This window comes from Clarias gariepinus, chromosome 4 (assembly GCF_024256425.1).
Source record: "Clarias gariepinus isolate MV-2021 ecotype Netherlands chromosome 4, CGAR_prim_01v2, whole genome shotgun sequence".
In the NCBI taxonomy this organism is placed as follows: Eukaryota; Metazoa; Chordata; class Actinopteri; order Siluriformes; family Clariidae; genus Clarias; species Clarias gariepinus.
In genome coordinates, this window is record NC_071103.1 from 28323947 (window position 1) to 28468125 (window position 144179).

At 37.1% G+C, this 144179-nt stretch overlaps 3 protein-coding genes, 1 non-coding gene and 1 pseudogene across 5 annotated transcripts; 2 read left to right on the forward strand and 3 right to left on the reverse strand.

The window, feature by feature from the left end:
* Window positions 1-7897: 7897 nt before the first annotated feature.
* Window positions 7898-66992, reverse strand: LOC128520125 (collagen alpha-6(VI) chain-like; annotated as a pseudogene).
* Window positions 23545-23626, forward strand: trnaf-aaa (transfer RNA phenylalanine (anticodon AAA)). Its single transcript has one exon. It is a non-coding gene; the product is annotated as a tRNA-Phe (tRNA).
* A 23837-nt stretch (window positions 66993-90829) lies between the features above and the next one.
* On the forward strand, window positions 90830-104395 carry capn7 (calpain 7). The gene is made up of 21 exons (XM_053495098.1): window positions 90830-91212; window positions 93252-93360; window positions 94317-94474; window positions 96071-96138; window positions 96299-96505; window positions 96610-96696; window positions 96831-96957; window positions 97070-97155; window positions 97320-97413; window positions 97705-97851; window positions 98739-98845; window positions 98986-99106; window positions 99350-99494; window positions 99570-99669; window positions 100910-101045; window positions 101137-101212; window positions 101637-101782; window positions 102155-102217; window positions 102298-102428; window positions 102883-102975; window positions 103932-104395. The coding sequence occupies exons 1-21, from the start codon at window positions 91111-91113 to the stop codon at window positions 104074-104076; spliced, it is 2448 nt and encodes an 815-aa protein (XP_053351073.1). The 5' UTR covers window positions 90830-91110; the 3' UTR covers window positions 104077-104395.
* A 1398-nt stretch (window positions 104396-105793) lies between these two features.
* On the reverse strand, window positions 105794-120872 carry sh3bp5b (SH3-domain binding protein 5b (BTK-associated)). Of its 2 annotated transcripts, XM_053493542.1 has the most exons (10): window positions 120279-120872; window positions 120099-120194; window positions 119641-119703; window positions 117217-117345; window positions 109387-109551; window positions 108934-109064; window positions 108374-108416; window positions 107985-108204; window positions 107310-107621; window positions 105794-106903 (listed from the first exon to the last, which is right to left on the reverse strand). In XM_053493542.1, exons 2-10 carry the CDS (start codon window positions 120177-120179, stop codon window positions 106749-106751), a joined length of 1299 nt encoding a protein of 432 aa, XP_053349517.1. In that variant the 5' UTR covers window positions 120180-120194; window positions 120279-120872; the 3' UTR covers window positions 105794-106748. The 2 variants fall into 2 exon arrangements, with proteins under 2 accessions (XP_053349517.1, XP_053349516.1); XM_053493541.1 differs by having other exon boundaries at window positions 120099-120872.
* Window positions 120873-122735: 1863 nt separating this feature from the next.
* Window positions 122736-125242, reverse strand: mettl6 (methyltransferase 6, methylcytidine). The gene is made up of 5 exons (XM_053495020.1): window positions 124731-125242; window positions 124522-124656; window positions 123533-123703; window positions 123110-123251; window positions 122736-123030 (listed from the first exon to the last, which is right to left on the reverse strand). Exons 1-5 carry the CDS (start codon window positions 124995-124997, stop codon window positions 122891-122893), a joined length of 855 nt encoding a protein of 284 aa, XP_053350995.1. The 5' UTR covers window positions 124998-125242; the 3' UTR covers window positions 122736-122890.
* Window positions 125243-144179: the final 18937 nt, after the last annotated feature.

Sequence of the window (144179 nt, forward strand, 5' to 3'; positions counted from 1 at the left end):
TGAATCTGTTGTTTAACTGTGTTGAGCCAAATGTAGAAAATGTTTGTTTTCTTAACATTTTGCTAGTTAAAAAAGGAATATTTCGAAGAACATATTAAAAAAAAAACATTTTAATGTGCAATGCTCAAATTATTGATGTATTTACACAGACTAGAGTCACATTTCTCTGAAAATGCTGGAATGTTGATGATGAAGATGATGTTGATGATGATGATAAAGAACAGGTGAACTACAGTGACCAAGCTAATTGTGAAAGAACAGAGGTGAATAATGATAATAAAGATGCAGAGCCACTTGACATAAATGACAGTCTGAGGCAATGCATACTTTGTTTATTGCAAAAAAAAAAATTGGTTGTACTAGGTGTATAGTTTGTAGTTTATCATTATATTGGTAACATATATTTACTTATTTTGTAATAATTTTATCAAATTAGTATACATTTCTGGAGATACAAATTTGTTTTCTTATTATTGGCGATGATGAAAAGAGTCTAATTTAATTTTCAATTTAGAAATTAGCCTAGACATCAGAAGAGGATAATTAGGAAAGGAAAAAGGGTGGACCTCCATAAGTCTGGTTCATCCTTGGGAAACACTTTCCAACTGCCTAGAGGGCCTATGTTCATCTGTACCAACAAAACTATAAGTATACATGTAAGTATAAGCACCAAGTATAAACACGGTGGGACCAAACAACCATTTTACTGCTCAGACGGGAGAGGCATACTTTGGTACTAAAAATACAAGTTAATCTTAGAGCAAAAGAAAAGGAACTTGTGAAGACACTGCAGGAACCAGGTAAAAAAAAATATCTATACCCAGAGTAAAACTACAAAGACTACACCAATGTAACTTACTGTAAAAGGCCACTCAAAAGTTTCAACTGCAGATAGAGACAAAGATCTTACTTTTTGGATAAATGTCCTCTGGCCTAATAAATAATTAAACCACTATGCCATAATGAGGGGAAAAAGGGTGAGGCCTGCCAAAGAGCCCCATCCCAAATGTGAAGCATGAGGGTGGCAGCATTATGTTGAGTTGGTAATTTGTAAGTTTTTGTGAAGACATTAAAGCAACATCTAAAGACATCAGCTAGGAAGTTAAAACTTGGTCTCAAATTATTATGAATATTTTATTTATTATTTTTTTAAAAATAGACAATGGAAAATTCCTTAAGAACAATAATATTCAACAAAACCAGACAAAATACCTAGGTTGTCTAGATTAACCCGAGTGTGTCCAGAACATATAATATTGAATGATCAATAACTTTCTTTTACTAAACTCAAATAAGACAGAGGCATTACTCGTCGGCCCAAAAACCAGCACACAACAGCTTTCACAATTCAATTAAATTCAATTCAATTCAATTTTATTTATATAGCGCTTTTAACAATGGTCATTGTCTCAAAGCAGCTTGACAAAAATTAGTTTTTTAGAAAAGAAAATATTTGGAAGTGTGTATGTGTGAGAAAAAATGTGGCTAGATTATAATTAGATGAATGAATGATGAATGAAATGTCTCTGATGAGCAAGCCAAGGGTGACGGCGACTGTGGCAAGGAAAAACTCCCTGAGATGGCAATAGGAAGAAACCTTGAGAGGAACCAGACTCAATCAGGGAACCCATCCTCATCTGGGTGATAACAGATAGAAATAACATCATGCGTGTTGTGCAGGTGAAAGTTCAATATAACAGAAGTTGTGTAGATTAACATGAAGTCCAGTTCAGCACAGGGAGTCAGTAGGTGCAGAGGGCAGACGGGGTCTGGGTCACTGGAAGCACAGGAGCAGCATGTGTAGCTCCAACCATCATAAAGCAGAATTCAGCTGGAGCTGGTCCTTCTCTGGATGCCTCAGAAACCTCAACAGGGTTGACCTTTGTCTACTAAAGCTGGCACAATCTCCAGATGCCTCGGGATGGGTAGAAAAATACAGAAAAGATGGAGAGAATTAGCGTAGTTGCCATTCAGGATAGGTGTACTGGAGTATGAGGTTATGGGATGAGTTACGCGTATGCCAGATTAAACAGATGCGTCTTGAGTCTACTTTTAAATTGGGAAACCGTGTCTGCTCCCCGAACACTGTCTGGAAGGCTATTTCAAAGCTTTGGAGCTAAATATAAAAATGCCCTGCCCCCTTTTGTAGATTTTAAAATTCTGGGAATTACCAGAAGTCCGGAGTTTTGTGATCTTAAGGAGCGTGGTGGATTGTAAGTAGTACTATTTTGTAAATAATTCTAAACTGAACAGGTAGCCAGTGCAGGGATGATAATATAGGTGTTATATGATCATATTTTCTGGATCTAGTGAAAACCCTAGCGGCTGCATTTTGGACTAACTGAAGCTTGTTTATTGAGGATACAGGACAACCACCTAGTAAAGCATTACAATAGTCCAGTCTGGAGGTCATGAATGCATGAACTAGCTTTTCTGCATCAGATACGGATAGGATACTCCTAAGTTTGGCAATATTTCTAAGATGGAAAAAGGCTGTTTTTGTGATATTGGACATATGATTTTCAAAAGACAAGTTACTGTCTAATATTACGCCCAGGTCTTTTACTGTTGAGCTGGTAGTAACAGTACATCCTTCTAAACGCAGGCTGAATTGTGAAAGGGTTGTGTGCTGGTTTTTGGGCCGATGAGTAATATCTCCGTCTTATCTGAATTCTGTAAAAGAAAGTTATTGGTCATCCAATCTTTTATGTCCTGGACACACTCGGTTAATCTAGACAACTTAGGTATTTCGTCTGGTTTTGTTGAGATATATAATTGGGTATCATCAGCATAACAATGGAAAATAATCCCATGCCTTCTAATGATGTTTCCCAAGGGAAGCATGTATATTGAGAACAGCAGAGGTCCTAAAACTGACCCTTGTGGGACCCCATATTTCATTGGCATTACATCAGATGGTACTCCATTTAGATCTACAAAATGACAGGTATGATCTAAACCATTTTAATGCCTGCCCCTGAATACCTATATGATCTATGGTGTCAAATGCAGCACTAAGATCAAGTAAGACTAGTATTGAGATGCAGCCTTGGTCTGAAGCTAAAAACAAGTCGTTCGCAATCTTAACTAGTGCAGTTTCTGTACTATGATGGGGCTTTTTTTTGCCGAGGTTTTTTTTGCTTTAAATTGCGCATGCGTCAGCCCGCAACAGGTTCATTACTTGAAATGTTGTGTAAAGCTGTTGTGCTGCACTATATTTTGAGTGTTTCATACACACTAAAAAACGCTGGGTTGTTTTTTCTACCCAAACGCTGGGTTGCCTCTGTTGGGTCATTTTTCTGGGTTATTTACAGAGAGTTGGGTAGTTTTTGTGTAACCCAGCTGCTGGGTTAAAGTTTGGTGGCCCCTCCCCCAAAATTCACCGTGTATTCAGCGGCTGTCAGTCAGAGCTTCGTGTCTCTCTTGAGCTCCCACACCGCTGATGACGGTTCATTTAAGGGAAAATGACGTTAAATACAAGGTCTGTATACACATGTTCACTCACCTAAGTCACATATGACTGAACAAATTATCACTATATGTGAGATTTATTACTGTTACCGTGTTAAGGTTACACTCAAACTTTCAGGCTGGTCTGAGGTAAGATAATTTAGCTGACAATAGCTGCTATAGTTAGCCACAGAACCCTACCTGTGTATGAAGGAAACGGATAAGATGTCTGAGCTTTTTAGCTTTCTCTGTAGAATGTTTTCAGGGTGACGAAACTGTAACTGTAGTATGAGCATGACGCTATTAGCTAATATGACTGCTGCATGTAAGCTAACCAGGTAGCCCTCGTTAACCAAAGTTGCTTGTGACTCTGACTAAATTAACTATCAGTCAGCTGTACAGATAACTACTAGATGGAAGTATTAATATTTGGGTGATTGTAATGTGCCAGTATGACCCCAGCTATGACAATGCATTTCCTCGGTAATTAGCTTAAAATCAACGCAGACCACAAGATCAACTAGTCTGACTAAAATATATATATATATATATATATATATATATATATATATATAAGCTTTATCCCAAAAGCCATGCTTATTTTGCATATTTTATTTTTGGTAGTAGCTGTCTCCATGTTTTTGTTTCAGGTTACCTATACCCTAGCTTTGTAATTTTTTTTTTATTTAGTATATATTCTATTACACATTAAATTGATAGTCATATTCAGTTAAATTTTTGTTATGCAACAAATGTTTAACTTTCTTTTATTTCTTAAGGTTGGCACCAACATGGTGGAATACCTCCAGCAGGCTGAAGTGTCAAGGCCGTACCCCTACATCCTGACGTTGGGAGAGTCAGGCATTCGTCATTCTGGTGGGACAGGCTCTGGAGCAATGCACACTACTTGGGGCGGTTGATGTGTGCTTCAAGGCATTTTATATTTTTGACATTAACTATTCAAAGCGGTGTGCTCCTGTAAAGGACTTTTTGTAATGTTGCTATGAAATAGCGAGGCCTACTTGAAAAGTCATAGACAGTGTTTGTATGTTAAAACGGGACCAGGGCTGGATGGTTTTGTTCTGCAGAAAAGATATCTAATGTCACAGAGAGATCCTGCTCTGTAGAAGCTGCCTCAGCCTATTTGTGTTATTACTCCATTCTGCCCTTAGTAAGTAATAGTATAGTAATGATGTCGCTGTTGATTATCTGTTCTTGTGCTTTTAAAAAATAAATGTTTTTTTTTTTAATGAACATTTAATAGGATGTTGTATGGTTGCAGAACTTTTAAGTTTTTTCAATAAACCAGTATATCAAAGTAATTTAACTGTTTAATAGATTCACTGTAAAACATGAAAATAATAATAACCTATTTGTGTGGTATAATTAACCCAACATTCCAGTTAAAATGAACTAACATCTGGATAGAACATTTGACCAATTTATGTGGTAGAATTAACCCAGCATTATTGTTAAATATGACCCAGCATTTGGGGGTACATTTTACCTTCTCTGAATAAGTAATTGTTATTAACTGATATTAATTTACTTTGATTTGAAGAGATAATTTTTACCTAGTTTTAATGAGTAGGTAGCTGTTGAACATATACATAAATGTGAGTTATTGTTACCCAATTTATGCAAGTATTTAATAGCTTTTTACTTTAGATAGTTTATACTCAATATATGGGATTAAATCTACCCCACCAAAGTCAATGCAAATTGTTACCTTACATTTATTGGGTAAACTCTATAGATTCGTTTTTACAGTGTGTAATGTGTTATTTCATTCGTGTCCAAATTAGATTTTTTAAGAAGCGGCTTAATAACTGCCAACTTGAAAGGTTTAGGGACGTGACCTAGACATAATGAAGAATTAATAATGTTTAGAAGTGGCTCTCCAACCGTATGCATCACTTCTTTTAAAAATCTGGTTGGTATTGGGTCTAACAGGCACGTTGTTGATTTAGCTGAGGTGATAAGTTTATACATCTCTTTCTGTCCTATATCTGTAAAGCACTGAAAATGTAAATGTGAAGCTCTAGGCTGAACTGGATCGTGAGATACTATTAGAGGTTGAATCTCCGTTATTTTCTTCCTGATACTATTGATTTTTTCATTAAAGAAGTCCATAAATTCTTCACTTTTAAACTGTGATGGGATACTCTCTGCGGGCATCTTAGGTTTTGTTAGGCGAGCCACTGTACTAAATAAGAACCTGGGATTGTTTTGGTTTCTTGCTATCAGTTGGCTAAGATGCTCGGTCCTAGCAGTTTTTAGGGCCTGTCTATAGCTACACATACTGTGTTTATATGTAATTCGAAAAAACTTCTAATTTAGTTTTCCCCCATTTTCGCTCGAGGTTACGGGTTGCTCTCTTTAGGGCGCGAGTATGACTGTTGTACCACGGTGCAAGTGTTTTATCTCTGACTTTTTTTAATCTGACGGGAGCAACAGTGTCTAATGTACTGGTAAAAATAGTGCCCATGCTGCTAGTCACTTCGAGTTTAGAAGGATGTACTGTTACTTCTAGCTCAACAGTAAAAGACCTGGGCGTAATATTAGACAGTAACTTGTCCTTTAAAAATCATATTTCCAATATTACAAAAACAGCCTTTTTCCATTTTAGAAATATTGCCAAACTTAGAAACATCTTATCCGTATCTGATGCAGAAAAGCTAGTTCATGCATTCATGACCTCCAGACTGGACTATTGTAATGCATTACTACTGTAGATGGTTGTCCTGCATCCTCAATAAACAAGCTTCAGTAAGTCCAAAATGCAGCTGCCAGGGTTCTCACTAGATCCAGAAAATATGATCATATAAGCCCAATATTATCATTCCTGCACTGGCTACCTGTTCAGAATAAATTACAAAATAGTATTACTTACATACAAGGCTTTAAATGGTTTGGCTCCCACATACCTAACCAGTCTTCTGATACGCTACAATCCACCAGGATCACAAAACTCTGGACTTCTGGTACTGTAGTTCCCAAAATTAAAAAAAATCTACAAAAGGGGGTAGGGCTTTTTCATATTTAGCTCCAAAGCTTTGGAATAGCCTTCCAGACAGTGTTCAGGGCTCAGACACAGTTTCCCAGTTTAAAAGTAGACTTAAGACGCATCTTTTTAATCTGGCATACGCGTAACTCATCCCATAACCTCATACTCCAGTACATCTATCCTGAATGGCAACTACTCTAATTCTCTCCATCTGTTCTGTATTTTTCTACCCATCCCGAGGCATCTGGAGATTGTGCCTGCTTCAGTAGACAAACGCCGACCCTGCAAGGTTCCTGAGGCATTCAGAGAAGGACCATCTCCAGCTGGATGCTGCTTCATGATGGTTGGAGCCACAAATGCTGCTCCTGTGCTTCCAGTGATCGAGACCCCATCTGCACCTGCTGACTCGTCAATATGCTGAAGTGGACTTCATGTTAATTTAAAGAATTTCTATTATATTGAACTTTCAGCTGCATAACACACATGATGTCATATTATCTCTAAATGTTATCACCCAAATGATGATAGATTCTCTGTTGACTTGGTTTCTCTCAAGGTTTCTTCCTATTACCATCTCAGGGAGTTTTTCCTTGCCACTGTTGCCATCACCCTTGGCTTGCTCACCAGAGACATTTCATTCATCATGCATTCATATCATCATTATCATAGACATTTTCTCACACATACAATTTATTATTATTATTAGCCTATTATTTATTATTATAATATTTTTTAATTGAAAAAAACATAATTTCTTTCATTTTTGTGAAGCTGCTTTGAGACAATGACTATTGTTAAAAGCGCTATATAAATAAAAATGAATTTAATTTAATTTAATTAATATTGAGGTATTGCAGTGACCCTGACCTCAATCCAATAGAAAATGTGTGGACAGAACTGTGAGGAGGTGTACAAAACTGACTCAGTTACACCAATTCTGTCAGGCAAAATTAGCCAAAATTAGTAGCAAATTAGTGTAAGAAACTTGAAAGATTATCCAAAATATTTGACCCAAGTTAAAAAAACTTAATGGTAATATTACTAAATGCTAACTAAGTGTATGTAAACCTCTGATCCACTGTGTATGTGGTAAAATCTATCTCTCTACTAAAATTATATATTATACTACAGTATATATTACAATATATTATATCTAATAGTCTTACATTTCACATTCTTAAAATAAAGCAATACATAAAACTTTTCTCTGTACAAGACATCAACTTCAGTGAGAAAATGTTCACTGACTGCCTAATATAACCGCCCACTTCTAGGAACCATAATAATCAGAAAATCAATGTTATATTTGAAATGTAGTTTTAATAAAACCAGGCCTTACAGAAATTAACTGTAAATGGATTTAATTTAATTTAATAGTAATGATGGAATTTTAACCAAACCATTAACTGAATGGTTGTAAAGAAACCATACAGAAAAACATTCACATTCCACGGGGTTGCTGATTTTTATTATAATAGTGAACTGAAAATGAGCAATTAACACACTGTTACAATGTATGTATTTATAACAGAAACAAGTTGTAAGCATTATAGTGTGGTAGTTATTTGAATGTCATACAAGTATTGTCATCCCTTTTATAATTTTCTACAGAAGTAGTTTAAAAAGTCACTGCAGAAAAGGAAGCTTCACACAGTGGGCTTCACATTCCATGTGAGTGTCAAATCTGTTAAAGTTTCCATCACAACCTCCATATAGGAAGCGGGAGCATTTGTTCTGCTCCTGATTATAGTACCACTTAATTATATACTTTCTGCAAGGGCCTTTTTCTTTTTTTAGGTAGCACACATCTGGCAGGGAAGAGAGAAAAAAGGGGGTGTTAGCAGGAATGCTTAAAACATTCGATCCAATATCCTACACAACAATGATCTTGCATTGTTTCTAGACACAGGTGTCGAAACATTTGATTTTTGTTCTCAGTCCCTACTGCCACAACAACCACCATACTAGAAGCAAAACAGCAAAGAAACATGCATGCAGGACCCAGTATTCAGACTACACATGCTTATAGTTGCACTACGTACTATTCACATACACAAAACGTACACACGTTTTGTTTGAAATAGATAATCTTTTTTGGACATGCTCTATTCCACAATGAAAATGAATCTGCCTTACCATTTAAATATTCATGTCCTAGAGATAGTGGGTCATCGTTTTCATACCCATGCTCCATCTCTATCCCTGAATGTTCTTCATGCTCTATCACTGTTTCCTTCTCTGATGAAGGACTCCTAAGGCAGAAGTACATTTTAAAAATCATGTTGTATTTCATTGTTAATACTCTTAATTTTTAAAACTGAAAAAGTAGAGCTAATTTAAGGAGCTATATTATAGTCTATATCACATAATATAAATAAAAAATAATAGGTAGAAACAAAAGACAATATAATGGATAAAAGTCAATCTGCCTTATTTTGACTTAGGTGGAGATTATTTATAAAAATGTATAAAAATAATATAATATATTAAAAATAAAAACCCAGCACAATAAATATATTTTACTTGAATTACCCTGAAATGTCCCAAAATATGACTGGATGCAAAACTAATAGATTTTGACAGAAGTGTGAACATTTACTTATTCTACAGTTCATATCAGAAGAATAACCCAAGCTCACTGAACCCTCCGCATGGAGAATATGTTGAGCCAAGGGAATAAAACCATTTATAAATCTTTCACAGGTTTACATGAGCACTGTAGGGTCCATTATTTGTAAAATTGAATAATTTTGGAAGCACTAGGAATTCTCCTACACTTAACCTGCCGAATTCAGTAACTTGTCCTCGGTCAGGGAGATGATCGAAAGTAACAGGTATACATGTTGCCAAACACTTAAAGGACTGATAGGATGAGAAAACGGATTCTTTGAACTGATAAGGAATATTGTTTGGGATGCTCTCAATGCATTATGTCTGGCAGAAAAAAACATGTTGCTCATTAAATAGCGAATCACATCAGTTTTGATTAACCATAATATTGTTGTTGTTGTTGGTCTTTCGGCTACTCCCGGCAAAGGGGTCGCCACAGCGGAATACCCAGTCCGCACTACAACTTGGCACAGGTTTTACGCCGGATGTCCTTGCTGACGTAACCCTCCCATTTTATCCGGGCTTGGGACCGGCACTGCCCCAAGACCACCACGTTGCCATTATGCAAGGCCTTTAACTGCTCGAATCTTATTTATCCAGTTTAATACCCTTGTTAATCTTTTGAATAAGCTGTGAAGGTCACAAAAACATGCTGCATATGGAAATAATCAGCAAAACAAGAAGCTATCAATTGTTAACTTACTCTATTATCTGTGTGGCAAAGCATCAGGTAAATCAGGTGATCATCAGATAATTTTTTTTGTTTTTTTCCCTGAAATACACCCACTTACTTACTCATTCTCTATACATCATAGCTTATACAGGGTCACAGATGCCTGGAGCCTATCCCTGGGGATGTACTGTAGGGCATGAGGCGGGATACATCCTGGACAGGATGCCAGTCACAGAACCCCCGACCCCCCCCCCCCCCCCCCAACACACACACACACACACACACACACACAGGGGTACTTTAAATTAAGCCTACTCTGTATGTCATTGGACAGTGATAGGAAACAAAACCTGTATAAAGCATAACCCTTGCACCTACTTATTAGCAAAATACCTAGTAGCTCAATGTTGGTTTGCAGACTGATCTAAGGTCAACAGCGCCATGGAGAGACAAAGATGCCAGTGTATTTAGTTTCAGATGTTCTGCCAGAATGAGAGAAACTGCTCAAGAGCAGGTGTGCAATGTTTGTAGGGACCTACCCAGTTATAATTTGGTTCTACAAATTATTGAATAAAAGATGCTCATAGTTATCAAATTAAGACATCGTTTCACTGTTTCAGTGGCATTTAATTATGTTGTCCCTGATAACTTTAAGAAGCTCCCAAATCTTCAATTGCTATTTGAAAATACATACACTGCCTGGACAAAAAAAAAAAAAAAAAAAAAAAAAAAATATATATATATATATATATATATATATATGAAGTGACTTCTTTCATCAAGCCAAGGAAGAACCTGTAAGATAGCTGGAATCAAAAGAATTGGGTTAAGAGCTGTCGTAATTAAAAATTACTTTAATGCTTGGCAAATGCGTATAAAAAAAATAAAAATCAAGAATAGAAATCACATCCATATTTAATCCTGAACAATGCATTGAGAAATCAGGATTGGAACTAAACCATGTTTTCTATATTTCACTTCAATTGTATTTTATTATATTAATTATAAATAATGTAAATTTTATTTTTTTTCTTTCAGCTATTCAGTTTATGTAAATTATTTTATTTCATACTTTATATTTTTATTGAAAACTTGTTCTTATTTAAAAAATTTTAGGCCATTGGCGGTCATATACTGTAAGCATTTGACTTTATATCATACTATGTATGACTATGTACTGCATGTGACAAATAAAAATTTTATTTACTAATAATATTTTATACCACTTTTTAGTGAGACTAATCAGAAAAAGGTTTAGATTGCTGGTAAGCATAAAGATTGGAAAAAATGTGCCAAATGTCAAAATGAAAAATGGGCTTATGGTCTAATGAGTCCTGTTTGACCCTATTATAATGAGGAATGTATCAGAAGGGAAGCACATGGGGATGCATAGCTGCAGAAACACCCAAAATGCCTATATTGAGCACTTGAGCATCAGAAATGGACCACTGAGCTTAAATGACTAAGGATAGCCAGGTGCATCTGCATTGCTTACCTGGGTAAGTGACAGTACCAGGATGCACAATGCTAAAGAGGCAGTTTGATGCTTTGGGCAATGTTCAGTTGGGAAACCTTGGCATTCATGCGGGTGTTACTTTGACACACACCACCCACTTAAACGCTGTTGCAGACCAAGTACACCCATTAATTCCTTAATAATAGTGGCTACTTTCAGCAGGATAATGTGCCCTGCCACATGCAAAAACTGTTTCCAGGTCTTTTGCACTCCATGCTTTAGTGAATCTGGGCCAATCTGGCTCTTTTTTAATGCAATGGCCATATCTTCTTACTGAACCCAGGCATTTCACTTACTGCGGGCATGTCTCAAGGCAAAATCGAAGGCAAAATGGCAAAAAAATAAAAATAAAGCAACAACTAGACGTAGCTCCAATGAAAGCCAGACAGAGTGCCAAAATAAACAGAAAATATAAAATGGAGATGTTTTTTTTTTTAATTAGTTACCTGTCAAAGGATGAGACACCAATGTGTTGATTCTCACATTGTTTTTTGAGTATTGGTGGAGGGTAGGTGATCATGTCCCCTGTATTCATAAAATAATAACAAAACAAACTTAAATCATTTATCCATGCAATACCTGTAAGCATAAAACAATTGAATGTAAGAAAGCAATTAGTTTTTAATTAGGGCTGTCAAAATTAACTGGTTTAATATACAAAGTTTAAAAATTAAAACACTATTTTTTTTTCACAGTATCTCAGGTCTATCTCTCAGGTGTGCACACAAGCTATAGACACAGCCCCTAAAACAACATGCTTTTAAAATCATATTTTATAATTATAGGCTATCGTTGCTGTACTCAGGTTATTAAGCACCCATTGTGTGTTGTTTTGTTTTTTGAATGTTGCATGCTGATTGACAAGAAAAATGCCTTTACACAGTGATTTTCATTTTAATTCACACCCAGATTTCTAAATCATTCCTTGTTTCACCATATAAAAGGAACACACTAGATTAAGATGGCATTGATTGGTGAATAATGGATTCACTTTAGTAGTTACACTATAAGTATGTGGATATATGTAATGCACCAAGTTGTGCACCTACCTCTGACTGCTGCCTCAGAGTTTAAACTGCGCTAGTACATAAAGAAGAACTGTGCCATGGTTCTAATAAATGAACCTGCAAAGAGCCCTCACCTTAAAATGGTTAGTTTGGTTTGTGCAAACATTTACACACAACTTCACTAAAAAAATAATAAGAGCCATTGTCACATTATTATATCAGAGTTAATTGAAGAACAATGGTCAGTGAAATTGGAGATTATCTATAACTGGAAACATCTGCATAAAGCTCTGCTGTTCCCCTGTGGTGTAGAGTATTTCAGCAAAATATAAACCAAAGTGTTTATATATGATCAAATGGTCACAAAAACTTTCTGAAAGTGTTACAAACACTCTGGGTGTTACTTCAACACTGGATATTTTACTGTGTACATTTTTATTTGTTATCTCTGTTATAAAATTATAAATGTGATAAATGTTACTAAAATAAAATATTTGATCACATTATGAAATCTTAATGTGATAAAATATTTAATAAATCACACAAGGTGCTCAATTGAACATGATTGAGAAAATTAATTAATTGACAGCCCTTGTTTTAATACAGTACTAATATGAAGGATGGCCCAACATTGTGGATTAGCAAATGCTCAAACTGATGCCATGAAGCCATATAGTGTCTAAAATATTAAATAAAATAGCAAGGTTCGTATAAGGAAAACTGCCTATGGACTCTCATGACTACACTTTAAAGCCTCCTATGTACTTTTGTGAAACACAGATTTTTCTTACGACTTAAAATGTGTAGGAAAGTCCTTATAAAGCGCTGTGAGTACTCCTGCTCTCCTTGCTTTACATGGCCCAAGGGAACTATGTGCTGCTCTGTGGGAAGGCTGGCAAGCTCCTCCACCTGAGTGTAGTTGAAATGATCTCCGACTGTTAGAGTGAGAAGCACCACACCCTGACACTTAGCCATCATAGAGATAAAGTCCAGTTTTGCTCGATCAGAATATTCTGTCTCTCCTCCAACTATCAGCAGCACCATCTTTTTTTTTCGTGGCTTGGGAGCAGTGAGGAGACCCTTCCTGATTACAAATTCTACAGCGTGACCCAGCCTGGAGTAGCCACCAGTCTGTTGAAGATTTACAGAGATGCTCTGCTTCATCTGGTTGTGGTCTTGGAACTGCTGGAAATTAAAGATCTGCTTGACTGGAGCCTGGGCTTCACTGTATGATGAACTCTGCTGATAAAGTGCCACCCGTGCCTGTCTGCCAGCTTTGCTGGGCTGATCACTCACTACAAGCTGGTCCAACACAGTTCGTAACACCTCCTTTACTCCCTGATACTGATCGGCCTGGCCTGGATGCTCCGGGAACCATCCACCAACATTGCCAGATCCACGTCTACCTCCTTTGGAGTGGACACTGTGGTGGTTTGTGGACAATCTCTAGCTGGATTGCAAGGATCTGGGAAGAATGCAGATAAAATTAAGCCCTGTTAATAATCCTCTTGATATGTTCTTTGCTACCGACTAAGCATCAGCTTGCTTTAACTTTTAATTGAATAACAAGACATGCATTATTCAGATCACCATCAGGTTATTTAACATATACCATAGCAGATGATACATCGCTGGATCCTCTTAAGTGCCGCACCCTGAGCGCCTTCTCTCTCTACCACATTAATAAAGCTTTCTGTCTCATCAGCCTTTTTAAAATACACAAGAGAAGAAAAGTATGTAAAAGCCCAAAAAATACATCACAGCTATAAAACCTGATCGTACAAGGTTTGTCTGCTTCAGATATCACTGTTACCATTTTATATTACCTGAAAAGCACGCTGAACATTAGGAGTATTTTTAAAACCAATAACACCTAGGTTTATATCCAGAGCCTTGTATTCTAGAACAGCTGTGGTAATGGAGGTCACATCCTGGGACTGTCCACCAGAGAGAAAGATTGCCACCTTTCTGATCAGGACACCCTGACGAATACGTTTGAAGACATTTCTCCCCACAAAGCGCATGGCTGCACCAATGTTGCGTCTGTTGGATGTACGTGTCAGAGGGATGTTCTTCACAGCTTCCAACAAGTCCTTCTTACGACGATAGTCAGAAAAATGGATGAGGTACTTAGTGTTAGAACTGTAGGATACTACAGCCACTCGTGTCCCTGTGGGACAGTTGCTTTCAGCGATATCAATGGTGTCCAGCAGAGAAAGAAGAGTTGAGCGCATTCTCTCAAATAACTGAGATGTCATGTCTTCAGACACGTCCAAACCAATCACCAATTCAGTGGGGTACACAGGGCAAACTGCTTTATCTAAAGAGGAAGACATGCCATAAAAAAATAAAGAAATGCGCTCATGTACATTGATGTCCTTTTAAACACTGAATCCTTATCATTCTTATTAATGATGTATTGTGTAGCGTTCCTACCTTTACAGCAGGCTATGGGCATAAAAATAAAACTTAAATTAGGGTTGAAAAAGTAATTTAGTTCCATTTTGGTGCAATTTATCAATATTTTTCGGTATACAGGGAGTCAAAGTACTATATTGTTAAACCTTACCACAGTTGTCTCGTACATAGCTGATCAATTCGCAAGCCTAAAAGAATACAAGGCTGCAGTATTAGTATAAAGAAACCGATCAGTGACAACTCAAAAGCAAAACAAAAAACAAACAAACAAAAAAACTTACAGACATTTCTCTTGGTCCTGGTGGTCCTTTAGGGCCCTTTAAATAAAAATATTAAATATTTAGCAAATTATTAGTTAATATTTAAATGTCATGAATAATGTTGTTAAAGCTAACAAACCCTTTGTCCAGGTGGCCCCATGGATCCAGGATCACCTGGTTTTCCTTGTCTGCCTGCATTTCCCTATAATACAATTAGGCCAACAGTGAACAAACTTAACAGTAAGAGAAAAAAAGTATAATTACTTATGGAATATTAATGATAACTTTTCTTACCCTTCTTCCTTCTCTGCCTTTTGTACCATTACCTCCTGTTTTTCCAGGGTCCCCTAATTCACCCTGAGCAAAATAAATAAATAAATAAATAAATAAATAAATAAATAAATTAATTAATTAATTAATTAATTTTGATAGTGTCACTGAACTATCTTAGAACAGAGTTTAAAATATTTGTTGCTACCATTTGCCTTTAAAAATCAGTCATAGGGAAGTCTATATCTTACTGCATCAAATACTGGAAATCATATCTACAACTGCCTGCATCTCTCCCCACCTACTTTAAGTTTGTACCACTGCGACAGTGCCAAAACACTCCACTGCAACAGTCATCGCAAAGTGCTTCAAAAAACTGGCCATCACCCACCTTCAAGCCTGTTTGCCATCCATTCTGGACCCATACCAGCTTAGCATCAGTAAATCACTCTGTAATTGTACCCTGACTGACCACAGTCTCACCATCAGCACTGGAATTCTTCTGGAATGCGTACTGTCCCCTTTCTTGTACTCCCTTTTTACTCATGAGCTGGCAATCATACTCACCTCAACAGAGCTTTTGTTGAGCTATACCCAGCTTTACGTTCACTGGAATACACATCTCTGAGGATCTTACCTAGTCACTAAAGTCTTTCCTACTAATTAGAAAGGCACAACTGCGCCTATATTTAAAGACTTAAAAATACAGGACTTAAAGATTCTACTGTAGCTACATTTAGCAGACACTCTAATCCAGAGCGACTTACATTTTTATCCCATTATACATCTGAGCAGTTGAGGGTTAAGGGCCTTGCTCAAGGGCCCAACAGTGGCAACTTGGTGGTTGTGGTGTTTGAACCTGGGATCTTCCGAACCGTAGTCCAATGCCTAGGAGTAACAACGGAACTGGCCATATCTGATAATGCAACTGCTTGTTAGCCATTTCTTATATTATTTATAAGCCCATTATGTTTAAATGTGTTTATGAAAATGGCAGGATTCATTAATTTCACACTTTTGTCAAACCTCTTGAATGGAAGGTGAAAGTCCTGATGTTGCTCACATCTTGAGTGTCTCATGTCAAATTCAATGTACAATGTACAGATTCCAAATACCAAAAACTGTTATTTGTTTCATCATTTATGGGCCTGACTGTTTGATAAATAGATGGCATTCTGTTTGCTTGTAAAAAAAACAAAAAAACTTCTGTGTTAGCACCTTCAAGTTTTTATTTGGCGAAGAATTTAAATAATCAAATTTGTTAAGTTTGGAGATGAAACCAATAAGTAGCTAGAGATGAATGTCAAGCAAATAATAAAGGATCAGTTAAATTTTGTAATTATTTGAGGATATTAAGAGGTGCCTGTATTGTGCCTCCACATAAAAGGAATCTAAAGGTATGGATCTAATGCATAGAATAAAGGTTTCCAATGGGCAAAAAACGGCGTGTATACCATGTAAAAAAATTTTTTTTTTTATATATTAGCACTAGATGAGTAAAAACAAATTAACTGCTAAAGCCATGTTAAATAAAGGCATTTTTAAAAGTGTATGTATTTTCATTTTCATTTCTCAAGTCCTGCCACTCAACTTCAGTACCTCTCAAGATACCATTTTCATTTACACAGGAAGTAACAAGTAATTAAGATCATAATTAGAGTTATTGTTTGCAGATGATCATGTTCTAGTTCACACAGAGGTTGATTCACTGCTTAGAAAGCATAAGAAAAACCTGGATTTACCATTAGCTTTAAGAAAATGCAAATCCTGTGCCAGTGCCAGGATGTCCGCATCTTTCCTAAAATCTGCACTGATTACTACAAACTGGATGTGGTTGGAGAATTTACCTACAGACTCTACATCTACAAACAATGCTTTCCCTTGACTTTTCTCTGACTATGACACTGAACATAGTGTTTATAATAAATAAACATATTTAATATAGTGGGATTAGTGGGAAACATTGCACAATAAAAAATAATAAGCAGCATGGACTCTAGAATATATAAAAAATATGGTTACCTTACTCAGGCTATATGGTGGGTCATCTCAAGAAATTATGGATTTAAGTTTAATAGGTGCATCATCTTTACCTACAACTGTTTCTAAAAAAATCTATCTAAACTGAGGGTAATATTTAAAAAAAAAAAACGTACCTGTTGTCCAGGATATCCTGGAAAACCAGGATCTCCCTGTAAGCAGGTAAAATGGAGTTTTTTTGGTTAGAACGTCAAGCTTTACCATAAAGAAATACATTTTTGGTTTACTAATAATAGTACTTGTATAGACCTTCTGTCCTTTAGGTCCTAGTGACCCATATCCATCTGGACCATCATTTCCCTGTTGTGAAGAGACAGTGAGAATTAACAGTGAAACATAGTTTAATATGTCTTAAAATGCATTTTGTTATCATATTGTTCTTTTTAGTTTATTTTTGTTATGTTCTGAACTGCACCTCTTACCGGAAGGCCTCTGTTCCCCAGTGGCCCGTCTACTCCTTTATTTCCAGGTTCACCTGGCTGACCCTACATAAGAGCATAGAATTTTACAGTATATGTATACTATACATGAGTATACAGGGAACATTTAAATATGCATGTAAAGTGATGTAAAAATACCTTTTGTCCCCTGGGTCCCACACTTCCTTTAGAACCATCATTTCCTTGTGTGCCAGGCGATCCCTAAAGGAAAATTATTACTTTTATTAAAAAAAACAAACAAAAAAAAAAACTTGCATACATTTATTTATTGCACGGAACTGTAAAATCTTGAAAGATACCTGAGGTCCTTGAAATCCAGGTGTGCCTTGCTGCCCTGAATCACCAGTGGGACCTTGTGGCCCCTAAACAGAAACTGAAAGTTAAAGCATCTAACAAATAACTAAATTAAATAGCTAAATAATAATAAAAAATACAGTTTTTAAATTTAAATGTTAAGTGTATTCATGAGGGCCACCAACTGCTTCATTTGCGTTACCAGTCTGAAGTACTTAATTCTGACTCTTTACCTTAATGTGACACAGATCTGTTTTTTTTTTGCCGGTCTGAACACAAAAATCTGATATTTTCAGACCGGATCCTGATCTGATACATACCTAATATTTGGTAATGCGGCTTGAATGAAAACGGGCAGATCGAAATTCATGTGACTTTTTGCCTCTGTGCATTTATGGGACACTTGCAATGCACATACAATCTGACCAAAAAATCTGAATTGAACAAAATGGCTTGGAATGTAATCATAACCATAACACAATGTTGAATATACATTGCATGAAATTTAGACATTTCAAATGCCTGTGTAAAAAAAAATCCTGATAGTATCCTATAATCCTATATCCATAAAATATCTGGGGAAAAAAAATGGTTCGGGCTATGTAAAGAATGTGGCAAATGTAAAGAGCCACATCTAAGGTACAGAAATCAACCTCAAAAAGCTTAATATGGCAGATCTTTTTAAGTTATGGTCTTCTTTGGCATATTGCAGTCCAGTATATTGCCTGAAATTAAGATTTCTTTTATCACTTCCGTCTTGTTAATGCTTTTTTCCCCCTAATTGCCGCAGTGTATTGATGTCTTGTAAACAAAATATAATCAAAAACACAGGAAAATTTCATCAGTCTAAAAACAAAGGACCTGTGGCCCTGAAGGTCCGGGGTTTCCTCTTGATCCTGTTTCTCCTGAAGGTCCGGGAGTGCCCTAAAGTTAAGCGGTAGGAAGCATATTAAACTTACTATCATTATTTTAGTTTAAACTTTTATAATATTTAGCAAATTATATACACAGTACTTTATTGTTTAGACTTCTGGAATTGTTTGGATTTTGTTATCAGTGCGAAGTAAGACTTACTGGGGGACCTGCAGCACCTCGTCTTCCATTTTGACCCTGGGAAAAAAATATAATAAAAAAACAAACAAACCAAAAAAAAAAAAATATATATATATATATATATATATATATAATTATTTGAAAATGTAAGAGGTATAATTTCCTAATTTGAAATTCATTACAACATATGTGTTTTAAAGCCTACAGGGGGAGACCTACAGGATGGCCGGTATCTCCACCCCTGCCTGGGTTTCCTTCTGTTCCTGGTACACCCTGTAATTGCAGCACAGAGTGTCAGAGCGTTTTACTGTGCTTTATAGAACAAAATGATGCTTATTTCCCTAAGTGTGGTATAGGTAACAACCATACACATATTGCATTTCAGTATTCCATATAACTTTAGAGGTAACAAATGTTAGTAGTAAAACTTATAGTTATGGATCTGAAGCCAACAATAAATATAATTCTTTCAAGAAATAGCAACATACCAGTAAACCTGGGTTTCCAATCTCACCCTTAGGACCAGGGACACTGTTGTCAATTCCTGAAAGACCCTTCATAAAAGATCAGGAGATGAGTGATGAGGGACAGAATTGACAAAAAACGACAGAAAATTACTATTATTACAATATATTTTGTGTCATGTTTAAATTAATAACTTAATAAACATTTCAATCTGAAATATATTTGTAAAAGACTTTGACACATCAAGGTCAGAAAAAGTCAGCATACTGAAAAATGAAAAATGTGTTTAACTGTCTAATAATAATAATAATAATAATAATAATAATAATAATAAAAATAACAACAAGAAGAATTAACTCACAGGATCTCCTCTCAATCCTTTTTGTCCTGGTTCACCTGGAATTCCTTGGACACCCCTCTTGCCCTTTACAATAAATATAAAATTGTACCTTTAATAGTCTAACATTGTAAGCAAATATACTTTTTTAAAAATGTACCATCTTGATTTTTTTAAAAGAACACAGAGATAGTAGATAAGAAATTACATCAATTAAGACATTAGTGTAAAAGCCTGAAAAAATGCTAAACAAACAAAACAAATAAATAAATATGTAAAGCAAAAGAGACTATACTTGGCTGCCTGGATCGCCTGGCTCTCCTGGGTATCCTGCTAACCCAGCCACACCCTAAAAAAAATACATAAGAAATTGACCTGCTACAGTTACTCATTTAAATAAACTACCCATTTGTTTCATGGGTAATACTTTTATTTAAAATACACCAATCAGCCATGACATTAAAGCGATTAACATTAAAACACTATGTTCCCTTGTGACACCAAGCCAGGTCTGGCCTCTCATGATGTGGCTCTGAAGGGCCTCTGGGGCGTGTTGTGGTGTCTCACACCTGAACATTGGTGGTGGGTGTTGTAGGTTGTGGGGCCTCCATGGACAAGACTTGTTTGTCCAATGCATTCTATGGGGGCTCGATCAGATTTGAATCTGGGAAGTTGGAATCTGGAAGCTGGATCGTTGGCCTTGGGCTCTTTTCTTGCTGCACCCTGTGTGTGGCAGTACTGTGATGAACTGGGTGTTCTGGTACCTTTCTCTTGTGGCCTGCACTCACTTTTTCAGATGATTTGGGATGCATTTCCTTTTCTGTGGGATTGGACCTGACATCTGGCCTTTGTTCCCCATGTGTATAAATGGGCCTTCGATGCTCGTGATCCTGTCACCATTGGTTGGTGTATAGTGTTGGTGTATAGTATGGGATCAATTTAATTCGATACACCTGTCGGTTGTGTTGATGTTATGGCTGATCATTGTACAATACATTACATTACCTGTTCTCCATTTACTCCATCCACACCATGTTCTCCAGCTATTCCCTGTCAAACATAACAAAAAAAATCTTATAATATTCTGCTTCCTTGTTATGTCCTGTAAGTACAAACAATTGCTGTATTTAAATACATATGAAATTTGAATGTGTTTTTGCAAGTGTATTACATTTAGCTAATCCTAATACTTGCCTTTGTGTCAGATTACTTATATGGAATGGTGTTCAAAAAGTCAAGTTTTTTCTGTAACAATGCAAACCATCACTCACACACCTTATTATACTGTATGTTAACTGTAACCATCCATACTTGAGGTTCACTTTTAAAGCTGCCAGGACATATGAAGTAAGCAATGCTTTCCAAACAATTTCTGTTTCATTCTAAAAGTAAAAAAATACTTCAAAAAACAGTATTTATATTCAGCCGTCCGGGTCCACCATTATTCTTACTATATGTTGCCACTTGGTGACGTTATTAGACAGCACAATGCATGCCTCCGTACACAGATGGTCTGCAACTGTACACCTCTGCTGAGCCAAATAATGCAGCAGCTTTACTATTTGCCTTCTGCATCTTAAATAAATAAATAAGCAAATCATTTCTTAAAGTTATATGAAAGCTAAATAATGCTGCAGCTTTAAATTTCATTACTATTTGCCTTTTGCCCATAAATAAATGGATAAGCAAATAATTTTGTTAGGTTATATGAAAACAAAACTAAAATCCTACTAGAGAAATTGATCTTAATAATCCAGGGACACTTTCTCCCTGGATTAAAACTGAGGGTATTGGCCTTGCTGTTACATTAGGTTCAAATCCAAACTTCATGTCCCATATTAACAAGGTGTCGAATACCTTACACTTTTACCACCTTAGAAACATAGTTAAACTATGACTGAAGAATTGATTCATGTTATTTATTCAAGCTGACCTGATTACCATAATGCACTATTTACTGGTCGCCTAAAAAATAAAACAACTTCGCCCATTGATCATCCAAAGCCTGTTTAATGAACGTTTTCAGCAACTGGCAAAAGAAAAGGAAGGTGCATGCCTCCTCAATTACACCACAGAATTATGAAATACATTATCTTTAGACATCAGAAAAGCCAGGTTACTGGAAGCTTACATTTTACTGTAGCTTTTAAGTAGTTGTGAGTTTCCTGATGTAGTTGTTTTTTTGGCTGCTCATGTCGTGCTGCTGGCACAGCGGACCATCCAATCCACATACAACTTTGCACAGGTTTTACACGGGATGCCCCTCCTGATGCAACTCTCCCATTCTATACATGGCTGAGTTTGGGCATTACCTACAGTAGGAACCACACCAGGTTGTACCTATAATCCTACCACTAAGCCACCAATGCTCCAGTTATGATTTTCCTGATACATTTTTTTTTTTTGCAACCTGCTTTGCACTGCTGCATTTTCTTGATGCTGTAAAACTTAGTTTAATTTTATTTTACATTTTTTAAATTTTATTTCTGTTTTTATGTTTATTCTATGTCTATTTGCATTATTGTAAAGCATTTTAAGCTGCATTTCATGTATACAAGCACTATATAAAAATATATTTTTCTTCTTCTTTTTTTACTTAATGTAGGAAGTAATCCATATTGTAACCTTTGAATTGTTTGGTGTGTAAACATTAATGTGTATGGTGATTATGCCTGTTTAATTGGCAACAATCGTATGTGGCTTTTTACAGTACTTACTGTATCACCCCTGAAGCCTCTGCCACCCTGAAAATAGTTTTAAGACAAGGATTTCTTAGGTAACAAGCAAAAAAAGTAGTTTTATTTGCTATTTGTAGTATGTTCTGAGCTAAAACACTTCTACCTTTAAACCTCTTTTACCCTGGCAACCTGGATGTCCTTGGGATCCGTTCAAACCTTCTGGCCCCCTCTCTCCCTGGAACAACACAATGGTTTCAGTGTGAGCGATATATAGATTTGGTGTCTGCTTCGGGAAGTATATTAAGTTATAAGATTTTGATGTAGGCTAAACTACTGATACTGTAATAAATAATAATAGAGTCATACAACTCCTCCATCTTCTCCAGGAAATCCAGGATATCCTGCCCGTCCAGGAAAGCCCTGTTAAGTAGCAGCAGAAATGCGGTTTAAGAAAAAAAAAGTTCCAGTGCTTTCACTTTGTGTCTTGTATCAGACTGTATATGATCATTTATAATATTATGCTATACCTTTGTTCCTGGAGGTCCTTGAAGTCCTTGCACCCCCTCATGACCAGTACATTTACACATCACATTACAGCACTCTCGTAAGGCCACAGCACCCTAGAAAGAGTTACAAAAGAAGAGACCTGGGAATATTCATACACTTTTTTCAAAATGAATGCATTACAGTATATAATCTAATTCACATATTGTCCATTTATACAAGCAATACAAGTTCTGTGAGAAGGCTCAGATACCTCTGAGTTAAATGAACTTATTTAATGCAGTGTTTGTATTTGTATTTGTATGCACTGTTGGCCAGAAAGTTAAGAATACATTTACATCTGAAGTTTACATTCATTTAGGCTGAAGTAATTTATTCTGTTTTTAACTACTCCATATGAGTCATTTTAACAAACTATAGTTTTGGCAAGTCAGTTAGGACATCTATTTTATGCATGACACAAGTAATCTTTCCAACAATTGTTTATGAATAATTATTTCACTTATGATTTATCATTATTGAGTTGTCGTGGCCGAGTGGTTAAGGTGATGGACTAAAAATCCATTGGGGTCTCCCCGCGCAGGTTCGAATCCTGCCGACAATTAAAAATTATTTAGGGCAGTAGAGGCTCAGAGGGTTAAGGCACTGAGTTACTGATTGGAAGATCGGCGGTTCAATCCCCAGCTCCACCAGGTTGCCACTGTTGGGCCCTTGAGCAAGGCCCTTAACCCTATCTGCTCCAGGGGCGCTGTATCATGGCTGACCCTGCGCTCTGACCCCAGTTACGCTGGGATATGCGAAGAAGGAATTTCACTGTGCTGTAATGTATATGTGAGAAATAAAGGCTTAACTTAACTTATTATCATGATTTCAGTGGGTCAAATGTTTACATGTGTGTGTTTAAACAGCTTGGACAAGTCCAGAAAATTATGTCATGACTTTACAAGCTTCTGATTGAAAATGATTGACATCATTTTCAATTGGAGGTGTGCTTGTGGATGTATTTTAACTCCTACCTTCAAACTCAGTGCCTCTTTCTTTAATATCAAAAGAAATCAGCAAAGACCTCAAAAAATGTTAACCTCTACAAGTCTGGTTCATTCTTGGGAACAATTTCTAAACACTGGATGACACCTGAATTTCTGCTCAGCAAAGAAGCCACTGCTCCAAAAGCACAATTTCATAAAAAGCCAGACTATGGTCTGAAGCTGCACATGTAAACAAAGATTGTATTTTTGATTGCAAGGTGGTCTTTGGCTTGCAAGTGTTACTTTTTCTCCTCCAGACAATGATGGTAATTATGGCCATCTATCCAACAGTTAAACTTGGTGAAAACTGAAAATTAAACACCAGTAAATCAACCCAACTGAAATGCTGTGGTGAGGCATAAAGAGAGCTTAATTTTCATAAGAAAATGCACAAAAACCTCAATGAACTAAAGCAATGTTGTAAAGAAAAATGGGCCAAAATGATGTAAGAGATTGATAAAGTCATATAGAAAACAAAACTTCAAGTTATTGCTGCTAAAGGTGCATCCACAAGTTATGGAATCATGACATGTATTTAGTATGGCCAACCACATTTTTTTTTTTACCTTTTGTTATTATTATTTATTTTTGTAAAATAAATAATGGCTCAGTCTAAAAAGTAATATGTTGTTGTTTATCTGAGGTTGTATTTGCCTAATACTATATACACTACCGTTCAAAAGTTTTAGAACACTTGCAATTTTTTTTTTTTTTTTTTTTTTTTGTGATTTATTTTCTACATTCTACAACAATACTGGGGATTTCAAAACTATAAAGTTATATAGTTCAAAGAATAACATTCCAACCATGGAAGTTTCTTGTAATTATGTAACAACAAGAAAAACAACAGATAGTTGTTATTTTAAGACACAGAGGTCAGCCTTTCTGTAATAGTTCTTGCAAGAACAGTATTGTCAAGTGCATTTGCAAAATCCGTCAAGCACCATAATGAAACTGGCTCTCATAAAGGCCATCCCAGGAGGGCGAGACCAAAACCTACCTCTGCCGCAGACAAGAAATTCATTTAGAGTTATCAGCCTGAAAAATGACCAATTAACAGCTCCTCAGATTAGAGGCGTTATGAAGTCTTTACAGAGCATAAGTAGCAGAAACATCTCAATATCAACTGTTCAAAGGAGATTAATGCATTTTTTGAACGCCTTCAGCATTCCTTTACAATGTAGAAAGAAATAAAAATCAGGAACCATCATGGAGTTAGAAAGTGTTCTAAAACTTTTGAACGGTAGTGTATATATACACACTGTACATATTACACTATTCACTTACAATCTGTTTCCGCAGGTCACGGCCCACATTATGCATGCCAACTGTTAGAGGCTCATTGGAGCCAAATACTCGTCCAAACCCTATCTTTTGTAGGTCCATGACATGAGGGCCACCTTTCAGAGCTATTGGAATCAGCGCATGGACTCCTGTTATAGAAATACAAAAAGCAAAAACAACCTAGTGACTGACATTCTTGATTTTACGCACTGATGTGTTGTAATGCATGTTTAAGGTAATTTATAAAGAAGAAATATTAATAAAAATTATGTATACAGTATCATTCACTATCAAAAATAGCGAATGAAGTATATTCTCTTAATAATATTTACAGACTATCATTTAATTTAAACACCTTAACTAACTTGAACAACTCATTTTAACATTTACAAATGATTCAATAGTGACTCCTTACCACTTTTTCTGAGCTTCTCTGATGCCACCATAAGGTCATTAACAAATGCATCCAGTCCATCTGTAAAAATTACCATCACCTACAACAGGGCAGTTTAAGCATTCAGGTTATGGATGTTGCTCAATATCAAAATATAAGAATTTTTATACTATAAAGGTTTTCCAAATATTACTCAACATTAAAGTCTACACATTACTTGCTCTAATTACATTTATGCTGCTCACCTTTACACCAGCACCAGAAGTAGCAAACTTATCTTGAAATGAACGCAAGAGCTTAGTGTTAAAAGCCCGTCCTTCAATATTTTGATTCATCACCTTCTCTACTATGTCTTCATTGTAGTCCTCAAAATTTGTATCATACCGTATGTTGCCATTCGCATCAACCAAATGAAAACCAATGTTGGTTGGCAGAGAACGATGCATAGATACACAGCACAGGCTTTCCAGAGTGGAGATGCTTTTGATGATCTCAGGCACGTAGATCAACGGTTTATACTTGTCACTTGCCTGTGGTATTGAACTACTATGGAAGACATCAAACCCAATACCAATATGTACAGTGCAACCTTTAAAAAGAAGCAAATAGCGTTATTTGGTGGCTGTATGTTAAATGTTTATTTAAAAATAAATTAAAATAGCATATTTTTATATTTGCAAATAATAGAAAAAAAATTGCCGTCTATACTCACCCTCGGGGTCTTTTTGAGAAGTGCAGATGGTACTGATCACTTGTTGTGTTGTCCTATTTAATTTGAGATGGTCAAAAGAGTTTATAGTATAAAGCCTTTTTTGTGACCCAGCAATAATGTTGAGCTGCTGTGGGTTGATATCACCTATTCCAATCACAAAGATCTCAACGCCCATGAGCCTCAATCTATCAGCTGCTTTTTTGATGCCATTTTCTGATTCTCCATCGGTAATGAACAGAAGGTTCTGTGAAATTCCATCTTGAATGCGGCTCCCTTTACTGGTATGAAAGAACTCTTGGACTTCATTCAGAGCCTTTGCAATGTCTGTTCCACCGCCTATTTGGCTGATATTCTGAATGGCGTTCTTCACATCCACTGTATTATTATATTCATTCAAGTAAAATTCCTTTCTGTAGTGTGTACTAAACTGGGCTACACCAACTCTAAAAAGGTCTTGTTTGATGCGAAGATTGTCAATAAGGCTGAGTGTAAAATTTATCATGATCGTCCAATGCGGGCTTTTAATACTTCCAGACCCATCAATCAAAATGACCAAATCAGCTTTCTCTTTCTCACACTCTGAAAAACATTTAAGTCAGACTGAAATCAGAGGTTATGTAACAAGTTACTATAACGCTGAACTTGATATGACGGAACATTTTCTGGATATAAACAGTCTACACACTACCTTCTAAAAGTATAGGTGTTTGTTATGTAAATATGTTAGTTTCATGTTTTTTTTTTTTATAGAAAGGTCATCTGTTTTGCCACCCTACCCATAGCCCAGACATGCAAATAATATGATGTCACATGAAGAAACCTGTACTTGACATACTGTACATTCCTTTAAAACCTTTAATGTTTCCATAGTTGTTAGCCTCCCTCTTTTTATTGCGCTGTATATATAATCTATATAACAGAAAATTTTACCTTAGAGAAGCATAAACTATATTCCCATTGTTTTCAAACTGAGATAAAATCATTAAGACTTAAGCAGCAGGTGATGCTAGATACTACTACTGAAGTATGTGCATTATCCAATTTCAGTAATCCTTACGTGAGTTAAAATAAGAACCTTAAATTGAATTTCACTTACCTGGTTTTGTGTTGCTGCAGATCACCCTGGAAATATTTTCTTTTAAGGCATTCAATGCATTAAAGTCACCAACATGGAAAACCTTGCTTTTGTCTTTGGTTATGGTCTCAAGCTCATCTGTTTTTGCTTTACCCACTCCAATGCCATAAACACTAATTTTATGTTTTTGAAGCTCATCAGCAGCGGTGGGTAACTTCGTCGAGTCTGTGGCCTCACCATCCGTAATGACAAACAGCATCTGTGGAACACCTTTTGCCCCTCTTCCTCCACTGGGTTCATTAAAGTAATCCAGTGAGTAATGTAGTGCCATGGCTGTGTATGTGTTTCCACCGGTATGCTTTAGATCATTTATAGCATCCCGCACTTCTTGTTTATGGAAGTAGCGATTAAGGGGAAAGCTGATCCTAGGTGTGTCAGAGTAAAGAATAGTACACAAACGAACATTGTCTTTTCCAACCTTAGTAGTGTTTACCACTGAGTTCATAAAGAGCTTCATACTGAGAAAATCCGTATTGGAAATGCTTCCAGAGTCATCCACTAAGAAGACAACATCTGCTACTTGTGATTTCTGGCAATCTAAATAAATAAATAAAAGAAAGAAAGAAAGAAAGAAAGAAACACACAAAAGTAGGACAATTAATGCGTAGAACATTTTGATGAGGGTTGCCATATTAAAAGAAGACTGTACTGCGACACTATATACCCAAAATGATGTGGAAACCTGAGTGCTGAAGATCCTATTACAAAACCCTTGGCATTAACATGGTGTTATTCCCCTTTCACTGCTCTAACAACCTTCACTTTTCTGGGAAACACTTTCCACAAGTTTTGTTTAAAGTGGCTATGAGGATTTCTGCCTATTTAGCCTTAAAAACCCAAGAGAATGTGCACTGGTGTTGGGCGAGAAGCTGTCATTAAAGTAAATCCAAAAGGTGTTCAGCAGGGTTGAGATCAGAATTCTGTGCAGGCCACTTTCACACTGCCCTTGATAATCCATAGTTTCATGGATCCTACTATGTGCACTGGGGACATTTCTTGCATAGCTGTGTCTGAGCAAGAGCCTTTCGGCCTATTAAAAGGGAATCTTAAATGGTTATATAAAAACATTGCAGACAATTGTGACAATAGTTTTGGGGAACTGGCTGTGAGAGTCATTAAAAAAAAATCTTTACCAGGAAGTACCATTAAGGAAGACTTGGCCCACACAATTTTGCCCATGCAGTGTCTTTCTTTATTTACAGTGGTGTAAAAAACTATTTGCTCACTTCCTGATTTCTTATTCTTTTGCATGTTTGTCACACTTAAATGTTTCTGCTCATCAAAAACCGTTAACTATTAGTCAAAGATAGCATAATTGAACACAAAATGCAGTTTTAAATGAAGGTTTACGTTATTAAGGGAGAAAAAAAACTTAAAATCTACATGGCCCTTTGTGAAAAAGTGATTGCCCCCCTTGTTAAAAAATAACTTAACTGTGGTTTATCACACCTGAGTTCAATTTCTGTAGTTACCCCCAGGCCTGATTACTGCCACACCTGTTTCAATCAAGAAATCACTTAAATAGGAGCTACCTGACACAGAGAAGTAGACCAAAAGCACCTCAAAAGCTAGACATCATGCCAAGATTCAAAGAAATTCAGGAACAAATGAGAACAAAAGTAATTGAGATCTATCAGTCTGGTAAAGGTTATAAAGCCATTTCTAAAGCTTTGGGACTCCAGCGAACCACAGTAAGAGCCATTATCCACAAATGGCAAAAACATGGAACAGTGGTGAACCTTCCCAGGAGTGGCCGGCCGACCAAAATTACCCCAAGAGCGCAGAGACAACTCATCCGAGAGGCCACAAAAGACCCCAGGACAATATCCAAAGAACTGCGGGCCTCACTTGCCTCAATTAAGGTCAGTGTTCACAACTCCACCATAAGAAAGAGACTGGCCAAAAACGGCCTGCATGGCAGATTTCCAAGGCGCAAACCACTTTTAAGCAAAAAGAACATTAAGGCTCGTCTCAATTTTGCTAAAAAACATCTCAATGATTGCCAAGACTTTTGCCAACAAAAGTTGAACTTTTTGGAAGGTGCGTGTCCCGTTACATCTGGCGTAAAAGTAACACAGCATTTCTGAAAAAGAACATTATACCAACAGTAAAATATGGTGGTGGTAGTGTGATGGTCTGGGGTTGTTTTGCTGCTTCAGGACCTGAAAGCCTTGCTGTGATAGATGGAACCATGAATTCTACTGTCTACCAAAAAATCCTGAGGGAGAATGTCCAGCTATCTGTTCGTCAACTCAAGCTGAAGCGATCTTGAGTGCTGCAGCAGGACAATGACCCAAAACACACCAGCAAATCCACCTCTGAATGGCTGAAGAAAAACAAAATGAAGACTTTGGAGTGGCCTAGTCAAAGTCCTGACCTCAATCCTATTAAGATGTTGTGGCATAACCTTAAAAAAGCGGTTCATGCTAGAAAACCCTCAAATAAAGCTGAATTACAACAATTCTGCAAAGATGAGTGGGCCAAAATTCCTCCAGAGCGCTGTAAAAGACTTGCAAATGCTTGATTGCAGTTATTGCTGCTAAGGGTGGCCCAACCAGTTATTAGGTTCAGGGGGCAATTACTTTTTCACACAGGGTCATGTAGGTTTGGATTTTTTTTCTCCCTAAATAATAAAAACCATCATTTAAAAACTGCATTTTGTGTTTACTTGTGTTATTTTTGACTAATAGTTAAATGTGTTTAATGATCAGAAACATTTTGTGTGACAAACATGCAAAAAAATAAGAAATCAGGAAGGGGGCAAATAGTTTTTCACACCACTGTATATCCAGTGTTGGGAGACGTTACATTTTAAAGTAACTATTTACATTACAAAATTACTGTCTTTAAAAAGTAATCAATTACATTACAGCGTTAGTCTCTGATAAAAGTAACTAGTTAGAGAACTTTTCTATTGCAGAAAATGAAAAAACTCCTTTGTGATCCCTCATGCATGTTGTTTTAGTCAAGACCTTTATAATTATTCTACCATCATCACTTAGCGCCGTTTGGCCCGTCTCTCCGTTATCGGGGAGAGGCTTGGAGGATGACTTTCATATACACACACACTAACAGAATGACTGCTGTCTGGCTCACAGATTACATAAATTGCCTGAATAACGGATTACATTTTTGAAAATTTAACTAAATAACTGAGTACTTAAAAAGCGGACATACACGTTAGATTACTCAATACCAGCGTTGGGTGTAACGGGTTACAAAGTACTAGAGAACTTGGATTACTTTTTTGATGCAACGAGTAAGCCAATGCGTTACATTAGGTCCGCCAGCAAGTACTCAGTTATTTAGTTACTTTTTTAAAAATGTAATCCGTTTTTCAGACAATTTATGCAATCCGTGAGCCAGACAGCAGTCGTGTGTGTGTGTTTGTGTGTGTGTGTGAAAGTCATACTACAAGCCATGTAGGTGAGATAAGGGTATTAGTTGTTAACAGATTATGGGCCAAACTTCGCTGAATGATGATGGTAGAATAATTAAAAAGGTCTTAAAGGACTAAAACAACATGTGTAAGGAATCACAAACGAGTTTTAATTTTCTGCAATAAAAAAGTACTCTAACTAGTTACTTTTTTAGAAAGTAACACAGTAATGTAACTGATTACTTTTTAATGACAGTAATTTTGTAATTTTATTAGTTACTTTAAAAATTAATGTCCCCCAACACTGCTCGTTACTTTAAAAAACTACTCCAAGTACTTTGTAATGTGTTACACCCAACACTTTTTATATCATAGTCATATTTGGTTTCTTACATCTAAATTTTTATCTTTTTTCAATATATCTGTATATGATCAACAAAAAAGCTAAAATATTACATGTGTGGTTAGTATATACCACGGTGTACTGTATAAACCGGGTGACGTAGCTTCCTGTTTTTGTATCGTTGCCACGAAAGTTTCGCGTTTGTATCAGCGTTTAAATTATATAGCTTTTCCGTTTATACAATAATTAAATTGATAGCAACTAGGTTTTGTTACGTTTTTAATACTATTTAACTTTACCTTTTTTTATTTTTTTGCGCTTTTTGGATAACGCGCAAGTTTCTTCGTCTAAGAACAACAAACGGAATTTAGCTCAGAACAACTAAACTCCAACTCAGGTACGATATAATGGATAATATTCAGCTTGTCCAGTCTGTGGAGTGCAGGATGCTTAGACATTCTTTCTTCATCGTTAGTGGTAATTTTATTTGTGATAGGTGTGTGTTAGTTAGCACTCTGACAGAGAAGATATTACTGTCAGAGGAGCGCATCCAGACTTTAGAGAGGGTTAGAGAGCGTGAGAGCAGCGTTATTCCCATAGCGGAAAGTCTGGGTGCTGTAGGCAGAGAGAACCAGCCCCCAACTCCAGCATTAGAGCCCTCACAGTGGGGCGAGTGGGTGACAACTCGGTGGCATACTCGTTCAGCCAAAGCTAATGCTAAGGCTAGCCCACCGGAGCACACCTCCTCTGCGCTTTATATGTCCAACAGGTTTGCTCTCCTCAGTGATGCACCCACTGAGAAACCTGAAAGAGTCCTTGTTATTGGTGACTCTATACTAAGGCACGTGAAATTAGCCAGGCTTTTAGGGGCGCCAGCGGCAGTGGTTAGGTGTAATCCCGGGAGCCAGAGCACCGGACATAGCAGGTACTGTAATCATAGGGCTCTAGGACAGCATAGATTCTCAAAGATAGTGGTACACGCTGCAGCTAATGATATACACCTTCGTCAGTCAGAGGTTAGTAAGGATAACTTCACAGAGGTTTTTAAACTAGCGAAGGCGATGTCCAATTAAGTAATATGCTCTGGTCCCATCCCACTGAGATGTGGCGACATAGCTTATAGCAGGTTATGGTCACTGAACCGCTGGATGTCCAGGTGGTGCTCTGAAAACAACGTGGGCTTCATAGACAATTGGAAGACCTTTGAGGGCAAAGCTGGCCTGTTAGGGCAGGGTGTGGTGTCCATCCCACTCGGGAAGGTGCTGCTCTCATTTCTTGTAGTATAGCTCATAGTCTCAGAAGATGCCTAGTTAATCTGTGACAATCCAGAGCCCAGGCCAGGGAGCAGACAGACCGGCTAAACCAACCGTCTGCTAGCTGCATAGAGTCGTCGCTTAAGGTTCACTATATTAAGACTGTGTCTGTTCCCCGAGCTAAACAAAAATGTAGAAAGACTCAAAGTCTGCTTTAGTAATTTAATTAACATAGATACAGTACCACAAACTCGAATCACACTGAACGCGCAAAAAATTGAATTGAATTAATTTGAAGTTCTCTATAGTAACATAACAAGTGTAGCTACAAATATTAAGTCAGCTCAGTCGATCCCGATAATCATCATTTACAGACCTCCAGGGCCGTATTCTAAATTTCTTTGTGAATTTGCAGATTTCCTCTCAAACCTAGTTGTTTCCGTAAACAAAGCGTTAATTGCTGGAGATTTTAATATTCATTTTGAGAATCCAGAAGACCCTCTGCATAGAGCCTTTATGCCCATACTGGACTCAGTAAAAGTAAATCAGTGTGTAGCAGGACCCACTCATAAAGCAGGTCACACTTTAGATTTATTAATATCTTTCGGATTAGGCATAAGAAATTTATTCACAATTCCACTGTCTGAAGTTATCTCAGATCACTATCTTGTCTCAATTAAAATGTGTTATATTGATAATGTATGCGCAGCACCACTCTACCGTACTAAACGTACATTCACATGAAATACCACACAGAGCTTTACCAGTAATCTCCCAGAGTTAACAACTTTGATTGGATCACCGTCTGACCCCACAAAACTCGATCGGGCGACTGAATATTTAGAGTCGACGTTCCGTTATACCTTAGAATACGTAGCTCCAGTTAAAAGAAAAATTATTAGAGATAAGAAACTCGCTCCCTGGTATAACGACACTACGCGCACTTTAAAACAGACAGCTTGGAAATTAGAACGTAAATGGCGTCAAACTAAATTGTTAGTATTTCAAATAGCATGGAAGGAGAGCATCCTGAACTATAGAAAACCTCTTAGTGTAGCTAGACTCTTATAGAAAATAAGGATTTTTATTTAATACCATAGCCAAATTGACTAAAAATAAGACCACTTCAGAAATCTCCACAACATCGTGCAATAGTAAGGACTTAATGAACTTTTTTAATAACATAAATTGTAAATATCAGGCATAAAATTGAGGCTTTGAAACCAGACAATGCAATTGATGCAGATGTTAAACTAACTATGTCAGATTGGAATCTAGAATACTTTACCCCCCTTTGCAGAGAATGAACTAATTTCACTCATCTCTTCTGCAAATTCATCAACCTGTATATTAGATTCTACACCAACACATTTTCCTAAACAGATAGTACCAGCAATAACAGAACCCCTGTTGAGAATAATTAATTCAGAAGATTTTAGAAGATTTATTTAGAATAATTTAGAAGATTTTAGATCACAGTGTAACTTTGGATGGCCTTGCTGTTCCATCGAGTGCAACAGTAAAAGATCTCGGTGTGATTATAGATTCTAGCCCTTCATTTGAAGCACATGTAGATAATATTACCAGGATAGCATTCTTTCACCTTAGAAATATTGCCAAGATAAGAAATATACTGTTACTAAACGATGCAGAAAAACTAGTTTGTGCTTTTATCACGTCTAGGTTGGACTATTGTAATGCCTTACTGTCCAACTAGGTGCATATGCAAGCTTCAGTTAGTCCAGAATGCAGCACCGAGAGTCCTCACTAAAACCAGAAGATACGAGCACATCACACCTACCTTATCTTCACTTCATTGGCTCCCTGTGAAATTTCGCATTAATTTTAAATTACTACTCTTGACATATAAAGCATTAAATGGTCTCACGTCGCAGTATCTGAGCGAACTGCTAGTGTCTTATGATCCGCCACGCCTACTTCGATCAAAGGATGCAGGCTGCTTGTCAGTACCGCGTATTATGAAAACTAGAAGCTGGGGGCAGAGCTTTTTCTTACAAAGCCCCAAAATTATGGAATAGTCTTTCAAATAATGTTCGGGACTTCAGTCTCAGTGTTCAAGTCCAGGCTAAAAACCTATACCTATTTATTTAATCAAGCATTTTTATAAATAGATTTGTCTTAAATAAAGGGGCAGATCTGGGGGACTCATGGTCGTAGAGTATTATGGTGAACTGGTATGTTTAGATGCTGTCTTCCTCACTCTCATTGATCACTCAGGTTTGTTGACGGTCAGATGATTGTTTGCTTTACATCTCAGGGAGCCCTCATGTCTGTGTTTCCTTCTGGCTCTCCCCTTTTAGTTATGCTGTTATAGTTAGTCCTGTCGGAGTCTCTGCTTGCACTTTACACTAAATATACATTCACATTATACATTATGTGACTGCGACCATACCTAACTGTTATCTCTCCTCTTCTGCTCTCCCCTCATTGTTCCCCCCCTCTCTCTCTTCCCTATCTCCCTCTCTCTCTCTCTTCCCTCTCTCTGTCAAGCTACACATGTCGTTCCTGAGCTGCCAGTGATCCAGTCTCCCTCTGCCCTCCGGACCTGTCTGACCTATTCTGGTAAAGCTGCTTTGCGACAATGACAATTGTTAAAAGCTCTATACAAATAAAATTTAATTGAATTGAATATACCGATCAGCCATAAAATTACAATGCAAAACATCATGCTCACTATTGTGTAGTTTCCCTTTGTGAGGCTGTGCAGCTGTGGCCCTACAGGGAATGACTCTAGAAGACCTCTGGGTGTGTGCTGTGGTGTCTGGCACTAGGACCTTGGCAGCAGATCCTTTGAATGCTTTGAGTTGCGGGTGGGGTCTCCAGCGTATCCCATTGGTGCTTGATCAGATTGAAATCTGGGCTCTGTGCCTGCCAGGCCCTGCAAATAGAGGTCTGTGGTGCACTGGGTGTTCTGGTGCCTTTACATCATGGCCAGTATTGACTTTTTTTCAGTGAGTTGTGCTGCGCTGATGGGCTGGTTTGGGTCCCCACAGCCATAAATATTGGGTGCCCTTGATCCTGTCACCAGTTTGCTGGTATATAAGTAAATCATAGTTAATTTGTTAAAGTGATGTGTTGTTTATGTTATGGCTAATCGGTGTATATTATTCCCCATATACATTACAAATAAAATATCTGGAAAAAATCCTTTTTCTAAATTTTTTACAGTTTATTTATATATTGGTAGAGTTTATGAAAAATTAAAGCATGTTTATAAAGCTAGACTTCTTAATTATCTAAAGAACTTTTAAGAAAGCCCTTAGGAATGTGAATGCTTAGTATGTGTCAGTTGCACATATGAAAAATTGCTGCTTATTGTCACTTAATGTACACAATAATGTACAAGAAAATTACATAAGTATGGCTCACCATCAGCAGAAGTGCAGACCTTAATCAAAACATCTTCATGTAAGAAGTCCAGTGCAGCAAAATTTCTTTCAAAAAAAACCCTGTCCGAAGTTCCACTGATCTCTTGCAGTTGTGTGCTGTTGGCATTATGTACTCCTATGGAGTATATTGCAATGCCCTTGTCCCTGAGGGCTTGTGCAGGCTGAGCAACAGCATCCTGAGATTCACCATCTGTAATCACAATCAGTATCTGTGGAATGCTGGGACGACCCCCTCGTGCTGGATCAAAGTACCCTAATAAAGTAGAGAGTGCAGCCCCAGTCATAGTTCCACCACCCAGCTGACGTGTGTCATTTATGGCCTTTTGCATCTGGAGTTTGTCAGAAAATTGGTTAAGGGGAAATTCATCCTTTGAGTATGAGCTAAACTGCACTACTCCAATTTGTACGCTATCCTGGCCAATTACAGACTTAGAAATCACGTTATTCATGAATTTCTTCATCTTTGAGAAGTCTTCATCATGAATGCTCCCTGAACCATCAATCAAAAAGACGATATCTGCCTGTTTCATGTTTTTGCAGGCTAAAAAAAAGAAACAGAAATAAATGAGAGTCAACATCATCCTTCATCACATGGAAGGAAAAAAAATAATGAAAGTTTGCAATAACATAAATATTGTTCAAGCTTAAGTAGCAGGTTACCACATGTTAAAAAGAGTAAATAACAGTGGGCATCCATACCGTCACTTGAACAGATATCCTTAATAATGTTTTCTTTGAGGGATTTCAGTGCATCAAAGTTGTTGACGAAGTACATTCTCTTTTGGTCACCTGCTATCTCAAGGAGCTCCATCTTATTTGCATTTTTTACTCCAATGGCATAAATGGTCACCCCTTGAGTTCTCAACTCTTCTGCTGGCTTTGTCACTTTATCCTGTGACTCTCCATCAGTAATGACAATCAGAATCTTTTGAACCTTAGTGTTACGATTGCCTTCAGCCTCCTTGAAGAGTGGGCCCATGGAAGACAAAGCCGCCCCCGTATGTGTGTTTCCATAATTTTGATTGGTGCTGATCACAGCTTTTGTAAGGGATTTTTTGTCAGTAAAATCATTCAGCTTAAATTCTACTGTGGGGTTATCAGAATATTTTACCACCCCTACACGAACCTGGTTTGGTCCAATAGTAAACCTCAATAGAACCTCTAAAATGAACTTTTTCATATCTTCAAAGTATAGCCGGTCAATACTTGTGGACTGGTCAATGAGGAAATAGATGTCTGCTTCTTCTGTCTGGACACATCCTAAAATTGGAATATTTTTAAAGTGATGTACATAACTAATTGGCATAGGTGTTATAAAAATGAGCACAGTAGATAATAACACTAACTTGCATGATATGCTTAGATGTTAAGATTTATCAGTAATAAAGCTTCCATATCTTACCTTGCTCTATACTGTAACCAATGGACTTGTCACGTGAACGGACTAGATTGTTACACAGGGTCTTCCTCAGTGGTTTCTCCATTGTTTTAAGTTTAGTAAAGCTTTCCACGCTAAAAACAAACCTTTCAGGAGGATGAGATGCAATCTCATTTAGCTGTTTGACATTATCTTTTGTGACTCCAAGGACATAGACTTCGACTCCACTGCGTCTTAGCGAATCAGCTTGAAATGTGACATTATCCAATGAGTCCCCTGCTGTGATGACCACAGCAATCTGCTGTACTCCTAGGGCATGTCGGCTTCCTGTATTCTTAATGAAGAGTTTTTCTCTAGCAAACTTCAGGGCTTCACTAGTTTTGGATTGCCCACCCTTAAAGGTTAAAAGGTTAATGTACTGCAGGATCTTCGTTTGGTTATCAAAAGTGTTTAGGTAGAAGTCAGCTGTGGGTGTGTCACTGTATAGCACCATTCCCACCCGCACACCATCAGATGCTACCTCCAAACCACTAATCATGTCATGGAGAAAGTTAAGGACCAGCTTGAAGTTTGGAAGTGTGACGTTGTCGGACGCATCCACAATAAACACTATATCAGCCACCGGCGCTAACTTGCAGTCTGTGATTCAAACATAAAGACATATACAGTATATGATATTAATATGAAAATAAATATGATTCATACACAGGTACGAAAAGAAAGAAAGGACTCGTTAAACCTCCAGCAGTTCATACATTAGGTCAAAAGAAAGCAATAATAAGGTTTTGACATGCTTTTATATTGCTGTCTAAAAAAATTTTGTAGAATATTTATTAATGAACCAATGTGGATTTCACAATTTCTGCATTTATTTATGTTTACATTATGTCCAATTTTCCCATTTTAATTCCACATTAGGAATTTTAATGTGCACCTTACAGTATATTTGTGTTTTGAGTATTCCAATAAATTTTTGTTGCTCTCTTGTAACATACATTGATCAGCCATAACATTAAAAACACCTATCTAATAAGTCCACTTTCAACTTAAAAAAAAACAAACAGCTCTGAACAATAGAGGATGGACTCCACAAGACCTCTTAAGGTATGCTGTGGCATCTAGTCAAATTATAAGACACAGATCCTTTAAATTATGGAAGATTCAAGGCAGGGCCTCTGTGGGCTGGTCTTGTTTATAGAGCATATCCCACAAATGCTCTCAAGTGAATTGAGATCTGTAGAATTTATAGGCCAAATCAACACCTTGCGCACTTTGTCATTTCCTGGACATTTTTTTGTGCATCATGCCACTAAAAGACACCACTGCTGTTGGGGAACACCACTGCCATTGTATTGTTTAGCTCTATGGTTTACTTTTGATACTTACATGCCAATTGTAGACAAATAGACAGGCATCAGCATGGGCACTCTAACTGTTCTGTAGCTATGCAGCCCGATAAGAAGCAAGCTGGTTGACTATTTATGCCATTGGAATAAAAGATGCTAATACGACGGAGCTCCTTGAGATAGAAGGAGACCTTTTTCAGTAATTTGTGCTTCAAAAGTGTGGGATCAGACCAGACAAGCTTCCCTTCAGTCCTATGGGTAACAGTGCGCCTTGGGTGCCTAAAATCATGTTCCTGGTTCATCTGTTGTCCTTCCTTGAGCTATTTGTGATAACTACTCCATAACACCCACACTTCACAAGACCTGCAGTTGTAGAGTGGCTCTAACCATCACAAATTGACACTTGTCAGAGTTGCTCAGATCTTTACCCTTGCCCAATTGTCCTGCTTCTAACACTTCATGAGCTGACTGCTTCCTGCTACTAACACATTATTAAATAATATTACTTTATTAATCCCATAAAAAGTATTAAAGGGAAATATCCCACCACCTATTAGTGATTTTAATATTATGGCTGATTGTTGAATGAGGTCATGTTTTTCTTAAACATCAAAGACCTTTTTCTGTTACCTTGAGCTGGCCTAAGGAATATATTTTTGGGTTGAATTCATAGGAAAGAAATGATTTAAGGGACACCAAGACTGTCTGAAGTGTTAAATCTGAAAATTCATGAATTACAATTACATTGAGCATTTTTCATAATTAAGTACTACAGAATAAACTTTAATTCATTTATAACAATATAAATATTATAAAAGTACTGTAATTTGTATTGCACAGACAATTGATGTTTGACATATTATATAACAACTTTAACTTAAAATACCAACAATTCATACAGATTACATTTCATTTCATTATGTTGTAATATTTTCCAAATCCAAAAAATAAAAGACAAACTGACCTTCAGTTACATTGATCTTTACTGCAGTTTCAATGATAGTTGTCACACTTTTTGCTATTGTTTGAGGAGTTATTGTTGCAGCATAGATGGTTCTTTCTACCAGCTGACTATAATTCCTTTGTTGATCAGTTGCTTGCTCTTTGCTGAAGTCAATGCTGATAAGAGTCACCTGCTCATCCATTAATGTTTCAATTGCTGTAAGTATTTTGTCATCATATTGTCCTTTGTTTAACAGCAGCAGGTACTGCTTGTAACCCTGAGCAATTCGGCTGCCTGCTCCAGGGGTGATGAGTTGAGTGTGCCCATAATTAATTGCATTTTCCAGATTGATCTTTCCAGTGCCTCTGAGTTGGAATTTGCGGATTAATGCAACTGCATCAGCTGTAGTTTTGTAAGAATCAAAACCAAATTCCAATGAAACATTTTCATCAAACTGAGCCAAAGCGATCTTATAGGATGTACTCCCCACGATAAGATTATTGGCTAACTGTTGGAGGAACTGTCTCAGTTTTTGGGTCTTTTTTGGTTCTAATGAGCTGTCCACCAGCACAAAAACATCTGCAAACTTTGGAGCTAAAGCTGAAATAGAGATATTACAATGGTGGAATAATTGGTTTCAGTAGTGGTAGAATTTTTTGTGGTAAAATTATTATTTATATAATGTAGTAAAACAAACTGTCAAAAATTAGGACAACATTACCTTCTTGCTTGGCCTCCACAAAAATACACACTTTGTCTAATATGCTGTTGGTTGCATTTAGCAGTTTCTCGTAGGCCGTGAAATTGAATACAAAATGATGATGTGGTTGGTTAGCAATGGACTCCAAGCCTTTGTTGCTAACTGCACCGACTCCAATCGCAAAGATTAACAACCCCTTTTCCCGTAGCTTCGTGGCAGGAATCTCTGTTTTATCAGCAGAGTCACCATCTGTAATCACCACAACAATCTGTGCCACACTCTGATTGATTCTACTGCCACTTAAATTATTGTTGTATTTGTCTAGGATGAAGTGGAGAGCTTTTCCAGTTTTAGTGCTTCCTCCTAGGTAGGTAAGTTTGTCAATCTTCTCCAGCAGGTCATTTTTGTCTGCATACTGCCCCAGTTGGACCTCATCTTGGGGGTCATTACTAAACTGTACGATTCCTACTCTGACCTTATCAGGCGCAATGTCGAGACCCACTATAAAGGTGCGTAGAAACCGCTTCACGTTCAGGAAGTCTGCATCGCCAATACTACCAGAGCCATCAACGAGGAACACAATGTCAGCCAAATTCGCCCTGCATCCTGAAAACACAAAAATATAATTTACATGGTCTAATTTATGTTATAATGTAATGAACAGTTTGCAGTGAATATTAAGATGGGTCTGCTACTTATGCTCTATAAAGTCTAATCTGATGTGCTGTTAATTGGTGATTTTTGAGGCTAGTAATTCTAAATGGACTTCTCCTCTGCAGGTTTTGGCATTTTCTTCCTGGAATGGTCTTCATGAGAGTCAGTTTCTTCATGGTGCTTGCTGGGTTTTGCAAATGTCTTTAAATAACAATTGACTGTTGTTGTTGTTGTTGTTGTTGTTACATATAATGACCTAATTCCACAGGTGCTATTTTATGAATTTGAAACATCAAGTATACATCATGAAACAAAAAACATTTAATTTTCTTTCCTGAATTTTTAGTTTTTTACATATTTTTCACACTTAAATGATTCAGATCATCAAACAAGTTGTAGTATACTAATGCTGAATTATGAATGAACTGTGATTTTATTTTTTTAAAGTTGAGTTAAACTTCATTTAAGGCCTGATTACTGCCAGTCCTCCTAAATCAAGAAATCATTTAAATAGAACCTGTCTGACAAAGATCTCAAAAAGCAGCATTATCTAAAGAACCACAGCGAAGCCATTAGCACAGGGATTTCTACAGTATCAGCAGCACCAAATAACAAAGCATACCATCACTTTGTTAAAGCTGGGGAGAGGGCACAACAACACCCATATCAGGCATGGAAATAACAAGTAACTGGTAACTAAAGGTCGGCCTAGCGAGCTTCTCAAATTCCCAGATACAACTGCAGTGGCCACACTCAGGCCATTGTTCTGGGGTCAGAAACAACAAAGCAGGTGGTCTTTCTGGAGTTAATGTTTCCCTGGAATGAAGACTGGAGAAAAAGATGGGCAAAAATGAAGTTTATGAAGTGGTAGCAAGCAAATGCTGAAACAGGGGGTGGGAGGCTTTTTTTAGGCCAATCACTCCACAGAGCAATCGAGAATAGTGCTAGATGAAGTGGCAAAAAAATAACATGATAATTCATTTCATATCTGACAATGTAGATAATTATTGATTATGCTCAATGAGTTTTACAAGGTTGCCAGGGTGATAGGTGTATTAGAGTACAGAGCAGTGTTATTTAAACGTAATCGGTTTATATAAATAAAAAAGTATGAATATACAGTGAAACCTCGGATTACGAGTAACACGGTTTACGAGTGTTCCGCAAGACGAGCAGCGATTTTTAATAATTTTTTACTTGAAAAACGAGCATTGTCTTAGTTTACGAGCACCAAGTATCATGTTTCACGCATGCGCTTCTTGTTTTGACACCGAGCGTCACATCATCACAAGTGAGCCAACGGTTTTTCTCTCTTTTGCAGCGGAATTGTAGGTAATCGTCTCTCCTGCTGGGTGAATATACACACACACACGCTGTGGAGCAGGGGTCTGTTCTTTGTACGTCGCTAACTCAGTTAGCTGGATTTAATTGTTGTGGATTTGTCCTGATCTTGGATTGTTATCTTCTTCGATGCGCTTCTCGCATTTGTTGTTGAATAATGGAAATATTATGTATACTTTTATATTGTTTATTTTATAATAAAATTAGTTTCGTCCAATTTATCATTATATATAAAAAATTTTTTTGCATATTTTTCTGACAAACCCCTGAAAAATAAATGTTACAAAATAAACATTATACAAGAATGTGTATTAATGGTCTCGACGGCTGTCTCGTGCCTAGGGTTTATTATAATAGTAATATCATATTTGATAATACTAAACCTATGAATTTATGGGGGCATATACTTTTCTTTTTTCACGTGAGTCAGTCGTGCTCTTTAACCAATCAGATGTGACCTCGCCATTTCAACCAATCATAACCCGCCAGGAGCGCAGGCTAAATCCTGTTTACATTAAATAAACCTGCTCCCGAGCAGGTTCACGCTTACGGATATGTTGCTATGACAACAAATGCGAGAAGCGCATCAAAGAACGAAACAATCCAAGATCAGGACAAATCCACAACAATCAAATCCAGCTAACTGAGTTAGCAACGTATGAAGAACGGACCCCTGTTTAATTTTTTTTTTTTTTTTTTTGTTGTTGTTGTTTTACTTTACAGCAGTGATCCTATTAGTATGCGCTCACATGAGTGTGAGGAGGAATGTTCCTTGCTAATTTTTAAACGGTTTTAAAAACGGTCTGTCTGTTAATGTGTGTGTGTGTGTGTGTGTGTGTGCGCGCGCATTTTACACACACACACACCCTGCGTGCACAAATGAAAATACTTATCTGTCGGGATTTATATAAAAAAAAAATTTAAGGTAAAGTACAGGTTAATTTCTTTTATTTTTACTTTATATTTTGTATTAATTATATTTGTGTATTCATTTTTTGGGGCTGTAGAATGAATAATTTAAGTTTCCATTATTTCCTATGGGAAAATTTAATTTGGTTTACGAGTGTTTTGGAATACAAGCCCGCTTCCGGAACGAATTATGCTCGTAATCCGAGGTTCCACTCTGTAGGCATTTGAAATTCGAAATTATCATTCACTCATCTTATATACTGCTTATCCTGTACGGTAGAGCTGGGGTACATATATCTCTCTGTCCATTCATATTCGAAGGTTTAGTGTTGATAATCTATTTTTCTTTTTTTGGAGTAAACCCTGCTCTGTCGCGCTTTTATTTCTGTTACTTCCAAACAATCTGTCACTTGCGTTCTCGCGTTGATTGGCTCTGTTGAATGATGAGTATAGCCGCACACACACACGCACACACACACACACACACACACACATACAAAGGCAATGTTGGAAGTAACAATTAAACTAATCTGTGAAGTGCTTTTGTAAAGCATATCAAGCAGCATGATGAAACTGTCTCTCTAAAGGACCATCGCAGAAAAGCAAGAAAAAGAACTCTGCTGCAAAGAAGTGTATTTAGAGTTATTAGCCTTATAAATCATCAATTTACAGGACCTCGGCTGCTATAAAGGCTTTAAAGAGCATAGGTAGCAGACACATCTCAACTGTTCAAAAGAGATTACTGCATATTTTGGATGCCTTTAGTGTGATTTTACAATGTAGAAAGAAATAAAAAAAGCAGGAAAGACCATTGCAATAAAAGGTGTTTCCAGACTTTTGACTGTTACAGTACATATGTTGTATATACTGTATACAATGGTGTGAAAAAGTGTTTGCCCCTTAACTCATTTCTTATTTTTTTGCTTGTTTGTCACACATTAATGTTTCAGATCATTAAATTAATTTAAATATTAGTCAAAGATAATAAAAGTAAACACATAATGCAGTTTTTAAATGAAGGTTTTTTATTATCAAGAGAAAATGTAAAACTACATAGCCCTGTGTGAAAAAAAATTGCCCTCTAAACCTAATGACTGGTTGGGCCACCCTTAGGAACAACTGCAATCAACCATTTTTAATAACTTTTAATGAGTCTGTTACAGGGCTGTGGAGGAAATTTGACCCATTTATCTTTGCAGAATTGTAATTCAGCCACACTAGAGGGTTTTCGGCATGAACCACTTTTTAAGGTCATGTCACAGCATCTCAATTGAATTCCAGTCAGGACTTTGACTAGCCCACTCTAAAGTCTTCATTTTGTTTTTCTTGCTGGTGTGCTTTGGGTCATTGTCCTGCAGAAACCAAGTTCGCTTGAGGTCATAAACAGATGGCCGGACGTTCTCTTTCAGGATATTTTGATCCACAGCAGAATTCATGGTTCCATTTATCACAGCAAGTCTTCCAGGTCCTGAGGCAGCAAAACAGCCCCAGATCATCATACTACCACCACCATATTTTACTGATGATGTATGATGATCTTTTTCTGAAATGCGGTGTTACTTTTACACCACACATACATAGACACACATCTTCCAAAAATTTTAATGTTTGTCTTGTCAGCAAAACTGAGGCGAGCATTTATGTTCTTTTTGCTTAGCAATTGTTTTCATTTTGGAACTCTGCCATGCAAACCATTTTTGCCCAGTTTCTTTCTTATGGTGGTGTCATGAACACTCCCCTTAACTGGCGCAAGTGAGGCCTGCAGTTCTATCGATGTTGTTGTGGGGACTTTGTGACCTCTTGGATGAGTTGTTGGGGAAGGTTCTCCACTGTTCCATGTTTTTGCCATTTGTAGATAATGGCTCTCACTGTGGTTCGTTGCAGTCCCAAAGTTTTGGAAATGGCTTTATAACCTTTTCCAGAATGATAGATCTTATCATGGCTTGGGTGTGGCCTAGGTGTGACTAGAGAAATTGAACTCAGGTGTGATAAACCAGAGTTAACACTTTTTCACAAAGGGCAATGTAGGTTTGGATTTTTGTTATTTTGTTTTCCCTAAATAATTAAAATGTTCATTTAAAAGCTGCATGATGTTTTTACTTGTGTTATCTCAGACTTATATTTAATTTTGTTTGATTATCTGAAACACTAATATATGGTAGAGTGGCCAGAAAGTCTCATCAGACCTGAGAATTTTGTTTCTCATGGTCTGAGAGTCCTTCAGGTGCCTTTTCGCAAACTCCAGCTGGGCTGCCATGTGCCTTTTACCAAGGAGTGGCTTCTGTCTGGTCACTTTACCATATAGGCCTGATTGGTGGATTGCTGCAGAGATGGTTGTCCTTCTGGGAGGTTCTCCTCTCTCCACAGAGGACCTCTGGAGCTCTGACAGAGTGACCATTGGGTTCTCCCTGACTAAGGCCCTTCTCCCCCGATCGCTCAGTTTAGATGGCCAGCTAGCTCTAGGAAGAGTCTGGTGGTTTCGAACTTCTTCCACTTATGGATGATGGCGGCCACTATGCTCATTGGGACCTTCAAAGCAGCAGAAATTTTTCTGTAACCTTTCCCAATTCCTTTGAAGTTTGTGCTCTGACATGAACTGTCAACTGTGGGACCTTATATAGACAGGTGTGTCCCTTTCCAAATCATGTCCAATCAACTGAATTTACCACAGGTGGACTTTAATCAAGCTGCAGAAACATCTCAATGATGAGAGGGGGAAACACCAAGCGCCTGAGCTTATTTTTGAGCTTCGGACAAATTAATTCAGGCTGTGAATACTTATGTACATGTGCTTTCTCAATCTTTGTCATTTACATGTTCTCATTAAGGGGTGTTGTGTATAGAGTTCTGAGGACTGAGGAAAAAAAGTGATGTGCTGTGAATAATTTCCGGATGCACCGTATATATATATATATATATATATATATATATATATATATATATATATATATACATACATAAGTATAAAAAAAATCTATCTATCAACCATATCAAGAGCTGTGTTATTTAATTTAGGATTCTAAAAATTCAGTTTTTATACAGTAGTTATCATGTGGTTGAATAAGACCAGATATGACGAAAAAATGAAATTATTGTATACTTTCTGCTTCCGTCCCTTATATAAACACACAAATGTTTAATGCAAGTTACCAACAAATGTTTATTGCAAGTTACATACCTGTGGACAAATCTGTTTGCTGTGCACTGCTCACAAGAAAACTTTGTGCAAAAATAAAGAGAGGCAGTAGTCCTTTTAGTTTTTCCATGGCTTCAGTGATCTAATGGATACATATAAAACAATTATAAATATTTGTACATAATTTACATGCTATTTCAGGACCCCATATTTATTGAAATTCTTACAGAGAAACTGTGTTAAATTCTCAAGTTTAAGTTTGCTTATTATGCACAGTAAAATCTCAATTTCAAATGAACGTTTTCAAAGTTAAGGTGAACTCTGTAAGGTAAGATCCGTAAAATCAAGAAAACATTAACGAACTGCCAATATCCTGGCCAGAAGGTCGCAAAATACCTGGATAAAACTAAGGACCTTTAAATTGGTTGTGTTTCTTGCACAGACACTTGAAAAATTCGGCATGGAAGAATTATATAAAGGAAACGTTACTCCTGACCACAGAAGTGGTCCATAATTTTGGAACAAAAATAATTTTAATGGAATTGGGGCTCCGTACACCACCACCACACTGAATTGGAAATTAGGTCAGGATGGCTTAAGCAAATAAAAGGCCTGGAGTTGGTTCTGAGTGTTACATTTTCATTTGGTAACTGTTTACTTGAACTCTCAACATGAGGCCCAAAAGAGGTGTCAATGCAAGTGAAGGTTGCAATCATTGGGTTGAGGTGTGTCATTGTCAAAGTCATGTCAAAAATGCTTCACAACAAGGTTTAAACTACTGGTAATGTTTAAGAAGATAAAGACCAGATTAGAATAGAAACTTTTGCCAGAGCAACAGCTCATGATTCCAAATATACCACGTCATCTGTCAAACATTGTGTAATTATGTTTGTAATTATGTCAAATAATTATTCAATTTTTTTTTTGTGTTGATGTGGACAGCTTTGAGCTGTCAATTCTGGAGTGATAAAGACCTATCTGTTTCTTTGGTATTTGGGTTAAACTTCCAACAATGTTTGACTAATGATACTTACAGTTAGTAACCCAGTAATCCAGAGTATGGATCTTTTAATTGACAGTTTCAAGAACTTTTGTAGGAGGGTCTGCCAAATGCCTAAGTGTAAATGTTGTAGGAAACTCCCATACAGGAGGTGGAGCTAAATCTGCTAAAATAACTAAATCCAACCCTGCACACTAAACTACTAAATTGTATGCTCTAATAAATACTAAATCCATGACTAAAATGCCATTCAGTATACAAGTGTCAAGTTTTTGGTTTCTATAGTCACAGGTATTTAAACAGGGGTAACTGTCTGATGTTTGGGGACGGTTTCACTCTACCATGAAGACGTTTCTGGTCTCAACTAATGTTGACAGCTCTTCCTCTGAGGACTTGACGTGGCCGCAGTTGCTTGATACTGTACTGTAGTTCAGGACTGAAATTTCCTACAAGTCTACCTGAGCCTCCAATAACTACCTGGACTCCATATGAACATCAGTTAACATCAACTGTTATACGTAGCTGAACTGGCTGCCACCTAACACAGTATGAATGCAGATCAATTCCTGCTCTCTGATATCACTCAAATGAGGATGGGTTCTCTGTTGAGTCTGGTTTATCTCAAGGTTTCTTCCTATTACCATCTCAGGGAGTTTTTCCTTTCCACTGTCACCCTTGGCTTGCTCACCCGGGACTATCTGACCATTTTGATTCATATACATTCACATTCCATACAAACTTAAATAATTCTTTTGATTGTGTAAAGCTGCTTTGCGACATTGACAATTGTTAAAAGCGCTATACAAATAAAATTGAATTCAATTGAATTCAATTAACTATACCATCTCATAGGTAATGCATAGCCAATAAGTGAGCGATTTTAAGGCATGTGACATCAGTGAGTCCAGTGACCCAGAACTCTCAAAATTTTTAATTGTAACACATTTGGAACCTCACCACCTTCCCTACTCTCTACTATCAGACAAAGCATTGTTATTCTGTCTGCACTGACCATCTCCCAATAGTCTTTGAGACTGTCTTTGGGACAGTTCCATCTTACTGTCCCGAAGACTATTGAGAGAAAACAATTCAAGTGGGATGGCCTCTGGATAGAAGCATCTGCCAATTGCCTAAATATAAATGGTGGAACAGTGCTGTCAATAGAGTATTTGCAGATCAGTTCCTCAGATGGTATCATTGTTCTATTTCCACAGTTCAAGCTAACTACGAATAAGGAGGAGCAGTCTGTAGAGTATGTGTTAGTAGAACACAAGCCAGGTCTTAATCAACTCTGGCTGTGTAAGCTGAAGTAGAATATAATGTGTAAAGCACAAAAATGTCTGTCTCCTATATCTCTTCCGCCTCTTAGCTACAAATTTGTTTCTTAATAGAAGTCAATTTTATTTTTAAATCCAATTTTTTTCGTATTGCGTTTTTAACAATTGACATTGTCGCAAAAGAGAAAAAACACAGATAAAACCACCACTTAATATAAATGTTTATTCCACAGATTAAAATGACTCCTTTTACAGTAAGTGTAGAAATGGAGCCACATTATCATGCTTTCTTTAAAAGGAAAGTGAAATACATGATCATGGCACTAGCAATTTACCATAGAAACATGATCTGTCAGAAAACTGTACTGTTAGGTATTCTAGTACTATTTAGTTAGTTAGATCATCTGAATAAGTTCTAGCTAAGAGAAGGCTCTTTTGGTCCAAACAGTTGATTTATTTATTTATAAAGTTTTTGTTTTTAAATCTAGGCATTATTAAGTTATATTATGTCAAGCAGTTGCTCTTCTCTGCTTAATTAGGGCTGACATTTTCTTAAGATATCTTTTTTACATTATAACATTATATACTTACATATATTTACATATATATATATATATATATATATTGTATATATAGATAGATAGACATATATAGATATATATAGATATAGATATAAAACAGTAAAATAAATAGCATATCATATGAAAAACTGCTTACCTAAATGACCAATGCAGATATCACTGAATACATATTATGTTTTTTTCCAGCTGTAGTTCACAGTCACTTAAGTGTGGTTAAAAACAGCAACAACACCAAAAAAAATGTGGCTCTGTGCGTTTTTGATTAATGTAGTGATGTGAAGCAAGTGGCCAAAAAGAGGAAGATTCAGCACTCTAAATAAGTGGCAGTACTGGGACCACACCCCTCTCTCTTCTTACACTTTTTCACAATACAGCAAATCCCAGATTAAGTTGAGGGGGGTGTTACTTTTACTTCTCCAATAATGTAAGACGAGTGCAAAAACCCTGTTCCAATTTTATGTAAGAAACCAATGCATAAAAAGGAGGGCTGTAAACTCTATGACTTTACACAGTCATCCAAAACTCTGCAGCAGCATGACCAGCGCTATAAAGTGTTCTTTTGCATTCTGTCTTGTAATCTTTTCCAGATTATATTCATTCATGCGATCTGAAATGAGCAAAGGATATGATTAGAACTGAACAAAGTGTGTGTGTGTGTGTGTGTGTATATATATATATATATATATATATATACACACACAGTTCATATATATATATATATATATATATATATATATATATATATATATATATATATATAGCTACACGGAGTTTTATTACAATAAACTGTCCACTATCAGGCTAATGGCAATGCCCTTCAGGCTAACAAGCTATCTTTTTACAGCATTAGAAATAAGCATGTATGAAGAACGCAGAAGTTGCAAGTATCTAATCATAGGTCACTTTGATAACTGACTTCACTTTGTGTAGGGAGTTGGATCAGTCAGCTTTCTCTTTGGTATGTCAGCCAAGTAGTGTGTTTGCTAGCGTTAAGGCTGTACATCAGTTGAATAATAAGGCTATAGAAATCAGAAATTAAATAATTATACTGTATCAGTTTCATTATTTGTCTTCAGCATGCATTAATGATTCCAATGATTTAATGTTTAATGATTAAGGATTAGGTATAAAATAGTTTTAAAGTAACGTTTAACAATTACTGTTGCTCTACAGGGTTGGTAAAAAATTAACTAGACAATATTTAATGGCTATAGAACTATCAGTAGAGCCATGATGAAATCAGTCTCTCCCCATTTTGCTTTATTTTAGACAAGCATTTTCCAGGACGTTGGCTGGGACAACACAGACCCAATAAATGGCCTCCAAGAAGTCCTGATCTCACTCCATGTGATTTTTTACTTGTGGGGCTATGCAAAAGAAATGTACAGGACAAAGACTTGCACACCGATGGACTTGGAGGCAGTTTCAGGAGTTTTTCTGAAATATCCCAAATGCATACCTTCAGACGACATATGCATTCCACCTATTATTTTTCTATGTAATAATATAGATGTACAATTTGTTACAATACATTTGTATTAGAAGTATAGTCTTTATTACCAATTTTTATTGCCAAGTTACTTTTCACCCACCCTGTATTTTAATTTATTGTGTTTTAAATTCAGCCTGATGAGATAAGTGAAATAAAGCTGAAATGCAAAATAGTCTTTTCTTGGATGCAGCAACAAGATCTTTTACAATTTAATTAAATAACCAAAAGGATTCAGATAATTAATTGATTGAAAAATATTATTGATTTGAGTTCTATGATTTTCACTATTTTTGTCACATTTCCTTAAATCTACTCATTCATTCTCAATAACCACAGGCAATTTATTTTAGCCAATCTACTGCATTTAGTGCATCTGGCATTTACAGGCATGAATACAAAATAAAAGAGTAGTCATTAAATACAGTAGTCATTGATGTTTTGATATTTCTTTTGGCCACCTATTTTTGTTGGTTTATCATGCTCCTCATGATTTTTTCTTAGCCGTGATTATCCATGCCCCCAGACCTACGCTTTCACATTTGAAATCCTGTAGAAGACTGGGTACACCCTTGACAGGATGCTAATTCAATTCAGTTCAACTCAATTTTATTTGTATAGCAATTTTAACATTGTCACAACACTCTAAAAAATAAAACTGTGCTGTACTCAATTTTTTTGGTGAAACATTTTTACACTTAAAAATATTGAGTAAATATTAAAAAATATAAAAATCATGTAAAATATACTTCATGAATTGAGTACAAGTAAGTAAAAAAATTAAGTAGACCTAAATAACTATATTTAGTACAATGATGTACAAAATTGAGTAAATGTAATGAAAATCTAAAGTTAATGCAAAGTGAAAATGGGTAAAATAATTGAGTAGATATAATTGAAATGGAAGGTAGAAGATACAAAAAATTATACTATTATTTAACAAACAAATGTGCTACATTTACTAAATATTTTAACTGAATGAAAGAAACAACACACACATTTTCATTTTAATGAAACATTTATTTGCCAAATTTGACAAGACATGAAGTCTAAACTTAACCTGGTTTACATGCAAATGACATGTAACAAAATCATAAACAAAGAGCTGAATTTATGTTATTAGTAAACAGTTTCAGAAACAATACTTATGCCACAAGTATTATACAGTTAACACATGGAAAGTAGACTTTTGTATTAGAATCTAATGAGTCACATTTTACATCTGAAAGATTGCACACCTTCACACTTCAGTTTCCTGCAAACTGTGGGATCCATACAAATGTGTGTGCAGACCTTCTCAGGTCTTAAAGAAGCAATGACAGTCTAAATGAACACAGGACACTAAATATCCATGACCAACAGTACCACTCCATAATGATCGAAATTCCTTTTGATGATGCGACAAATGCACACAGTTTACACCGCCATCCCATAATGCTGGCACCTAAAAAGGAACAATAGTATACAAGTAAGTACAAGTGTGACTGTTACTATAAAGTTTACCAGACTGGTAAAATAGTACTTCCGTTCAAATACATACTTTTTGGACTAATAGTCTATTTCTATCTTTGATTCAATGGTTACACATTTAATACTTCTGTAACATTTAAAAAGTTGACATTTACCTCCTGTTTTATCTCCAATCAACTTCTCTTCATTAGTGGTGTTGGTGCTGTGAAAGAGATATAGAAAATATATAACATGTTTCACACAAACACACACGCACAAAATCGATCAATTTAAGTTTCTTTTACTTACATAGTGTTTCACTTCAATATTTTAATTTCATATTACTTTCTCCCAATTCTAATTCTGAGAGAAATGTTGTATTTTCACTAAATCTTTATATTTCATAGCTTTAGTTATTAGTACAGTACTTAGCACATTAATTTTATAACATCTGCCGCTGCGTGCTCAGTGTTTAATCATGTTAAAAATACTCATATACAGTAACGGATAAAACAGAACCCGGACACTGCACCTCATTTCTGCTGTTTAAACCGGATTTGTTCTGTGTTTCCTCCTTAAAGTGTCGGAGTGACCGAGCAGACTCGCGGTTCAGTGTGTGAGGTGGACCGGTACACATGCGGTAATTATTTGAACATGCTAGTTTTATATCCTCGCCACAGTGGCGGTTGGCTGCGCAAAATCACCGCATTTGGCGGAAGAAATTCAAATATTGCGGCACAACCGCGGCCGGTTACACCGAGAAACCCGGACATGCACGCGCTGCTGCTCGGTGTTAAATCTCTCCTTTTACACCAGAGTTTAAGTGTCTGTATTAACGCCGCTTTAGCTGAGCAGTTTGGTGGTTGGAACAAACAAGCTAAATCACACTGAACCCCAGGACTGGCCTGTTGCTAGCTATCGTTAGCTCTGTAGCTCGGCTGTGACAGGATTCAGAACAGTAACTCACACACTATAAAGTTGTGTGTGCAGGCAGACAGAGTCATTATTACAGTAACTTGTGTTAGCTGTTTACTCACCAGGATTTGTAAGGAATGTTCCAGAATGTTCCAGGTGCTTCATGTCCATTCTCACATCCTCACAGCCTTCTTGTCTCTGACGTTACACCAGACTTCCCATGAACACTTGCACAGGGCAATTTACTCAATTATTTAAGTTTTTGTTGTTAAACATAAAGAATATTGAGTTGGAATAATTTATAATTGTAATTCTTGAAACTAATCAGTACAATTACTCCATTAACAGATATTTTGATTGAAATGTATCAAAAAATATTAAGTGTATGTTAAAAATATAATTCAGTTAGTCAAATTCTGATTTTTACTAGTGAAGTAAACTTAAATTAAAGTGTAAATTTAAGACAAAATGAATAATTGTTTTTTTAGGCATTTATTTTGATTTGTCTAACTCAAACAATCATGTATGTGACTTTTAGAGATTTTATTAAGGTAACATAACCTGTTTCTAACTGTGAAATTTACAAGGCCACAGAATCATTTTTTAGAGTGAAAGCAGCTTTACACAATCAAAACATTTTTTAACTTTGTATGAAATGTGAATGTGTATCAAAATAATAAGACTGTCCCTGATGAGCAAGCCGAGGAGGACGGCGATTTTGGCAGAAGAAGAAGAGAAATTTCCTGAGATGGCAGTAGGAAGAGAGGAACCAGACTCAACAGAAAACCCATCCTAATTTGGATGATAGCGGATAGCAGGGATTGATCTGGAGTCATATTGTGTGTGAGGAGGCTGGTAGATCAGTATAACAGGGGATGTGTTTAAGTTAATATGGAAACAAATTTGTTATTGGAGGCTCAGGTAGACTGTGGGAAATTTCAGTCCTGAACTATTGAGTGACTGCAGTCATGAGTCCTCCGAGAACAGCTGTCAGCATCAGCCGAGGTAAGGACCGTCTTCACGGTAAAGTGGAACCGTCCCCAGGCACCACATTCATCACTCGCAGACCGCACGGGGCATCCATGCGACGAGATCTCCAACCACCAGGACGAGTCAGATAGGTCCAGAGGGTAGAGGAGGTCTGAATGGCTGGCAGCTCAGGGGTGACATGTATAGCTCAACAGAAAGACAGGAAGAGGAAAAGAGAGAGATGGAGCAAATGAGAAAGAGAAGAGGAGGTATGGGTATGGTCATTGTCGCACAATGTATAAGGTGAATGTACTGTATATTTATTGCAGAGTGCAAGCAGGAACTCCAGCAGGATAAACTACTCTATGACAACATAACTAAAAGGGAGAGCCAGAAGGAAACACAGACATGAGGGCTCCCTGAAATGTGACCAATCACATCACCGTCAACAAAACTGAGTGATCAATGAGATTCGGGAAGACAGCATCTAAACATACCAGTTCACCGTAATACTCTACATCCATTAGTTCCACAGACCTGCTGCTTTACCCCAGGCAAATCTATTTACAAAATGCTTGGCTAATAAATAGGTTTTTAGCCTGGACCTAAGAAAAAGCTCTGCCCCAGCTGTAGATTTCATAATAGGTGGTACTGACAAGCAGCCTGCATCCTTTGATCAAAGTAGGCGTGGCGGATCGTAAGACACTAGCTGTTTGAATTCACTCAGGTACTGGGGCGCATTTCACAGGGAGCCAATGCAATGTGGATAATATAGGGGTGATGTGCTTGTATCTTCTGGTTTAAGTGACGACTCTCACTGCTGCATTCCAAACTAACTGAAGCTTGTTTATGCACCTAGTTGAACAACCAGAGAGTAAGGACAGCATTCAATTGCAGGGCACATAATAAAACACACACTCACTCACACAATATGGGCAGTTTGTGAACACATATCTTTGGTAGAAAACCAGAGTACCTAGTGGAAACCCATAAAGCACATGGAGAGCATACAACCACTGTGCCACCTTAGGCAAGTAATGTAGCATAATGTTATTATTTATTGTAATATCATTAATTTCTGTGCTCACTTATATGTTAATAACTAGTACAATTGCAAAATGTGACCCTAACAAGACTGTTAGTAAAACCACATTGTTTGTACTCACTACGCTGTAACTGTTTATTAGGCGAATAACAAGTCATTTTTATTGAAATTGTCGTCTGGAGTAGAAATATTCCAATAAAAATTACGTTATTGTTTATGTATGTTAGTATGCATGAAAAAAAGAGGCTAAAATGTTTTTAGGTTTTGTGGACTACAAATAGACTGAAACTAACAATTATTAGAAGACTAAATTTTAACTAAAGATTTTACTCAATAGACTAACTAAAACTAAATAAAATTTAAATCTCTTTGGTTTTAAAAAAAATCTTTGCATGAATTTAACCCTTCTAAAAGCCTTTTTTTGTCCTGAGAGTATGTCAGATCTTCATAAGAAGAAAGGTTTTCTAAAACTAGACCTTTACAAATTGCAATTACATATTTCTGTTCTGAATAGTTTTTATATTTGTTAAGTAAGCAAGTTGTAAAAGGTTTTAACAAATATTGTGTCAGTAATTGAAATTTAAATCACATGGGTTGTACTTACTAAAATTTGTACACATCAATGAAATTAACTAAATAGAATTGAATACTTTATATAGTTCTTAGTTACCAAGTTAACAAAACTTATTTTTGTTAAATAAGCATGGCATTTAAACATGGCATTTAAAATTTCTTTAGTGATTACTCATATTGTTTAGGATCCTCCACTCATAGGTTACAGTGTTATTAGGTTTATGTACAAACTCATCAAGTTAATGTGCAAATGTTACAAAGCTAAATAAATCAAATACATTTTGTGCATTTAATAATCACTTAATTTAAAATGCATTTAAATTGCTTTGTGCTTCATATCATGCAATTGTGTATTTTGTAACTGATTAGCGTTTACAGTCTAAATAATTCAATAACATTTTAGAATTTCATATTCACATTTATTATTATGCAATCTAAGTTCAGGCCTATTAAACTACAGTGGAACTGTACTAAACTTATAGAACAATACTGTTAAATGCTTGATTAAAATTTGTCAGAAGAAATAATTTTCTGTTTCATCAGCTCTGATAGCTCCAGCTGCCTTGGGCAAATGGCAGATTTATTGTACTGTTTTATTGTTTCCATAATAATCAATGGGTTTATTTGTGGGGAGGTGTTCTATGACCAGACTTTTATTTAGCATTTTACATAAAATTATTGATATTCTCATCAACATGCGATTTAATTGGTTATATTAAATTCAGTTTTATTACATTTCTAATTACATGTTTTAATAAATAAGATTGAGTATTGAGAGTGAGTTTGGCATTCCATCCAGGGTGTACCCCACCTTGTGCCCTAAGTCTCTTAGGATAGGCTAAACGCTATAAAGTGAGTGAGCAAGTAAGTGAGTGAGTATTAACATAATCCAATTAAATTATAAAATATTTTGAAGATGGTGGTTCTGATGCAAAGAAAGACTGTAGTATTGAAATTAACTTAATTTATAGCAAATAGTATAATGATACAGAGGGAAATGACACTGTTGCACAAAGCCTGCAACCTGGGCTTGTTTCCCAACTCAGATTAGGGTGCTTTGATTTTTTTTATTTCTTTTTTTTTATTTATTTAAATTTTATTATGGAGATTTATTATATTTGTTTTTTAATCAATTAATTATAATTATTACACAAAGTGTTACTGTTTTTGAATTAGTTGTTGTAAAAGAAAACACATCAGAAAGGGTTTGATATTTGAAATTCATCATTTTTAGGGTATTGTGGTCCTCTGCTTCAGTTATGCAGCATTCCTATATCAGCATGCAGGCATGTTTTTTTAATATGCTATATTTCATATAGCATGTTATATGATTTGTAATATTAAAACAGAGTTGCTAGTATGTTAGGCAAATGTATGTCAGTAACACATACAAATTAAGAAGAAGTCAATTAAATTTACATGTGCAAACATACTGCCTTTCAGCTTGCTTTAAAGTTGTTCAGTGGAAACCTTTCCACTTATAACTTGCACAGTTAATGTTGAACAGTATTAAAAAGTTGGACTGCAGAAGTTTTATATGTGTCTCAGTTGAACTTTGGAGTTAATTTTTGCATGACACAAGGGTTGTGCATTTTGTTGCTGATTACTTACATTATACATGCAAGGTAAAACAAGGTAAATGTACAAGGTAAAAAAACTTGAAGGAAAAATAATACCAAACGATTTGAGCCCAGCAAATTGTTTTACAATTGGCAGAAATTTTATATCATTGTTACTCTCCTTAGCAGTTGGCAGGCTACAAAGTTTCATTCTTAAAATCCCTAGATTAGAGGCCAGTATGTGTTACATATGTTATTAACATCTGTGTCCAATCTACCAATAAAAAAAGAGTCTTTAGAAGAAACACACACACACGCACATACGCGCACACACACACACACACACACACAATGACCTCAATTTTCCTTTCGAAATCATTAAATGTTTTCTGTGGAAAAGTTTAAAAAAACTGGAACATGCACCAAAAAACTCAAACATACAAATACATCCCTTCTTTCCAACAAAAGGAGGCATAAAGAAAGGATGGAAGTTGGTTCGTTTTGCTACTTTATGCCCTTGTGAGCTTTTTGAAATGGATGCTTTTAAAATTGCATATTCTTTACAGATGCTTATTTCAATAGGTATTAAACTTGAAAGAGGATTTCATGCAACATGCCATCAATCCAATAGCAGAAACAAAAGAATCCGTGCTTATTCCATCCTTGTTTATCCAAGCGTTATTCGTTATTCCGCAATGTTGTTTAAAATAGACTATTTACACAAGACATTGCAAAAATGCATTTTCTATAGAGCGGTCTACCTTCTTGTGAAATGATGAGTAGCCAAATGAGCTGAATTGAGATTAAATAAAGAAAAGTGAGGGAAAATTGCATATATGGTATATGTACATAAGGCATAAATGTTTTGCAAAATATGCTGTATATTCATTGCAATGCCTTAAAGTACTGTATTCTTTTAATTTTAAACTGTCCCTATAACAATAAACACATTTAAATATATGTGTGTAACCAGATACTTGATCAACAATTTTACTAAAAGCTAAAGTATTATTAATTAAATATTATCAGATATAACATGCCTTCATACTTCAGAAATCAACTTTTATCCCTCAAACTTTGCCTTATTAGCCATTGGAAGTCTGTACAGTTTTAGGCACTTCTAAAAGCATGGCTGTAAGGACCCAGTCCTAAGGCGCTCCTGTGAACAAGAGCGAGACATTTGACCTGGATTCTATAGATCAACTTAAGAGCAGTTATATAAACTCACCTCCGGAGCATTGTGTTCTTTTTTGTTTTACTCTAAGTCAAAATCCTCCTAAGGATATAAATAAACTTTATCTCAGGGGCAGTGAAATGCTTGTTGTGAGGCTTGAGTACTCTACAGATAAAAATAAAAACACAAGATAACGAGAGAAGAGGAAAAGAAAAGTAGGAGAAAGATTATTTACAAATGCAGTCTATACAAATTATTATTATTATTATTATTATTATTATTATTATTTTAAAAGTGCTCTTAGAAATTATTATTATTTATTATTATTATTATTATTATTATTATCCATATTGGTATATTAGAGAACAGTATATATATTACAGTATACTGTACCTAGTTAGTATATAAAGAAAGTGCAGATCCTCATTGTAACAAGACTCCTTAAGGTAGCTGTGTCTAGTTGCAGTGTCTAAACAGTCCTCTATATACGGTAGGAGCGTTTAAAAAGCAAATGAAACTAAAACATAAATTGCTCTATTATGTATTGTTTGTAACAAATATAATAAATATATCAATATATTGCATAACATGATCAGTTCTTAGGCATAGTTAAGTGGTAAAAGTGCTCTTAGAAATATTGTAACATGCCCAAATATAAAAGAACTATGTGAAGAGATTTTCATTAGTGGCCTTGAGATGTCACCCTAGCTTGTTCTCAAAGCATGTTATTCCTCTATTTACAGAGAGAATTAGAAAATATTTGATCCTGAATAATATTTAACACTGAACTGACCATGAGGAATCAGTCAGTTACTTAAGAAATTACTTTTTTCTTTTAGGAATAAAAGCCATAGGTAAAACATTCAACACTAATTAGACATTTTAGTAATATAATTTTTCTGGCAGGGTCAGGAAAAGAATTTCTGTAGTTAGTTAGTGTGTGAGTGAATGTGTGCTTGTGTGCCTTGGAATGAACTGGTGGCACTGCGTCCAGGGTTTACCCCGTCTAGTGCCCCAAGTACTTTGGGATAGGCTCCAGGTCTCCTGCAACCCTGAACGGGATAAGCAGCACAGTGAGTGAGTGTGGAAATAAGTAAGAATTTTCTTTTGCAAGGATCAACTTTTCACACAGAAGAAAGCATAAGTCTAAACAATTATACATATACTGTATCTGAATCTTTTGGGGACACTTAATTTCATCCCAATTGAACAAAATGGTCTCTAGTAGAACAGGTGTCCTCTTCATATAGGCTACTGAAAATATGATTACACTGAACACTGCTCTCCTGGTGCAGGTTTGAATTGGACCATATTCACATATTTATTTCTTGAGTTTAGGCAGATGGAACCTGATCCTCCTTCATGCTAAATTTTTACCTGTATAAAAAACCTGTAATACCTGTAATTACCTGTAATATCATCTCACAACTTTTAACTATTATTGTGCTCATGTAACTTGATTAAAACTCTTTAAACTTAAGCAGCACAGATACATCCTGGCAACTCAGCATAAGATTTAAAAATATAAATGTGCTTATATTAAAGCCTTTCTGTGTATTTGGGTTTTCGAATATGTCAGGTAAAACAAATTTTATCAGGGTAAATTTACCAGTACCAGAATATGTGAATAAAGTTGCAAAAATGTAGAACTACTCAAATTAGCCTGATATTATTATTATTATTATTATTATTATTATTATTATTTAGTCATAGTAACAACTGAAAACAGCCATAGAAACATATGATTGTGTGTATTTGTGCTATTTTTTTGCCTTTGTAACCCAGTTTTAAATTTTTCGCTCAGTCTTGTTTGGGAAAAGTTAGTTAAAATTAATTAAAATTCTGTTCATTATACTGTATTGCCTATTTTGTACTGAAAAAAATGTCACTTTATACTGCACAATCCTGAGCGTTACATATGCCTATAAAAATAAAAAATAAAAACAGCAAAACATTTATTGGCTAAAATGCTCTGAGTTTTAAGGGCTACTTCTATAATTTTAAAATGCTTTTAACATGAACAAAGTGCTAAACTGTCATGCACACTCGGAACGCGACCAGCACTAGGACCCGGAAGTTAAGCGGTCGCGAACCAGGAAGTATAAAAGAGGTAAACAAACCATAGCACCTCGCTCAGTCATTGAGTCGCCGATGCTACGTCGGATTTCTTCAAACCGTGAGTACTCACCTTCTTGGTTTAAAATCCTGATCGAGTGTGTATTTATAGGACGCGGGTTAGATTGTGTCTTTCCCTTGCTCCCCATTCGTGAGAGTCCTTAGATCAAATAGCGTGATTATCCTGCTCACTCGTGTTCGTCCGCGTTTGGGTTTACCATTCACGCAACAAAGGGCTAACCGCTAAAGCTACGTGTTCTGGTCACTCCAGGTTAGTTCTTGACAGAATGACTGAGCCTTCTGCGGTGAACCCAGCGGACTACGCGCACCTCTGCGACGTGGTAGATCAGCACGCCAAGCTTATCAACACGCTAACCGGGGAGATCGCTAATCTGCGCCGGGACCTCCAAGACGTCGCGGTCTTGCGCCGCGAGGTCGCGGAGCTCCGGCAGGAGAACGCGGATCTCCGGGCGGCTGTGGATAGCGCGGCTAGCCGTTCTCCCGTCGCGGCGGCCGCGGCGCCGCCCCCCCCTCCTTTGGATGTATTTCTGGCACTTCCTGATAAATGGGATGGCACGGACGGAAAGTGTAATGTGTTTTTAACATCGCTTGATCTGGTGTTTGAGTTTAATGCCACCAGGTACTCCACCGATCGGCTACGCATCGCGCTTCTGGTCTCGTTGCTATCCGGGCAGGCAGCTGAGTGGGCCACGGCAGTTCTCCGGGCGGATTCAGACACCGCGCACTCATATAATGAGTTCACCCGCCAACTCAGACTCACATTTGAACACCCAGCGGGCGAGGTGGAGACCGACACCAAGCTCTACCATCTGCGGCAGGGAGGATCGTCCGTGAGCCGGTACGCTGCTGAGTTCCGGACCCTCGCCGTGCAGACCGACTGGGGAGACGCCGCGCTCCGGACATCCTTCTACGAGGGACTGGCTCCACGTATCAAAGACGAGCTCGCCGGGCGGGAGCTTCCTGCTACCCTGGAGGGGATGATCCAGCTCTCCCTCCGCATCGACCAACGCATCCTCTCTCGCCCGAAGCCAGCCCCTAGGACCCTGCCGCCTGCACCCACCTTCTCCTACACCACGCCACGACCACCTACTGCTCTCACCATCCCCACTACCGGATCTGTCGGATCTCCACCTCCTGCCGTGGTTGACACCGGAGCCGGGGAACCCATGCAACTAGGACGCGCCTCCCTGACCGTGGCGGAACGCGAACGACGGTACAGAGAGGGGTTGTGCGCCTATTGTGGGTCAGCGGCACATCACCGGGCGATCTGTCCAATTCGTCCGGGAAACGCTCAGCCCCGGTGAGTGCGAGGAGAAACTCACCGGGCCCTCTCCACCTCTCCACCACGATCAACGCCACCATCTCACGCCTCACGGTCCAGGTAACTCTCCAATTTGGCCACAAACGAGTCCGAAGTACCGCGTTCATCGACTCCGGTGCCGCTGGTAACTTCATTGACTCAACTTACGCCAAAGAATTGGGGATGAAGATCGAGGCGTTATCCCAGCCGGTTCACATCACTTCAGTCGACGGTCGGCCCCTCTCATCCAGTCCCATCACCCACCAGACCCAACCAATTACATTCATAATCGACCAACATCAGGAACAGCTTCAATTTCACCTCACCTCCATCTCATCTCCTCCCATCATCCTCGGATACCCGTGGCTGCTGCAGCATGACCCCCTCATCTCCTGGAACCAGAACCGAATCCTCCAGTGGGGACCGACCTGCACTGAACTTTGCCTACAGGCCCCGGCTGGGACGTGTTCCACGGAGTCCGAGGCCCCCGATGTCGACATCAACGCCATTCCACCTGCCTATCGTGACCTGGCTGGGGTCTTTTGTAAAAGGAGAGCCACCTACCTTCCACCTCATCGTCCCTACGATCTGGCCATAGAGCTCCAGCCGGGTTCAGTTCCCCCCCACCTCTACTCCCTGTCAGCGACCGAGACGCAGGCGATGGAAGAGTACATCACCAACGCTCTTCGCCACGGAACCATCCGGCCCTCCTCGTCACCGGCAGCCGCAGGTTTTTTCTTTGTGAAAAAGAAAGGGGGGGAACTTCGCCCGTGTGTCGACTATCGGGGGTTAAATAAGATAACCATCAAGAACCGACACCCATTGCCGCTCACCAACTCAGCCCTGGACGCCCTCTCTGGTGCCACCGTGTTCACTAAGTTGGACCTCCGGAGCGCCTACAACTTGGTGCGCATCAGAGAGGGCGATGAGTGGAAGACGGCCTTCATCACCCCCACGGGACATTATGAAAGCCTGGTCATCCCATTTGGATTATGTAACGCACCCTCGGCCTTCCAGCAATTCATCAACGATGTCCTGAGAGACATGTTGGGCCGATGGGTGTTCGTTTACCTGGACGACATTCTCATCTACTCCCGCACGATCACCGAACACACCCAACATGTCCGGGCTGTTCTAAAGAGATTGCTCGCTCACCAACTGTACTGTAAGTTGGAAAAATGTGCTTTTCACCAGCACTCCACCACGTTCCTGGGTTTTGTCATCTCGCCCCAGGGTGTGGCCATGGACCCGCAGAAGCTAGAGGCTGTGCGTCATTGGCCCCTACCCAGGACGCTCAAACAGCTTCAACGGTTTCTCGGGTTTGCGAACTTCTATCGTCGCTTCATCCGGGGCTACAGTACAGTTGCAGCACCACTGACCAATCTGACCAGGCCCGCGACTCACCCCTTCCAACTCACTCCGGCCGCCATCTCAGCATTCAGGGAACTCTGCCATCGCTTCACCACCGCACCTATCCTTCTTCACCCAGATGCCAACCAACCGTTCGTTGTAGAGGTGGACGCGTCGGATGTGGGCGCCGGCGCTGTTCTCTCGCAGCGAGGTCCAGACCAGAAGCTACACCCATGTGGCTTCTTCTCCAAGAAATTTAATCCCACTCAGCAGCGATACGGGGTAGGGGACCGCGAGCTGTTGGGCATAAAGTGGGCCTTGGAGGAGTGGCGTCACTGGCTCCAGGGCGCCAGTGAGCCATTCGTCGTCTGGACGGATCACCAGAACCTCCTCACCATCCGAAACCTCAAGCAACTCAATCCCCGACAGGCACGGTGGGCACTATTCTTCGAACAGTTCGACTTCCATCTATCATACCGCCCGGGATCGAAGAACACCAAGGCGGACGCCCTATCGCGACAACAGGAGGAAGACGCCCCCCGGGCGGACCCCGTGCCTGTCCTACCCACTTCACGCATCGTGGCACCTCTCCAGTGGGATCTCGAGACAAGGGTTCGCCAGGCTCAAGCTGCGGAGGCCGGGCCGGCAGGGGCACCGCCTGGACGACTCTTCGTGCCCCAACCACTAAGAGCTGAGGTCCTCCAGTGGGGTCACTCATCGCCCGTGGCCGGACACCCGGGAAATCGAAGAACCTTACAGTTCGTGAAACGGGCGTTCTGGTGGCCCTCCATGAAGAAGGACATCGAGGAGTTCGTTCAGGCGTGCCCGGTGTGCGCCAGGGCTAAGGATACCAACCGACCAACCCCCGGAGAGCTCCAACCTCTTCCCGTTCCTCGACGACCCTGGACGCACGTCGCTTTGGTTTTCATCACAGGCCTGCCGGTTTCCGAAGGGAAAAACACCATCCTCACGATCGTCGACCGGTTCTCCAAGGCAGCTCACCTGGTGGCCCTCACCGGACTCCCATCAGCTAAGGTCACCGCAGAGCTGATATTGGAACACGTAGTCCGTCTGCATGGGTTCCCCAAAGACATCGTCTCGGACAGAGGGCCCCAGTTCACCGCCCGGTTCTGGAAGGCCTTCTGCCGTCTGATCAACTCCACCACTAGTCTGTCCTCCGGATACCACCCCCAGACTAATGGTCAGACGGAACGGACCAACCAACAACTGGAGCGCTACCTGAGATGCTTCGTGTCCGACCACCAGCGCTCCTGGGCCCGCTACCTCACATGGGCTGAGCTGTCTCACAACATTCACGTCTCCTCTGCCACCAACTTGAGCCCATTTGAGGTATGCTATGGTTTCCAACCTCCGATGTTCACCCATCAGGAACCGGAGGTTGACGTACCCTCGGCCCAACAGTTGGTCCGTAGGTGTCGACGGCTATGGAGGCAAGCCAACCGTGCCATCCAACAGACCAACGCCAGCTACATCACCCAACATCGCCGTCGGCACCCTCCGGGACGGTTGTTCAAAGTAGGTGACAAGGTCTGGCTCTCAACCAAGAACCTCCATCTCCACACAGAATCCCGGAAACTTTCACCAAGGTTCATCGGCCCATACCGCATCAATCTACAGATCAACCCTGTCACCTACCGGCTCCAGCTGCCTGCGGCGCTCCGGATCCATCCAGTATTCCACATTTCACAACTGAAACCCTTCACCACTTCACCCATAGTTCCACCCACCCGCCCTGCTCCTCCTCCCCGAATCATTGACGGCGGTCCCGCCTACACCGTGCGACGGATCCTTGATTCGCGGCCTCGGGGCAGAGGCACCCAATACTTGGTCGATTGGGAAGGCTACGGCCCCGAGGAGCGGTCTTGGGTTCCAGCACGCTTCATCCTCGACCCCGAGCTCATCCGGGACTACCGTCACAGGGTATCCTCCACCGCAGGACCGTCCGGAGCCGGTCCTGGACAGGGGGGTACTGTCATGCACACTCGGAACGCGACCAGCACTAGGACCCGGAAGTTAAGCGGTCGCGAACCAGGAAGTATAAAAGAGGTAAACAAACCATAGCACCTCGCTCAGTCATTGAGTCGCCGATGCTACGTCGGATTTCTTCAAACCGTGAGTACTCACCTTCTTGGTTTAAAATCCTGATCGAGTGTGTATTTATAGGACGCAGGTTAGATTGTGTCTTTCCCTTGCTCCCCATTCGTGAGAGTCCTTAGATCAAATAGCGTGATTATCCTGCTCACTCGTGTTCGTCCGCGTTTGGGTTTACCATTCACGCAACAAAGGGCTAACCGCTAAAGCTACGTCTTCTGGTCACTCCAGGTTAGTTCTTGACATAAACACCTGACCCTTACTTGTTGGGGGATATTGCTCTTTGGATCTGATTTGGATTGGATGACCACTAATAAATAACAACTCATTTAAAAGTATAAGTATTTGCATTTTTTTCTATATCTTTGTTGATCTGATCCAGAATAAGTAGGAATAATTGTTTAAGGAATAAATATTTAAAATATTTTGTGAGTAATTAGGAACATTATGAAAAATTACATTACAAATCCTATCCTGATCTTAGTATTATAAGGTCATGTGGCTAATAAGCTGTGTTAATATTTGGGCCAACAAAGTCTGACATTCCAGTGCCTATGGAAATTTAAATTTACTCCTCAACTTGGCGTACATACTGTACAAATGAAGGAAGTAAAAAGTAAATTTCTGGCCAAACACTAATGATTTTTTTTTCAAATACCCTTTTATTCACTAAGATTTTTTATGAGGTTTCATGAGATTTATTCTTCCTTATACATGACTGTAAAGCCATTTACAAGTCTTACATCAACATAAAATGTACATTGTATAAAATACATGTTTAATAGAATGGAAGTTTTCATTTATTTTGGATTTCTAAAATTAACAGAGGATTAAAATTATTTATACAGCGGCAAAAATATACATACAGCATTATACATACTTTTTGACTGAATGTTTCTTAGCAAGTTTTACCTTAAGCAGAACTGTTTAGTAGCCATCAACAAGCTTCTACCTTAATTCTGGTCGGATATTGACCAATCTTAATGGCAGAATGTGTGGTGCTCCATTATGTTTGCTGGTTTCCTAACAAGGACCTGACTTTTAAGCATGGTCTACTTTTATTTGACAATGTTGAGACTCAAAAAGCTTGTTAGCTTTCTTGATCGATTCTGTATAATTTGACACTGTGTTAATAGAAAATCCAAATGAATGGAACCATGTACTCCAAAAGTTTTGGATGTGGGTGTTGTATGTTGTACAATCATTCTTCTTCAGAAAAACAGACCAGTTTAAAAGAAATAATTGCAACCCAAATAATCCCACATTCATTCACGTCATTCATGGTTATGATGAGTGTATGTTAAATTATTATTGTAGTTCTACCACCTGGGATTCTCTTCAAGGCAAGGCAAGGCAAGGCAAGAAAAGAAAAGAAACGAAACGAAAAGAAACAAAAAGAAAAGAACTAATAATGCACAGAAAACAAAAACACAATATCACCATTCTAAGTATCAGTGTTGAGGGCAACTCTTTTAAATTCCTTAAAGTCCACATCATGATCCAACCTATCATAATCCATCGGTATAAAAAATAAAATAAAAAACTTCTACAGAGGCTCAATTTCCTAAGAAGGTTAAGGAAAACACATCCTCCCCAACACTTTTCACCTAAACAAATAATAATAAAAAATAAATCACCAGATCACAGCTTCCAACACTGGAAGAAATCCACATAACACACACTGCAGCTTTAAATCTCTAAAGACCCAACTAACCATGATGGGTGGCCCTTACAGAATACTGTACAAAATGTCCATAGCTTTACTAGAGCTGTTTTACTACTTAGCATACAATGATTACTTGTCAATCAAAACAGAACATTATATTAAGTTTCTATACTTGAATACTTATGTCTTTGTTTGCTTTCTTTGTTTTATATCTGTTGTCTCACTCTAATCTCATAACAGCTTCTAGCTTGCTCCAAACTCTATCTCACCTGAAAAATGACAATAAAGGCCATGATAAATTCTATCATTGTTGTAGCAGGAAGGGTTATAGTCAAGTGCTCACTATAAACACAAAAATAGGTGGATGGGACTGGCAAGTAACATTTGATTGTTTTTTTCCCTGTGTGTTATTACCAGCCTATGCATTATGTTTGTTTGTTCCTTTTGGTAGGCATGTGAATAATAGAGTCTCCCCACAAACAGACACTCCTACACATGTACTTGCATTCGAGCTTGAACATGAGACAAGAAGCAGACTGTTAATGGGAAGTATTCTGGAAAGCATTCACACTACACACACATGCATGCTGTGAGCAGAAAGCATCTGGCCTCACACAGAGTTGTATTCCTCTTGTATAAAAGTGTATATATATGTTTTGAGACATTTTTTCCTATTTCATTTAACCAAAACCTCCAGCCACTATATTGTTTCTTGTTGATAGAGACTAGATTTAATGTACTGTATATCCTTACATCCTACATCCTCTGTTAACTCCAACTAGTTTTTTCAACTTCTGTTAGAGCTGATTCCAACCACTCAAACATATTTTAACAACATTCTCAATCCAGCTTTGCCTAGTTGTTTTGATTTATATTTATATTATCTGGGGCTGATCTTCTGCCTGTTTCCGCTTAGAAAAATCTGGTTTACTGTGGATTGCTTTATATAAAGTGAAACCTGCACTTTATATGCAAGACACAGGATTAAAAAACCCTTTCTTGCAGATTTAATCAAATCTAAAACTGTTTCTGTATGTGGCTACTTGAATGGCTGCTATTACTTAAGATTATTTAGGGCTTTATGAATAAAGTAACAACTTTCTCTGAGTGATTTTGTTGAATGCTTATGCTTGCATGTCATCAATAGATATTATCTAAGCAATGCCCTTAACATATAGGCTTCTTCTTTGAATTAACAACCTGATTGAAACCAAATGGGGCAGAATTGTCAGACCACCTACCAGGCTTTCTAAATGTACTGTTCAATGTATAAACACACGTTCTAAAATAAAGCGGGACCTGATGTGTTTTATACTGCTGCTCATAGCTGGATTTGATTTTGATAAGTTAGCCTAAAGAGCAACAAAAAAAATGTTTTTAAATAAAAGTAAATGGTTTTTCATGAAGCATGAAGGATGTTGATATGAATGTTTGTTTCTACACAGAACCACAGGGAGGAAAGCCAGGAAGTCAGGGAACAAAGGTTAATAACCAGCAACCCCCCACCCCCCACCACTACCCAACCTCCAACCCCCATCCGAATAATGCACACCAGAGCACAAAGCAGTCTGCCTCCTTTCTTTCTCTTGCTTCATTGACTTTGGCAAAGATGTTTTGTGAAGACATAGATAGATAGATAGATAGATAGATAGATAGATAGATAGATAGATAGATAGATAGATAGATAGATAGAAGTAAGGTTACACGAACAGAAGTAAGGTGGAGGGGAATATATGTATGTATGTATCTATGTATGTATGTATCTATTTGAGTCATTGTACTGTGCAATGTCGAATGGTAGAGATGATTTCCTGAACCGTTATTTGTGATAGTGAAGTTGGATCAGTCTGCTAGAGAATGAACTCTGCTGCCTCTGTATAGGATAATATAGTGGGTGGGATGGATTTTCTGTGATTGGCAGGACTGTCAAGTTTGTGTGCGATTATGTGCTCAGCCTTGCGGATAACAGCACTATACAGACTTATAAAAAATTTCCAACATCCTGCTGCATGCGTTAAATACGTGAAAGTTGGCTCAGATCAGACAGGGAAGTCCCCAACCTTACAAAATGGAGCCTATCTAACAGATAGTCAGCTATCCAGGACACAATGGATGTGCTGACACCCACCCTGAGCAGCTTCTCACTCAATAGAAATGTTTGTATTGTATTAAAGGCACTGGAGAAATAATAAAAAAAAAACATGATCACTGTACTATTACATCCATCCAAGAAAGAGTGAGCACACTGCAATACGTATATGACTGCGTCATCTTCTCCAACATGAGGCTGGTAGGCAAATTGTAGTGGATAGGTTCCAGGAAAGGTTTTACCAGTGGACCTAGGTGTGCCAAAACTAGGGGATCATACACTTTCATGACTTATGACGTCAGTGGGACCAGTCTGAAGTTGTTGAGGCCAGAAGAGATGGCCTTCTTACTGTAGGTCTCATCTAAATGACTAGTTTAATTTCAATTACTTGGCTTGTTTTTTTTTTTTTTTCTTTCTTTCTTTTTGACAGAGACACTGCAAAATGATAAATTGTTTAAATGTAGTAGAGGTATATTTTTATTGTTTCTTCGTATAGGTGATCAGGGCCAACCTGGACATGATGATTATATGTCCTTGTGTAGCATTCAAAGATTTGTTCCACAGGGCTCAAGAGGTGCACCTGGAAAAGGACTGTATTGTGACAATATTGCTGCTCTCTTAAACAGAAAATCTTGTTTACTTACTTTAACTCCATCTGGGAAGTCATCACATTCATTGTTGTAGGAGGGGAAAAGATGGACAAGACACACTAATCATTTTAAGAGAGAAAAAAATTTTTGGCTAAGAGGCATGACATGCTTGGCTTTTTTAATGAAGATTTATTCACCCACACATTTGTGCAGCATCCAGCTCCTCAGATGAGATCACTCAAGACTCAATTGGTTCAAGTTACACACACTAAAACATAGAACAGCAAAAGTGGAACAACAGGGGAAGTGGACGAGAGAAATTTATCTAGCAGGGTTGTATGTCATAATCCTCACACACTTCTCTTGAGGTTTTTTTTTTTGCAATTTTTGACTTGGTGTTGCAGGAGGACTTCTACTGTCTGTTAAAACTTTAGTTTTCATCATGCATTTCATCACAGCCACATTGTCCTAATTGTTTTCACCTGCACCTTGTCTTCTCTAATTAGTGTGTGTCTATATATAAAATACTTGTATCAGTTGTATTTTTTGTTTTGTGTCTGTTTTCTGTTGCGTTTGATTTGCTGTTTGTTTTGCCATTTATTGCATTTTAAAAATAATGGAAAAATTTTTTTTTTGATGGGTCCACAGCGTTCACTATGCTTACCGGACAGCTTTGACATGCTTCTCAGCCAAGAAAGAGAAAAATATGCACAGATACACAAAGATAATCACAGCACGCAAATGATGATGTCTGAGCTATCTCTTTGTTTATTGTCAGCAAAAGACATGTGTTTGGCCACATGTGTCACATACCTTGGTTACATCAATGAACATTAACCATTTTAACATCTTCTTGTGAAATTCTGGAGAGCAAAGTATGGGAGGGAGAGACATAACGAGACAGAGGGAATTGAAATTTTATTTGTTAAATACAAGTCATACACAGTACGATATGCAATGAAATGCCTATACAACCGCCCATGACCTTAAAAACATGATTATCAATAAGAAATAAATTATGAAATAAAATAAAAATAAAATATAGAAAAACTTAGCAGTAGAGGGAAAAAAAGAATATATATATATTTGTAATTAGCTGTACAAAATGTTGTCACTAGTTTGTTTTTACACTCATGATCATGCACCAACCAGGCCCTATACCATCGAACCAAGTTATTACTATGTCCAATCAGATCACACAACACTCTCACCAGACATTTATGACATTCTTACTACATTGTCATTGCATCCAATGCATTCCATCATGAAGTGATGGTGTGAGGAATTGGAGCCAGTAGTTTTAGTAAATTGCCTGACTGTGACATAACCGATAACTTAATTTAAACCATGGTTGTTCCAATAGGTTGTTTTAATTAAATCTGTTACTGTAGTAACAATGCAGTGACATCCCAGTGACAACTTACTCAGAACGCCATCTAATCTTTCCGGGATGCGCTTTTGCTAGTATGATACTGAAGCTCCTAAGAGGCATTAGTTACATTGTTAACTTTAAAACAATTTTTTTGTTAATATGTCCTTATTAACTTCTTATTTTTTGTCAACAAATTGGGAATGTGGCTTAGTGTGACAGGGGCCTAAAAGTTAGAGACATGGGAAAGTTTACCCAATGTCATAAAACTTACACTATTATTACTCTCTCTGTTTTCATCCCTGTTAATGTTACCCAGGTTGTCTGATGAGAGTTGTTATTAGCATTAGCCCCGGCCTTAATTTGTTGCCATAGTTTTTAGTTTTCATGTTCATGTTTGTAGCTTGTAGTTTTTATGTTTTAACATAATTTCACTTCAGCTTAATAAACATTCATTTGCACTTGCACCCTGCCTCTCCCCCATTTGTGATAGTGGTCTTTGCAACAACACTACCCAACCATAACATAGGTAAAATGATTAAAAAGATTTGAACTCCCAACCCCAACCCTCCCAACCCTACAGCATGAATGCAGTATTATACACTGCCAGGCCCAAAAATTTGACTTCAAGGTCCGAAACAAAATCTGAGAAGAGATCTGAAAATATTCAGATCAGCTGGGTTAAGAACCCCAAAACACATTATTCAAGCATGCAAGGATAGTCCTGAATCATCAAATTATTGAATGAAGTGTTATTAGTAAAAAAATAATAAATGCAGATCACTTAAACACTTGGTGAAGTTGCATTGTTTAAAAAAAAGAAAGTAAAAATCACAGCCATGTTTTATAATGAAAGTAAGAGATAGTGTCAGATTCTTTTTTTTTTTTTTCAGATTGTGTGTCAGACAGCTACTGTATGTGCCCATAGGAAAACAAGTGAACAGGTGAAGAGGGATGGAATCAAACGAGGCTGCAGGTCCTTATGGTATCAGCCCCAGAGCCGTGAACGACTGTGCTAACCAGCTATCAGCGGTGGGTAGAGTAGCCAAAAATTTTACTCAGGTAAGAGTAGATGTATTTTAAAATGATATTACTCATGTAGAAGTAAAAAGTAGTCATCCAAAATGTTACTCAAGTAGGAGTAAAAAAGTACTCTGTAAAAAAAGTAGGAGTAAAAAAGTATTCTGTGAGGCAGACTGTTTTTCTGCTTGATGACTGGGGCCCAGATGATAAGAGTGAGCAAGAGGTTCAGTTAAGGGTTCAGTGGCGCAGCGTATTTATATTCCTGGACATGAAATGTCTGAATAAATTTAATACAAAGCACATGAGACAATATAAGCTGTTTAAAAAGCTCACACATCTAGTACATGCCCAGTCAGAACATCTAAATACTATTTTTTTTAGACTGCAACTAGAAAAGTATTAAATATAAATAAGAAGATTAAATCAATTTAAGGCTTAAAAGTTTAATGTTACTGCAATAGTTTAAGCACTCAGTGATATAGAAGAATAAGATCTAGACTAGTATTTCATCCACTCTGATAAAAAAAAAAGTAGCTTACAGTCTTGAGAAAATGAAGTGCTTGCCCATCTGGCATTCGTGTCTGTTTCCCAAGAACTTCCACTGAACAGTACAGGAAATGATGGTGTTATTGCACTCTTTTTTTGCAGATCTCCCTATGCTAAACATCTGTGGAGCACCTCCTGCCAGAGACTTTGGTGTATGTAACTAGTTTGATGAATATTAAAAGCATTCCCCCTTTTTGGACAGAAGATTGATATAATGTTATAAACTATTATGTGGCTTAATTGTTCATTAAATCTTTGTAGTGCTTTGATTTTCATATCTATAAATCTATCAATCTATCTATCTATCTTCCTGTCTGTCTTGATGTGTATCTATCTGTCTGTGTACTCTCATTGCCTATTTTATTAATAATACTATATAAATACTGGCATGATTTTTTATGTATTGGATTGTTTGAGTCCTTGGAAACTGAGGGAAGAGGAATAAGATGTGGAGCTAAGTGCACTGCAGCCCTCCCATGTGGCAGCTGCTGGGGCTGCAACTTACCAGAGACAAAAATGTCCAGCTCTACCATTGGGTTGCCATCCACTTCTACTTGAAACATCTAATCATCTTGATAATACAGTACATGTCATGTCGACATACTGTAATTGCTGCAGATTTGTCTGAAAAAAAAAAAAGATTTCTCAGTTAGGACACACTAAACTTATTATTATGTTAACAGGCCTAGTTTAGGACAACACCTGCTTTATGTCATGGTACAGTATGTTATCATGCTGAAAATAGCCATAATGAGGTATGTAGATTTTGGCCATAAAATAATAAATGAATGCTTAATTGATATTCATGGGTCCAGTGTGTACAAGGAGAGTTTCTGATGGCATTTATATTGTAAACAAGACTGAACTGTTGAGACAAGACAGGTTGGATCCATGGATTCTCCTTATTAATGCCAAATTCTGACATTAATTCAGAAATTCAGAATTATCAGACTAAGTAACATTTTTCAACAAATGTCTAGTCTTCAAACTATCTAGTGCTCCATCTATTGAGCAATCCGTTGAAAGAAACAACTTCAAAAATGTGAAACCTTAGTATAATGTAATATAATTAAGTGTCATATAATCAAAGGACTCCCTGAGGTCTAAGTTATGCAGTAACTCAAGGATAATAACCCAATTGTTTAAATTAGAATAAATTACCCTTGACTTACAGTTGCAACAGTAAATAGTGCTTGGTCGGTTTTGTGAAAGCAAAACCGGCCCACGTTAGTCCTGGCCTATCTGAGCCCATTCGTTTTACACTGTCATTAAAGAATGTAATCTATGATGTGAAGACGATTGATCAAGATATCAGTGTTATTACAGTATTCTGAACTGTTTGTCTGAATCTCCTGCTCATAAGAAAACAAAGAGTGTAAAATATCTGAGTTGAAGTTTCCTTCTTGTGTAGGGAGTTCCTGGCAGCACGAGGCTTCCTAGCATGCAGGGATTTGTTCTTGGATGTGATAGAAAAAAGCAAATGGTTTCTTTGTCATATTGAAGTAATAAAAAATCAGCTGTGTAATAGTATCCAAAGTTTGAATATTGTCAGAAAATGTATTTAGTTTGGTACAGTAAGTTATTTCTCAGGGTCTGAGAGAAAAGAAAGGGCTAAGAGGAATGACAGGACTCCATGGTGTTCATGGTGAGAGGGGAAAGCAGCTCTGTGCATTACACTCTCTATGTAACCTTGTTTAATTTTTTTCTGGAGCTAGTTTACAACTGCTGGATTTTCTCTCATACACCATAGCGCAATGTTAGCCTGGTTGGTGCTCAATGACACAAAGATCTAGGTTGGGATATGTCAGCATTAAGTCCTGGCATGAGTCCCTAAAATTGCCAAAGGTGTTTTTATTAAAATCAGGATTTGTCTTTTTGTTTCACAGCAAAAGACAAGCCTGAACTTAAGCTTCAACTATGACTTCCTCTCTTATTTCTGTCTCTAAATATAGTTTTGTTTATGTAAGGAGTATTAAGTAAGGGCTGATAAAGCGAAGAGGACGCTCACTCCTGGAAAGGAAAGACAGATGAGACTTACCTCTGCTGCAGAGCAGAAGTTCATTCAGAGTTACCAGCCTCAGAAATCACGTGTTTGCACTGTGGTTGTGGCAAAGATGTTATCTGTTTTGAAACTGTAAAATTATGGCTTCAATTTGCTTAAGGAAGCATAAAGTCTTACGTGGTGCAGTATGGAGAGCCGCATCAGAAGATGTTATAATGTTGGTAAGAGCCATAACGCAGGGCTTCAAAGGAGGTCAATGAAGTAGGAGTTTGGGAGAGTGCTTATGACACATATGGGAAGACCCTCTTGTTTGGAGATAGCATGTAATTATTAATTAGAAACTTAAAGGAAACAAAAGAAAACTGAAAACACAAAATAAACAGAGCTCCGCCATCTGGGCTCTGGAAACTAAAAATAAAACTTAGGATCGCCTCAGGGGCTTTGTCCTAACCGATGAGTTTACAGTATATGAGAGAGAGAGAGAGAGAGAGAAAACCAAAACTCTCTCTCTCTTTTTCTCTCTCGTTCACCGGCGTCTTAAGAGGACAGAGGCTGGGTCTTTGCCTCTGTCTTGTACTTTTATATGCGCTCTTTCTTTTTTTCTTTTTTCACTTTCTTTCTTTCTTTCTTTTTTTCTATATTTTTCTTTCTTTCTTTCTATTTTTTTCTTTGGCCTTGATACCTTACCGGTGCTACCCAAATGAGGTATCATATCAGGTGCGGCGCATACACGCCGATTGCCTGGTAACTAACTGTATAAATGGCAGCCCATGGATCTGCCCGTTCTGCGCAGAGTATTTATGCGCGGTTCTGCCCCTCATGAGACCCGCATCGTTACATAAAGAATGGAATTTGAAGTATTGGAAAAAGGTAATTTGATCTGAAACACTCTGGAACAGATTTATCTTGTTTCAGAGTGAGGATAAGAAGAGAGGCAGATGAAGTGATGCACCCATACTGTCTACTGCCTACTGTACAAGCCTGTGGGAGCAGTTTTATAATCTGGGGTTGCATCTGCTGGTCATGTGTAGGTTGAGTAACATTATGTGCCCCAAAAATGAGGTCACTACCTGAATGGGCTACTCCAGAATGACGATACCAGGATTCCTCAGGCACCAAATTTTGAAACTTTGTTTCAGGGATCATTAGACATTATTTTCATAATCAAAGCAAAAGGTGATCCAACATAATATTAGTGCGTGACTTTTTTTTGTGTGACATTACATACAGTGAATATATATATATTAGCCTTATACCTTGCAAGTAACTTATAGCCTTTATAATGTATCAGTTATGCCTAAACATAGTATACAGTTAAGTGTGTGTGATTTTATAGGCAGCAAATGAATCAAACCTACGGCATATGCAAAGATGAAAATTTAATTTACTAAAATTAGTAATGTTGTAATCTAGTAAATTTGTTTATATATACATTAATTTCTGCCACATCTCACCCACTCACTCATCATCTATACTGCATAATCCTGTATACAGGGGCCTGGAGCCTATCGCTGGAGACAGGAGGGCACGAGGCAGGGTACACCATGGACAGGGTGCCAATCGATTGCAGGGCACACATACATATACACACTCACACGACCATTCACACACACTACTAGCAATTTGGGAATAAACCTAATCTGCAAGTCTTTGGACTATGGGAGGAAACCGGATAACCCGAGAAAACCACTAAGCCACCGTGCCACCAATTTCTGACACATGTTTAATAAAATATTGAACTCTTCGATTACTAAGTGGATGATAGATCTAACCCAATGCACCTTTCTATTTAGGACATGTTGTGTATACTACCTTTGTAATAATTTTGTTTATATTAATCATAGAGAAAGGATAACATAGAATAGAGTCTCCTATTCCAGAATAGAATAGAACGGAAAACTAAGCCATCAGTGAGTTAGCCAAGGGAAACAATTCCAGAGAAAAACTCCTCGGAACAATGTGACTCCTTGGAGAAGACATGAGAAAAACAACCTGGCAGAGAAATCTATATCCTCATTCTTTTGACAGCTATCCAAGTTACCAAATAGTCTGTTTCTAATCAACATGGATTATGTGCAGATGGCTACTTAGTAAAGATATACTAGTTATCATAAATATTACTTTAACAGATGGCATAAACTGTAGGTGAAGGAATCAAGCATGCAGACATGGTTTTTATAAGTAATCCAGTATTGTAAAAACAGACAGAAAGACTTTTAGAATGAGTTACACCTACTATGCCAAACCAGAAAATACTTGTTCAAGGAATTACTTGGGTTAAGTAATAGTGTAGGGGTGGAAAGACTCAGCAAAAAAAGTAGATGTTCATTTTCTACAAATTTCTAAGGAAATCATCATGGAAGTTGAATTGTTGCAATGTGCATTGTTTGTAGTGTGTGAATGAGTGTGTAAGTGTGTGTATGTGTGTGTGCCTTGCGATGGATTGGCACCCTGTCCAGGTTGTACCCACACCTCATGCCCTAAGTCTCCTGGAATAAGCTCCATGTCCCTGTGACCCTCAAAACAGGATAAAGCGGTATAGAAGATGAGTGAGAGTAAGTGAGAGTGTTCCTTGTGGCAAATAAACCCCTAAAGTTTGAGGCATAGTAAGAAGATTTATGTAGGAGACACAAAAGTATAACACTGCTAAACCTTCATTCATGCCGATTTTATTTGCCCGATGAAAAAACTTTCTTTACTTATCTAACAAAAATAGTTTTTTTAGCTAGAGTAATGATTTGAACCATATTTCATAATGTTATAATTCTACTAAATCACTGTTGTACCTTTATGTTTCATTGCTTGGCGAATGTCTGGTGCATGTCTTATTTTTACATTACCACTACAAACTTCCAAAACTTTGGTGGTACAAGCACCAGAAATACAGTTGTGTACTCTTTGTAGGATTGCCTCATGTATCTGCTGCTTAAAGAATAACATACTGTATTTGTTATTAAAATATAGTAAGCTTGAATATATTGTATATTCTTATGAAATACAAACCTGTCCTGTGTGAAAGTGCCAAAAATTTATTCATGTAAGGTGACTTGTTAGGCTGGTTTGGAAGATGGTGTCCCACAGTACAGTGAGGAAACGCCTACAGAAAAATCCTATATCCTAGAAGGTGGTTTCACTGATGCATATGTGACTTCCTTTTTCTCCTTTTTTTTTTTTTAAATGTGTCAAACTGTGTTTTGTATATGCTTACTTCTCTTTGATGGCGAAGTACAGTTGAAGCCAATGGTTTACATACACCTGCATTTTTTTGTTATCTGTCCATCTGTTTAAGTATTTCATCACCATTATGACTAAAAAACAATTGGTTAAAAGTTTTAATATGGAGTTTTAATATGGCGTTATCACAGTAACCAGAAGATAAACTGACAAGATTTTGAAATTTGGAACACACCAGGGTCAAGGTGAAATTAATGGGCTTTTTTCAATTTTGAAAAACCTATTTGAAATACAATTTAAACTAAAACCAGAATAAGAACATGACAATTTGGGCTTACTGAGTGGGCTGTTTGGCTTATCTAGTGTTTTATTCTTCGCAAACGTCCAACAGACAGTGATGTGACTATAGCACTAGGCCAAGGAATAAAGCTTGGCCTAGCGCTATAGTTACATCACTGACTGTTGAACATTCAAGAACAACCCATCCTCCACTGGTGTATAAGAGGTCCTTTAGTGTAAAGATAAACTATAGTAACTTGACAGTAACAGTTCCATAATGACTCAAAGACATGGTCCTAACTTTGTTGTTAGTGTATAATATATACACTGCATTCTGTAAAGCCTTTATAAAATAAACCTCTGTATATTATATGTGAAGTATACATGTGATTACTCTCTAGTGACATGTTTGCCTTTCTTGGTTGTTAGAAGTAGTGTTTTCTATAATCTGTGCACTGTCTGCTTTAGGTCTGCTGTTAATGGAACCAATTAAACCTTCTGCATGGTCTATGTCATGACATCAGAGGGCTGCCTGGATTAAAAGAAAAAAACTGGATTCACTGGTGACGATGGAAATGATGTACATTTTTTACAAACAATACATTTCAGAAAGTCTTAACAGAAAAGCAGGGCAATTTGCAGTTCTTTCAGGAAATAAATAAATGTTTAATTAATATAAAAAATGAAAATTTTTCTTTCTAATAATAATAATAATAATAATAATAATAATAAATCATGGGTTCAAAGACTAGATGCTACATCTGAAACAGTCTTTGCAAAATACACTCCTGGGGTTGAATTTGCAGTCTCAGCGTCACAGAATGATTAGCTTTGTAAAGGTAGGGTAGATGCAAGGAATTAAGGAATTTACATGTTTGCCAGATGTTTATTAAAATATTGAATTCTCAGTTTACTAAGGGGATGATAGATCTAACCTACTGAAAGATCTTGCACCTTTCGATTTATATCATCTTTAGTTGTGTATACTACCTTTGCAATAATTTTGTTTAAATTAATCATAGAGAAATGGTAACACAGAATAGAGTCTCCTATTCCAGAATAGAATAGAACAGTCAACAGAAATCTAAGCCCTTAGTGAGTAAGCCAAGGGAAACAATTCCAGAGAAAAACTCCTAGGAACAATGTTACTCCTTGGAAAGAGCATGAGAGAAACAAACTGGCAGAGAAAATATATATCCTCATTCCTTGGACAGCTAGCCAAGTTACCAAATAGTCTAGTGTTTCTAATTACCATGGATTATGTGCAGCTGGCTAGTTAGTAAGGATATACTAGTTATCATAAATATTACTTTAACAGCTGACATAAACTGTAGGTAAAGGAATCAAGCATGCAGACATGTTTTTATAAGTAATCCAGTATTGTAAAAACAGACAGAAAGACTTTTAGAATGAGTTACACCTACTATGCAAAAACAGCAAGCACTTGTTCAAAGAACTACTTGGTTCAAGTAATAGTGTAGGGGTGGATGGACTCAGTGGAAAAAAATAGATATTCATTTTCTACAAATTTCAAAGGAAATCATCATGAATGTTGCATTGTTGCAAGTGTGTACTGAATTATTATTCCATTACCCTTGTAAAGACTGTGTAGATGTATTTTAATATTAGCAGGGATTTACATTTATAGCATTTATAAGACAATTCAAAGGAGTTAGAACTAACACACACACACACACACACACACACACACTCATAGACACACACTTACACGTATATGTATACTGTATTATATACACTTAAATCTCATGTTCCTTTGGTCTAACCAAACATATTTCATAATTGACCTTATGCAACCTTTCCACTGTACCTTACCGTAGAACTGTGTTCTGGTTGAGCTGCACTCTCCTTTAGTGTACCACATATTGTTGTGTTTTGTAGTACACTGTAAAAACTCCAATTAGATAAATATTGAACGAATTAATATTGTTGTTGGCCCAACAGTGGTATTTGTTTCTTGAAAACTTTAAGGACACAGACTAAATAAACTAAAGTACTCATTAAGTTAAGGAATGTAAATATTGCGGTGTTAGTTGCTAATGCTGGTCTGCTGATGTTTGTCTGTTAACTTATTTGTATCCAAACCGAATTGAGTAAATATCCAGTTATTTTAAAATATTACTCCAAACATGTATTTACTCCTGAGAATGACAAAGTAAAACCCTTGAAAATATCAAACCCTTTTAAATATGAAACAATACGTAGCATTAACATTGTCAGAATTCGAGAAACATTCTTTTACACACTCGGTTCGTATATAGCCTTTAATTTTTATCATAACCAGATATTTCATTAAATTTATAACTTTTATTTTGTTCTCCTTAACCTTGTTCTCTTTAAAGCTAAGAATGGTTCTTAGCCTTTCTGTGGAGGATTAAGTCAGGGGGGGATAATTGAGCTTTTAAATCTACTGGAAGAGCATGAACAACCAAAGTTGTAGTGGTTCTTGAGGGCCTGGGTGACTATGCAGCAGCTTTAGGAGTGGTGTTTGGACAGTTCTGTCCTCTAAACATTAAATTCCAAAAGGACTGGATGTACAATTTTGAAGCCATCTAAATGATTTTTATTGGACTTAGAGACCAATAAAATGGAGACATGTAGACATGTTCCCCTCAGACATGGAGACATGTTCCCCTCAGATTCACACGTTGAGAAACAAACTCTAGTTGCCATATACTCTTTTTGTTTGTGTTTGACAAATTGGGGAAAAAATGGTTATGATCTTGTAATATAAAAGAATCAATATTAGTCTTTATCAGTAATAGACTGATAAAGATTTGATGTTTTCCATACTGTAAACAAAATACAAGCTTCATTCTCCTGTTTTATGCAGATCACTGTTTTAACTTTAAATTTATTTTTATGGAAAAATATATCTTGAACCAACTATACAGTACCAATGGGCTCCAATGGAAGTCAACCCTAGAAAAATCTAAATAATTGAACCCACAACCAATACTACTTGAGCCGACTTAAATATTTTAATTAAAAGTTGAGTCAACTTAAGATTTTGAACTGGGTACATGTTATGTCAACTAAACAGCAATGGAAAATATTTTTCTTGGCTAGCAACTTAATCTAAAAGTTGAGTAAACATAAATATGTTATGCAACTTGTTACTAAACTTTTCCAAATTGTCTGTGTGCCCTGTAATGGATTGGCACCCTGTGCAGGGTGTCTCCCTGGCTAGGCTCCAGGCCCCTGCAACACCTGTACACAGAATATAGTGGACATTTTTAACATGTCCCTTGCCCAAGCGGCTGTAGCAGCGTGCTTTAAATCTACTTAGATTGTGCCAGTGCCGAAACACTCTAACCCAACGAGCTTGAATGACTACCGCCCCGTAGCACTCACACCCATCATTATGAAGTGCTTTGAGCGGTTGGTCCTGACACACCTAAAGGACTCTTTTCAATCCTCACTAGACCGACACCAGTTTGCTTACCGTGCCAACAGGAGCACAGATGATGCAGTCTCCATAGCGCTGCACTCTGTACTTACACACTTTGACAATACAAACACCTATGCACGACTGTTGTTTGTTGACTTTAGCTCAGCTTTTAATACTGTTTTACCCTCTAAGTTAATCACCAAACTTAGAGATCTGGACATTAACACCTCACTTTGTAATTGGATTACAGACTTTTTGACCAATAGACCCCAGCATGTTAGGTCAGGCCACATCTGCTCCACTACTGTCACGCTCAACACTGGCATACGACAGGGCTGTGTGCTAAGCCCCTTCCTTTACTTCCTCTTCACCCACGACTGCAGGCCTGTGTATGGATCTAACAACATCATCAAGTTTGCAAACGATACTACGGTGATCGGCCTCATCATAAACAACTATGAGTCTGCCTACAGAAATGAGATCAAGCACCTGGCCACTTGGTGCACGGACAATAATCTGCTCCTTAACACCAATAAGACCAAGGAGCTTATTGTGGACTACAGGAAAGGAAGAAGAGGTTCACATCAACCCATCCACATTAACGGGATGGTTGTTGAGCCTGTATCATACTTTAAGTTCCTGGGGACCCACATTTTGGAGAACCTATCCTGGTCCACCAACACCTTTAGCCTGGTCAAGAAGGCTCACCAACGCCTATTTTTCTTGAGAACACTTAAGAAGAACCAGCTGTCCTCAACTACTCTGCTAATCTTCTATCGCAGCACAATAGAAAGCATCCTAACCATCTGTGTCACAGTTTGGTACGGAAGCTGCTCTGCTGCTGAGCGTAAGGCATGGCAGCGGGTGGTAAAAACTGCCCAGCGAATTATAGGGCTCCACTTCCAGCCATTGAGGACATTCAAAGGAAACACTGTGTGCGACGAGCACGCAGAATTCTTAAGGATTACTCTCACCCCGCCCACAAACTGTTTTTTCTCCTGCCTTCTGGTAGGCACTTCAGGTGTGCCAGGTCAAGAACCAGCAGACTGAGGAACAGCTTCTTTCCCAGACCTGTCTCCTTATTGAACTCACTTATTGCCCCACACTGACACCTGCCCTCCCCTCACACACCCCATACTCCTCCTATTACACTATTTACACTTTACACTATTTAATATGGACTGCACTACAATGTACATACCTGTTTAAAAATACAAATATCCATGCACAAAATATTTGTAAACTTCTGCCTGAGTATATACTCGTACATGTCTACTTGTAAATTCCTGTACATTATGTTCATATCCACCTGTACATGTCTACTTGTAAATTCCTGTCTATAGAGAATAGCAACCGGTACATTATGCTCATATCTATTTGTAAATTCCTGTCTACAGTTAATAACAACTTGTATATATTGACCACCCACTGTAAATTTATAATTATAGTTACTTGCAATATGTATACTATGCTTACATAATATCCTGCACATTATGTTTATATCTATTTGCAAATTTCTGACTACAGTTTATAACAACCTGTATATACAGCTCATCCACTGTAAATTTATAGGTATAGTTACCAGCAATCTGTATCATATCCTTCTGTAATAGTTACCCATAGCTTCTCCCTGGACATACAGTATCTCTCTTAAGTGTACTTAGAACTTATACCTTTATCCTGCACTTTCTGCTAATTGCACTTCTGGTTAGACCTAAACTGCATTTCGTTGCCTTGTACTTGTACATGTGTAATGACAATAAAGTTGAATCTAATCTAATCTAATCTAATCTAATCTAATCTAATCTAATCTAATCTATAAAAGATTAATGAATTATTGAATGATTTGACTTGACAGTAGTTAAGCTTGTAATGTACTCCTAACAGTTTAGTAGATAAAACATGAAACAACATTAATAAGTAGCTTTTAATTGCTCTTATTTATATGCCCGCTCAAATTTTTCAGGTTAGATGGCTGCAGAAAGTCTGTTAAATTCTGTTTTTACAGTTGTGTTTTACTAAAAATTGTGCCTTACTAATACAATTTTGAGGCCAAATGTGTTTATACAGTGGTGTGAAAAACTATTTGCCCCCTTCCTGATTTCTTATTCTTTTGCATGTTTGTCACACAAAATGTTTCTGATCATCAAACACATTTAACTATTAGTCAAAGATAACACAAGTAAACACAAAATGCAGTTTTTAAATGATGGTTTTTATTATTTAGGGAGAAAAAAAAATCCAAACCTACATGGCCCTGTGTGAACACAGTATTTGCCCCTGAACCTAATAACTCGTTGGGCCACCCTTAGCAGCAATAACTGCAATCAAGCGTTTGCGATAACTTGCAACGAGTCTTTTACAGCGCTCTGGAGGAATTTTGGCCCACTCATCTTTGCAGAATTGTTGTAATCCAGCTTTATTTGAGGGTTTTCTAGCATGAACCACCTTTTTAAGGTCATGCCACAACATCTCAATAGGATTCAGGTCAGGACTTTGACTAGGCCACTCCAAAGTCTTCATTTTGTTTTTCTTCAGCCATTCAGAGGTGGATTTGCTGGTGTGTTTTGGGTCATTGTCCTGCTGCAGAACAAGATTGCTTCAGCTTGAGTTGACGAACAGATGGCCGGACATTCTCCTTCAGGATTTTTTGGTAGACAGTAGAATTCATGGTTCCATCTATCACAGCAAGCCTTCCAGGTCCTGAAGCAGCAAAACAACCCCAGACCATCACACTACCACCACCATATTTTACTGTTGGTATGATGTTCTTTTTCTGAAATGCTGTGTTACTTTTACGCCAGATGTAACGGGACACGCACCTTCCAAAAAGTTGAACTTTTGTCTCGTCGGTCCACAAGGTATTTTCCCAAAAGTCTTGGCAATCATTGAGATGTTTTTTAGCAAAATTGAGATGAGCCTTAATGTTCTTTTTGCTTAAAAGTGGTTTGCGCCTCGGAAATCTGCCATGCAAGCCGTTTTTGCCCAGTCTCTTTCTTATGGTGGAGTCGTGAACACTGACCTTAATTGAGGCAAGTGAGGCCTGCAGTTCTTTAGATGTTGTCCTGGGGTCTTTTGTGGCCTCTCGGATGAGTTGTCTCTGCGCTCTTGGGGTAATTTTGGTCGGCCGGCCACTCCTGGGAAGGTTCACTACTGTTCCATGTATTTGCCATTTGTGGATAATGGCTCTCACTGTGGTTCGCTGGAGTCCTAAAGCTTTAGAAATGGCTTTATAACCTTAATCAGATTGATAGATCAATTACTTTTGTTCTCATTTGTTCCTGAATTTCTTTGGATCTTGGCATGATGTCTAGCTTTTAAGGTGCTTTTGGTCTACTTCTCTGTGTCAGGTAGCTCCTATTTAAGTGATTTCTTGATTAAAATGCCAGGTGTGGCAGTAATCAGGCCGGGGGTGACTACAGAAATTGAACTCAGGTGTGATAAACCACAGTTACGTTATTTTTTAACAAGGGGGCAATCACTTTTTCACACAGGGCCATGTAGATTTGGAGTTTTTTTTTTCTCCCTTAATAACGTAAACCTTCATTTAAAAACTGCATTTTGTGTTCAATTATGTTATCTTTGACTAATAGTTAACGGTTTTTGATGAGCAGAAACATTTACAAACATGCAAAAGAATAAAAAATCAGGAAGGGGGCAAATAGTTTTTCACACCACTGTATATGTTTACATTCAATGTGAAATCTGAATGGTGGATACAGACAAATTTGTTTGGGATACTTGACTCATTCCAGCTGAAGTGCATTGTGCAGTACTGTTGTATTAACTGCATTAACTGCATAAGAAGATTTTTTTTTTAATAAGGAGTGATAAATTAAATGATGTAATTAAAAACAGTAGCTACTTGTTTAAAATTTCAGAAAGGCCCCTTTTAGATACAACAGTGTTACCTAACATGTCTTGGCCACAATAATATAACCATTTTACTTAAGAATTACTGATTCAGTCCTGAGGCTCCTCTTTGTGCTAGATCACTCAAAGTCCAATATAGCTTATAATCCAGCTATAACAACATCACAACATCTGGCAACGACATGCAGTGATTTCTACAGAAATTCATTATATGGAAGGAAAGAGCATTTGGCTGATAAGAAGTAGAAATAGAAAGCAGAATCTTATTCTGTTAGCACATAAATGCCAGATGTAAGGGTTCACACACCATGCTGCTTTTTATTACTTGTGAAAATAACTGTTACAGTGGATTTCATAAGAAACAGGGAGAGGGGTAGCTCAGTGGTTAAGGCATTGGACTTTGGTTCGGAAGATCCCAGGTTCAAACCCCACAACCACCAAGTTGCCACTGTTGGGCCCTTGAGCAAGGCCCTTAACCCTCAACTGCTCAGATGTGTAATGAGATAAAAATGTAAGTCGCTCTGGATAAGAGCATCTGCCAAATGCCTAAATGTAATGTATGTAATGTAAGAAAAATACTCAGTCTGAGATTGGCCCCAAAGTAGGAATAGTCCAGTACAGACAGGAAGGATCCCAGGGGCAGGTGTCCATAACTACTCATGAAAACAAAAACAACACATGAAATAACTTGCATGAGCATAATATTTCAGCCAGTGCACCTGGGAATGTTCTGTAATAAGGAATAAAACATGATGGAGCCTGATGATATAGGAACCTAATCAGGAGCAGGGAAGTGCAATGTTACCAGCTCAAGTAATAATCCTGAATACCTTCCCAAATTTCCCAAAACTATTTATCCATCTTTTTTTAACAATTAAGCTTAAATTTAAAATTTATTTAAAAAAAAAGATATGTTGTGGTTAAAAACAATACCTTTTTGGAATCTCAGCAAGACAAGTTAATTGTTGTTATCCTGTTGTTCTCTTACGTTCACATAAGAAAATAAGAAGGAAAAAAATGCAGATTGTTAAAAAAAAAAAAACTTTTGTTTCAAACTGTTGCAAAATACCACTGGAGACTACTTAAAGTGAATTAACTTGTTTAGTTAACCCCTTTATTCTTTGGCTTAGATTAGATTATGTGGTACTCTCACAAAGAGTCTAGTAAACTAATTAAGCACATTTATATAAACTTGTAGAAGGACTACAATCCTGTGCCAAAAGTGCATGAAGAGTTCAGCAGCTGAATGAAGTAGAAAAAAAACATGCTCCTATAATGTCTGCCAGATAAAAATAAAACAAAATCTTCCAGTGTATTATGAATCATAAGACCTCTGGTTTTGTTCCACAGCTTGTGCGTAATATATCTTTCGAGTCCTGTATTTTACATTATCTTCATATTATCATATTATCTTTATATCTTAAAAAGTCCTGTCCCATCCCCCACGCATCTTCAAGAGGAGTACAAACTATTGAATTTCTTTTAACAAATGTATAGTGCCAAAGCAAGTCATTTATAATGACGACTCTCAGTTGCTTCAGGTCAGTGTTATTAGATTTGTGACCTACTCCCTACTCCTCTGCTTGATGATGATACATTACTAGCAGTATTTAGTACAAGGGGTAGTTTATGACCTCGGTATCTTGTGCTTACATCGGTACAGTCATAAAAAAAAACAGGGAGTTTAGAATTAAACTGATCACACAACCTTTTAAAAAGTGTAGTGAAAGTGTGTAATCCTCATGTATATTTAAAAAAAAAAAAGTAGTCCTGGGTTAAATTATTTCAAATAAATTCAATACTATATTGTCTGATAATGCAAACAGGTTTATTATTGTCTCAAAAGCTGACCTAAAACCAAACCCATAGCTTTTAAAACAGAAGCTGTTTGTGCTGTGTATGGACTAATGGGGATCCATGCCAGGTGGGATTTTATTTTCTTTTATAATATTTTCATCTTTTGTGTTCAAGTGACATCACAAATATGTGTGCAGTGCAGTACCTAGCCATTTTTATTTCATACAAATCACAGATTTTCTGTGTGAAGACTGCCACACAGTGGTGTATCCAGTATATGGATGTTTCATATACATTCCATATCAAGGGCACAACAAGGGGTTGGGAAATTATCAAGCCAGGAACCTAAAACTCTATATTATTTCGAAGAATGGAATAGATAACAAAAGGTGCTGTTATTAATAAAGATATCACAACTAAGGGGAGGCGGAATCAACTGATTGTTTATTCAAAACATTTTGCAGTAAAATGTTGCATCTACTTTGCTGTAAGAAATTTATAGTGAATTTTATCCTACTGATCCTTCATTAAATTATCTCACCCTTATGGCTCACAAGTTTGATTCCTTGGACTATAGTTAATTATAGTGCTCCCTGTACTGTTTTCCATATTTCTGTCTGTGACCTGAAATATAGCTCCACTGCTTTGAGCTTAGATATATTACTTTTCACTGCCTGATAAATGCAGCTGTAAAGTAGCTTAATTGATCTTTTAATCAAGATATTAGGCCAGGCATTCCTCTTTAATTCTCTTTTTTATTGCTTATGTTGTCTTTATAACTACATTGAATTTTTTTTATTTGTCTTTTATAGATCTTAGCCATTAATGTGTGTTTCTTGTTATTGCTGTGATTTTAAGAGTCTTGAGAACCTATATACTGTAAGCTTAGTGCTGCAGAGACTTTCGGTCAGAGCTGTTCAGCTTCAGGATGGCCAAACTACACTGAAGCCAAAATAAGTAGTATAAGCAAATTAGGACAGCTCTCAAGCCCTGATGATATCCTAAGTGGGTTTTCAACAAAACGCTTCCAGATCCAACAGAAGGACAATAGAGAAATCTGAGGACCAGAGCCAACGGAAAAAACATTATCATCCCTTATGTGGCTGAAATGTCTGAGAAGCTAAAAAAGGATTTGATATGTGGTTGCAAATAACCAAATACCAGTTCAGTTCAATCCAACCACACACGAGGACAGAGACTTGTCTATTCCCGAATGCAAGGCATTTATAATACATAAAAAGAGCAACATAATATATGCTGTCCAATGCAGTGAATAGTGTTCAGAGCTTTAAACTGGGGACACAAAACAACCTCTACATAGGAGGATGTACCAGCAAAGAAAGATTATAACGTTTTAGGACCAAAATCAGCAGTGTATCTTCACCTGAAGGACAAAGTTCACTAAATGTATGTGAAAATCCTCAGTCATCCAGGTGAGGTTTTCTGAAAACTGTATCATATCAACTGAACTTTTTTCTTGTTAAAAAGAAACGTTTCATTGCTCATCCAAGTAGCTCCTTCAGTTTGAGGTATGTTGGTTAGTTGGCCCTTTTATCCATCCCAAAAAGATCAAAACCTCACAAGTCCCCCAGGAAAGCCACACTAAAAGACTCCCCATTACTCTCTGGTCATTACACTTTAACATCTCTCCCTTATCTCAAAGTTTAAACATGTGGCCTTCCCATCAGTATTTCAACGACTTAAAGACTGAGCTGATATTCTCTTTGGTTGTTAAATTTTAATGACTCTCCCTCATCGTTCCATTACTGGCCTTTATATACTTGCCCTCCTACTCTGTACACACAATACTTTCCAGGCAGAGGGAGATACAAATGTGTGGAATCATCCTGTCTACTGTATTTCCCTTAGACTGAGGAACTTGGATGAGTAGTGAAACTTTTCGACCTTACACAACTTACAAGTCGAGCTGACATGACTTTAGAGACTTTCAGATTACTTTTCTATTGGCTCTTTATGATGCCATACTTACACCTTAAAGAGGTCCTATTATGCTTTTTCAAATATTTTCTTTCATGCAGTGTGTCATGTAGCTGTACGTGAACATAAATTATCTGCACTATCTGTGACGCTGACAGTGCACAATAAATGGAGTTTTTGCCTATTAAAAAAAAATCGTCTTACATTCGCCTAAACGAGTCATTAGCAAATCTATTTTTACTCTGTTACGGATCTACGTCACTCCGTAACATATTTGCATAATTTCCGCCCACGTTCTACGTCGCAAACAACTTGCCCGCCCACGTTCTACATCACGAACTTGCCCGCCATCTTACAATTAATGTTACCACACTCTTGTTAATGTGACCGAGCATTCATGCCAGGTTCACTTAATCACTTTGTAATATATAAAAACAATAAAAACGTGAGCAAACGAAATCCTTTTTAACTGTTTGTTCTCCACCATTCACCAAAACTGAACTTAAAACTCGCGTTTGGCAAGGCGCATGCGCACTTCGTGTGTGCGGAGGCATTTTTTCTCTCGGGGTTGGTGGAACAGCGCTGCAATTATTTGTTTGGACGAGAGAAGGAGAAATTGTTGTGGATCATTTTCTTTCAAATATTTTTTTAACCGGATTATCTTTAACTGGACATATTCTATGGACTTTTTACCACCCGTCATCTGCCTCTCGGACTTTATTAACCCCGGTGAGACCGAACCATACTCGGTATACTCGGATAACATGCATACAATAAACACGGACTTCGGACATTTTTCACTCACTCGCACACATACACATACCGTTTATTATAAATTTATATAGTTTGTAAATATTGTTTATATCTTTGTTTGGTTGTGGGGCACCTTTTTCATTTACTTTATTTAGTTTTGTATAATACACGTTTGCTTTTCTAATTGTTTGTGTTTGTCCTTTTTGCTTACTGGCCTTTTAACGCAACACCGACACAAAGATAAAAGACCTCTCGATTTTTGTAGCCACAGTTAATATAAAATTAGCTGGTTGTTACACGGTAAAACCGACGCCATCTTTTCTATGTATTGACGGGTCTCCAGAGCCGTAGTTCAGTTATGGTCATGGGCGTTTTGTTTTTCGACACACGCAGTAGCGGTTGACCAGTCATAAATCACTGCGACATCTGACCAATCATAGCAGTGAGGGCTCACGGAAAGGAGGGGTTTAGACAGACTGAATCTTCGAACTGCTTCACACGAGTCGTTTACAAATCATTTAGAAATGGGATCAAATTAAATCTATTTTTCGAGAAAACTTAAGTATTTTTGGAACTTGCATACATGTAAACCTGTTTTAAGAGACTCATTAAGCAATATTAGCAACCTTTAAAATGGCATAACTGGACCTCTTTAAAGTGAATCTCATGATCTAGAGATTAGCAGTTTGGGTTTAATACTTCTCAATTTAGTTTTTTTAGTGGCAAAATAAGCCACAAAATTTTGATTAGACATAAGTATTAGTTATTAAAGAAATATAAACCATGTTCTGTCTCGCAATTTAGTTATTCAGGAATTACAAGGCAAGTAAGTGACAGCGTGGATTTCCCCATGACGTCGCAAGTAAATGACATGCTATGGTTACATCCCCAAACGTGATCTGGTAATATCTATAGTGCCTAACAGGGTGCGCACAGACCTTTATTCGCGCCCTATATAGTGCACCTATGTAGGAAGTAAAGCCGCATTAGAGACGTGGCCAGTCGCGTGGACGTAGAGCTCCGGGAAACGCCCACCAAACGGAATGTTTTTGGGATTTGTTGTTGAGCTGAGCGGACCTAGGAAGTTTCTGTTAGTCCTATAATAAGTGCTTGTTTTGACCGTGTACATTTCAGTAAAAGTTTAACAATCCACCATTTAAACAAATGTTAAGTGGAATTTCATCATTCTGGAAATCCCCGGTATACGTAGTGTAGTTAGCGTTAAGGCTTAAGCTAGCAGCAATGAATCAATAGCTAATAACAGTAGTAGCGCTAGCTGTTTAGCTAGTGACATCTCATCTTCAGTATGGACTGTAGCGCGCTGGAGGTGGACGCAGTGAAATTCGCAAAATCGGCGGTGTTGCACGATCAGAAAGGAAAATACAATGAGGCTATTTTCTTTTACAAGGTATGTTAGGCTACACACTTTCGTTTCAATACCAAGTAAGTAGGTCAACAAGCAAGCTAAGCTAATGTTGTAAACAAAACCATACTACTGCAGCCTATGGCTTTAGACTTTTATTTAAGGTTAGATACAAGAGAACACTTAACAGGAATACAGTAACGTTACATTGTAGATGTAAATCATAACAAAACGGAAAAAGGTGTTTTGTTTCCCCTCAAATTATTTTTTCCCCTCACCTGTCCTAAAAGAGTTCCCAGGTATTCTTAATAGTTGTTGCTTTAGATCAGGCATCACTAAATGGCGTAGAGCGATGACATTTCTGTCCCGACCCATATGATTTTCTGATAAATGAGAATAATAAATATAACAGTAGTCTAACGTTTCTTTCCTCGAGGTGGGTGCGGCTATCCTCTTCACTAAAGAGAGCCAATCAGTGAGATAGTTTAACATACAGTATATACTTTAGACAGTGTGCAGAAGAAACAAAAACGAAAGCACAACACAGCAAGGTTTGTTTAAAAAAAAAATAAGAGTAGACTATGAAAACTGAACCTTTCAAAATGAATGGATAGATCAATATATGTTTAATGGATAGATAAAGATATGTTTATTCTTTTCTACAGGAAGTTTAAAACCATTTTCTCTCATATGTTCCAAAACCGTAGTGATGATAATAATCAAAAGCAGTATGTGAAGCGCTACTATGAGCCAAAACACGGGCTGTTAGAACAAACACATCTGCAGCAGTCTGAGGTGAGGTCGTGTAATATACCTGAATGAAGAGCCCAGTATGACAGAGCAACCAGAGTCATTTCGCTTTTATTTACAGATATGCAAATGAGGATTCATTAAAGATTGTTGTCTGTATTCTATGCAAATATAAGGAAATGTACAGTACACGGCCATCAAAGTTCAAACTGTCCACATAATTAACCTGCTTACTGAAAAGTGGCAATAAATATTATTGAAATGCCATGGATATTTTAAATGTCTTGTTTTTTATAATGATTGCATATATAGAGATCTGGGCCCAGATTCACAGAGCTTCTTAAAATTCTTTTAGAGAGCTTCTATCTTAGTCTAAAAAGTCCTAGATGGAAGTCTTAGACTGGGTGGTTAGACTTAGGGTGTTATTGACCCTGGTTCTAGAGATGATGTAGCAATTCAAGGACTGTGAGTGGTTAATAAAAAAAATAACTTCTGACCTCTGTAAAGGTCTTGAAATGTGCTCTTTGTGAAAATAGAATATATGATAATCGAATAGACAGTGAAATCATAATGTTTGTATATAATGGAATTGTAAAATCATGACTACAGGCTACTTTATGCAGCTACTTTTAAGTTTTTGTTGTAGGCTAAATATCTTAAAGTTAATTAAAACAGCAATGTTGAAAATAAGAACAACAAGAAAACCATTGGACAGAAGAGCAATGTTTAGTGTTTGGAGAGTATTTCTTCTTTCTGCCATTTTGTTCTATGCTATAGAAACTTTTAAGCTTCTCAAAAGTCATCCTCTCTGCTCTCAACAATTTTAACCAAAGGAGATGTTTTTCGGGTTAAGATGTTTTGTGAGTAATTATTATCTTTACTAAGATTATATCCTAAATTTAAGGGGAAAGTCTAAGAAAATGTCATAATTCTAAGAATTTCGTTACTGGGAGCACCTTTTAATCTTAAGAAGCTTTGTGAATACAGGCCCTGATTTCTAACACAAATATGAAATTCGGGCCTCGGCTCAAAGAACATTTTATTGACTGGTTCTTCATAAATTTTAACTCAGTACCCCTGCTCTAGCACATGAGTGTCAGACTTGAATCTGGATTGGTCACAGAACTATGCAGATTAGAATTTTCTCTATTCAAAATATTTTGTCCACAAAGTCATTGTTAATAAGTGTGAGAGGTATTAAATGTCAAGGCTAAACTGTTTAGTCTTGTAATTGCCAATTTTAAATTCTCTGGCACGCTAAATGTTTTTTTTTTTCCATTTATAATGATGACTAATTACCCATGTCTTTTTTTTTTTTGGTTTGTTTTTATTAGGAGGCAGCACAAGCTCTTATCTACGCTGACATGGCAGGATCCAAACTGGACAACATTCAGGGAAAGGTGAATGAGTATCTGGAACGAGTACAGACTTTACTCAATGCTGGTGAGTTCCCTGACATATTGGTGTCTAATAAGACTCTGAAAGTCTTGGGTGCGTCTGCCAGAGCTGTAGCGCATTCTCTTTTCTGAGCTTGAAAGCCTCATACTTAATTCATAATCTAATACAGTATGTTCCTCTCGGGACAGTTTGAGTATGGGTGTGACTAGCCGAGAGTGCAGCTCATCAGGAAAGTATGTTATTATGGTCATAATAAGGTGTAGGAGAGTGCTCATGTCATTGTTACTAAAGTGAATAAACAAACAATTCACCACATACCTGTTTTATTTATAGTGATTATAAAACAAATATTACACACAGAAATTAACATTTGCTGTCAAGGTATAGGATAAACTGTCTGTCCTAACAAAATTGCTCTTACTTTTTCAGGGGGCAAAATTATATACTCTTCTAAGGAATGTTTTAAGGAAATAGGACAAATGTCAATCATAAAAAAATACAAATTGTATTGTAGTTGCTCACAGTTTCCTGTTGTCCTTGGTTGATCAGTTTCCATTATTCATAAAAAAATTTCAACACAAAAGATACAGATGGTTTTGGGCCTGCATGAATCAGGCAATGGGGAAAATAATTTAAGCAGTAAATAAGCTCAATTAAGCACAATTAGGGCCATGACATTGATTTTACATGTGTGAATCTTGTCTAAATTATCTAATCAGTAAGCACTCCACACACTCTTGGTATGTGTGTAATGCAAACTTAAATTAGGTTAGTAACATGTTATTTATTTTTTTTGTACCTGTTGTACATAGGTCGAGTGCTTTGTCCATGTGTGTCAGGATATTTAACTACTCAACATTTATCAATCTAAACTCAGGAAACTGTGAATATTTAGCATCTAACATTACTATCATTACTATATATTATTATTATTTTTAATATTGGTGTTCAGTGCTTTGTATGTAATTATTTAAATGTTTTGTTCATGTCATCCTCACCAGTTCAAGCTCAGAGCAGTGACCCTTTAAAGACCAAGCATCAGCTGGATCTGGAGCGTTCATATTTTCTGGTAACCCAAGCATTTGAAGAGGATGAGAAGGGTAACAGTGAGGAAGCCATTGAGCTCTACACACAGGCTGTGGAACTTTGCATTCAAGCTGTGAGTTCTGTACTGCAGACACCCATATGTTTATATTTACATTTCCCATTTAAAGCAAAGCATAACTCGCTCTTACTCAGAGTGAGTTACAAAAGTTTGATTTGTAGTGTATATGAAAAGTGAGGGCAGCATGAATAAATAGGTTACAGCATCAGTATAAAGTAAAGTTAAATTGAATAAGTTTTTTTTTTTTTAGAATGCAGATTTAGCTTTCATAGAAGTGTTTACTGAAAGTGTGTCTTCAATGTTTACAACTGAGAGATGCTCACAGTTTCTTATGTTCCGATTTTTCGTGGGCTTGCAATTTTGCATTCATGGAATTAGCTTGCTGCTGCGACTCTATATGTCTCTTGCATGTTAACCTGTGATAAAATTGTAAACACCACACCTACATTTATATTTGCACCTATTTTAAGGAGTAAGTAGGACACTGCGTGAAAATTGTTCTAAATTATTTAGTGAGAGTCATAGATCGCATGTCTTGTTTGATGTGTTAAAAATAGATGTATTTAGGATTACATTTAACCCTCCATTTAGGACACCAGTAGTGCAAAAAAAAAACATACACATTAAAACTTCTGATAGGTGAATAACATTAGTTGTTTTGTTACAGTGGCATCTGTCCAGGGGTGAGATATAAAGTATGCGCCAAAATATACTGAAATAAAAAGAAGAACAATATTACCTTGTTGTCACCTGTGAGTTTATTTCTTCTGAAAGAACCACTATTAACATGTTAATTTACCATGGTATGTGTAATGTAGTGTAGTATTCCTAGTCTGTGTGCACCGCCTTGCTGTAGAAAATTTTTATAATGTTCAAGTAGTTGCTCAACATGGATTCCTGAAAACAAAGGTTGCTGCAGACTCATGCAGGACCTCCTTGGCGGATCTTCACAGTTGAACACACATTCCTTTAACATTCCCCTCAAGTAGGCATCGGGTGGTGTAAGATCAAGGGAATGGGACGGGTATGAGAAGGAATTGTTCTACCAGCTTTTTCAAACTCTCAAAAAGTTTCAGAACTGTATATTTTTGGAACATGCCGTTTTACAGCAAATGAGGAGTGAGTTCTCATAGCTAATGTGTTGGAAGCAGGAAAAAAAGCAAGTGTAAGCATTTGATTGACTTTTACAAGGGACAGCTGGTGATGACTAGGTGACTGCAATCAGAGCATTTTAAAATGGCAGGTCTTTTGTTAAGTTTCCGGTATGAAGTGGTGAAAATAGTGGTACCTATAAAAAGTATTACTAGGAAGGACCATCAGTGAACAGTGAACTAATGACCCAATAATAGACCCAATTATGACCTCCATAACTAATTTACATTTATCTGCTATGTTTTTTTTTATTTTTTTTTTTAGTTTATTGTCCTTTTAAATGCTAAAGAAGTTTACACTGACTTTTTAGGTGTGCCCATTTGTTTTGTGGGTGTGAGGACATGACAACAGTATTGTGTACTGTATTTTATAGTTTAGTTATTTGTGTAAAAACTACTCCCAACAGCTCCCGGGCTGTTGGTGAGTCCCTTACATGACCCTGCCATAAACCGAATTACTCACCCACTCACTCTGAACTCTTCGGTCTTTCTCCAACAGTCCAGTGAGACCTCGGATCAAATACTGCAGGGTAAACTGAAGCAGCTAGCTCGACAGGCACTGGACAGGTAAACTTCAAAGACTCATTGACTTTTGATTTATAAACAGAACATGCACAATTCCAGAAAAAACTCTTAATCATTTTATACAATACTTTTATCTCTGGCTATTATTTAAATTTTATCACAACCTTTTCTACATTAGTTCCTTTTCTACATCTGTACACAGGGCAGAAGGGCTAAAAGATGCTATTTCAAAACCTGGACCCCAGGAAAAATCCAATTCCTCCACTGTTAAAGGTCCTGCGCCTGTAAGGCAGTACCTACCCCTGGGTCCAGATTTCTCCCTCCATGACAAACCACAGCCGATGCGAGCAGTGCAGTCTAGTGAGCCACAGGGCCAGCGATACACGCAGGAGGAGATTGAAGTGCTCAGGTAACATTATGTATCATAAACTATAATTACTCAAAATCTGTTTATTTTATGCTTTTTTTTCAGCTGGCTTTTCCATGTTAAGTTTTCTGCTTTGTGTATTGAAGGAAGACTTCCAAGATAAATGGAATTGAATATGTGCCCTTCATGAATGTTGACCTAAGGGAACGCTTTGCCTTTCCTGTTCCATTTTCGTGAGTAATTTTTAATGTTCCTTTAGATCTCTTTAATTTTGCACACAAAACTTTAATAATTTGCTTATTGTTATATGTGAAAAATTCCTTTAACAAGATTAAGTAAAATGATCACAACTTTCATTAATCTGCAGGGATAAATGTGGAAAGCTAGCCTTATCTCCTAAACAGACAGCCATCTTCTCTCGTTGGGTCCGACCTGATGACATTTGCAACAATCCCACTATGATTTTTACTGTGTCGAGCTTCAGCATCAAACAGGTGTTATGTTGTCCTGCATTTGCATAGCATTCTCTTGCCGTTTTGTGGAATATTAACAAAAAACAGCTATAATTGGTTGTAGATTTTAACATGTTGTTTGTTACTCCTGCAGACCGTGGTATCAGATTGTTCTTTTGTTGCCTCTTTGGCCATTAGCGCAGCATATGAAAGACGATTTAACAAGAAGCTAATCACAAGGTTATTATGCATGCAGTTATTTATGTTTTATTTTTAAAAAATAATATCTATGTAGTAATTGCTGCACATTTACTGGAAACCTTGGTTTTAGACATTCCTACAGTCAATTTTGTTAAGTAATGAAGAACAAGCAATGCAGTGTGCCTTTGTGTGTTTGTCTACAGCGTCATTTATCCGCAGAACAGGAGGGGTGAGCCAGAGTATAACCCATGTGGAAAATACATGGTGAAACTACACATCAATGGCGTCCCTAGAAAGGTACAAACATGGTGCTGACTTTTAATAACAAATAAATCATGTCGGGGCTGCTGGAAAATAATTAATGAAAGGGGTAAGGTTTGGTGAGATGCAACCAATCCTTAAATATGCAAGTCTCTGCTATAGATGTACCTGTGCATTATAGAAACAATAGTGTATAACTGCCCTCATTGATTTAAACTTGTGATTTGATATGAGAAATCAACAATGCTGAGATATTATCAGAACACCAATATCTACAGGTTGATTACTTACTAGTAATGGAGTTCTACTCTAATTTATCTTATTAAGGTGATCATTGATGATTTCCTCCCAGTGGACCGCAATGGTGAGCTGCTCTGCTCCTACTCAAGTAACAGAAATGAGCTGTGGGTTTCCCTCATAGAGAAAGCTTACATGAAGGTGATGGGTGGATATGATTTCCCTGGCTCCAACTCTGTAAGTATAGATTACAAGTTACATATTAATTAACATTTTAAGTAAGTACGTTTGATAATAAAAAGGCCTTGATTATACACAGCCTGGTCAAAAAAGCCACCACTTGAATTCAACTAAGCAAACTTAGAACTTTCATCATTGAGGCAGTAAGGTGGTCGGAAAAAACATCCTGAATAAGCATAAAGGGAGATCACGTAAAAGCTTAGTGAAATCAAATCGTAAAGCAAACAAACACAAACAATAAAAAAACAGTAAAACTCATGGCTATGTTTAATAGTGAAAGTAAGTGCATTTTCACATGAGAAATGACAAGAGAACTCAAAGGAAAACATTTATCATTGATGCTAATCCGGGGATAAATGCTTCACTTGCTAGGAAGCATAAAACATGTGGTCCATGAGTGGAAATTTAGCCAGTTCCAGATTGATGGGGGCTTAAGGGTAAAAAGAGAGGCAATTAAAGTGATGCACCATTAAGGCTTAAGTTTTTCCATCAGTGGATTTTATTTTCTTCTCTCATGGCACGGGCATATTCCAAGATGACAGTGCCAGGACACATCAGGCTCAAATGATGTGGTCTAACCTTAACCCCATTGAGAATCTTTGGGTTGTGCTGAAGAGGACTTTATACAGCGGTGTGACTCTTCCATCATTAATACAAGATAGTGAAGTGTTTTGGCCGAGCAGTGTAATATACAAGTTAATAAATAAATAAATAAATAAATAAATAAATAACAGGTAACAACTGCCCTATATGGATAGAAATAACATTGGGTCCAGATTTACACAAAATAAGCAAAATTCTAAATTAAGACTATGACTGAAAAAAAAAAAATTGTGACCCAGTAATTTCCAAATTTTTCATGATATTTTTTTTCTTCTTTGTAGAATATTGACCTACATGCGCTGACTGGCTGGATTCCAGAACGCATTGCTATGCACTCAGACAATCAGTCCTTTAGCAAGGATGACACCTTTCGCATGCTTTACCAAAGGTGATGCATATGCATAGAAGCTATACATAAACACACACACAAATTTTTTTAAAAGTATTTTTGTGCTCTTTTTGTTTATCAGGCAGAACATTTTAGCACTGCTTCTGACAGTTAAGGTCCATGTCTATTTCCATTAACAGGTTTCACAAAGGCGATGTCTTAATCACTGTAGCGACAGGTGTAATGACGGAGGAGGAAGGCGAGAGGTGGGGCTTAGTGCCCACACATGCGTATGCTGTGTTAGACATCAGGGAATACAAGGTCAGTTATACAACCTTCTAACATATGAGTAATTGGTGATCAATTATTAAAAAAACAAACGAAAAAAAAAAACGTATAATGTCTTAATAAGGCTTTGGGGCACCAATGGAACTTAACATAGATTCTACCACCTGTACTGTTTGTCCTTGAGAGTCCTCTAAATGTTGTCACATTACTTACTTGTTGAGTTGTAGAATTTACCTTCTGCACTTAAATTTTGATTCTGTTTGTCATGGGCTCCAGGAAAAGCGTTTCCTGCAGCTGAAGAACCCTTGGAGTCATCTCAGGTGGAAGGGCCGCTACAGCGAACGGGATGAGAAGAACTGGACACCAGATCTTCTTAAGTACCTCAAGTTTGACCCCAACACTGCACAAAAGTTTGATAACGGTAAGGGAATGCCGTTTAACACCGAGATGAAAAGAGCTTAAAGATCTGTGAGCTAACTTGTGTGCTGTATTCAAGGTGTGTTCTGGATCATCTGGGAAGACTTATGCCAATACTATGATGTCATCTACCTGAGCTGGAATCCTGCTTTGTTCAGAGAGTCCTCTTGCTTACACAGGTCGGTCTTCTACTCTTGACATGCCAGACTTGATCATCTTTCTGTCATATACCAGATTAATAGGCTGGCAGAAATAAAATAATTTCCTGTTTAAGCTTCTTTAAAGTAGATTTTAAAACCTATGCATTTGTGAATCAATGATCCTAAAAATGTTTGCTTATAACCCAGGTGTATGAGAAATGTTATAGTAGCAAGTTATATGCCAGCATTATAAAAGCTTATGAAAGACAAAGGGCTTTCTGATGCCACAAAGTGCAATTACAGACAACAAAGCCCAAAGTGCTACAAAAGAAATAAGGTCACAGAGTTTAGACCATTTTTTTCTTTAACATAAGGAAGATTACTTAGCTGCCATGCTACTAAACACAGATTTGGAGGACATGTAATGATGAAGGAGAGATCAAAGAGAGAACAAGAGGGGTTCACAGTGGTGCGCATGGTTTCGTTTGATTAAAAGAATGCTAATTTTAACAGTTTGCAGCTGCAGCTTTTGGAAATTATGCAGCTTTGGGAAAGATGTCCTTGTAGCTTTCGGTTTTACATATGACTATAACATTGGTTGTATAATGGTAGCATGCAGAGTTCTAGAAAGCTTTTATAGCTAATATAGCTTTTTATTTTAATTCAGTTATGAGTCAGCAGAATATTTAAAAAACAACTTTATTTTCCAACAGTTGTAGCTAGGTAAGTAGCAAAGAAAATCTCCTACCTCTGGGTATGTGTGTGCATATTTGTGTGTTACTTAAGCAATATCACAAGTGGGATTACTGTTGTGGTCACTTGTTCAACACATCAAGTGGCGATTGTAGCGGGATTTGGGATTTACTGTAGCCGTTCGTTAGAAGCTATTAAGCTTTCTATTTTGCTATAGGCATAAATAAAACAACACAGAACAAACATTTCATTCTCTAAATGTGCAAAGACATCCCCCCAAAAGACTTGCAGCTGTAAATGCAGCAAAAGGTGGTTCTACAAAATATTGACTATGGGGGGCTGAATACAAATGCATGCCACACTTTTCAGATATTTATTTGTTATTATCATTTCCCTTCCACTTCACAATTATGTTCAACTTTGTGTTGGTTTATTACATACAATCCCAATAAAATACATTTACGTTTGTGGTTGTAATGTAAAAAAATGTGAAAATTTTCAAGATGTATGAACATTTTTGCAAGGCACTGTAAATGAAGAGGGTTGCTATAGTAATTGCTCATACACAGTGATTTGTCTTTTGCAGTAGCTGGGATGGAAAACAGGGTCCAGTGAAAGATGTTTATTCTTTGGCCAATAACCCTCAGTACAAGTTGGAGGTGCAATGTCCACAAGGTGGAGCTGCATTGTGGGTGCTACTAACCAGACACATCACAGACAAGGTAAAGCTGATCACAGAGCATGGTTATTTACATTTATATTTGCAATGTATGCAATAATATTTACTCTTTATTAATGCATCTTCTCTTTGAGGATGACTTCGCTCAAAACCGGGAGTTCATCACGTTAGTGGTTTACAAGAATGATGGCAGGAAGGTTTATTATCCAAGTACGTATTTAACAAATGAAAATATAGAAATAATTAAATAAAGGTACATACTACTCGTGTTTTCTTTTTGTGCTTAAAATAAATTTTGTGATTTATTATTTTTTTGCTTTTTTTTATGTTGCCTCTTTTTAGGAAAATCTTTTGTCTAGTAGACAGCCATTTTTAATAAAAAAAAAATCTAATTTGGATTGAGATCTTAAGACATTCCTCATGCCACATGGACACCAGCATGTGGTTTTTCACACCAAATATTTATTTATTGAGGCTCTGAACATAGCTTAGCAAACTGAGTTAAAGAAGCAAAATCATCTGTTTTATGGCCATCGTTTGAACCTTAGACTCACATGAAGTTTTTAGGATGGTGGATATACTAAAAGACTATTATATATTTGCAAACAAATTATATTTCATGTCTGTCTTTTAGGTGACCCTCCTCCTTATATTGATGGCATCAGGATCAACAGCCCTCATTACCTGACCAAGATTAAACTGACCAGTCCTGGAACTCACACATTTACACTGGTTGTGTCTCAATATGAGAAGCAAAATACCATCAACTACACATTAAGGGTAATTCTCCCGCTTTAAGTTTCTTTGAAACCTTGTGGAAAAGCAGCAGCTGAGAAAATATTATCGACATATGGCTAATTTTTTGTAGGTTGACATTAGCCTGGTTTCTTTTAATTGTGAAGTAAAATTTTATAAAATATTGACATAGCTCAGTTTACCCGGATCATGTGATGCTCTATTAAATTCATGAGAGCTTCATGATGTCATGCCATGCCATGCCCTTTTCTAGACACTTCTGCAGATAATATAGTATAGTATAGGAAATTTCATGTCATTCTGTTAAAATAAAATATATAATGATTACATAGCATTCCTGCCATTTAGGAGTGGTTCTAATATTTATTAGTCTACATTTACTCTATTTCCTACCAGGTCTACTCATTGTGCAAGTTTAATTTCTCCAAAATTTCATCACCTTTCTCCCAAACAAAGAGGGTAAGCAAGGTAGTTTGTCTTATTCGTTGTGTTTGTAATATTTTGCTGTTTCTAATAAATAAATACTGTCTTTTTAAAAGATAAATGGCCAATGGAAAGGGATCACTGCAGGAGGCTGTGGTAACTATAAGGACACCTACAAGCATAACCCAATCTACCAGTTCAACATGGACAAATCTGGACCTCTGCTCATTGAGCTCCGAGGCTCCAGGTGAGACTAAATTTCATCTCATTACCTCGACACCATAATGTCTCCAGCTTCATGTTTATTTTCGATTGACATTACTGATATTAAGTTTTTACTTTTATAAAGATTTATTGCTGTTCCAGTAAAGTGGTAGGCCACCATGAGTCACCGCGACAGCTTTAGTGCTTGGCATAGATTCTACAAGCTCTGTAGCTCTCCTGATATCTCCTCAGCTGGTGTTTCGATAGTGATTTTGACTGAAGTAGCCATAGTATCTGATTTATATAATAGAATTATACTCATTTATCCATTCAGTAAGTCTTAATGCCCTGTGGCTTTGCAGCTTTATACTGATTTGACTCTTCCCTCTAAGAAAAGTGAGCATAAACCATGCCAGCAAATGCCTGCCACAGGATAACCGAGCCATTGTGTTTCCTTAATTTGTCTGTGTTGTGCATTGTTGGGTTTTTCTTAATAGGCAGTACAGTGTGGGTTTTGAGGTACTGACAGTGTCTGCTGGAGGAGATGCGGGAACTTCAGGTGCCCAGAAAAAGGGCAGTGGAGATTACAGGTAATATACTGCTGTTCTTAAACAAAGGAAAAGTGTGCATGTAGTGTGTGTGTTGTGGCAGAAAATTATTTGTCTTGCAAAATGCATAAAGAGAACCACTGATGTTCATGGTGTCTGAATTGTAAAAACAGCCTTTGTCTAAAGCAGTGATTCTTAGCTTCCATAACCCATTTACATGTATTATTTTACTATAAACAGAAGAGAGGGCAACTTTTTGGTTTATACAGTACTATGTGCTAAAAAGCAAAATACAGATTCAACCTAATCAATCCAAAGACAAAAAATAAATGCCTCACTTGTGATTTACACAAAAGATAAGCAGCCAGGGGTGGCTCGGTGGTTAAGGCATTGGACTATGGTTCAGAAGATCCCAGGTTCAAACCCCACAACCACCAAGTTGCCACCGTTGGGCCCTTGAGCAGGGCCCTTAACCCTGAACTGCTCAGATGTGTAATAAGATAAAAATGTAAGTCGCTCTGGATAAGAGTGTCTGCCAAATGCCAAATGTAAATAATAATTTTTTTTGTGGTCCGAGAACCGAGGTCTTCGGGTACCTGGTGCTGAAACAACTCACGGAAGAGCATAAACAGAAGCATTTCGATATCTGCAAACAAAATTTGGACTCTAAGGAAAGTGACAAGACAGGGATTTATCAATACGAGAGTAAACGGAAGAGTATGGAATGGAAACATCCTCAATTGCAGACCAAGAAAAAGTTCAAAAGTCGTATTTGTTACAGGGAGATGTTTATTGAAGTCTAAACTTCTAAGTCTAAACAGAGGACTGTTATCCAAAGGCGTTGTAAACTTGCGTGACAATACATGACAGCACACTTCTGTTCACATTGTCTTTAATAGATGTTTCTGAGTGTAGTTTTTAAAGGAAATTAGACGCCTGAATGGAAAGAGCAGAAGAACCATGATGAACACCCTATTCTCATCCTCTGTTTTTCTCAGGTGTGGTTTCTGCTATATGGAGTTGGACCATCTCTCAGCAGGCATCTACAATGTCATACCTACCACTTTCCTGCCTAATCAAGAAGGGCCCTTCTTCCTAGATTTTTTCAGTGCAACTCCTCTTAGAGTGTCTCAGCTCCAGTGACAACTCATTAGCCATGAATGTAAGCTGTTCCACCACAAAAGCTTGGTGATAAAGGCCTTTTTTCCTATCAGTTTCTCACTGATATGGACATGTCTGCTCCTGTCTGTTCTCATCTGTTTGTGCCACAGAGTATAGTCTAACAGATCAGAGACTGTTTACTTGGGATTCTCTGGTTGATCTGGCTCTCATGGTCATTGCTTGCAATGAGATATTAATCTGTAAGAAGACACATGCTCCCAAAGAAATTGTGTTTGCAATATGGGTGCATACATATTTATTTTATTCCACTCAGGAGACTGCAATAAACTGTTGAAATGTACATTGTTGTATGTCATAATACATTGGACCTTTGTCCTGGTAAATTGAGTATGGTAAAGCACTATGTAATTAGTTAAGAATATAAGAATCATAGCACTCATCTATATATAAAAACATCCCAGCTCGAGTGTTTTGCTAGGTTACAAATTATATCTTATTTCTGGGAAAGTTTTCTACCTAGTTGTGGTGCTCAGTTTTTATTTAGTTTTTATCACACTGACACCAAATCAATATACAATTATCTTCTTTACTACTGTAGGTGCACTTAATATATAAATGTTTTACAAATTAAAATGTTTTCTAATTTGGATTATCCCTCAGATACACTTCCTTGAATCAAAAGAATAAAAATATAAAGGTTTAAAACACTTTTTTTGTATCCTGACATCCATATTGTGTGGTTGATATGTGTTTTGCTTAAATGTTAATAGCTGGCAGATAATCTGGCAGGAACAACAGGGGGAAAAAAGTAGTCCAGTCCCAAGGCTTAGATCACGGCAGGAGCGGAAAACAATAAAGCTTAACCCCCATAGGAAAAAAATCCTATAAAATGATTTGCAAACAGTTGTCTCCCCCTCTTGACAGAAAAGTGTAAAGTGCATTATTGATACAAAGACTTATGAATGTTGTGAAAAAAACTAATTGGTTTCATAATTCATCTTCCATGTGTTTTACATCAGTATAACAGCAAAAAATGAAGCCATTTCCGAATTATAATTTAATTCAGCTGTACAGACATTTGGCTAGACATGCAAGTTACATGGAAAAATTCCTAGAAATGACAAGAGGGGGTAAACACTGGAAAGAAGTTAAACTTAACTGGAAATTCATCCTCATCTGGGTTTCATTAAATAGTGGGATACATGCGTCTGCCAGGTTAATACTTGTGAAATCCATAGAGATGTGGCTTAATTGTTTTCAGGTCCAAAAACAAACAAACTATATATATATATATATATATATATATATATATATATATATATATATATATATATATATATAAAAAATATATATAAATATTTTTTTTCAGTTGTCTATGCAAAACAAGCATTTTTGTCATACCTCACTCCCTGTTTCACTTCACTTCCAAATGTACCAGTCTAGTGCCAATGTAAATGACCTACTGTACAAAGGCAAAAAATAATTGCATGAATTCCGATCTGCCTGTTCTCATTTTAGTGACATGAATGTGTATCAGATATGTGCATCAGATATGCCCACAGTAGATAAATCCATTTAGACATACAAAAAAATAAATAGAAATTAGAATTGAGTCACTCCAGATTGATAAAGTGACCTTAGTCTGAATGTCTAGAACAAAAATTACATTTTATTTTCCATAATAAATCCCCTGTAAAGAAAAATAAATAAATAAATGCAGAAAGCGCTCATGAAAAGATTACAATGATCAGAATATTACTTTATTTTAAGCCAGAAAAAAAAATTACAATCACAGTTTATTTAAATAGAAGACCAAAGACTTAAATCTATGACTAGAATGAACAAGACACAAAATCACAGCTTTTAAAGATATTTCTAATACACAAAACAGCTGCAACAAATAAATGTGGCCCGTCTACTGACCTGACTGAAGCTGTGCCTTGTGCCCCTGTATCTAGCAGCAGAAGCTACAATATTAAAGAACTGATCAATATTCATGCTGACATCTTAGAGTCTGCCCAACTGCTAACAAAGTTAAGTGACAGTGTAAAACTAGATTATGCCTTTATAATCCATGTTTTAATCTACAAACAAGAGCTGGAAATATCACATCGCATTATCTATTGCTTATGGCAGCATGCACATTTCCACTTTATTGGTCCTGCTGCTGCTGAAATAAAGAGCATACAGTGCAGATGATGAAACAGTTAAAAGGAGCATGTGGAGAACAACCATTCAGCATGATGGCACATGCGCCCTTATTGGCCTACCGAAGCAGCCAATTAACAATGTGTTTAATTCTCAAAATACTGTTTTGCCTGCTTTCTATTTCATCATGTCAACAATGTCTCTGTGGTGCCCCTGGTCCATAACCAGAAATATAATCACATTATTTAGATCACATTATTTCCATGATGTTCCTCATAGTGGTAAATGAGACTTCATCACTTAGTTTTCTTTTTCCTTCATGTGCTGTAAGAAATCATTCCTACTATATTAAACGTACAAATTCCTCTAACTGTTTCACTGATTTTGCCAGTAAGGTCCAGAGTAGCCCTGGCAAAATAAAAACTGTTGAATCATACAAGAGACAGATGGAGAGCTGCACACATCTTTTACAAGGGTGGGAGTGATCAGGTAATAGCAGCCCCAATATCTGCCCCAATAAGCAGTGGTGTAGTGCTGGTGATACTCTAGGCCATTCCCAGTGGTTTATGCTCTGTAGTTTTGCTGTTGTCTATTTGGCCGTGTTTTAGGGACAGGAAATGGAAGCGATACTTAATGCTGCTACTGCTGTTGTTGTTTAGAGTGTTGTTTAACTCATCCTCGGCTCCCTCTGCTCTGTCACCTGTATATAAACACACACACACGAAAACTGAAACAATTGTAAATTATTACATGCATCTTGTGATATTCAGAGAGTGAGAGGAAGTAGGAGCTAGTATTTATAACACAGGAAATGTAATGGCCCCAGCTGAAATTCTGCTTTGTCACAGCATTTGGCAGAGGCATCAGGTCTACTTATCATAACGATTATGAGAATTTCATGAGTCACAGGTGCAAAAATTAGTGCCCCCATCTTCATAACAGGTGTGGACAATATGTAAGAAATAACATATGAGGCATGATATAGAAAAATAATCAAGGACAAGTGTGTGGTGTGTGCTGTACAATGCGAAAGAGTGATACTGTTACCTCCCACAGAGTTGGAAAATCTAAATAAACCTTAACATGTTATGCTCTGAACATCTCACCTCTCTCCATGTCACAGTCAGGTGAGGAGGCTCCGCTGCATTCACTTCGTGGTCCAAGGATAGGCGAAATCAAGGCAAAGTCTGACAGAGAAACAGTGCTAGGCAGTTCCAGGCTGCATGGGCGTGATAAGGGAGAAGGAGATGAGGAGGATGAAGATGTAAATGATGGAGATAAGGAAGAAGAGAAGGGGCACTGCAGTGGCAATGGGCTGTTGCCTCCAGAGTTCATACTACATGTAGACTGTGTTTCTGAATCCTCCTCAGACATGATGTTGTTACTGCAGTTCTCATCCTCAAACATCTCTGATGTCACTAGATTGAGACAGGACGAAAAACAGGGAATCCTATTGCCAGCTCTCTTATTGGCACAAACAAAAACATTGGTGCACATTGTTTTATTAATTAAACTATCCAAGCATTGGCCCGGTAGCATAAGGAATAAAACTAGATTCAAATAAAAACCTTTAAAACCTGACCTTGTGACTGCCACATTATATATAAATTGCATATATGCGCAATTTATATATAATGTGGCATTATATATTTATATTATAATGTGCCGTTTTATTTATATATATATATATATATATATTTTTTTTTTTTTCCCCAATAATAATAATTGTGCAGATACTTGTGTGACACATTCAGTAATTTCAGAAATCCGTGTCTACTCACTGGATATGCCATCAGACTCCATTTTAAAGTTGGTAATATCATCTCCAGTGATCCCGTCACCCTCTGACCCCACTCCTCTCTCCCGAAAGCCAATAGCTACGGAGCGCCGGCGCTCGTGGATCTCGTCTGAGATCATCTCTAGGTTTTTCAGAGCCGTCTTATATTCCTCTTTTGAGTGTGTCAACTTGGTCTGAAGGTCATCCACATTTGTTTTCAGTTGCTATGATGGTAAGAGATGCAGTAAAACACAAGGAAAGAGAGAGAATAGTCACACAAGGGGCAAATGTACTTGTTAAATAAGAATTACAAACTTAAGAAACAGTAATTTAGAGTCGGTCCAGGCTTACAACTGTTTACATTTATGGAAACATAACTTTATAAACACTTACCTCTAGCTCCAAGTAGTACTTTGCCTTCATTTCAAAATAAGGTCTGTGCGCCAGAGAGCGAGAGAGAGAGCAAAATTATGATTAAAAGTGTATCTAATGCCGTAACAACAATTTCTGCATGCCTGTCAGTTTTAGTGAATGCTGAGAAGAGGATTTTCTGTCTCTGATTTCACGTTTTTCAGCTGGACTGATATAAAACTGTATACTTGCAAATTGGGAAGTACAGTTTGGCAGAAAAAAAAAAAAAAGTACTCCTGATTATGTGCGCCCAGAAATTAAATACAGTTTACAAAAATGAAGGTTTCAAATCCCTACTGAAACACAACATGCTTGTGTGATCAGATCCTCTTATCAAATAGATGATGATTAAAGCGTACAAAAGCATCATATCCTGCATTATACATGTTTCAACTTTTTAGTGTGAAACTGACTGAGGTAAATAAAATCCACTAATCCAGTTTGAGAAATCTATTGTCATATGCACAAAGTTCTTTTAAATATCAAACTTAAAGACTGGTTTGGAGATTGAAATTTTTAACCATGTGAAATAGGAGGCTCACTTGGACTTGCTGATGGTGCGTTTGAGCTTCTTCTCCAGCTGCTTCATGTGGCTCATGGCTGCATTATATCTGGCTGCTGTCTCTTTATGTAGCAGCTCACTGCGGCTTTTCGTCTGTTCTGCCTCCATCACCTTCAAATGCAGCACATTTACAACAACTTTACTGCCATTTGCACTGCTGTGGTTAACTTGACACTTGGCACTTCAAATTTGAGATGTGTTTAAAAATAAACCTAAGCTGCTCAGTGATCTTGTGTATGATATGTAAATTCTGATGTTTAAATAACATTTTACAATTGGTTGATTAAAAAAAAACATACTTTTTTTTTAATCAGACAATTTTAATTAAAAGATGAAAGAATGACAGGAAGCTTTTAGCTTTTATTTAAATTGCACTGTACAGCCAATTAGTGATTATGTAACCTATTTGCTCATGTTATTACATATTACTTACTCTCTGTGTGGCGTGGTTCAGCATCTCCTGCCAAGCCGAGTCAAAGTGCCGTTTGTCTTCTTCCAGCAGTCTCTGTTCAGCCAAGGCGATAGTTTCTTTGGCAGCCCGAAGCACCTCAGTGGCTCTCTGGAAGTCTTGTGTTGTTCTTTGAGCCTCAAGCTGAGCCTGGGAAACAGGCACAAGGCAGCATGATCAGCATTACACTACGAGCAGTATGATGCCAGGATACAGAGCAGACTCACAGGAACTCCTGCAGTGGGACCAGCTTGTTTTTGGGCCTTCTTTGCAATATTCTAGTCTGCTTTTATAACACACTGAGAATACATAATTACACAACAATGTCTCTGTACATGCATTACACATTTTGGGAACTTTGGACTCTGTCAGTTGGACTGAAACAGGAGCACAAAGCTGTTAACACGGCATACATGATACAAAAAGGGAATACCAGGACTTAGGGGAGTGTGGATTTTACAACTGAAAATGCTTCCTATGTAAGAACATTAAAGTCTTACTATTAATATGCTATTTATAGTAGTATTGATAGAAAATGCCTGAAAAACTTCTTTACAGATAAAGCCTATTTATCCTGTTCTACTCAAAGATAAAGACTAATCTTTCTGCTTAGTTAATACACAAGGTTCTCCAATGGCACCAACTATTTTACTTACACTGTTTTATTTTGCATCTTTTTTTTATTTTTTAATTTTTTTTTTTACAATTGACATCCTGTTCATGGCAATAAGCATTTTTTATCTTTATAACTCTTTAAATAACAGAGATCTTTACCTTTATATTTACACACACTGGTCAGAACAACTACAGTTAATTAATTTTCATACTCATATTTTTGGCTCTGTACACCAACACAATGGAGCAATCAATGAAGCATTCAAGAAGTGATGAAATCTTGATTAAGGGATTCCCCTCACCTAGCAGCAGTTTGATGGCTAGGTGTGGTCTGTTTCTATTGCATAGCAAATTAAGTAGATAAAGGTCAGGCATTGATTAAGTGTTAAATACTATGTATTAGCTGATCAATATACAGTAAATAAGCTCTCAATACGTGATGGGGCACATTCTTAAAAAAAAGATGGATGCACTGCAACACCAGCTTAGCAACACCAAAACTGAAGACAGAAAGACCCACAAACAAGCAGCAACTGAAGAAGGCTGCAGCAAAGAGGAAACTTGAAAGCCATTTGGTCTGTGATTTCCAAATGGTCACTGACTACAAAGATTTTGCTTAGAAATATTACTAAGTTTCTCCTAAAATAATGATGTTGTTTTGTGCAAATGCTTCCGAGCCTGCGAAAACATTGAGGGACCATAAAATGTGGCTATAAATTCTAAATTGTTAATTAATTTTTAAACCCCTTGAATATAGGTTTAAAGTTTACATTTCAATCACATCTTGAATGCTACATTTCAAATCCATTGTGGGGCTAAACAAAAGGTAAAAATGCAAAAACTGTGTCACTACTTTTGGACCAAATTGTATTAATAGGTACCTGGAATTAATACTTAAGTTTAGTCAGAAACGTTAAGTAGCTTAGTTTCCAACAAATAAAAAAGGGAATAAACTGGCAAAAGATCTATCCTGACTGTAATGACTCTTGTCCTATGCAAATTTAGAACTGACATATTGATGAAAAGCACTGCCTGATAACACGTGATGCTTAAAAGTGCTGATCTAGTCAGTTTTTTAGGAAACTCTAAGCTAGCTCTCTTCCAGGTTAACAGAACTTCCCAAATCAACTAGATGAGTAAGGCAACTACATGTTAACAACTATATATATTCTGCAGGTAAACTCAAAAGGTGAATTTAATCATTGCACTACATTTTGAAACAACACAGAGGGTAAACCATAAAATAAAATGAAATAAATGTTAGGAGGTCGTCACTCAGACAAAAACAAAAATTCAACTTGGCTGACATCCCCAAACATCAAAACTACACTTGGCAACAGTTTCTTATTATAGTTTATGTAGCAGTTAGACAACATAATCAAGGGACTATAAATGGGCAAAAAAAAAGTATATTAGGACTAAAATTAACCAAAACCTAAAAATCCCTAGATCAACTGAAGATGAATGCCTTCTCTTCACCACACTTTAAATCAAATAAGAAAAATGGTACCATGCTACACTTATGAGCAGGAAAAAAATATTCACATAAAAAGGAGAAATACTGTGGCAAATTTCTTAACATATTTTTTACAGTACAGGTGTGCTGTCCTGTGTCACTTAATGTGAGGTCGCTGGATGTGATGTCACAAGTCATTAACCACTTTTCAGCATAAATTTAAGGCATCAACACAGCTGAGATATCAAAATCCCTCCGCAATTTTTGCATCCTTAATGTATTTATAGATCACATAGGCCCAGTTTGTTGGCGACCGTATAAATCCCCTAGTACATCAAGATCCATTGGGTGTGTTTTGCAAATGACTAACTTTATACTGAATAGATAGATATAGATAATAGAGCCCATGACATGCAATGTAAAAGTTGTTCAGCTCATTGAGGTCTAAATGTGTACCAGGTTTCATGTGCAAATGTGCAAGTGTGTAAGTGTGTATGAACTATGCAGCTAAATATCGGGTTTCAATTCAGAAGGAGGCAGACCTAACATTCAGTTTATTCATAAACACAGCAAAATATTTAAACGTTTTGTGGAAAATGAATACATCATCTTTACTTATTTGCCCCTATACAAGGTGTGTTACATTTAAATGCATGAGACCAAATGAATCTACCATTGATTTAAAAAAAAGGCAGCATTTCATTTGCATTTCCTCAACCTCAGTACAGAGAAGCTTTTTTTATGACTTGGTAAAGTGCATCATTAACTTTAATGGGAAAAGCGTTTCTGGCCTTAGGGACTGAGAACTAAAAACTGTGTTGTTTATCATACAAGGATCTAAATCAGGAAATTCCTCTCTTTAACATGTCTGCCACTTATTCAGTCTGTGTATGGCCTTCGTGTTTTCTTAAATAACTGAACAAAATAAGGATCCAGATACATCTGGTTTAATGTGTTTTAAGGATGCATTCCATACACAAAAACATAATTTTTGGCATGTTTGGAACACAGGGTGTGACCCAGTTATCTTAATTCAGTCTTGTTTATTGCATTATATTTGTACTGTACATATGGACTATATACCATATGAGTTTTGCCTTCTTTAAAGGCTCATTCCTTAGAAAGCTCTCTACATTTCAAAGCTTATAGTCTGAATACAGAAACACAATTTAAATTAAACAAACATGCACAATGATGTAAAGAAATAAGTAAGCAAATAGGGTGATCTGACAAAGTGGTTATTTGCAATGTGCAACCCTTATGCTTGCTGCAGAGAAACACAGCCAAATACAGAGAAGTGAGAATGTGTAAACAAAACCTTGAACAAATAAGTACTACAAAACATCACTGGATTTTTCAACCCAATTACAACAAAATCAATGATTCAATATACAATATATATTTATCTATATAGCATATTTGTATAAAATAAAACATGTAGAATCTCTATCAATATTATAATGCAGAATGTTAAAATATAGATACTTTGCTATAATTCTAAATGACACTGAAGCTATATGCTCAATTTCAATTTGTGTAATCTGAACTGCACCATCTTATTTGTCTTAAATGTTTATGGCTGTTTTATATGCAATAAGGGCTACTTATGATGTTTTATTTTCAGTCCCTGTTTGAAACCTGTATACAGTTTGGTTTTACTAATGCTCTGTCAAACATTTAGGATCACTAGAAGCAGAAATCAGCAGTTATCAGTTATGAAAGGAAGAAAACTGAGAGATGCACCAAAAGCAATGGATACAAGCTAGCAAGGTTTTTGTTAAATGCTTTTAAGTCACACTGGGTGTTTTCCAACACATCCACTTTGGAAAATCCAGCTAGCAGCCACTAGTGCTTTAAACAAAAAAGAGGTCAGAAATAAACAAAGGAAGTGCCACTTCTATTATCTGATTCATTTCCTTCTAATCTTAGCCACGCTAAAAAAAAGGAACATGTGAAAGTGGCCCAGCATGTGAAAACATGAACAGCTATGAGGACTTTCTTAGCATCAAACTCCACTTTGGACAACATTGGGTTTCATCTGTAGTCAATGTATTTTAAAATAATGAAAACAATATTTTCATTCCAGGCCAATACCACAATGATATTAGCAGAAACTGGTTCTTGTAGGAGTGTCTTTAATTCACATATACTTATTGCTTTATATTTATTCAGTGACACATTTCATTAAAACAGGTTTCCACCATTGCTACAAGTAGTAACAAAGGTTACTGTACCTTTTGATCAATAACTAATTACGCCAAGTTTTATGCAAATGACTGTTTACCCACACTTCCTGTATCTGTGTATTAGTCACTTCTGTGTGCTTTCAAAAAACAGAACCGTTTTGACTTCAACACATTTGCAACGTTTAAGTTATAAACCAGCACTTCAATCTGTTGATACTTTGATCATTAGTTAAGAGAATAGAATTCATTACCCATGAGGAAAACAAAAGAATTATAATGATAAATGTGCAAAAATACAGGCGTTATTTTAGCATTTGCCAGCACATCTAATGCCAAAAGTTTGCATGACCTGGGATTCACCTCATCTGAAAATGCTCAACGACAACTAATTCCTAAACCATGAATCTACATCTACTCTGATAAAAGTCTTAAAAACAAAATTATCCACTTAAGAACCTAAACTGTCCACTTTTCTAGTAAATAATCTAAGGAGAATGCCTTGTTGTGATGAATCATGCTTTCTTATTGTGTCACTCTAAAAACATCCTGCATTAAACATTACAGTATGATGATATACAAATAAGTGAACAAGTAGCACTATAACCTTATCTATCTGAACACCTCGTATCCAGTGTTCAACAAAAAAAGAATGTGGATGTGGGAAAGGACAATTTGTCAAAACTAAAACAAACCCACCAAAAACAAAACAAACCAAAAAAAAAAAAAAAAAACAAACCAAAAAAAAAAAACTCCATCTGATGGGACTCATAAGAAACTAATTATATTATAGCCCTGTTATACTGTCGGTTCTGATTGGTTAGAATGTGCTTCTACACCAGCAGCTCTGGCAACAGTTCAAGCTGGCTGTAAGGCAAATCTCAGGTTTATGTTAATGTGCCCATTTATGTACATTATCTTTCTATAATAACAACTTACACAATATCTCTTGGGTCTGTCAGAATGATTTGTCTTACAGTTTTCAAGAGAGAGAAAAATGTAAGATATGCATAGTCAGAATTTTTTTTTAATTTTTTAGTAACAAACATTAGATAAATATTGGCAACACATCATCTTAATGAGATAATTTGTGCCTTTATTTGGTGTTAGTCTAGATAAATATATTTGAATACAAAATGAAAGATTTAATAGCTATGTATTGCCGTTTAAAATCAAAATCAGAATGTGTCAAAATAATAGCAACATTAATACTTGATTAGTGTCAATATAATTAAATTACAGAAACTAGCTGTTTAATGAAAATTTCACAGTATGGGTAATAATTATAAATCACTCATTCATTAATTGCCAATCTGAATTTAACTAATTTAACAAAATAAATAATGTTTGTTTTCATATTTTACCTCTCATATGTATTACCTTAAGGAAATAGATAAGGTTAACGTGTTAAACTAAACAATCACAAAAACATTACTTATAAATAATAATAATCAAGCTGCAGCAAAATAAACTAGCAATATCTAAAAATTAACAAGTATCAGACCACCTTACATAAACATGCTGGTTATTCTTTTTCTAAAACTGCATGTCCCACAATGCTTTACTCGTTACATAGTAACATCAACTCTTTATTATGAAAATAACAGACAATTTTTATACGTTTGGCATTACTGTTTTGGAAACCTTCACGAAATCATGTTCATGACTAACATTTGTGTTACAGTACATTGGATCTTGTTAAAATTCTAATGCTGATGATGAGAACACTACGGTTGCAATTGGATGTAAACAAGAACACACAGCATTCAGTACAGAAACGTAGACCACAATCTGTAATCAGTTTGGTTAGACTCAAGCTCTTGCCTGAAAAAGTGTATGACACAGACAGTGTGAAAAACAATTTGTGCGTGGTTGTTAGGCATTGTACCACTGAGCCTGACGTTGTTAACAACCTGACAAAAACAAGTAGGTGAAAGAATTAGAAGGAGACAGCAAGGAAAAAAGAGGGGGGAAATGACGGCCAGAGAGTGGGGAAGGTAGACATCAATCACACTACTAGTTTTTTTTTTCTTTTAAATAAAATGTTTTGGTCTTTTCCAGCGGAAACACAGTCAACACCAACATATAACCACGCCGGAGCTAAGTTATAAGCGTTTGGGATTTTTGTGGAGATTAAAGGGATTCGCTTCAGCAAAATGGACTTCAAAAGAAGATATAATGTCCTGCTGGACACAATGAGCTGCTCCTCAAATCAAACCACGTCACCAATTAGGGGATCTGTCTAATCTGTAAATACTCAGTCAAAGCTGCTTGTGCTTTTTACCATAACACATCTGCTGCAATATTCAAGCTGTGTAGCTTAATTATTCCTTCACCAACTATATCTATCCTGAACACCTGTGGTACAATGCAAGGCTTGTGATTCCAGTATACTCCAAGGCAAAAGCATATTTGTTAGCTTAATAGATTTCTACTGAGTCTGGCACAGACTGTGCACCAACACTAAAAGACAAAGGAGCACAGTTATAGGAGGTTTTCATATTTGCGCTGCTCAAAATATCAATAATCTGTTTAAGACATATTCAGGAGAACAAGACCAAAGAACAGTCTATATTAGTTTGCCAAGATGAAAATACACCTGCCATTTAATTTAATATATTTACCCTGTATATCCTTATCCTGTATAACTTATACACTTTACCATTTCATTTACTTCTTTTTCAATTCCATTTAATTGGCAACCTTGTACATGCTGTAAATTTTCCAGCTAAAGCTTTTCTACATTTGTATAATTTTCTCTTATTTTATTTTCTTTAAATACTCTGTTTTCTTTCTTTAATTTTAGGTCATGAGTGGTCATATAGGCATTTCACTGCATATCTTGTGTATGGCTGTGTATACAACATAAAATTAGAATTTGAATTGTTGCCATTTTTATACAATGTATGGGATAACTTAGTACATAGATTATAATTAGTGGTAATAACTAACTGTGAGCCTACAGTAGATCAAAACATTTAAATACAAAATGGTACTGTACATTTGTAGTTCTCTGGTGTCATTTATTTAATCCATGCCTGCTTGATAACTTCCTGAAGATCATGTACAGAAATTTGCCACAGAAGTTCAATAGAAATCATAGCTTTAGTCATAGCCATTTTTTGTGCAGAGGTGGACACCCCAGCTTCATAAAGTAAAATTCCTGCTACATATGTATTCCATCCATTAACTAAATCCGCCAATTCTGATAAGCACACAGCCAGACAGTCTAGAACTAATTAGTAACGCCACCTTTTTTGTGCACAGTGAGAACTACAATACAGTGCACATGTCTTAATACTTTTTGCCACCACTGTCTTTATACTACAACCTATTTCTGGTCTGCAAGTCATTCGACTTGGAAAAAGAAAAAGCCCTTTTTTGCCACATGATAGAAAACAGCAAAGGTAAAAAATAATATAAATAAATACAAGAGAGCAGATTGTAACATATAATGCTACTAAATGCTGCTCAGAGAGACATAAAACTCACCAGTCTATACAGGAAAAGACACTTTGGTAGAGATGTGTTTTGAGCAAAGCTAATACTTAGCATTCTCACCTGGCGTGCCACACGGCGTGCCTCCCAGTATGGCTTTGAGTCCTCTACGGCCTTGCCGATCTTTTTCAACAGCTCATCCAGTTTCAGTGTGGCTTCCACCAGCACAGAGCGAAACCTCTGCCTGGCATCCTGGAAATCACAGCATCAATCATCACACATTAAGTTTGATGAAACCAAGGCTAGTAGAATGGTGAACTTTTCAGAATTCCACAGTAGTGATATATACATTCAAATAATTGATTTAAATTAATACTGTACATTGTCCTGAACGGGACATCCAAAATAGATTAGCTTTTCCACTGAGACTATAATAAAACAACTGGACAAGTGGAAAAAAACACAGCTTGTTTAAAGATGCAATAGAAAGAATCTAATAATTATTCCTTTTGGAAGTTTTTGAGTTACAAAAATTTGAAAAGATTTATATGGAATAGCACCCATTACCACAAAAGATGAACTGTAAACGCCTTACATTTCAAGATGAGCAGATTATTACTCTAGTGGCTGTTGTGTGTTAAACTCCCATGAGATCAAAAGTTTCTGAAATACTCAAACCAGCCCATCTGTTGCCAAACATTCATGCCATGAATACATTAACAAACCCCACACAATTTCTTCCTTCTGATCTTTGTTGTAAACATAAACATGTGTAACTGAAGCTCTTGACCTGCACTTGTGTGATTTTTACATTGCACTGCTACCACATGAATGGCTGATTAACTTGTAAATCTGTGTGTTCACGTGGTGTCCTCTTGAAGTCGTGTGTATGTAAGTTGACCTGGGAAAACAAGTTAAATCTGGTTTTCCAGCCAAATTCTGAAAACCAATAACAGATCATGACATCTCAACTTTAATAAAATGATAATATTCATTCTACCAAAAAAAGGTTTTTATATTTAGGCTGCTTTCTAACTGGCTTTCTGCCTGTAAAAAATATGTTCGGCGTGGAGCCACTTCATTAAGTGCAGTCCTAAAATGAGTCTACCTAAACATAAACACAATTTTTAAAACAAAGTTTGTAGATAGCTACATGTTAAACCAATACTGGAAATAAACCTTGGAATTCTGTTTGTAAAACAGAAAAGAGTGTTTAAACACTCTGAGTACATACATAAAACAGCAGTCAAGGTTTTTTCACAACAATGTTAGGGTGAACAGAGTGAAGAGGCTCTGATGGGTTCATGTTAAAATATCCTGAGTAGCTGCAAAATTAATTGCAATAAAATAAAAATCGCAGTATGGACCACTGCAATTACTGAATTGCAAAAGGCTGCATTTATAGGATAATACATGGGGTAATATTGTTTACTACACTACACTATTGTTTACTAACCTTCACTAATTACATTGAATTACTGAATGGATTTTCGCAAATTTCTAATGTATACAATACATGCTAAGTGAAACATTTAATGTTTAAATAGTTCCACATCACAGTTCAAATTGCAATTGCAATGTGTCAAGTATTCACTACACGATCTTTTAAACAAATCATCCAGTCCTAGTTCTAAGTGATGTTCACCTCAAATAATAAGACTGATGCAGGTGAAACTGATAAAGAAAAAACTCATTTACCATCATAAACTTATAATTCATCTAAAATTACACATAGACGTCACTTTTCCATAAGCAGACTAGGTTATGCACGCAGAGGTAAGGCCTGGCAAATTTTAGTAAAAGTGAAAAGTTTTTTTACTTGATATTGCTAGACCTTTACAGGTATGTGAGGTTAAGATACATGCAAAAAAAAAAACATATTCAAAACCTCATATCTTAACCATGTCAAGGCTTTTCCAGGCCGACGCACATACAGAAGCAATACCTCATATGATTCTACCACTGAATTTGAACCGATCGACAGTCACATACAATCAAACCTTTCTAGCTAGAGCTTGGCAGGAAGGCTGATTCCTTAGTACAATAACTTTCATGGGTTGCAACGATTGGTTGTTTATTGTATACAGTCATGTGCCATAAGAACAGCAGCTTTGGTTAATGATTTCTACCATTTCTTTAGCTCACTCAGCAACACCTGGCTTATTTTTAGATTTACAGTCAATCACCATAGTACAATAATACTGTTGTACTGTGAAACCTCTGGGCCATTTCAATATTATTTCATGCAATTACATGTTTAGCGGTTTAAAGGAAAAGTATATGAGGCATTAAAGTTAACATTAAAATAAACAGCTTTTTCATGCACGTTTTCATGTGCCAGATGTGAAAACCACACTGTTGATTCCCAGACAACAGGCATAAAACAGACAGGCCTGGCAACTTGCGGAAACATTTAGTCTGTGTAGTCTTTAGTCATGATGATAATTGAGCTTTGCACGAAGCTTCAGACTTAAACAACTAAACAGAACAAAAAAAAAAGTCATCACGATACATGAAGGTTATAAAACTATAAATCCACTGTTGTACCTCCAGTTCGGTCTCACATCGGTTGATGTCATCTGTGGACTGATTCAGCTTCTCCAGTTCCCCCTGTTACAAAAAAATATGCCAAATTTAGAGAAGAAGCATGGAGCAATGTCCCGTGGGAATGCTTTGCTCCAGATGCTGTGTAATATAACCAGTGGTAATCAAATGTCTTGGGGTTAAATGTAAAACACTCTTAAGCTCTCAAACTCTCAAGGATCCATTGAACCTTTTTGGTCTAAAGTGTGCACTAATATGATCTGGGACAAAACACAAGACAAAATGTTCACGTATCTGGAGCCAGACATGAATTACATTGAAATTGGCCTTGACATATAGTCTATAGATATAGTCTCGTGTTTGTTTGTGTTTTTTATGTTCAAAATATTGGAAAGCAAAGTAAACTGGTTTTATAAAAATGAATAAAAAACGAGCAGACTGCGTCAAAACAGCCCTGGTACCTGAACCCGGGGATCCACTTCTTCCTCTTCAGCAGACTCACATTCTCCATCAGACCTGCTTTCCTTCTCTCTGCTCTCCATGCTCTGAGATGATTTCTAGATATTCAAACAACAACTCTAACAATGGACCCTGCTGGCCTAAAAAAACAATAATCTGTAAAAACAATAAACGTTAAAAACCTTCACTATCTCCCTAAAGCTTGCAGGCTCTTATGCAGGACGGAAAGAGTCCGGAGCGCTGATTAAACAGGTCGTTCCTGTAAAAACCCGGCTAATATTAAGCATATCGTACAGAGCGAGTCAGAGACAGAGCCGTGGGTGAAACGCAAAGCGACGTCCGGGTACTACACTACTACACTACACAGTACGCTCCATGTGGAAAGGCGTACTTCTTTGGCATACTGTGTAGTGTCTTAGTATGCGTCTTCGGCCGTCGCTTCAGACCGCAATGAGGAACGCCATTGCTCCGCCCATTTTCATAGTGCCACCATATGGAAGGCCATAACTGACAAAAGTTCACTGACGTACACAGTATATTGACTAAAGTATTCCGCCAAACCTGTTAATGATTTAATTCAGGTGTTTCGGTCAGGCCTCTTATCTCTAGTGAAGGTTTAATCTTAATGCTTCAGCAGACCACGGCATCTTGGACCTTGCTATGCTTCCAACTTTGAGACAACAATTTGGAGAAGGCCCTATATGACTGTACCCCAGTGCACAAAGCAAGGACTATAAAGTATGGTAGCCGACAAGTGCAAAAGAAAATAACAAAACCCAAAACAAAATAGCAAATTTAAAAATAAATTAGCAAAACCAAAAACAAAATAACAAATTAAAAAACAAAATAACAAATTCAAAAACAAAATAACAAAACTGAACAGGTTTAAACTTACGGACATGTAGACTCTTAAAATACTGAAATGGATCCTTAAATGAAAATACATTTAAACTTTCCTGAAGCTGCAATACTTCCTGTATATTTTGAGTGACAGAAGTCTCGACCAATCAGCGGTAAGAATCAACAAGCAAACCACACATAGGCATGTTGATTCTTACTGCTGATTGGATGAGACGTCTACCTTTTCCGGTTTGACTGAATTGTTGTTTTCTCATGTGGTATTTTGATATGGAACAGAGATTGCAAGACAGGACATCTCATTCGTCATCAGTGCCTGACGTCATAGATGCTCTACAAAATAAATGGGCATGAATTCCCAAAGAAACACTCCAAAATCTGGACAAGAAGAGTGGTAGCTGTCATATCTGCAAAAGCAGGACCAACTCCGTATTAAAGTGTATTTATTTGTATACAGTGTAATGTTTAGCATTGAAGCATGGCCAAAACAGCAGATCTTGAGATGCTTTCAGTATTTACTAAACTAAATTAGTACTAAACTGATAACAGGGTCATTTGCCCACAAGGCTCAATGAGGTGCATGTGAAGCAAAGCATGGCTGTCTGTTCTGATCCCACAAAATAGCTACTATTACACAATTTCGCTGAAAAATGAATATGTGCAATGATTTTAAAACCTGTCAGAACACAGTACATAATAGCTTGCTGCAAATGGGGCTGCACAGCTGCAGATCAGTCAGAGAACCCCGTATGACCCCAGTCCCCACTGTCTCCTGAGACACTTTTTCCTTTGAGTTTCAAGAGAAAGAGTTCAATGACGGTTCAAATTGTTGACTTGGCCTCAAAATTCCCCAGGTCTAAATCTGATCAAGCATCTGTGGGATGTGCCAGAAAAACAAGTCTGACATAAGGAAGCCAGATGTGACAACTTATAGGACAGGAATGTCTTGGTGCCAGATACCACAGTACACCATGTATACACAGAATTATAAATGCTGTGATAAAAGCGACCTATACAATGTATTTGGCAGAAAGAAAGAGAGAGAGAGAGAGATGGTGAATGAACAAAAAATATAAAAACCTCAGCTAGCAACCCACACACCTTCCCCCTACACTCCTGTGACACAGTACAACTGATTTAAATACATAAGTGCATTTTTTCTGTTAATAATGTGACACTCCTTCGTGGGGAAGGCATTTAATTGTAAGAGATGCAGAATTGCACAACATGATTCAGGCTCAAATACTTTTGCCTACCTAGATATGAAATTTGTTTTGTGTTGAATTTTGCATTGGTTGAATTTGAGCACTGGTATGAGAAACATGGATACAAATTCAAAATAAAAAAAACGGTCTGGATTTTTTAAAAGTATCATTTGATATAGATTTTAAAACGCCAGTTAAATTAGCACAAAAAAACATTCCATATGCTTACAAATTAGTCATTTTCAAAGCTATTTTCTCACTGCCAGTCCCTTAATAGAAATTACTATGAAAATGCTTTAATACTTAAAAAAAAAAAAGTAAGATCTGAAAAAAAAAAATTCTCAGGTCATCAGCTTGTGTGGGTTACTGTTAAAGACTAACTTATGTAGGATTAATAATAATAATAATAATAATAATAATAATAATAATAAAAGTATTAAGAGCTTAGGTGCAAATGTCTACTACTCCCTCTCACTCACGAGACGCTTGAATTGTTTGTTCGTTCTTTCGTTTATGCTGCCCTCTTGTGTTAAAAGATGTTAATATACTTACAAGCATATCTGCACATCCAGCATGTCTCCCTCTGTTAACATGTGCTTTAATATAATTAATACAGTAAGACCATAAAAAAGTAATTTATTTGCTCCAAGTTCAAGTATTAAACATGATTCAATTCATAAAACTATCACATTACATGCACTTCTTCATAAAAAACACTGAAGAAACGACAGTCATTCAGGTTTGTGGTATTTACTCTGGAGAAATACTCGTTGAACACACAGTCCTTCCTTTTTGTTTACAGTTTCTCTCAGAACATATTCGTTAACGAGTGTCTGAAACCCCGCCTGCTGAAACAGCTTGGCCAAGTACTCTAAAACAGAAGCACAAAGCTCATTATATCACGCTTACAATAGAAAAACAAGCTGATAAAAATACTAACAGTGACTAACCTCGGGAGAAGAAATAGGAACGTGTGCCATCCTGTCTCACATAAAAATTCTCCCCGAGCTTGCTTCCTGATTTAAACCTTAGCATGGCATGATCATAAAGGCCATAGTCCCTGAATAAGACGATTCCTCCTGGTTTTAATACCTGCCAAACCCAAACAGAAATGATAAAATTTTTGACTGCCATAAAATGCATGATAAATACACATAAATAAACACTTTCATCCATAATTAACATAACATGAACAGCATAATGTTCACAGTAATTTTACCTCTGTTAATCGCACTGCAATAAGTAATAACACCCTAATTTTTTTTTCTGTACTGACTGCAAAATATTTTTTCATTGAAGCTTGGGTTTGGGAATAGTAGCTCTAAAAGATCTAACTTTAATACAGAATCTGATTATATTGTAAGTTTCTTTACCCGATAAATGTTTTTCAGTACTTGATGCATTCTGTCAGGATGAATAGCAGAGAGGACAAATATCAGAGTAGCAACATCCAGACTGTTTTCTGCAATGGTGGCATGGAGGTCATCTTTAGTCAGGTCACACTGAAATGCCAGACATCGCTCTGGACAATACAGAGAGTTTTCCTGGAAAGCAAAAGCACGATTTTGTATAAGAATGGACTGAATTAACACAGGGCTGGACAATTTAAAACTAGATAATATTGCACATAGATTTCTCTTTTTGTAGAAATAAAGTTAGTAATTTTTTTTATGTAACAGTTTATTTTAATACACTTAAACACTTGTGAGGTGGTTTATCAGTCTTATATTGTGACATAAATCACATATGAATAATATGATATTTTTGTCTTCTAAAATTACCCAGTTTTCGATTATAAGTCAGTCAGTAAGTAAAAGAGTCTGTGAGGGAGGGAGAAAGGCAGGAGGAGATAAATAAAATATAAATTTTAGGTTTTAAAACAGCAATATCAGTCCTGCACTGGGCTTTGGAGTCAGCCATTAATGTTACACAGATACACCTCCAATGTAAAAACACTCTTACTTATTCTCTATACTGCTTATCCTGGACAGGTCTGGAGCCTATACCAGGGGAATTGAGGAACTAGATAGAGTACACCATGGACAGTTAATTCTTGTTTTCATATATATATATATGCACTAAACAGTCTTTCCTTCACCTGCCTCCCTTTTTCCAAAAGGCATCTAGTAATTTTACAAAAAATCTGTCTTACAATTACAAAGCATTGACGCCATGATGTCAACAATAACATTTTAGAACAATCGTGGGTGTCAAAAATAAGTCAATACTTTCTGACCAAACAGATTTAACAATTTATAAACACTGTGGTGGTGGTGGTGATGCCACCATCTAGCCATGCAACACAGAAAACCGTTGCAACAGATGGCATGAAGGAAATATTTGCATAACTTTTGCCACTTACCTTTACAAACTGTACAGCTCGTGGTGAAAAGTCACATGCGTAGATAAAGATGTTGAGGTCTTCTTCCAACAAAGGAAAGATGCAATTGCCAACTCCACATCCAGCCTCCAGCATCACCAGCCTCTGGGACTCAAACTGAAAGGCCAAACAGACCAGTCAACCATTACTTATTAATAAAAATATAAAACACTGGAGCTTTAACAACTCACCTCTCTGCAAGCTTTAAGCTCCTCAAATTCCCTTGTTGTCCAGTGCCTGTCTTTAAAAAAGTTTGTGGTATTCCTTTTGTAAAATAAGTCCCAGTTTTTTTGAGCATCAATCTCCAATTTCTGCTGCTTAAAATCTGACACCAAAACCTGGTCTTTCTTCAGTTTCTCCACTTCTTCTTCTGACAAAATCCTTTCGGATGACTCTGTGGACTGATGAGGAAACACAGGGGGCGACGACCCACCTCCTCCATCATTTACCTGATCCATAACAATCTAGCGTTACAGGAAATTTTTATGGCTTCAGACTTACACTGACTTTAATTACGCAATAGATGTTTATTCTAACATCTTTACATCACACTAGGTAGACCTATCGCTGAAAGTCTTATAAAACCAGTCCGCGAAAACAGGTTACACAGCTACAATGCAATCAAACACTTAAAAAGCTATCAAACGCAGCTTTCTGTGAATTAAAAACTGTGCACACAAAATCACACTTAGCTCCCCGTGGTTTTCTTCCGGTTTATTCTTCTTCTTGTACAGATAATGGTTGTCAGGACAAGATAAATCGTGTTTGGCGACATCTAGTGGATATTAATGTAACGCTATTTACATCACAAATGACTCTAAGGCTTCATGAGACCCCAATGGCCTCATATGAAAAACCAAAAGCCACCATCTTCTTAGCTAGCTCAAGAATAATTATACAAGGGAAATATCTCTCTCCTGTGAGTCCCAGCCAATTCGGGTATCCGGGGAAATGTTAGAGCAGCAGGATGTTGAGGTGAATATCTAATTGTCGAAGTCAGAGGGAAAAGGTATGGTGTGGAGAAAAGCAAAACAACAATGGCAACAGAAGTGGGATAATGAATCAAAAGTAAGACATTTGCATTCAATACAGCACAAGGTAAATGTGATATGGAGGGGGGAAGTCTGAAAGAGGTGTATCAATTATCAATGAACAGTGAACATAGTAGACTAAGAACTGGACACAGCAACCTTAATAACACTGTTACCATGACAGGTCCTGTGTAATGTAAACACAGAGTTATCTGAAGCTGTCCACTCGGCTCTTATTAAAGACAGGGGTCTAGTTTTTTCAACTCCTTTGTCTTGCTGATGTTCAAGAGGAGGTTGTTCCTCTTGCACCAATTATCCAGATTTCTAATCTTCTCCAACAATGCTTTGTTGTCAGGAATCAAGCCCACCACAATGGTGTTGTCAGCAGACTTGATAGGTTTCACTCTTCCTCATCTTCCCCGCCTTCCCTGCCTCCAATGTGCTTAGGAATGTTTACTCCTGCATCATAGAGAGCATCCTGACAGGAAACATCACAATCTGGTTTGGGAACAGCACCATGCAGGACAGACGAGCTCAGAGGACGGTGCGATAAGCGGAGCGCATCATCTTCAACGAGTTCCCTATCCTGCACTAAATCTACAGCGAGCAGTGCTGGACCAAAGCCAACAAAATGGTGAAGGACATCATGCCACCTCAACAATAGACTGTTCTCTCTGTTGCGCTCAGGAAAGAGATCCGCTTCCTCAAGGCCAACCCAGAGAGTCTGAGTTGCACCTCTTGGACTTTGCACATTGTTCTGCTTGTGTTTGAAAATTGATACATTTATTACACAAATTAAGACTAACTGCACTCAGCTGTGACTTACAGTATCCTGGATAACTTATACTAACTTTTTCTATATTTGTAGAATTTTCTCTTATTTCATATTTTATTTCTCAATTTGAATATATATGTTTATAAATTGCAGGTCATGGGCAATATGAATAATTTTACTGCATATCATACTGCGTATAGGTGTATATGTGAATAAAATTTGAATTTGATTTGGTGCACAACATTTGACATGGTGCACAGTTTTAGAAAATCAGTGCATATTAATCACATTTCTTTCATTTTCTTTATCTTACTCATCTTGAGTAACCACTTTATCCTGGTCATTATTGATCCGGAGCCATATTGGGCATTCATGCACTCTTTCATACATATAAACAATTTAGTGTAGTCAATCCACTTGCCCTTCTTGTATGTATGTAAGTCACACACATACACTGAATCTTCTTTAAGATAAATATGGGTGAAGTATATGGACTTCAGCTCTCCATTATGATCTGTTATGATCTGTAACAACAGTCTGATATGAGTTTTCACCGCTTTATATTGATTCGATGTAATCTTTGATATACTGGGAGACCATATAAAAGGGGAATTTCATGCTCCATCAAGTCAGTCTATGCAATATCCACCTCTACACCTCAGCAAAGACGAATGACATCTCTGACCATTTTCTTGTGTTCCACAGACAACTATAAAAAAAAGATCTATTCAGCTCAGAAATTGCGTTCTGGTTGCGGAACCAATTTTCTTTTCAACCAGAGGAAATTTAAATCAACAAACCGCACAACACCCTGAAAGAAGTTGGACTCTTTTGTGTAAAATGCCTATGAAAATCTAAACCTCAGTTGTTATCTGTAAGCATTACTGACATTACTGATTTTTCACATCCACTATAACCCAGCAAAAAATATAGAAGAACATATATATAATTTTCTAATAAAGAAATATAGTATTTGAAATATTGTATCTAAATTTTATTCTTCTCCTAGACAAATCCAAAGACAACATATTACATTTTATATAATTCTCAAGCTGATGCACTTATTACCACCCAACCACACATACCCTTGACTCTGGCAGCTTAAGTTACAATTGCCAGAGTGCACTTATCTTAATGATCTGTCAATATTATTAACTACTTTTAAATACAAACCTTCCACAGATTTTAAAGCCTCTTTTCCTTTCCTCTCGGTTGTACATCCCATTCTTTATGTGCCAAACATTGTTTTCACTTCTAATATAAATCAATCCTAATTGCTATTCCTGGCTATTTCACACTCCCTGTTTAGTTCCTGTGAATTGGTTTCCTAATAAAGCATGCTTATTGCTTCAATTAGTAAGTCATTATTACACTGAGTGTTTAAAAAAAGAGAGAACTGAAACACATGCTATTAGAGACAAGAAACATGCTGCCCCATGCTCTCTCAAGTGCTTCCAGAGTTGCCAGCTTTGCAGTTTTTATATCACTTTGGCTAGTTTTAAAGTATTCTGTCAAGATCTTGTTTTATAGCAAATAACTGAAATTACATTTAATTTATTTTTGCAAACAAATCTAAAGTGTAAGGGCAGAAAATGTACCTGTGATGTACAGAAACGTTTGGGAGAGGGAATCAAGAGCAGATAATGCCTGTGATATAAACACCATGGTGACCTTGTTGGACTTAGTTAACAATTCTTTTAGGACAGAAAAAATGGGGAACATATCTTTTCCACCACAACAAAAGTCAACTTGGGATATTATTTTTGCTTTCCATTTCACTATGGAAAGACATCAAATCAACTTGGAAAAATAAAAATTGATTTTCACAAAACCTGATCACGTGGGTGTCCAGTTTTCCACTACACCTGTCGAGTCAGCTGAAAATGTCATAAATCTGAATGGCAAATTACCTCTTCTAATGTCTTGCAGCATTGTACTTTACATAAACTTGTTCATCTGAATTCTCATGCCTGTACAAATTACATACAGTATCTCTGAAGTAATATTTGAATATTTGCTACAAGATAAATCCTCGGCAATGTGTTGCTGGTTTCTTTAATTTAAATTAACCAAATGAATGGAGAAAGTGTCAGCACTTGAGTGTATTCTCACAACTCACAAGACACACCAAACTGAACATCCGAATGGTATAGTATGAAAATGTGTAATGTTGCAACCTTTGATTAATGATTAATGATTTTTAGTTTTTCTGTATAATTCCACTGGCAACCAGTAACAAAATACTACTTCGTAAATACAGTGTAAGTAATTTTTTGTGTAACTGTACTTTACTTTCATATAGGTATTTTTGTATATGATACTTTTTACTCCTACTAAGTACATAAAAAAAAAAAACTGAAAAATCTGTACTTTTATTTCCTACATTTTAAATTGAGACTTATTACTTTTAATTGCGTAGACTACTTTCATTATACAGAGCAGCAATAGTAAAAGATAATGGAAGATCCTAACATTGATACTGCCATTCATTTAATTAATGTCAACTCTTGTTACTATCTTGTTACTATGTTTCTACTAGACATGTACAGTGAGGTCTATAAGTATTTGATCACCCTTTGATTTTGCAAGTTCTCTTACTTAGAAATCACGGAGGGGTCTACAATTTTCTGCATAGGTCTATTTCCAATGTGAGAGATGGAATCTAAAAAGAAAAAATCTGGAAATCACACTGTATGATTTTTTTTAACAATTTGTTTTTAATTACTGTGTCAACTAAGTATTTGATCACTTGCTTATCAGCCAGATTTCTGACCCTCAAAGACCAGTTATTTTTCTTTTAAATAGTCCATATGCTTCTTACGGAGCCACTCCTTGGTTTTCCTGGCTTTGTGTTTTGTGTCATTGTCATGTTGGAAGACCCAGCCACGACCCTTCTTTAATGCTCTAACTGAGGGAAGGGTTTTTTTGCCCAATATGTCACAATATATAGCCCTGTTCATCCTCTCCTTAATACAGTGCAGTCGTCCTGTCCCCTGTGCAGAAAAACACCCCCAGAGCATGATGCTTCCAGCCCCATGCTTCACTGTAGATATGGTATTACTGGGAAGATACTCATTCTTCCTCCAAACACGGAAAATAGAGTTAAGACCAAAAAGTTCTACTTTAGTCTCATCCCACAGGAATTTCTCCTATAACACCTCTGGATTATCCACATGGTTCCTGGCAAACTTCGGACGGGCCTGCACATGGGCTGACTTAAGCAGGTGAACCTTCCGTGCGATGCAAGATTTTAAACCATGACTTCTTAGTGTATTACTGATAGTAGCCTTGAAAACAATGGTCCCAGCTCTCCTCACGGCAGCTTCCTTCTGTGTAGTTCTTTGCTGATTCTTCACTATTCTTAGCATCATTGCTACCCCATGTATCTACTTAGACTTTGGCTAATTGTGAGGTGCACAGGTGTCTTTAGGACAGCTAACAACCTCAAACAGGTGCTACTAATTTAGAATCATAAGCAGAGCGTAGCTGGACTATTTAAAAGCAAAATAACAGGTCTTTAAGAATGAGAAAGCAAGTGATCAAATATTTATTTGACACAGTAATTCACAAATAAATTGTGAAAAAATCATACAATATGATTTCCATATTTTTTTTTTTAGATTCTGACTCTCACAGTGGAAATGTACCTATGCTGAAAATTGTAGACTCCTCCATGATTTCTAAGTAAGAGAACTTGCAAAATCACAGGGTGATCAAATACTTCACTGTACATGTATGTTATCAACAGTATCAACTTCAATTGTGTCTAAAATCCTTTAAAATACTGTTTATCGGTAACTTATTAAAACAGATATCCAAAAAGGAAGAGTTTCCTTGGGGAGTACATTTTAGAACCTGTATTTAGTTATTCAACTTGAGTTAAAATTTTAAGTGATACTTCTACTTGTAGTGAAGTACATTTTTAGGCAAATACGTGTACTTTTACTTGAGTATTGAGTTTGTGTACTTCTGCCATCCCTGCTGGCAACAAGAAACACACCTGCTTTGTTAATCACAGTCGATTGATGGTGTGTCTGAAACCACTTAAAATGAGTTGTTAAATTATACTGCATCTTGTCAACTCTGAACTGGGTATTACATTAACATAAGTTGAGTTTGACAGCCTCTTTACTTAATTTGGATAAGTTTGTGTCATCCTTCTCCACCAGAATCGCTTAAAAGCTGCTGCTGACAATATGGTTTGATAAATACAATACAAAATTACTTTCATCACCCACTGGCACCACATCACCTGTAGCAATGATGTCTCTTTATATGTTTAAATCTTCTCTAACACTACTGCTTTAAATTCTTTAAGGTCATGAATCAGTTATATGTTTTTGTGAAGACAGGAGACTCCAGGAGACAAAATTGGATTTTTATCAAAAGCATACCTGCTTGTCTACACAAAGCCCAAAATTACTACTCAATTTACACTAATTTCATTAAGCAAAAATAAAGAGCCATTGTTTAGATTATAATTACTGCAGTGATTAATACGTTTCAGCTGACAACAATTATTTTACCTCTAAATGTCAGTGAGCTGCATCTTAATTTTTAAATTATCTTGTGGTCATGTAAATGATGTTACACTGTTTCAGGAAAATTATTGGCTTGCATCACACAAAGAGTATGAAATTACTCTAATTGGGGTAGGAACTGTGTAACTCAAAACGTAGAAGGATAGTGCTGAACCATACACTTTATGGAGGAAATGAGGTCATCTAAAAATCATGAAAGACGTTTGTTGCATTGTGAATCTGCATTGTAAAAAATTTACAGTAAAAATTACATTTACTGTATGTTACTGTATGAGTGAAAATGGAAGCATTTCCACACACATAATGTAATGAGAACATACAGGATTGAACACCTGTGTGGCCATAAAAAAATCAACTTATTTACATTTAGGCATTTGGCAGACGCTCTTATCCAGAGCGACTTACATTTTCATCTCATTACACATCTGAGCAGTTGAGGGTTAAGGGCCTTGCTCAAGGGCCCAACAGTGGCAACTTGGTGGTTGTGGGGTTTGAACCTGGGATCTTCCGAACCGTAGTCCAATGCCTTAACCACTGAGCTACCCCTGGCCCCTTATTAGTGAGACAAAATAAAAATAAGACTAGACTTGGGAGCAATGACAAAATTCTGTGTGAAAATAAATGCTTTGACATTGCGTGCACACACACACACACACACGGTTTTGAGAGGTGGAAGGAAACCGGGAACAAAGGGGAAACCCAAGTTAACAGAGGGAAAATAAGTAAGACTTGTTTCTCATTCTTCATTTTAGAAAAGGGTTATTTTTCCTTAAATGTTTAATGCTGAGGTAGCTTTTAAACTTTCTTTAAACAATTAGTGACTCAGCTGTTTTCTAGCCAACAAATGCTCATTCTAGCATGGTGTCATTACAGAAATGAGTGTTCATGCATGTCTTCCATGTATCCTAAAGGGCCGTCAGTTAGGTGGCGATTGGTCTAATTTTGGCTTTATAAAAGAGGATCGATGTTTTATATCCGAGTTCCAGACGCCAGTGGCAGGAACAAAGCAATGAAGTGATGTAGAGAATTTGAAAACAAGGTGTATGGCTGTGTTCTGGATTGGCTCAAGGGGTCTGGTTGTGCTCAAGGGAAGGCCTGCCAGTAGTGAGTTGCAAAGAATCTAATTTTAAAATGACAAGAGACTTTACAAACACCTGAGGGGCCAACATCAAAAAGAAACTTATATTATTAATGTGGTTATTTCCTTAGAAAAATATTATACTGGCAACTTCTCACCACTCTCTCCCTGCTACATACAGAATTAATCTCGAAGTTAGTTATAAACAAAGTGATAATCTGTAATCTGTTGATGTGCGCACTAATTCACACTCTCATCTGTCGAACAGCTCTTGTGGGAAACAGGGAGTATTTGCCCATGTCACGAGTGACTGCTTGTCTCTGGTCTGTGTGAAGTGAAGCGTGTGTAGATGATAAGGTGTGACACCTAGTGTTCAGCCTGTGGTATCTCTGGAGAATAAAATAACATCCAAAGTAATTCCTAAACTTCATATCTGCCGATTCAGTTTTAATCAAATTAAATTGTACAAGCAAAATGTCATGGCATGTTCCTCCTAATTCCTTCAGCTTCTGATAACTGTAAAAACTGACGGTCAGAGATTAGGAGAAACTAAATTACAAATTAACTCTACAGCATAAACAAATCTTTATGCAGGTATTATGTTAAAAAAAAAAAACTCAGTGATAATGTGATTATAGTTTTATTTTGGATTTATTCTTTACCAGTTTGTAATGTATTATTCTGATCTTTGTGTATTATCTTGACTCTGAAAAATAAACCTGCTCCCAAAGCAAAGATGGTCAGAGAGGCAACAATTGGCGCAGTGGTAAAGTACCCGCCCTATCATCCGGAGATCGCTGGTTCGATGTAACGATGGGTGATGGTGTAACCTCTCGCAGCTGGAGGCCTAAAGAGAGCTGATTGGCTGAGCTCTCTCAGAGGGGAGGAATGAGAGGTACTTCGTGCTCCCACATTAATCACGGCGGATAGTGCTATCCTCGGAGTGTGTTACGCCGTTCCCTAACGATACGTGAGCGAGCAGTTCGAAAACATGCGGTCGGTTGGCGTCACACGGTTCGGAGGAAACACTTGATAGTCTTCGGTCCTCCTGGCTGAGTGGTAGTAGTAGCCTTAATGTGGGAGCCCCCAAGTGACGGGGAGGAATTGAACACGACTAGATTAGAGAAAAAAACCTGGAAAAAAAAAAGAGAGGCAATAATTGTGACCCAGAGCTTTAACCTACAATTAACTATCTCTCTCAGATAAAACAGCCATCAAGAAACCAATCTGTCTGTTTTCAAAATCTGGCACATTCCAGAAGAACTGCCCATGTGGACATAACTGAAAAGCTTCATGCCATTAGATCAGCCAAACTGTCATCAGTCCACATTCTCCCAAAAGACTTTCTTGTCAGCCCCTATAAATCATGGAATTTTTGACAAAGCATGGCGATGGTTTGCTTACATGGAGGGATGGTCCCATTAGTTGACCTGGGGAACCAAATCAGCTCCATGCACACATGCACAATGATATCCTTCAAGGCTCCATACTCAGACCTCATCTATGCCTTTACATATTTATTGATAGAGACTTTAAAGCACACATTTAATTTGCACTGAATAAGTGTCTCTGCCAAATGTTATTTATGTTTGCATTTGCTTTACCAAATTGGGGTAAAGCTAAACGAATGAATGAACAACTGGAAATTGATGTAGACTAAACATTAACCTTTCATCAATTTTAATAAGCTCACTCAAATGATAAAGACTAAGGACTGAAGGCTGATTTCAGTTGTAATTTTTAATTTGGTATTTTTAGACAGAAAAATGCAAGGAGGGATGAAAATTAGTGATTTTGCTATATCTCAAAAGACAGGATCACACTTATGGTCTCTCTCTCTCTTACACACACACATATAAACACACAGCAGCATACTCAGCCGCCCAGTTGGTTTTAACTCACAAAGCATAGAATTTCATATGTAGTGGAACAGGAAATTATATTTAATCCTTTTTGCTGTGACTGGACTACAGTATGAAGCAGTGAAAAAAAATCAACCTAGGAGACGTAGCTAAATCCTCTTTGCCACTCCTTATACCAGACAAAGACGTGGTGTGCACAACCTTTTTATGACTAATGTTGCATGATGCCCCTTACATTTGTCCTATGAGAAATGACACACGTTTTTTTTTTAAAGATCAAAATCATAAATGTCTTTTATTTTTGGAGCCAATATTAAATGTTTGTGTACTGTTATTCACAAATTGACATATAAAACGGAACATAAAAAAAAAAAAATTTGACTTTTTTGTTTGTTTGTATACGACAGTTCTATTTTATAACCACTAGAGGGCAGTCCGGCTCTGTTATTATAGCCAAATACACATCCTTGACTCGTTAAGGTCAGGTTGTAGCGCTTTCATATGATGACATTTGTCAGCAATTTAATCACAAACAAACTAAAAAAAGGGAAGACATTAATATAATTCACATGCTTCTATGATTTTGAAGGTTACATTTTTAACTTGAAACTTGAGACAAGTGATTTGACACTTGCAATTTCAGACATATTTAACTATAATCTAAAAGTTACAGGTTTTGCTTCATTTCACAGATTTGACAAATGGTAGCAGAGTGCATGTTCATTAAATGTATAAATTATGGTTACTTACATTGTTATTTATTAATTATTTCTATGAATTATTGTTATGCTAACAAGTCTTCTTAATAATTATGATGAAGTTACATGAACCCCTGCTCAACTTCTCAGTTCTCCAGATGTTAGTGTGTCTTGTTTACTAATTACAAATGACATATTATATTTTATTTTTATATGCACTACTTTACTTTATATAAATATGTTTTAACTTTCCGCTTATCTTTATCAGGCACAGATCCACTGGGCTAATGCCATGTTCTAATGTTAACCCCCAGTCACGGTGCTATTCAATCTTTATATTCGCACCTGTGAAAACAAATTGGGGTGAAGCCCGCTGGCTAAAGCAGTGACTGGCAACATCTGCATCAATTGTACCTGCATTCAGAAGAGCAGAGGATAATTACATCTTAATTACAGGCATGTGAGAGCAATTATGAAATTCAAATTAAGGCAAATTCTAATCTGAATAATTTTGTGGAGACATTTTTTTCCCATCACCAGGTCACATTCTCTTCAAGTGAGAGTCAAGTGGTGCATATGTTATGTTTTTATGTGCATATTTATGTGGTCCATATTTTTGTTTGTCTTTACACTAAGGAACTGTATAGTTTAAATGCACTGTTTTGCACTTACAAATCTATAATGGTTCATATTGTGGAAACAATATAGAAGAGTGCTAGGCCATAAATTATAATAAATCTGTTTGCTGTATTTTAATAATATATAAAAAAAATTCAAACATGTTTCTCTCTCTCTCTCTCCCTCCGTCACACACACACACGCACACACACAAGGTAGGTGCTAAATTGATCGCAATAATAGTGCCACCAATTGCACTAATACTGATTTTGTGATTTGATTGTCCTATTTCTCAGCTTTTAGCAATGACACTTGGGTTCCTCATTTTTGTTCCCTTAGCAACACACACCTTTGATAGCCTTTTATCAAAAGGCAATCATGTTTGTCAGGAAAGAAAAGAGGCAATTTTCTCACTACAGATATGGTAGACTGATATCAGTGGACATGAGTGACTGAAGCAGAAAATATTTGCAGTAATAAAGTCATGTTCACCTGTGAAACCCTTACACCTCACCCGATTCTCTCTTTCACACTTAACCTTAATTGCAATAATTTCTCTTTGATTTCTCACCAACAACACTAAAATCCGGCAACAACATTTAATTCTTCATTACACAGGTAAGAGAACTTTCCTTGCCTCAGACAGTTTATGGAAATGCTCCTGATTATTTCAGGTAGAGATGATCATAAAACAATCTTGTTCTGGTGATGTGTTAGGACATCGGTTTACACTGGAGCGCAGTGAGGTGTGCGCAGTGAGATGAGCACTTGAATGCTGCGCTTACTCTGGTGTTAAACTAGATTAATGTTTGCCGCTGTTCGAAACAAATGTGAAGCTCATAGCATACCAAACACCACTGCGATTAGTGTGCAGTCCACGTGGCTCAATGCTCTCAAACACACTGCCTCTCCCTCGCTTTCTGCCGTCCCTCCTCCCTCACTGTCTATTTCCTGCTCCTTCTATCCTCTCTTGCTGCCTCTGTCTCCTCTGGCTGGTGTGTTTCTAAGAGATAAGACCCTTGCTCATTTCACACAAGCAGAATAGGAAAGGGAGGGTAGTGGTAGTTGTTGGGGGATTGGGGTGGAGGTGGGGGTGAAGAGAACTCTGATGGCAGAGAAACTGCCTTGCCTATTTCTTCCTTCATCTCCTTTGCTCCCTGCTATTGCCTAAAGAGTACAATTTATCCTTGTTTCAGGTGGGTGTATTTCCCTTAGCCCAAGTATCCTGTTTAAGATAAAAAAAAATCTATAAATATGCATTTAAGGACCATAGCATTTAGCAGTGATACTTATTTCATGTTGCATGCATTTAGATTTAAATAATTGTAATGCTTTAATCAACAACTCTACCTAAAGTAACTACATTGCATTTGGGGCATTTTTAATCTCGTATATTTTTGTACATTTCTGGTCACTTCTTTATTTGGGTCGGATACAGGCCTTTTTTTTGCCTTTGTGCCCTGGTGCTATTTTTATGTCATATATTAATGTGCTGTGCTGACATCTGGTAAAACGTCTCAAAGGAAGGTGTGACGTCCAAAATCTGCAGACACAGTGGGATTTTTAAATCTATTTTGTTAAAAAAAAATTGTGTATATGTATGGTACTACTTCCCAAGACTCCCTCTTACTGCAGACTCAGGAATAAAACTATATTTTCCTCACTTACCAAGTCCTTACGGAGTCCTAGCCCATTTTCCATCACCTAACTTCAAAATAAATAGGCCACTTCACGCAAATAAATACCACAAAAATCCTTATTTTATTTGCAACAAATAAGAACAAATACCACATTTGAGCCTACTAAAGGCCAAGTCATGCTGAAAGCTTTAATGAAGCATTTTGTTCCACATCAGCTATAAGATGTGCAACAAAAAAAGTACATCCAAATGTTTTCACTCCCAGAATGGTTTAATGTACAGGCAATAATAACATTACTGTAGTAAAACAACCACTTGTGATATTAGTCGTTGACATAAATGTTGTTAAAATGTCACTTTATTCAAGATCAGACTGCCTTTTTGTCTTGAATATGTGTTGGGCTTGTGTTTAATGCATATTTTTTGAAAAGATAATTTCTACATCATCAAACACAAAGTAACTTTGCACTCCTACACAGCGTATACAAAACTGTAAAAGCGTGAAATGTTTTTTACTGTTGGAGCTGCATGAAGCAGATTAGATAAAGCTCTTTATCATGGGGCCTCTATTTTTTCCCATATGTAGTGATTTGTTAATAAACAGACAGAGCAGAATTTTTTTTTTTTTTTTAACTCAATAAACAACATGTGTTTGCTTGCAGTGTGATTAGACATAATTAGCATATAGTAATCCATAAGCATTCAGTTCCAACAAAAGAAACACAGTGTGTTTGGTATTTATTTTGTCTTGGAAACACATTGCAATCATACAGTAAATGGCAGACTATTGTACAAATATAGCAAGAAGCCATGCCAAGGGGAACAGCATGTCCTCTACATGTGCGTCTGCAATGTGCACTGATGTTGTTCCATTTTATTGCTTTAATTTCAGCATGTTTTGTCTTTCTTGCATGTTCTCACTGCTTTAGCCAATGTCTGTATAGTTACTGCCTACATTATGTTTAAATTATTGTGAATGTTCTACTTTTGTATTAAAGAAGTTTGTTACCACTATATTTCCGTCATTGAATCTAGTAATATAATCAGAACATATATTTGTTAAACATGATTTGTTGATAAAATCCACTTTGTTGGATTTTTAAAGAATTTATTTGCAAATTATGGTGGAAAATAAGAAACAAAGTAAATAACATAAATGAATCTCAATACTTTGTTATACACGATTTGTTGGCAATGACAGAGGTCAAACATTTTCTGTAAGTCTTCACAAGGTGTTCACACACTGTTGCTGGAAACCTGCATTCCTCCATGCAGATCTCCTCTAAAGCAGTGATGTTTTGGGGCTGTCGCTGGGCAACATGGACTGGGCAATTCACTCCGAAGATTTTCTATGGGGTTGATATCTGGAGACAGCTTGGCCACTCCAGGACCTTGAAATGCTTCTTACGAAGTCACTCCTTCGTTGCCTGGGTGGTATGTTTGGGATCATTGTCATGCTGAAAGACCCAGCCACGTTTCATCTTCAATGCCCTTGCTGATGGAAGGAGGTTTTCACTCAAAATCTCACGATACATGACCCCATTCATTCTTTTCTTTACACGGATTAGTTGTCCTGCTGGTCCCTTTGCAGAAAAACAGCCCTAAGCATGATGTTTCCACCCCCATGCTTTACAGTAGATATGTTGTTCTTCGGATGCAACTCAGCATTATTTCTGCTTCAAACACAAAGTTCTATTTTGGTTTCATCTGACCATATGACATTCTCCTAATTCTCTCCTGGATCATCCAAAAAATCCAAATGCTCTTTAGAAAAATTCAGACAGGTCTGAACATGTACTGGCTTAAGCAGAGGGACACGTCAGGCACTGCAGGATTTGAGTCCCTGGCAGCGCAGTAGCCTTTGTTACTTTGGTCCCCGCTCTTTGCAGGTCACTCACTATCTCCTCCTGTGTGGTTCTGGGATTTTTGCTCACAGTTTTTGTGATCTTTTTGACCCCACTGAGTGAGATCTTGTGGGGAGCCCCAGATTGAGGAAAATTATCAGTGGTCTTGTATGTCTTCCATTTTTTAATAATTGCTCCCACAGTTGATTTCGGTTGAGGGTGAGGTTGTGGACAGGTGCCTTTTATACTGATACTGTAACAAGTTCAAACAGATGCCATTAATACAGGTAACGAGTGGAGGACGAGGAGCCTCTTAAAGAAGAAGTTACAGGTCTGTAAGAGCCAGAAATCTTGCTGGTTTGTAGGTGACCAAATACTTATTTACTAATTAATTCATTAAAAATTTTACAATGTAATTTTCCCGGATTTTTTTCTTATTTTGTCACGTGAGGTATACCTTTGAAGAAAATTACAGGCCTTTCTCATCTTTTTAAGTGGGAGAACTTGCACAATTGGTGGCTGACTAAATATTTTTTTGCCCCACTGTATTTGTATTTTAGCCCTTATTAATATTTAGCACAGTGAAATTTATCACTACAGTCCTTAAAGGGAATGATGAGATCGCTTAATTAGACGTTGCAAAGTATGCTTAACCACACCTACTGATTATATAAAAATGTAACCCTTACAATCTGATAAAAAATGTCACTTTACCACATCCACTTATGTTTAAAGATATAAATATATTTATAATAATAATAATAATAATAATAATAATAATAATAATAATATGTGCCTGGGCTTTCTATTCCTGAAAAAGAGGCCTTCATGATAAGCCTTTTCAATACCTTACTGAGAAAATCCCTAAGTCTCTTTAAAGTTTTGTTTGAAAAAATTATGTAGTAGAAACTATTGAACTGATCAAAGTAGCCGAATTTTCCACTTTAGAGTGAGAAACATGGAAAAGGCCAGAACTCCATAAATCCACAAAAAAGAAATGGCTCATATACAAAAAAATTTTTAAATAAAATTCAGCCAGCAACACTAACATTGCTTGATGTGGTTCTTCCTTAATTGTAAAGTATGCATTGTCTGATTTGGAAATATTATCTGATACCTGAAATAGCATACGCTTACCACAAATCTTTCTCCGCTTTGTCAATCGGTTGAGATTTGCTGTCCGAAGATAATTAATTACTAGTTATCACTGCAAGAGCAATCATCATATGGTAAACATGCACTGTTTACAAGCAACCTCCTCGGTTTGTTGAGTAGAGGTGCAGATGCCAGCAGTGTGTTTGTTCAGGATGTAAATCTCCACCCTATTCAACCAGTCCCCAGGGTTACATTAGCAGAGCTCAGGTTGCTATACCAGTGGCACATCATTGCACTGAGTGTGAAATTGCATTGCTGCCATTCTCCATTCTGGCATGAACACATAGTTCATCTAATCGGTGTAGCAAAAATTCTATGTATGGTAAGAAACGAAATAAAAGGGAATTAAAAACAAGTAATTATTTCAAATGTAGGATCAGTTCACTAAATCTTTCAGATCAGTCTCGAAGACTGAAATGGGGCAGACAAAGATAAGTGAAAAATTATCTCCTCAGCAGAAGACAAGTCCATTAAATCTGTTGGTTACAAATGTATAAATCTTTGTTGCTGATATTAGTTTTGCCTTTAATTTTTTTTTTAAATAAGCAAGATTTTTTTTAATGTACATCAGATTTCTATAAAAGACAGTAAGTTAAACATGATACAGATTTTCCATTCAGTGCACATTTCTGGGCCTTTCACTGATATTTAATAGTTTGTTTTTAAAATATGTTTTTCTTCTCTTTTATAATTCTAAATTTTAATATTAAAAGCTTTACAATTTTCGATTTTAATGAAAAGGTTTTATTTATTTATATATATTTTTTAAGTTTTATTTTGATCAACTGATGATCTTATAATTCCACACCAAAAAAAATAAGAACAGTTGTCATATATAAATCATAACATAAATAAGATGTTATTATTGATTGTGATTGTAGGATAATGCCAATTACACAGAAAGTCTAATTAAAAGAGATACAGTATGACAAGATGATCAGGCAAATTAAATATAATGGTACATAAATATGAATGTAAACGTGAGAAATAAATAATTTATAAAAGAAATGACCTATGCCCTACAATTCTACTTCAATTTCCCAGCTGTTCCCTCTGAATCTACTTAGCTAATTCTTAAATCCCTACTTTATATCTCCTCTTCATATCCCCTTTAGCTACCTTTATCTTAGACTGTTTAATAGATTCATATCCTGCTATTAATCATATAGGGAGAGTTTGCATGGATGTTTTAGCTTCCTATAACATAAAAGTGTTTTTGTGCACACCTATCAAATAGGGAATCAGCCAGTGTTGCAGATGAGCATACCTTCTTCATTCTCTGAGGACATGTTAATAAAACAAGCTGCAGATAACTGTAATTACCACTCAGCTTCTCCCGCTCTCCACTTGGGGTGCACTGAGAGATTGCCTGTGTGTAGTTAGTCCTCCATGTCGGTGGGATTAATTTTGCTTTTAATTAGAGTACACCATCAGTGATACTGCTTTCATTCCCTCCACCCAGCACTCCCATGCACTGCCTACAGCACCTTTGTGCTTTGTGGGGCTCTAATTTAAAATAAATGCATTGATCACTTTGATTCACTTTTAGGTTGGGACTGCATGTCTTGTACAATTAAGATAATAGGGGTTTGTGATGAGGCTCATGTGGGCATTATTCAAAACCCCATACTCCTACTTTTACAGTTATCTTTTCTTTTTTGTTTCAAATGCACATGAGCGCTCAGAAAATTTTAACTGCAGTGTTCTTATGTGTGGCAATCACAGACTTGAGGTTAAGTGGGGTTTGAAGCCCTGTGCACATGCAGTTCTATTGATTTCACTTTAGAAGAAATTTGTGTAAAACATAGAAATCTATATCCACTTAAACTGACAAATAACACTTGGCCTGAATAAAGATGAGCCCAAAGTATAAGCACTGCTACAAAACTGTTTTTGACAATGTCGTCACAGCAGAAAACCTTAATGCCACATGTGATTCATTCTGTAAACATGAATGTTAACAGATACCTCATAGACTACTACTTTGACTCATCTCACCCTCTGGATCTTCCTGTTTCATCATATTACTTCTTCTCCTTTTAGGTGCTGCTATTATGACCATGAGCAGCTCATGACAGTAGATTTACATTTTTAAATAGGTTATAACACATGCTTAAGCTGTTAACCACTTTCTAGTTAATTTAGATAATGTTACTTGGTATAGAGGAACCAAGCAACATCAAGTTGAGTGTCGACAACATACCATCATTTAGGAAGCAGTTTTGCAGCTCATTTTGAGCAGGTTTAAACATAGTTTTATTGTGTTTGATACACCAGATATACTTCCTGTGTCTCACTTGGTGAGGTGCACATGGAAGTGGCAACACCCAAACGCATACCAGGTTTGAGCAAAATTTCCATCCAAAATCTAAAATCGAATAAAAGACCTAAAATAAATTCTCCCAAGAAATAAAGCCACTGGAAAGGTAGACACCATTTTTTCCACTGAACTTTTGCACAGAAAACACAATCACTTTGATGCCAACACATTTTTTTGACTTATAGACATAGACCAATTACCCATAACATTACAACACAAAACATTATGTACATTATGTGTCTCCTCGGCACATGACTGGACAAGACCTCTAGGGGTGTCCTGTGGTGTCTGGCACCAAGACATTGGCAGTATATGCTTTTGGGTTCTGTGGATTGTGGGTGGAGCCTTTATGGATTGCCCTTGTTTGTCTGGTCAAACATCCCATGGGTGCACGGTTGGGTTGGACTGGGCGGGCTGTGGTGCACTGGATTTACTGGTGCCTTTCTATAGTGGCCAGCATTGACTCCCACAGGCATTGGTGTATATCGGTATGTATTGTACAGTTTGCCTTTATTTGTAGAGTTGCATTAGGTTTACTATAAATTATTTACCATAAAACAAGTCCTTATTAGTTACAAAGTTATGTGTCAAATTTTAAATATGAAATAAAATTCTCTTTTCTCTTTTGTTTAAATTTAAATATTTCTGTGTCATTATGTTATGGCTTCAGCAATAACATAACAAGACTGTTGTTGTTTATGTACGGTTGCCTTACCAGCAAAAACCTTTGTCGCCATAAAGTTAATTTGACATTGGGACACCATTAGTATTAGGTTGTTTTTTATTACAGTGGACCAGCATTGACTTAATGACATTGGGATAACGTTGAACTACTGATACCCTGTCATTGCTTATAACTCACCCCTCCTGTCAGTGGCGGACTGGCCATCTGGAGCACCAGGAGTTTTACCGGTGGGCCGCTGGCCAATGTGGGGCGGCAGTCAGTACGCAAATATATAAAAAATGACGGAAACCATCATATTGCAACTCATTTTTTATGCATATGGATGACTGCGTCGATCGCACGGGCACCGCCGACAAAGAGCACGTGTTTATGTTACCATGCATGCGAATGTACAGTATCGTCCTCCCTTAAAATTAATTAGTTTGGTCTGTTCCATCTGTGTTCTAAACCCACCACATCCCACAACATAATACACTGGCTCATTAAAGTAGAGATAAATTTTTAAAGCCACATACTAGTATAAAAATATAACACAAAAAAAGGAAAAAAAAAATAAATCACTGAACAAAACAAAGAAAAGAATAATAAGACAAACAACATATAAAACTACATATGAGGACAATATTTTCAGTGACCACTAGCACCAGTCTCACAGAGACCCAGGAGGCTTATAAATAGTTTGACAGCAAAATGAGACATTCTGGGACAATGAGACATTATGAGACATTATTGTGATTTATTTATTTATTTATTTCAAAAGATGCAAGACAATACTGCCAAAATTTATCATTTACAGGCTGTTAGAAAATATTCTTTGAATTGTCTCTTATTTTGACACAAGGGTGCTAAAAAGCATTCATCATTCAAAGTTATTCAGATCAGTGTAAAGATAGTATGATTTTGAAAGTGCTATAACTCCACCTGCCACAGCTTCATTCCAGTGGAACAATCTGACTACATGTGTAGTTTCTGATTTCTTTCTTTGCATATTTGTCACACGTGTTTGGGTGGACTTTTGCCTAAACACTTTATGAGGAAAAGACAAATTGGCCTTTTTGTTTGTGAGATATGAACATTTTGCAGGGGGTATCATCGTGATGCAGTGTAAGATCTACCACTCATCAGTGTAAGCTGCAAGTGCAGCAGGGTCAGTAATGATGAACCAGTGCCTGCTAATGAACACCCCTCCCCTGATCTACCAGAGCCAAGTGAAAATAAGGGCAATCAAACTGAACAGGTAAGCTGGAATTAAATCAGTAGCAGCATTAACTTATGCTAGTAATTACTATAATAGTCAATATTAATTCAAAATAATGTTCATCAGCATAATTTCGAATTAATATTGACTACCATAATAATTAACATAAGTAACTAGTTTACTAGCATAAGCTAAT

What these genes read in the sequence shown, in the direction of transcription:
- sh3bp5b (XM_053493542.1), bottom strand. Translation starts at nt 120,179, where the DNA reads ATGGAGAGCAGAGAGAAGGAAAGCAGGTCTGATGGAGAATGTGAGTCT. An exon ending in TGAACCACGCCACACAGAGA is followed by an intron (nt 109,065 to 109,386) that starts GTAAGTAATATG and finishes CTGCATTTGAAG; the next exon opens with GTGATGGAGGCAGAACAGAC. An exon ending in AGTACTACTTGGAGCTAGAG is followed by an intron (nt 108,205 to 108,373) that starts GTAAGTGTTTAT and finishes TTACCATCATAG; the next exon opens with CAACTGAAAACAAATGTGGA.
- mettl6 (XM_053495020.1), bottom strand. Translation starts at nt 124,997, where the DNA reads ATGGATCAGGTAAATGATGGAGGAGGTGGGTCGTCGCCCCCTGTGTTT. An exon ending in GAGCTGTACAGTTTGTAAAG is followed by an intron (nt 123,704 to 124,521) that starts GTAAGTGGCAAA and finishes TTTGCTTTCCAG; the next exon opens with GAAAACTCTCTGTATTGTCC. An exon ending in TTCCTATTTCTTCTCCCGAG is followed by an intron (nt 123,031 to 123,109) that starts GTTAGTCACTGT and finishes CTTCTGTTTTAG; the next exon opens with AGTACTTGGCCAAGCTGTTT.
- capn7 (XM_053495098.1), top strand. Translation starts at nt 91,111, where the DNA reads ATGGACTGTAGCGCGCTGGAGGTGGACGCAGTGAAATTCGCAAAATCG. An exon ending in TTTCGCATGCTTTACCAAAG is followed by an intron (nt 98,846 to 98,985) that starts GTGATGCATATG and finishes TTCCATTAACAG; the next exon opens with GTTTCACAAAGGCGATGTCT. An exon ending in AAGGGCAGTGGAGATTACAG is followed by an intron (nt 102,976 to 103,931) that starts GTAATATACTGC and finishes TGTTTTTCTCAG; the next exon opens with GTGTGGTTTCTGCTATATGG.